General features: G+C 29.0%; 9 protein-coding genes across 16 annotated transcripts; 4 read left to right on the top strand and 5 right to left on the bottom strand.

Moving 5' to 3' along the window:
* Positions 1-4342: 4342 nt before the first annotated feature.
* On the bottom strand, positions 4343-20570 carry LOC119689231 (peroxisomal acyl-coenzyme A oxidase 3-like). 3 transcript variants are annotated; one of them, XM_038104015.1, is made up of 11 exons: positions 20423-20570; positions 16618-16906; positions 16435-16544; positions 12288-12466; positions 9890-10027; positions 9339-9829; positions 9004-9286; positions 8470-8935; positions 8258-8412; positions 6350-6637; positions 4343-4511 (listed from the first exon to the last, which is right to left on the bottom strand). In XM_038104015.1, exons 4-11 carry the CDS (start codon positions 12438-12440, stop codon positions 4401-4403), a joined length of 2085 nt encoding a protein of 694 aa, XP_037959943.1. In that variant the 5' UTR covers positions 12441-12466; positions 16435-16544; positions 16618-16906; positions 20423-20570; the 3' UTR covers positions 4343-4400. The 3 variants fall into 3 exon arrangements, with proteins under 3 accessions (XP_037959943.1, XP_037959944.1, XP_037959945.1); XM_038104016.1 differs by having other exon boundaries at positions 4344-4511; positions 12288-12424; XM_038104017.1 differs by lacking the exon at positions 12288-12466 and having other exon boundaries at positions 4344-4511.
* A 2500-nt stretch (positions 20571-23070) lies between these two features.
* Positions 23071-28954, top strand: LOC119688089. Its single transcript, XM_038102726.1, has 2 exons — positions 23071-23541; positions 26680-28954. The coding sequence occupies exons 1-2, from the start codon at positions 23420-23422 to the stop codon at positions 28742-28744; spliced, it is 2187 nt and encodes a 728-aa protein (XP_037958654.1). The 5' UTR covers positions 23071-23419; the 3' UTR covers positions 28745-28954.
* A 1878-nt stretch (positions 28955-30832) lies between these two features.
* On the bottom strand, positions 30833-32210 carry LOC119687182. The gene is made up of 2 exons (XM_038101429.1): positions 32000-32210; positions 30833-31954 (listed from the first exon to the last, which is right to left on the bottom strand). Exons 1-2 carry the CDS (start codon positions 32156-32158, stop codon positions 31112-31114), a joined length of 1002 nt encoding a protein of 333 aa, XP_037957357.1. The 5' UTR covers positions 32159-32210; the 3' UTR covers positions 30833-31111.
* A 1781-nt stretch (positions 32211-33991) lies between these two features.
* LOC119688556 (putative nuclease HARBI1) lies at positions 33992-36895 on the bottom strand. The gene is made up of 2 exons (XM_038103229.1): positions 36283-36895; positions 33992-34041 (listed from the first exon to the last, which is right to left on the bottom strand). The coding sequence occupies exons 1-2, from the start codon at positions 36893-36895 to the stop codon at positions 33992-33994; spliced, it is 663 nt and encodes a 220-aa protein (XP_037959157.1).
* A 1397-nt stretch (positions 36896-38292) lies between these two features.
* On the top strand, positions 38293-44052 carry LOC119687181. The gene is made up of 2 exons (XM_038101428.1): positions 38293-38635; positions 41777-44052. Exons 1-2 carry the CDS (start codon positions 38514-38516, stop codon positions 43839-43841), a joined length of 2187 nt encoding a protein of 728 aa, XP_037957356.1. The 5' UTR covers positions 38293-38513; the 3' UTR covers positions 43842-44052.
* Positions 44053-54857: 10805 nt separating this feature from the next.
* LOC119687975 (protein real-time) lies at positions 54858-89207 on the bottom strand. Of its 2 annotated transcripts, none has more exons than XM_038102545.1 (8): positions 89120-89207; positions 88502-88681; positions 59157-60098; positions 58824-59082; positions 57225-57346; positions 56240-56519; positions 56056-56156; positions 54858-55222 (listed from the first exon to the last, which is right to left on the bottom strand). In XM_038102545.1, the coding sequence occupies exons 2-8, from the start codon at positions 88562-88564 to the stop codon at positions 55031-55033; spliced, it is 1959 nt and encodes a 652-aa protein (XP_037958473.1). In that variant the 5' UTR covers positions 88565-88681; positions 89120-89207; the 3' UTR covers positions 54858-55030. The 2 variants fall into 2 exon arrangements, with proteins under 2 accessions (XP_037958473.1, XP_037958474.1); XM_038102546.1 differs by lacking the exon at positions 89120-89207 and adding an exon at positions 88944-89029.
* A 4308-nt stretch (positions 89208-93515) lies between these two features.
* On the top strand, positions 93516-99298 carry LOC119690238. Its single transcript, XM_038105255.1, has 5 exons — positions 93516-93625; positions 95542-95614; positions 95867-96012; positions 96085-96497; positions 96552-99298. Exons 4-5 carry the CDS (start codon positions 96147-96149, stop codon positions 99273-99275), a joined length of 3075 nt encoding a protein of 1024 aa, XP_037961183.1. The 5' UTR covers positions 93516-93625; positions 95542-95614; positions 95867-96012; positions 96085-96146; the 3' UTR covers positions 99276-99298.
* A 7208-nt stretch (positions 99299-106506) lies between these two features.
* Positions 106507-114528, bottom strand: LOC119687964. 2 transcript variants are annotated; one of them, XM_038102535.1, is made up of 7 exons: positions 113725-114528; positions 112867-113575; positions 109498-110102; positions 109327-109413; positions 109068-109268; positions 107905-108034; positions 106507-107057 (listed from the first exon to the last, which is right to left on the bottom strand). In XM_038102535.1, exons 1-7 carry the CDS (start codon positions 114091-114093, stop codon positions 106942-106944), a joined length of 2217 nt encoding a protein of 738 aa, XP_037958463.1. In that variant the 5' UTR covers positions 114094-114528; the 3' UTR covers positions 106507-106941. The 2 variants fall into 2 exon arrangements, with proteins under 2 accessions (XP_037958463.1, XP_037958462.1); XM_038102534.1 differs by having other exon boundaries at positions 112741-113575.
* A 2677-nt stretch (positions 114529-117205) lies between these two features.
* Positions 117206-120731, top strand: LOC119661897. Of its 4 annotated transcripts, none has more exons than XM_038071404.1 (4): positions 117206-117252; positions 117494-117879; positions 117935-118081; positions 119487-120731. In XM_038071404.1, the coding sequence occupies exons 2-4, from the start codon at positions 117523-117525 to the stop codon at positions 120627-120629; spliced, it is 1647 nt and encodes a 548-aa protein (XP_037927332.1). In that variant the 5' UTR covers positions 117206-117252; positions 117494-117522; the 3' UTR covers positions 120630-120731. The 4 variants fall into 4 exon arrangements, with proteins under 4 accessions (XP_037927332.1, XP_037927331.1, XP_037927333.1 ...); XM_038071403.1 differs by lacking the exon at positions 117206-117252 and adding an exon at positions 117259-117419 and having other exon boundaries at positions 119487-120730; XM_038071405.1 differs by lacking the exons at positions 117206-117252; positions 117935-118081 and adding an exon at positions 117259-117419.
* Positions 120732-144179: the final 23448 nt, after the last annotated feature.

Raw genomic sequence — 144179 nt, forward strand, 5'->3', positions numbered from 1 at the left:
TGAAAGGTTCGATAGTATCGAGCACATATGGAAAGAAAGAAAGTTCTGTTATTTTCATAGTGATCATGAAATTTTTTTTAAAGATAAAAAAAAAATATATATATATAAATAATATATAATTATAATATTTTTTGTTTAGGGGCACTAAACAATTTTGAATACGAGTAATGTAAAGCAAGGCGGCTTTTACAGGGCATATAATTATTTTTTTTTAAATGTACAGTAAATACATAATTTTTTAAATACAATACGAAGTAAATATCCATTTTTAAATCAATTATAATTTTCTACTAAAGATAAATATAAACGTGTTTCTGTAATTCATTAGAATACATCTCTACGAAAAGCAGTGATTTATCTACTAACAAATTTGTGCTGATTATATAGTTTCTTAAATTTACCTCGGTTGAGAAATGGAAACATAACACAGTGAGAGAGTTTAGGAAGTTGACAAACTTATTATTTCTGTGTCATTTGAATTTTCTTAAAAAAATTAAGAAAATTTGTGTTTTTTAAACATATGGCGTTTTCAATTGGTAAATCTGGATTTAATCTAGATTTACTCTCGATCTGTCAAATTTTGATGCTTATGCCGGTGTGCGAGTTCGAGTAAATTGAGATAAAGTAAATTGAAATTTCGTAGAGATTTTTTGCACTGCAATTATGTAAATATTTATTTATTTATTTATTGCACTTATTTATTATTTTTGGATAAAAGTTTTTAAATTTATTTATTAAACATCTTATAAAATTTTCACTAAGATAACACCAAATTTATTTAATTTTTATCTAATTTACCCTATTCGAAACTCTGGTAAATACCAACATTCGCTGCCATACCGACATAATTTACTATTTCCCTCAATTTACCATCAATTTACTCGAGTCTAACATCTTTGTAGTAGTGTTTGTAGACATTTATATTTTTTTTTAATACATATGTGTACTTAAATAAGTCACTCTTATAATTATACAAAACAGCTGTTAATTTATGTAAGTTTGCTACACTAGCAAAATATCTAAAGTGTTATAAATTAATATCGAGTATTATATATTTTGCTCAAAATTTATTAATCGAAAATTAAAATTGCGCTAAAAGTAAATTAAAAGTGCATTTCGATTCAAAAAATTACTCCAGATTTACCAATCGGAAACGTTAATATATAATTTCTAATATTAAAATATTTATAAAATTTAAAATAAAAACGAAGAAGATTATATTTACAATTAATATAAAAATAATTTGGAAAATGTTGTTTATTTAACATTTCTTTATATGAATAATAATTTATATTACTATTGATAAATATTTTTTTAAAAATTTTTATGTGACATATGTATTTATGTAATATTTATATGTACACACATATTTGCAAACAGATTTTCGGCTAAATTTTAATTGAATTGAAGTGTTTATACGATTTTTTTTTTTTTATATTAGTTGTGTTCCACGAACTACTTGTAGTAAAACACAAGTAAAACACAAGTAAAGCACAAACTGAGAGCATAACACAGATAAAGTGCCATATTGTGCTCTTTACACAAATTTTCATGGAACAGCTTTGTGTAAAGTCTGGTAAAAACACCAATGCCGCGCAAATAAACAAAACAAAAATTTAAATTCAAACCAAAACAGCTGATTCACACATCACAAAAGTCTGTGTAGCATTTTCAAATTTCGACAGGGATGTTACTCGAAAATTTGCAGGTGGAACGCACTTGTGTTACTCAAAGTTACTACGAGTAGCTCGTGGAACAGACCCAATATAAAGATTTTCCGTATTTAAACCCTAGTGCTATAACATCCATTTGAATGTCCCAAAATATTTGGACATTGCAGTAAATTTTTATTTCTACTATGTACAAATATTAAAAATGTAATAAATAATAAATGTAATACAAATATATCTATTTTCGGAAACATTTGCTAAAATTTTTGTGCGAAATGGATTCTAGTCCTAAACTGAACCCTAGATGGACGGCATAGATATAATTGTGACTTTTGCACTTTTCAATTGCAACAACTTGTTTGCTTATATAGCAGCGACCTGAAATTTTAGAAGTTCTCTACACGTTTGCTTAAGATAATATTTTTAAAATTTTAGAAAAATATCTAGACAACTTTCTAAAATATAAAATTGAATTGATTTCACCGTCAATAAAGAAGTCTTAGGTGCAAGAAGGTACCTTCATGCACCATTTGTACAAATGGATGAAAAAAAATTTTTTTAAAAGATAAATTATTACTAGAAAAATTAAAGACTTTATATTAGAAAAAGAAATTCGCTGATATAATGTATTCACGGAAACTACACATGACTTTCTAGTCTTTCGTTACTTCCAACTCAGATGTTGGCAAATATGACAATTACCAACAATTGCGGTAGCTTCACGTCTGCCATGAGTCTGTTGGTAGCAGAATACGTCGTCCATTTTCATTTTATTTTAGAATTTTATTATCTCTGGCTTGGCGTTCTGATAATTTGCAATATCTCCTGTCATACGCATGGTTGATAGAAGTAGAACTTATTTATTTTTTTGGTACATAGGAACAGATTGTTGCATCATGATTGTTGAAATCACAGGTCTTTCTTTTGGCGACTGCATGTTGTTTAGCAGGAACTGTTTATTTCTTCTGACTGTTCCAACGAGTGCCATGCTCCAGGAGTTTAATGGCCTACCTAGCTTTAATAATGTCAAAAAGTTGTGGGTAACGAAATCTCTTCCAGATCCTTTATACAAGTAAACTCAGTCTATAACCGTTCGTTCACCAACGTTTACTTGTCGAGGACCATATATGGTTTGCCGTTATAAATATGACCTTGTAAGTAGAAGGTGTTTGATGCATCATAAGCCCAAATTTTAATGCCATATTTAATGCCAGCTTGAAGGGTACATATTGTGTAAATTTCGTACGGCCTCTGAATGAAAATAATTGCTAGTCGCCAATGATGTAGTCATATAATTTGTAGGCTTTTTCCTAAATTTCTGTTCAATATTGTCCAGTTGTCCCGAATCATTGCAACTTTGTTTATTCTTATATCATCTGCACGTGTATTTTCATTATCAAATCGAATAAATCTTAGCATCACCTTGAAGTGGTCGTGAGATATTGCTGTTCGTACGAGAAGCAGTGCGTCAGCTTTCCACATATTGTCTACATAAGTTATTTACATTATATTACATTATTTATTTATCATACAAAAGTTGGATAGAGAAAGATTTTACATACATTATATATGAAGGCACAAAAAACCCAATTTATCTTTGACTTTGTAGTTAGTGATTAGGTTTCTTCACCTCAACCCAGATTTGTTAAAATTGAAATCCCACACATTCGTCTATCTTGTCGTTGTTATAGCTAGCAGAAATCTGCTTGTGCTGTCCCTTTTGAGAGTGTTGAACGTCACTTGACCATCAAACTTGACCAATGCCTCCGAGAGGTAGACCCCGCCGTTCTTGAATCTTCACCACTCATACACAATCTGTTATTGTTTCTAAACGACTTCCTTCTCTTTCACACTTCCTTTATCCAACCATATCCTAACCTATGTATTTGTATCTTTAATTTCTTTCATATTAGGTCTGTTCCACGAACTACTCATAGTAAAACATGAGTAAAACGGAAGTAAAATTTACACAAAAATACTTGAAAATTTGCTGGTGGAACGCGCTTGTGTATACACAGTGTTTACTCAAAGTTACTATGAGTAGCTAGTGGAACAGACCTATTATCTGCTACAATAACATCCACAATATTTGTTGTATTTAAACCAGAATAAAAAAGAAGCTGCACATTTAAGAAACAATTGTCCGATTAACAGTAGCTAATGCCGCCGAATCTCAAGGAAGGAGAATAGCTGATGAATTAAATACAAGTACTATGAATACTACTTTATACAATTCCACTTATTCCAGTAGATTTGGCGCATTTCTATTTGCTAAACGATATAAATGTCAATAGCGTTTTTAATATGCGCCCAACAAAGTACAAAGAGAAGTCAATTCAGAAGATGATGATTCGAAAATATATACACCCCATAATTAATCGCACGCTAGGTTTTATTATAAGTTGTAATATTTGAAGATCATAACTGACCTCTTCGATCATGAAGTAACTAGATCTGTCGCAACAATAAATATTTCACTGTTTTTAAATAAAAAATTCAATTTTAAATTATATATAGATAATGTTTACATTATTGGAAAATGTTTACAATAGATCAAACTTCCAATATACCTAGCTTTTAAAACATAAAGTAAAAAATATTTTCAGAATCGAAATTTATTTTGTTTATTTAATTTTTATTTTTATTAAATAAATTGCATTGCATTAAACATTTTATTAAAAGCATTTATATTACATACAAAATATATATGAAATATTTAGTAATTTAAAATCATATTTTAGACTTTTGGAGATAATCCTTATAAGTTACTTGACGCCACCAATTCGGGCGCTCATATACACCCGGCGCTGTTACAATAGTGCGTTGTAAATGTTGATAAACCTAATAATTATAAAAAAAATATAACTTAATTATAATTCATGATAAATTATGTAAAAGTTAGTTATTGTTAAAATTGAGAATAATTATTTATTTATTTTAATCTTAGTATTTAACTAATACCAAATTATTAAATGACTTATCTTAGACAAAATTCAATTAAGAATCTAATTTCAAAATCTAATGCAGATTAACCACCAAGACTATACTATATGGTATATATATATTCTAAGAAGCAATAAAACTGTTCGACGTCCTCATCATCAAGTTTTTTCATTCAATATTTTCTAAATAGTAGAAGCTGAAGGCAACATTCTGTAACCGAACCAGACCGGTTGAATAAGTGGTTCCAAGAACGGTCGGGTCTACGTCCCGGGCCACTCGTCACCTACGACGACCAAGTACCGTTCAACACCTTCCAAAGGGACTCCACAAGCAGGTCCCGGCGGGTTACAACAACAACAACAATAACTGACTCGTATACGCCGAAGAAAAATCAAGCGAATTGGTACCGTATTAATAGGAAAAAACATTTGACACGATCTTTTTTGCTCAATATTTCTGAAGGAAACAGTGAGTTTCTAATTAATTTGGGAACAGAGCATATTTATCGATTTTATAAAACAAACTCCAAAAATTAACACGTTAAACAGAGTGTTCCTCACCATATCCATTCTCTTCAACCTTTGATGAGCTAGTCACAACATATGCCGATCATTTCATAATTTCTTTAACTGTGGGGACCGCATAATCTTGTGCAACACAATTTATATATAACTTTTTTTTGCTTTAGTAAATGCGATCGCATTTATTCTTATTTATTCTTATGTTACAATTTAGGCCTCATAGGTTTATACAACGCAATAGTACAACATTTACTCTTGTCAAAACTCAACATTGCACATTTTAACAAGAGGCTCAATATGCCTTGGGCTGAAATGACTCCGGACTCCCTCTATATTACTCTATGGATGTGTGACCTGGTTTGTAACCGACTTTCTTACTGGAAAAATTCAAAGTTTCGTCAAAGGATGTTTCGACGTATTCTGAATTTCTGTTGGTCAAATGTCATCAGTAAGTCCTACTTATATGAAGAATTTAAATTGATACCAATGACCAATCACATTAAACCACAAAAATGGCTACGGCTAGGTCACACATAGCGAAAGGACGCCACGAAAACTTGTCGATAAGCTCTTATTTGAAACCCTCAAGGCAGACGTAAGAAGGGACGTCCTAAAAACACATGGAGAAAAATATTACAAAGGAACATCGAGAAGTTCCGAAAAACGTAGAACGAGCTGAAGATTTTGGCGAAAAAAAACAGAACCAGATGGAAATGCTTTATTGAAGCCCTATGCTCCAATGGGAGATACAGAATTTAATGATGATAGTGACTCCCTCTGTACCTCTATTCTTGTTCGTCTATGTGTTAACCTGTTATATTAGACATATGAACTTAATAGTGGTTTATGAATCCATTCCAGTCAGTGGGCTGGATTAAACAACAAGTCTATATCTAATTAAACCAAACAAAGGGAATAATATTATGATATATAATACTTAAACTAGAAATTTATCTTTAAAATAGTTCATCTAAACTCTAAGAGGTTTTATGCTAAAACATGTAAAGCGATTAAGCTATGCTCAAGTACTTTGCATTACAGCATGTAAACAGTTGTGGTTGAAGTAAATTTTGAATTCTATCTACAATTTTTCAATCACTATCATTATAGTCTCTTACAATTAACCTAAGGAAATATGTATGGCTATATCATTATCGTGTGAACTATTCTTGCGGTATGACATTTAGTATTTCACAATTTTACATAATTTCTTACATTGCCATCACTCATCCCAAGTGGTGAATTTAATACGAAGTCTGTCGGTGCAATTGCATCTATTAGTGATATTGCCTCATTTTTCAATACCGGTAACATCTCCAAAATAGCTTCTTTATACAGTTTGGAATTAGTTCTATTATGAAAATAGCCACCTTCGTAAAATATGCCAAAATGTTTTTGAACTAGATTAGCGCCATAAAATGATAGAATATTTGTGAGTACTGATTTTTCATTAGACTTCTCCAGTTGATTTACGAATTTGTAGAAGATGTAAAAAATTGTTCGCTAAAAAAAATTAAAAAGAATTAAAATTTAATAAAAATTAAAAGTAAAAGAGTTAATTGAGAACTATTAAATTTACCCTAAAGAATTTTTATATACACATTAATCTTTTTAAAGACTAGAAATTATGCGCGTTGAAAGACCCTACAAAACAGATTTCCGAGTCAACATTGACATGGGTGCGTGAGAAACCTAACAACCAGGAAACAAAAAAAGAAACCAGTAACAGTGCATGAAAAGAAAAGTAGTGTATAAGAATGTCTAAAAGAAAATGTGGGACTCCATAAGAATTATGAAAAAGAGTTCCGGGAAAGCTTTGCAGGCGACAAGCATATCACAACAGTAATATCATTACAAAATGGGAAGTCAAAAGATCAGTAATTGTCCAACAAATTACATATACCCTAACATAACTTAACCAAAAAGTTCTCCTGATGGAGTTAAAGTTCTATGTTTTTAAAGAGGTGAGATAACTGTTGTTGTTTTTGTTGCTAAACGAAAAAGTAAAAGTCCATAAGAATTATGAAAAAGAGTTCCGGGAAAGCTTTGCAGTCGGCAAAGATATCACAACAGTAATATCATTACAAAATGGGAAGTTAGAAGATAAGTAATTGTCCAACAAATTACATATACCCTAACATAACTTAACCAAAAAGTTCTCTTGATGGAGTTAAAGTTCTATGTTTTTAAAGAGGTAAGATAACTGTTGTTGACAAGTCGCTTCTGGTAGCTTTTGATAATAGTGTCGTATATAATACTTAAGATAAATATTAAAAAATATAAATATTAAAAAAATATACGCATTAAAACAATATGTTGTTGAAAAATGGGAAGTCAGAAACTAAGAGTATTATGTAGCATATAAGGATACTCTTACCATAAAATGTTCTGGCAGGGCATTCTAGATTGACTTATTTCCTAACAAACCTGAGAAATTACTTTAATGGAACTATTAGGTTTTGTAAGGCAAAAAATGATACCGCAAAACACCTACTGGAGAAATTAGACTTAGAGAAGTATACTGAATCTATGAAGGGGCACAAAAGATTTCTACATTGCCATGTAACACCCCCCAAAAAATTAAAAAGTGCTCGCAAATAGCACTCAAAATAAGAAAAAAAATGAAAAACATAAACTCTTTTAATGACAAAAAATGTACACTAATATTAGATATGCCTTTTAAATGAGGCTAATTGTGGTTTTTATGCTGATACAGTACTTACTAGCAACCGCCAAGACATTTAAAAGTTAGAAAAACATATAGCTAAATCAAAAAAGAATTTCCATTATATTATGTTAAGAAAACTCCGCCCCGATAGTACAGTTTGTTTGTATTACTACTATGGCTAATAAAGTCTGGAATTAAATCCTACTGGGATCTGTTGCAAAAGTACACTTAAAACTATCTTTTAAAATACTTTGTGGTTCGGTCTCAGTAAAAGACATTCGTAATAACGCCTACGAAAAAAATCTACAAGGGGATTAATCTTAATTTGGTGTCGCTATTGATCCATCGATCTATACGTGTCTGACGGCTAGCTAGATCAACAAACCCTGACTGACATATGTAAACAAAGTTATATAATACAAAATCACAATAATTTCATACTATTAATATCTTACCTCAGCATAGAAAATAGATAGCAGCTGAGCATTAAATACTTGTAAATTGTTACGTGTCTCGAAAGCATCTACTCCTTCACGTTTCAAACTTTCGAAACGTTTAACCGTAGTATCTAGTTGGTAGGCAACTAACCAATTTAAGGCTTTTAATAAATCTAAAGATAAAATATAGCTTTAAATATATTTTCAAAAGTATTTGTTTATTCATTTACTATCTGGTTGCAACGCTTCCTCTACTGTACGTTCTTCAGCTTTATGGTTCAAAATTTGATTCATATCTTTGAGAAATGCTATTGTGTCCAAGGGTGAATTTTCCGCAAAATTTGCACCATTACGGCGCAAACTTATTAACCAATTAGATGCTTGCTGTATGAGCGTATTATTTTCGCCTTCATATGTACAGTTAGCATCATTATCATTACGTAAATCTCCTAAGCCCACTGCCTTTAAATAACCATGTCCACCACAGGCCTCTCGGCATTCTTGTATACCATCGCGTGCTACCCACGTACAGACTGGTTTTGCAGCAGACGAAACAGCATGTATTTCCATACCAAGTTTAGATACATCTTCTCCAGTAAATGTACTTGTTGTCATAGCTACATTCTCAGTACCCAGCCACATTGTAAATGTACGTAATGCATAAGCAGTTGCTAAATATGGTAGAAGTCGGTATTGCTACAACAAAAAATTACTCATTAAAAAATTATTCAAAAGAGTAAAACTGTAAAATATACACCAGATACCTGAGTCTGATACTCAATTACTGGCCATTCTTCTGTAGTGTCTTCTGGACCAAATTGTTTGCGACATGCTGAGTATCTAGTTGCTATTGTTATTGCCTTACTTAAAGCTATATACGCTAAGTGGCATATATTGACCCGACCGGATGACAGTCCGCCGAGCGAAGCACCCATACGCTTACGATCATCTTTAATAGTGCTTTTATAGTTACCATTCTCATCAATATCACCAGTTTTGGATAGTAAGTTTTCTTTTGGTATACGATATTCATTGAACATGACAAAACTTAAAATTATTATTAGAAAGAAATTTTACGTTATACTAAGAGTCTACATACCCATTGTCAATACCATTAAGACCAATTTTTTCTCCTAAATCTCCAACAGTCACACCTGGAAAAGCTAAAAGTGTTTGTTCATCCCTAATTGGTACCAGAAATACATGCAGGCCACAATATTTGTCATCTGGAACATATAGTTGTGCATATAGTACAGCGTGGGTGCAAGTTTTACCCAAATTTCCTACCCAACATTTGGCTGCCTCAAAATCTGGCGTATGTAATATAAACTCCTTAGTTCTTGCATCGTATGTAGCACGTGTACGCATTCCACGTATATTCGTTCCATGGCTTATTTCAGTTAAAGCTAAAGCACCAACAATATCACCATTCGACAATTTGTCTGCATATTTAACCAAATGATGGCTACCAAGCGATAGTATTGTGGATGGAAAGAAAGCCATTGAGAGACTATATTTAACCGGAAAACTAAACTCATAACTGAATATAGCTTGACCCATAGCTAATGCTAGCTTAGGTTTTGTTATATACTAAAAAAATATTAAACTTTTCTAGTTTTTATTGATTTGGTTAAATTTGTCTCGGCTTACCTCTTCAATGCTATAGAATTGTTGATGCCAGATTATTTGTACTCTCTTATTGGCCATTTCACGCTGGAAGTCTAGGCTAGGAGTTTCAACTTCATGTTGAAAATCTGGGTGCCGTTGCATAAATCGCCAAACTTCATGCTAAAATAAAAAAAAAATAATTTATTAAATTATTCACATAAATCATATTACTGACAACTTATACTGAAGGAATTAAGAAATAATTGTTCTTATTTCTTGGGAACGGCTTGTAAAATGCGAAGATAATTTTTTGTGCCAGTTTATGTTAAAATTGTGTGGAAAGGATGGTCTATTTTCATAGTTGCGGGATACTAAAGAAACAAACCTCACTACAGATACATTCTGGTAAAAGCACACGGGCTGTTCGGAATAAATTATATACATTATTTTTAGCAAATACAAAACAGGTAACATCTGAAGCACATAAGCCAAAAATTATGTCGATTATTTCAAAAAAATGAAGTTACTCCATGAATTCTATTTTTGCTTAATTTATGTAGCATGGAAGAAAAAGGGAAAATAAAGCAGGAAAATATTGAAAAATGTAAAAGAAAGCATTGATCCATTTACCATGTCAATCATGGCAAATACATTAAAATAATGAAAAAAATTGCTGAAATAATATTAGAATTAAATCGTATTGACTTAAATCAATATAACTAATTAACCCTAAATATTCATGAAAATTCTAAACCCATAATGCAATAAATGACCATCACATAATTTAAAAAAAAGAATATCAGAATACATTAGAATTAAAAGATCTTAATCTGGTATTATATTAAAAAATGTTGCACAAGAGTCTTTAATGTTAAGATCTATTTTAAATTTAAGCTAATAACTATTAACAAACAATAAGTATAAATTATAGAATATTATTTTCGAATGATGCATGAAAAAAAATTTGGACCTTAAAAGAAATCTGAGTGTGGAACTGCACACTAATTTTTAATCAATATTATTTTGATTTTACTTCTTATAACAATAACTATACTGAGAAACTACAGACAATTATATCTTATGCTTATATATTATTAAAGAAACTATTCTTCAAAGTCTACAAGACGCAAATAATTTAATTCCCAAATGGCGCTCAAATAAAAGCCACTAAAGTGATATATCTCTAAAGTGAGATATGTTGAATGACAAAAAATTGGGATTGTTATATTCAAAAAAATATTTAAATCAGTTCAATAAAACAGGTGTCTGCAAAAGATTCTATTATCATAAGCTAGACATAATAAAAGAAAAAGACAGAATAATTTTTCAAACAATAGAGGTCAAGTCAGCTGAAGTATAATGGTTTTTAAGAACGGCCGGGTCAACGTACCGAAGCCAGTCGTCAATTTCGCCGACCAAATGTCGTTCACCACGAACACAAAGGGGCGACTCGCAGACTACAACATAATAGTGCACAAGGCCACCACTTCCATCTAATCTAACCCAGCTTGAGTACATAATCAGACTGATTATATTTTTTTTAAAAAAAAAGTAACTATAGGTAAGTGAATGTGAAAACCTGGATACTCTAGAGAGGAAGATAGATGGCAGTTACACAATTATAGAGCACAAGCAAAAAATGCAAACAATTGCAGAAAAATTACCCAATGGTTCTAAAATTAAAAGACCTCACAGACAATAAGAGGATGATTATATTATAAGAAATGTATATAATGTATATAAGAAATGTTATAAACATACTGTAAATATGCTTGTGCTACTTTTACAAATAATTATTTTTAAAAAAAAAGTATCTTTATTATAAGACAACTTTGATTCTATAAGTAGACCGTGTACATTGATACGTTTAAACTTTTAACTTTTACTTTAATTCAACATGTTACATTACTTGTTCTGGTATCATGACGGACTGTATAACAAACCAACTTATTTTGATATAAGAACACCGTACACGTACACCGGTTTAAATATAACATAAGGGTAAAATCATTTCCATAGACTTAATTTTCTTTTTGCACTATTATATGTAGGGTATAAGAAATAACATCACATTTCCGCATTTTGATAGGTATAAGAAATTAAATAATATTTCAAGTATTGAGTTCTGAGCACAGACAGCTTTATCAAAAAACTAAAAGTACTTATATATATATATATATATGTATGTATCACAATTATTCATTATTATTTCATGTATGCACAACCATTGTAGGTCAATTTTTAAACAAAAAAATTTCGATTCATTCTTTCCTATAATAAACATTAAAACTAACCCACAAATATCAAATAAAGATAAGATATCAACGATAACAGTCATTACTCACATTCAAAAATCCCACTATCTTGGACTATTACTTATAGATTTGCACTACAATTTAGAGTTTTCATTAATAAACACTGTTGGGCATTCTTGACGTACCTTCAATCGTATATGCTCTTCTCCTTCCAATAAAACATTCATCCGTTTATAACAGAAGGTTGATTTCTTTCGATATATCGACAGAGGTCCACTTTTAAAGTCAGGAAAAATGTCCTTATCTTCAAGTATGTTCACAGCTGGTGAGACATCCATGTTTTCACAGTAAGAATAAAACAAAACTGAATTGTAAAAACGACATGTAAACGGCAGAAGGGCAAAATAGTTTCTGTCAATTGTAGCCGACAGTTGGTTAATTTATATCAGTAACTATTATTTGTGAAAACCTATTAATTTTATGATATATATTGCCTTTCAATTATCAACATTAATAATACTAGATTAAAATATTGATCAGATTATATGCACACCTTTTAGGCCTACAATATACGAATAAGATTATAGAAAAGATAGCGCAGAGACATATAGACATGTACGAGAGTATATGCAATAATTCAGAAAATTGATCAGAACATTTGTTGATAAATTGAAAGTATTGTTATCTTTATCAAAATAAATTACCGAAATTTGTTGTACCAGGAATTGTAGTTTATAATTTTTGATAAGTCGGTAGGTAGGTATGTAGTGTTGGATGGTCGAAATCACGTATTTGTAGGCCTATGTCTATACTAGATTAAAGTCATTTAAAACAGTAAATAATGACAGCAATTATTGCTTTAAATATGTTTATCATTTACGAATTTTACAAATTAAAACAAATTTTAAATATTTTCTAATCCTTTCTATTTAATTTTAAAAAAATTAAAAAAGGATCAATAAAAATTTAATTTTTGAACTTTAAAACATGACACAGAAAAATGTTCACGTCTTTATATAAATGAAATTTTTGCTAAACTAATTTTATTTTATTAAAAACTAAAAATAAAAAAATTTAAAAATTATAAAAATAAGTTTTTTAATTTTTAATAAACGGGATTGGGTAATTTATTTAAAAAATGATAAAAAATTTCACTTATTCATTTGTATTTAAAAAAAAAAATTTTTTATATTTAAAAAAAAATTATGGTTGAAATTGATCGTATTAACAATTAATTTTTAATAATAAAAACATATTAAAATAAGTTGAAAGATTCTTAATATATATAATAAAAAGAGAAAAACTCAGCAAAAAAAATTTTAGGAAAGAATAATTAAAAAAAGTAATTAATTTAATTAATATTTTAAATAAATAAAAATATGAAAAAAAAAATGTAATCAAATACAAATTTTAATTTGTAATAATAAATAATAAATAAAATTTAAATTAAACGAAAATTTATAAATTTCTTATAAGTTTTTTTACACATATTATAATTTTTAAATAAACAAAACAGAAAACAAAAATAGAAGTAAAAAAATCAAATAAAAAAAAACAAAGTAAAAAAATAAAAATATTCATAAAAAGTAATTTATAAACAAAAAGTAAAAATAACAAAATTTCCAAACAAAAAACTAAAATATGTCACAAAAAAAAAAATATATTAAATGGAAAAATAAAAAGAAATCAAATAGAAAACTAAAAATAATTCAAATAAAAATAAATTGAATTAGAATAATAAATCAATCAAATAAATAAATAAGAAAAACAATGTATAAATATATAAATATCAATGAAAAAAAAAATATTTATAATAAAAACAAATAAAAATTAACAAAAAAAACAATAAAAATGAAAATAAAATAATAAATATTAAAAAAATATAATAAAACTTAAAAAAAATAATAAAAATTACAAAAGAATATCTCCAAGAAAAAAAAAATAAAAATTAAAAAAAAATTAAAAAAAAAATAATAAAAATTGAAAAAAAAATAATAAAAATTAAAAAAAAATAATGAAAATAAAAACAAATACAATTTAAAAAAATAGAAAATAAACAAAAAAAATAAAAATAAAAACAAATAGAGAAAATTTTAAAAGCTAATCATTTTTGTTTTAATATAAAATTATTATAATTAATAATTTAAAAAAATAATTACTTTAGGTTAACCGTAAAGCTTTTCCGCATATTGCTAAATTTTTATTACCAGTAGTCTCTGAACATATTTATAAGTTTAATTGTGTGTAGTTTTTAGATTAAAAAAATAATAATTAATAAAAAAATATATCTGAAATTCTCATAATCAAAGAGATCAGAAATCTTTAAAAACTATTTCAATAATTTGAAAATGGTATTTTAAAATCTATTTTTTTCTATTTCTATTTCTTTATCTATCACTTTAAAGCTCAACGTACTTAGATGATTATATAAGATTAGCATTACGAAATGAAAAATATTACTACTTTTTTTTATAAATGAAAAAGTCAATATTTTGTTTTAATGTTTATATTTCATCGGGGATTACAACCATATCGTGGTAAAGTATAGTTCCCAAGAGGTTATATTAAGATCCTAAAAGCAATATTAGCGATATTACAGAATAAAAGGCTTTTTATTTTGTAAAACTGAAAAAGTGAAAACTGTAACAAAAAGTATTCTATATTTTTAGTGTCTGTTTACCAGAATAGAAGTGACTAAGCACAGCCGGATCATATATGGTAGAGATCGGATTGCGTTATAAATGAGTTATGCTCACTTTATGCTCAGACAAGAACTTCCAACTTTAAGATTCTTTTTATCCGATTTTAAAACATGTCATAACAAATATAAATATATAATAATAAATATAAATAAATAATAAATAAAATAATTAATTAAATAATTATTTAATTATATTATTGGATGAATTTCGAAGAACTAGTCTCCGAACCTAGAATCTTGATCAAATACGTAGACGGTATGTTTGTAATAGTAAAACTAAATAAAAATGATAAAACTCTAAAAATATTAAATAATTTGCATAAAAATATTAAATTTACAATGGAAGAATAAACAAATAATATGCTTCCTTAACTTGATATCAAACTGTTGAGACATAAAAATCTTGTTTTTACAAAATGCTATCAAAAACTGACAGCATCAATAATCAATTTTAATTCAAATCATCCGTACTATGTAGTGCAGAATGCAGCTAAAAGTATTGTAAAAAGAATACTACATCTAACAGACCCAATATTCCATTTTTAATTGGAAAATAAATTTCGAAAAATTTAAAAGGCAAATGATTTTCTCTCTACTAATGTGGAAAATATTATCAAAAACATAAACACCAATCAGGATGATAGTAGAAGTAAGGATAACAAAATATATAAAAGCATTATACATTATCACAAATTTTTAAACCAAATATTGACATCGAACATATATGATAAACTAAATTATAATACCCCACAAAAGATCTGGGAACACAGTAAACACAATGTACTCCAACTTGATGAATAAAATAAAAAATTTGGAGAAGTCAAATGTAGTATAGCAAATCAACTGCAAAGGCAACGGATACAACGTATGCGACCAGGTATATGTTGGAACGACTAAAAATGAATTAAAAAACAAGAAAGAAATACGCCTCTATACCAATTTCACACCAAGGAAATAGTTAATGCAAACAATATTTCTTGGAGATATTCGCAATTTGGAAAACTCCACCAAACACCAGGCTCAATTTGAAAAGGGACGTTGACAACTGATATACAAAAAGATATATATAAGAGATATATAAATGTATTATACATCAATAAGCAGGTGCAGAATTAAATAATTTCGTATTAAGATTGTAAATACATATATATATATATTTTTTTTTCCGATATATACATATTTACTTTTGTAACTGATATCATATATCAGTTAAATGTATTGTAAAAGACGATATAGACTTCAAATTGCGATACAAAGTGTGAAATAAACAAGTATCTTAATTATATTAAAATCGATTAATGATGATTGATTGAACAAAGTAACTAGACTTGATATAATAATCAAAAAATAGTATTGACCAAAACTAAAACATAAATTTTATATAAACAGTAAACATTTCGATATAAGAAGAAAAACATACTAACAAGAACAGCTGTTGAAACACAAATTGCTCCTACGAAAGTGATTATATTAATTAACAAACGAACCTGGATGTATAAAGGCATATACTATATAACTATATATATAACTAAAGTAAAATGTGTTAACAATGCAAACATTTGAGTTATAAACTATATAATATACTATATTCTTGAAACTGAGAATTGACTTAATTTATTATTCATACTCACATTATGGTAATTAGTTTTCTATTGGAGAGACCATCGGAATTGCTATATCCTTCAAGATGTTTACTATATATATATATATAGAATTCATGAGATATATTATCCTGCCGTATCTGTAATTAAAAGTTTATTATAAATTTTACATATGTCATAAACAGGTAATACAGGTAATAAGGTAATACTTACAGGTATTGTAATTGATTATTGAATAACTTATGTTTCGAAATCATGTTATTTAAGTTTCTTCTTTATATTTTGAAATAATGAAATCAGATAAGTAGATTCTGAATTTACGAGATTTTTTCAAACCACTCAGGCCCGATTTGACTGACTTTTGTATGAACGTAAGCAAATTTAATGAGTTAAGCTTGATTTAAATCATAATTAACTCTAAAGTTATGACTGTTAAATTAATCCTCAAGAAATGAAACCATCTCTTCACCACTTAGTAAATACAGTAAAATATGTAGAGGTTCTGTAATAGTTATATAAATAGAAAAATCATTATATAATATAAAGTTAAATAAAAAATAAAATAAATAGAATTCATGAGAAAAATCCTCTTTATAAATCATGTTAAAAAAAAAATTAAATTAAATTAAAATTAAAATAACAGAGTTTAAACAGAGTTTAATTTGGTTTCACACAAGCGTTTAACAATATAGATTTATTAATTTGTAAAAATGAATTTGGTACTAATGTTTTGGTAAATGATTAGTATCACTCACAAATAAACTGTGTTTAGAGTCCATACAATATTATATAGTATTATATAATATTATATTATATGGTATAATTTTTTTGCTTAAAGGCTGAGTTGATCACCAAGTTTAGCTTTCATAAGGTAGATATTTTGATACATAAAGATTTTTTTATGCCTCTTTTAAAACAGAGTATAACTACCTTCGATAAACCAATAATCTAATAGAGTTAGCAAACACAAATCTTAACGAAACTGACCTCAAGGAGAGATCTTGCGCGAGTGGTACACAAACATGATGCAAAAACACTTTTTAAAATCATGGATTTATGAATTCAATACTTCCATCAACTAACCAACATTTACGATCAAATCTTTCATTGGATCTAACCCATTGAAGTAGCCAGGTTTCTCCGGCTAGATCCAGGGTAACGTCCAATTTCAACCCATCCACCCAATCCTTTCCATCCTCTTCCCCACTCTATCTCCTCCAAGCACTACCTACTCATTTCCCTACCCATGTAATCGTTTTGTGTATATCCATTCATGTTATCTGTTTACACGTCCCAGCGGGTTACAACAACAACAACATCAAATCTTTTACATAAGTAGCTGTGGTATTCAGTGCAGTGAAGTACTTTACAACTTCTCGTCAACTCGTAAATTTTTTTATATATGCTGACTTATATACGTTACAGTCCACATATACCACATTATTTAGTATCTTATATATGTCCTTATCTAAATAAGTATGGATGGCAAGTATGTTGAAGCGTATACAGAAGAACCACAAGATACCATATTGATGTTTCTTGGATCTCTAATATTAAAAAGCGAACAAACTTGGTTAGCAATAACTAAAGGTTCCAAGAACGGCGAGGTCTACGTACCGGAGCCACTCGTCGAAGATTATCAAGTTCCGTTCAACATCCCCCAAAGGGTTCAAACAAGCAGATCCCGACGGGCTACAACAACAACAATAATAACTAATAAAGAGCATAAGAAAACTTCGATTTATATTATACTATCATATAACTTTACTCCTTTGATTTCTTTGATAATGAGGAAGGCGGAAATAACCTTGTTTTCCTTAAGCGTTATCTTGGTCTGGGACATTTGCGCGGCAAAGCGATGCACAGTTTCAATTATATAAAAAAATTGAACCATTTTACTGAAGTGCTGTAAACTTTTTTTGAAAGCAATAGTTATTAAAGATTAAAATGTATATATATACTTTTCTTTTTTTTTGAGTGAAACCATGAAATTATTACAATTAAATTTCTCTTCCGATTTACACATAGTAGAAAAAGTCTACGGATATTCACAAAATTTTTCTAAAATTACGCATAACTTTTTTAATTTTTACTCAAATTCATTTTTATTTCCTGATTTATTTTAACCAAAGACACAACAATAAAGTTGCAATATTAAAACTAAACAGTTATTCTTTAAAAAAAAATTAAACACAATTATATGCGAAAGTAGCAATTTTTGAAGCAGAAAAAGTCTACGGATATTTCTTAATATGTACATTTACCGCTAATTTAAATTCGCTTGCAAGCATAAAAGTGTCATTAAATGATATTTAATTATTAGTTGACCTCCTAAAGAGTCTAAAAATCAATCATTTAATAATATTTTTTTATATAAGCAATAAATTTTTACAATATAAAATAAAAGACGTGAAATTAGTTTTAGTGCGCGACAAATAACTGTTAAATTTTAGAAAGATGACGTAAGCCAAAGAAAATTTGCTGAAGAGATTGGTCGTCAATATTCATCTGTGCAGAGAATTACAAATAACTTCAAAGAGACCAGTACTTACGTTTCTAAACCTCGCACTCGCCGCCCCACAATTTTGTCAAATAGAGAAAGACGTAGCATAATCAACCAGGTGAAAGTAAATCCAAGAGTAACACCCTTCAAACTAGCTGAACATATTGCCGAAATACTTGAAAACAAAATATATCCTGATACTGTGCGGAAAATTTGGAAGAAATGCATGTATTATACCCTGATTGCAGGAAAGAAGCCATACATATCCAGATATAATAGAATAAAATGATTAAGCCGTGCAAGAAAGCGTATAAATAAACCTATAAAGTTCTGAATATGAGTTATTTTCTCCGATGGGAGTCAATTTTAAATATTTGGAGTCAAAGTTAGAAAACTTGTATGGAGAAAATTATGCACAACCTGTGATAAACCGTAAACAGTAAAACGTGTTGGTGACGGCGTAATGATTTAGGGGTGTATAGCAAGTAATGGTGCGGTTAGACTTGAATTTGTACAAGATACAATGGAGAAATATGGTTTTCTAAATATTCTAAAAACAAATTTGAAAGAAAATGTCAGAATGTTAGGACTTGAGGCAACCTTTTTGTTTCAGCAGGGCAATGACTCTAAGCATACAGCAGTCATAGTACGGATTTGGATGCTGTACTATGCTCTCAGGCAACTTCAAACACTACCAGAATCACCAAACCTTAGTCCTATAGAACATCTGTGGGTTTATTTGGAAAATAAGTTTCGCCAGCATATGTTTTCCAGCAAGGATATAGCAAGAAACGTTATCAAAGAAGAATAGCTAGAAATAAACGCACAGGATACTGCAAAGCTAGTTGAGTCAATGGAAAGACGCCTAACAGAGGTTATTAAATGCAGGGGTTATCCCACAGGCTATTAAATTTAAGATTTTTGTGAATTTTATTGTTTTAATGTAAATATTAAGAAATATCCGTAGACTTTTTCTGCTTCAAAAATTGCTACTTTCACATATAATTGTGTTTAATTTTTTTTAAAGAATAACTGTTTAGTTTTAATATTGCAACTTTATTGTTGTGTCTTTGGTTAAAATAAATCAGGAAATAAAAATGAATTTGAGTAAAAATTAAAAAAGTTATGCGTAATTTTAGAAAAATTTTGTGAATATCCGTAGACTTTTTCTACTATGTGTATATTGCTTGTATGGCATTCAGGCTTCGTAAAATCTCCAATGCGTGCAACAACAATGTTGTTGTTTTTCTTTCTATTTACTGCTTCTGCAAACTCAGGGCTTTTATATTTTTTTACAAATCTTAAAAGTTCCTACAATCTTTCATGTACATATACACACCAAATGTTTATTTTTTGTTGAGTAAATAAATATTCTCTTTCCAAATGTTGATAAATATATATATTTATTAAAATAAATATACAAACATTTTAGTAAACAAATAAATTTGCGTGTGAGAGAACATATGTTGACGTTTGCGTTCAGTAATAAAACAGAAACTTCATTTACTCATTTACCGAAATGCACTGTTAAAATTAACAGTAAATCACTGTTTACATTATATGGGCAACCACTGTTAAACCAACCGCTCATTCGTTGTTGTCATCATTAACATTATATAGAATATTAAAGCACTGTTTTTTTCTGATTTTGTTATCACTTAATTCGCAAAATAAAAGTTTTGGCTTTACTATTTCTCTATTTTTAATTAACTATATGAATTTTTAATTATCTAACTATTTAATTTTTTAATTAAATCTAAATTATATTTATTAGTTTAAAACACTTCTAATAGCTACATAAGTTAATATGAAAACGGATTTTTCCCTCCAATTATAACTCCTAATTGCACTGCTTCAAACGGTATAGATTCTCATCAAACAAAACAAAATCGCAAATCCAATTTGAACTAGAATAGAGTTGCCATATCAACAATATTGGCAGAATGTATAATATATGACAATATGCTGACCTATAGAACGCACAACTAAACAGAACTAAATCTTCGTAACCATTCACAATTTTAATAGATTTTTATTATCTCATAAATAGCATATGGTTATTTTTTGTTGATATTTTCTGTTTAATATTCAAAAATTTTCAACACTATTTATTAATCATACATATTTTTAGAGTTAAGGATAGATAGACGTCTATGTATATGAACAAGTAACTCTGTTCTTAATTTACCATTTAGGCCGTGTGCGAGTTTGGGTAAATATATGGTAAATCGAGAGAAATAGTAAATTATATCGCGATGGCAGCAAATATTGGTAATTATCAGAATTTCGAATAGGGTAAATTAGATAAAAATTAAGTAAATTTGGAGTTACCATTGTAAAAATTTTAAAAGATGTTTAATAAATAAATGAATAAATTTGAAAAGTTTTAACCAAATATGAATTGAATGCATAAATGTTTGTATTACCAGAATTTACTTTAATATTAAATACTAAGTCTGTTCTATGAGCAACTCGTAGTAAATCTCAAGTAAAACGCAAGTACAAACTGGAAGCGTAACTCAAATAAAGTGCCAAATTACACTCTTTACACAGATTTCCATGGAATAGCTCTGTGTAAAGTCCGGTGAGAACACCAGTGCCACTCAAATAAACAATACAAAAATTTAAATTCAAACCAAAACAGCTGATTCAACATCAACACAAATTTTACTTGAAATAAAATGTACGAACAAAGTCAGTGTAACATTTTCAAATTTTGACGGGGATGTTACGCTCTCTCAGATGCTCTCATTTACTCGAAATTTTATTGGTTGATCGCACTTGTATATATATAGTGTTACTTAAAGTTACTAGGAGTAGCTCGTGGAACAGACCTACTATGAATATTATTATTTATACGCGGATAAAGCCACCAATAAATTCGGCAACCATTAAAAGAATAATGCATTCATTAAATATACATTTAAAAATAAAGAGAGACACTGCAGTGAATGTGTTTCTTAATTTATCGTATCGTGTAAATGACAATATCTTATTGTCGACTAAACGGCAATCGAACGGTTGCAAAATTTTAAATATTTTAGTGTACATTTATTTTATACGACATTGGACATTGATATATGAGTTATTTGAGGTATTGATACACTGTGAACAAAACTGCGATTTCGATTAATATATGTTAAAGCCATATTAGGAATATGTTTGATTGTTTTTTATTACCTTCTATCTATCGCTGTCATATCGCATTATGTCAAAATAGATTTTATTTATAATAAACTTTTTATGATTTTGATAAAATTTGATTTTCGAAATTGAGTTCGAAATTCTAAAACAATTTTTTTCAATTCATTGTAAACAATAAAAATTTTTATGTTTCCATACTTATACATATGTGTATTAGTTTACATAGTATGTTTTATGTTTACATAGTATTAGTATATGAAGTTTAGATTTGGGTTTTAACAATTGAATATTTGAGGAATGAAAACTCCTCTGACGCTGCGAATATCCCGCGCGGGTGATATGTTTAGATTGTTTAACATGAATACGCACACACGGTCAGAATCCATAGTTGATTGCGCTCCTGTGATAATAATTTTTAAAGATTGCCTCTGAGACTATAGATCAACTGAGCTAGAGGACAGTAGACCCAAGACGTGAACATTTTATATTGAATTAAAAAATATTTGACTATTAATAAATTCTTTTTAAAAACCTATTGACTTATACTATATTAAACTTTGTGATTCTGATTTAAAATCCTACACCTCTTAAAAAACACCCTATAGTTTATTAATCCACAGATAAGCGAATTTCACTTATACTTACATACATATGTATGTACATTGATTCGTCTCGTCGAGTGCAGTGGCATCACTAACATCACTGGTACTGCTACAGTGTATATATATATAATAATAATATAATATGTACATATGTATATTTAAAATATAAGTACTCGCTTGGCAGTCACAGCATACTAAACCAGCACCCGTCGCTATAACATTGCATAGTAATAACATTTTAATAACTAATATAATACTTATTGTGTGTATGACTGTCATTAATTATTATATCAATAAAATTAACAAGTAATACAAGTAAATATATACTTTAATAAATATATTAGTAATATATTTACCTACATATGTATATATAATAATTTTTATTTGTACAATAAAATTCACTTTAAAAATCCCTTAACTTTAGGCACCCGTTATTCAAAATGCATTGTCAATACTTTTTCCAACATACATGGATGTGTGTGTGGTCTCATATATTGTTTATTCATTTTGAGAGTCGTAGGAATGAAAAAGAAATAAAGACAAGAAAGCGTTTAACTGGGATATAGGGAAACGCGTAGCTAAACAAAAAGTAAAGCGGGAAATGCCCGTTAGTAAAATTTGAGATCTGATAGTGGAGGCAACTTGTGAGTGTGAGCAAAGTCGTGTCCTATTACTTTATTGGATCTGGTACTGCGCGGAGTTCTAATGTAGAAGTGAAGAAGTGATCAGTTTTTAGAAGTGTGATCAGTGAAAAATTGTCAATAAAATGAACGAAGAATATATGAGTTGTGTTATTTGCCATGAAAAATTCCGTAATGGCGTAGATATATACTGTACAACCTGTGGACATGTATTTCATCAACCTTGCATACGCAGTTGGCTAGATCGGTAAAATATAATTTTAATGCAATACATCTGTGTTTGATAATAACTTATTTTGTTAGATAACCATTGTGTTTCTGAACACATGCAGTTTATTGTGTAGAAAAGTAATACCCAAATTGTTATTTATGTGTACTTATGTATTATATATGTACGTATATATGGTATTATGTGTATATTTCACAATTCAGTGTTCATATGTTACAATATTTTAGAATCAATGCCTTGCAATAATTTTGATTTTCTAAGTAAAGCATCTAATTAGTGTGGTGGCCCCGCCTATAAATTGTTTCCATAAACCAAGAACGTGTGTGTCTAATAGAAATATACATATAACTGAATTTTTCTATAATAATGATAGTTATTTTGATGCCAACATGTTAGAAACATTAATGTGTCTTATGATGTTTGCGATTACGAATAAAAATGCGAAATGATTGTTTTTCTGAATTCTTCATATATAAGATATATAAACCTAAACTGAACTAACAAAGTATTGAATTTTTCTTTAGGATCTTTAGGTAGAAATAAATACATATCAATGATTGTTTTATAAACAACTTTTTAAATTATGTCTCTTAGAGTTTTCCCTGAGATTTCTTTTTAATCTAAGTGTTAACTTGCAATTTTGTAAAAGTTTTTACCAAAAATGACACAGCATTTTTTAATCATACTTGTACGCCCTATTTAAGGCTTTGAAAAATTCCAACGTTCCCCTATTCGAAACATGCAGAAGGAATATTCGAAGAGGTAAAGAGATCAGCTCAGATTAAATTTAATTTTGAACGACTAACGACTAATGATGATTTGTATCTTTTCAACTTTCCCTATTATCTCTTCTTTTCTTGCAAGTGGATTTACTCTTAGTTCACAAAGTTTGTAAAGGACGAGACTTCCTGCTCATTGTTCGAAAGTTAAAAATATTAGTTCTAATTTATATTTATATATAATTATATATATGATATGATGTATGATGATATATATGATTACATATATATATACATATATAAATTATTAGAACCAAAATTCTAATTTAAGAGCTTTTAGTGCATACAATGTATTAAAATATATATATATGTATATATCACATATCATATCATCATATATATGAATTTTACTTGATGTACATATATTTTTATAGATATATATATTGTATATATTAATTATGTAAATAAAATATCATTACATAATATATTTTATATATATATAAAGTAATAATATGTATATAGAAAATAATTATATATATATAATTATATATATTATATATATATATATATAAAATTTTTATATATATAAAAAATATACTATAATTTATAAAATAATAATAAATTATAATTATAATTTTTTTACAACACCTAGTGGGCTATTTTATCATTCTTCGAATGATTTAAAAAATATGAAAATTTGGTTTTTTTAAATAAAAATTTTCTATATATATGAAATATATATTTTTATAATTTTCGCAATTTTTTTTTTTTTAATTTTCAACTTTTTGTAGGGGATCCCTATGTCACTGTTGATCCCGTTGTGTATAGAATGAAATAAAGCGAACGAATAATCTTCCTTAATGTCCTCGGAGTAAACTCATTTAATTGTTTTCTTTAGTTTTTCTTTAGTTTAATTTTTGCATATATTAGTTGGAATCTAACATTTTCATTTGAATTGAGGTTTGTGCTAACCATTAACATATACTGGCCATAAAGTATAATGAAATAATGCTCTCATCATCCTTTAGTTTTGCCCTCGAAAGTATACTTAAAAATAGACTAATAATTAAAAGATCTGAGGATCTTAAGAGTTGAAATGTTATATGCATAGTAATCACGATGATAAGAAGCAAAATCGTCTTAACAAATTCAACTCGCTTCCATTTCAGTAACCGACTCTAAGCTAAACTTAATTGTGTTCTTCATATATTTTGCTATATACTGTACCCTTTAAAATCGACTCGGCTTTATATTTGAATATGCATCTCCATACCATGATTTAGGGTGAGTGCTTCATAGTAGTAATGATGCAAATGTGCACATAGTTTACGGCGAACTGGGGACTGCAAACTGAGAAAAACTGTTCGCTTCTATGGTTTTAAATATGGATAAATCTAAAAATATAAGTCTTGCATATAAAATTGCATGTTCAAGCTGTTCGCAAAAAGTTTCCTTGGTGTCGTCATTCATAGCTGTCATCGGGACATGTGCATTAATTAGGCTGATGTAAAAAACTTTGCCTTGATACGGATTTTAGCAAGCCTTTCGTTGATTGATGTAAAGATTGATACCAAATTTTTAAGCGCTCGGTTTACCACAAATCCGACACCGAATTTCTGTTCTGCTTTGTTGCACGGCAGCTATAATAGATGTCATAATGTCGCAATATTTAAGTCCCGTCCATCGCATTTCCTGCAGGGTGGTAATGTCAGCTTTGTGTTTCTTGAGGACGTTAACCAGCTGTATAGACGAACCGTCTCTGTAAAGAATTCGGACATTCCAAGTGCATATTCTTAAATCGTGTCCCTTATAACGTTTGCGTGTGTCGTCAACAGTAAATTGTTTCCTTATCTGAGGTTGACTCTTCGTTTTTATTGGAGTTATGGTTTTACATGATAGGTTCCAAGCTCGATGCACAAGGTCATATGTCCATGAGAAGGATTTCACTGCACACATTAGTTGACGACACACGGATGATTGTAGAAGTACAATTACGTAGAATTGTAGAAGTACGCGTAGAGGCTGTGTGTCAACATGAAGAGAACAGTGAAAAGGTTACAAACACTTACCAGGTTAAATGCAATCGGGCACTTTACTTTCTATGTTCACTTTCTTAACATTCCGATATAATAAATTAATAAACTACCGTGTGCATTCCAAAAGACAAACACCAAAACCTTATTTGTGCTTTTGGAGGCTCATTGCTTGACACCGTAATGGCATGAACAAATTCCTTATATTTCAAACTTAACTCAAAACATGAACTATAAAATTTGATCGCCAGAAAAATGAGAGGTTCAGGGATATAGACCGGACTGCTTCCTGAACATAAACTCATTTCTACCTTATTTTGATAGCCAATAAAAAATATTAAATTATGCAATTTATGTTTATGTTCAATATAATTTTAATGAAAATTTTTAATATGTGTTTACAGTGCAGGCACTTGTCCCGAATGTCGTGCCGTTAATCCAACTATTCATCGACTTTATTTGAATGTTGCTGACCCAACAAATTTGGAAGAAGAAGTCCGTACATTAAGGCAGAAGACTGAGAGTGATGCAGAGACCATTGCACTTTTAACAGTAGATTTTAATGAGAGTAATGCTAAGCAAGGGGAATTGCAAAAACAATTAGATGAATACATTATTAAATGCAGCAATATTGAATACGATTGCAATCAAAAAGTTCTGGAACTAAAAAACCAATTGGAAGAAAATATCATAGCAAGTAGTCAACAGCAGGATAATTTAGAGCGACAATTGGAAGAATGCGAAATTAAATACGGTTGTATTGAAATAGAATATGTTGACAAAGATACACGACTTAGAAATGAGATTGAGGAACATAGAAAGCAACAACTTCAATTGATAAAAGAATTAGAAAAGTATATGCAGAAATGTAGTAGCATGGAATGTCAGGAACTAGAAATCGAAGCCGAAGATAAAAACAAAGACGATACTGTAAATGAAAAAGAATTACTGCAATTACAAATTAATGATTTAACAGATCAAAAAAATTATATGGAAACCCATTATACAGGCAAAATCAAAAAATTAGATATTCAGCTGGAAATAATTTTGGACCGTGTCATTGAGTTGGAAGATCAGTTGAAATTGGCTTTTGTGGAAAAAACTGCATTAGAAGCACAAGTTAAATTGCAGGTGGAATCTAATGAACCTAATAATAAGATGTCGGAAGACAGTACATGTGACGGACAAAAATGTAGTGAAAAGTTACATATTCAGCTCAAACAATGCATTTTGAATTGCTCTGTGAAAGAAAAAAAAATCGTCGATCTAAATGAGCAAATTCAATATTTAACAGAACAAAGCAAACAAATATCAGCTAAACTAAAACAGGAAATGCTTAAAAATCACACTCTAGAACAATCCTTAAAAACTTCAAAAATGGTTGCAGTTTCTGAGGAAAACGATTGTGTTGTAGAAGAAAAACATCAGCAGGCCACCTCTGAACTGAAAAAATCGATGGAGTATATAACTCTGTTAAAAAATGAAAATGAACAATTACAAAAAACGTTGCTACATATGAAAATTCCTTACATGTATGAAAATTTATTTAGGGATAGTGTCAACTTTATGAATTTCAGACCATCCAGCAATGATTTTCCGAACTTTTTTCCAGTTTTTAATAAATCGCCGATGGCAACATCTATTTTGACAAATGCCGAAGAAGCAAAAAATGAGCCGAACAAAAATGCATCTTTAATGTCATCAAATGAACAAAACACTACTAAAAACGAAAATTCTAAAACCATCTTGTCATTGTCAAAGGGTTTGCGCAAATGTGTTTCGTCTGGTGATATCACATTTCCTGTAATAGCGTCATCTGAAGACGAATATATAGAACCTAATACAGCAGTAGTGATAAAAGGTATACCAAAACATGAGAATCCTGGCAATTGGGTGATGTATGTGCTTACATTAGCTGCTCAAGCAACTGTTCTGATAACAGAAAGTGACATCAAGAGAGTAACCATATTGAAAACACAACGTGGCAATTATGGTTTTAAGGGTTTAGTGGTTACTTTGCGTGTTCAATTTCAAAGTACAGCTGTGAAGGATAAATTCCTTGATGTAAGATCCAAAATACGTAACAATCCCATGTTCAGTACTTTAACGATACACGAATATATTTCATTCCCCCAAAATCGCACGAAAATGCAAAATATGGACCATAATCAAAACAAGCCGAAAGCATTTGATGAGACTTTGCTTAACCATGCAAAATCCTTAAAAAGCATTAAATTCTATTCTGTTTATTGTATAAATAGCCGCATTTTCACAAAACGTACCAAATGTTCAAAACCAATCGAAATAACAAGTATGGCACAAATTGATGATTTGAAAAGAGAGTACCACGCAAAGGAAGCTAATAAGTCAAAGAGGGAAGTACAGAAAGATTCTCCAATAAATCATAAACCGAAAGCAGCCAAAAATGATGCAGGTTCATCAGAAACTGCGCCCACTTCAATTTCTTAAAAAAATCACCAAGATAGTATAGTTTGTAGATGGATGAATAACTACAGTTGTTGAATGCGATCCATAAATCAACAAGTTGACCCATTGAATGTTTGAAGACCGCCTCATAAATGCTACGCCAACGAAGAGCAACAAAAAAAATTCAGCAAATGTTATACTTAAACTCCTTAATTAATTTATAAGTTACTTACAATGCTAATTAATTAAATATATAATCAACTTGTATTAAAAAAATGATTTTATTTTTATTAAAAAGGTTTCAATATTATTCCATACTTTCTGGGAGTGATAATCATATATACCATATGTATACGTATATAGTATAGCTTCATTATTTGATCTATTTAGATAGGATTTATTATGGCTTGTGGTAATAAATGAGCATTACTTTAATATTATAAAAATGTATTAACGAAATCAATGTTTTATCAAAACTCGTGAATCCATGTACGCTACGCCAGTTCTTACTTCAAAAAAATGAAATGTGGTAAAGGACCTTCTTGACAATCTTTTTTTATTGAAAATACTTAAAGGCAAAATATTTTTTCAATCAATTATAGTTTTGTAAGAGTAAAACTGGGTCAAAGTACATTACAGAAGAGAAAACTATGTTTCTTAAAGTGTAAGGAACATATCCTGGAACAACAAGATATGTTGTTTTGCTTTAGCCTTTAGATCTTCCATATCGCTCCTAGATGGGAAATATATAGCAACATAGCCTATTTATATCTCTATCTGAACATGTTCCTGAAACATAAGTTTGTTCTATTACCAAGCCTTCTAAACATTTTCATATATAATTTTTATATAGTTTTAACATACCGATTTTACAAATAAAATTTTTTTTTAATTTTGAATTTTTTTTCTTCATTCATTTTTTTTTCTTTTCTTTTTTATTTTTTTTTCTTTATGAAAAAAGAAAAATTTTTCCTTTTTTATATTTTATTTTTATGCTTTTTTTATAGATTTTGTATCTTTTTGAATTATTTTTTTATGCATTTTTTTATTTATAGATTTATTTTTCTTTATAAATTTTTATGTTTTAATAATTTTTTTTTTCTTTATGAATTTTTTTTTTTCGTTACGAATTTTCCAAACATTAGTAGAAAAATATCCAAAATTTAAATGAGTTACTGATATATTATCGATTTAAAAATTTTCATTTATAAGATAAGGACTTTAACATAAAACTAACTACAGTTTTAATGAAAATCCAATCACCTGAGTTTAATTTTCAATTCTAACTTAGACGCCTTTAAGTTCGGAGCCAGAAGTGCGTGTGGTTTATTAAATAACTTATATTGTATATTGGTTAAGATATATGATTTCTTACTTTATTATTATCGTACAATTTCTTAGTTGGAACATGCATAGAGTGTCCAGTCCGTATACAAAGTAAAGGATTATTCATTTCAGTAAGTACAAAGAAATAACAATTTTTCGCATCTTCAATGATGAGGCTCATTTTTAGCTTATTGGATATGTCAATAAACAAAAGTATTTCTTTTGAAATAAAGAAAATCCACAAGTAACTGTCGAAAAGTCATTGTGTCCACGAAACGCATGAGTAACGTCTGACTTTAAGTCCTCAAACTTCTGCAGGTGCGTTAGCACCATATTCTTTAGAACATGACGAAGATGTCACACATATTGTCAATTCGGTTCGCTACTATCACATCACTATTTTGGAATTAACTTAAATATTTGGATGTGTGAGGTAAGTGATTTTTTTTTTAAGAGGACGTTGCAATAATCAAGTCAAACACCGCGTCTTATTTGATATCAACAATTTGGTTGTCAAATAATCAAATAATGATAACAATGATGAATGAATACATGAGTTGTATTTTAATTTTAATTCATCCCATAAATTTCTTTACATAAATTAAATTTCACATTTTGTTTAAATATTTGGTTCCAGATAATCATTGTATCTAAATGTAGTTCGTTCTTTGAGTTATGGAACCACAATACCGACTCCTCTACACCCACTTCAATAGTTTTTTTTGATACGAATTATAATTATTTTACATTAGTATAATAAATGAAAGTACTTTTATAACATCACAGAATAAAAAAAAACCAATATAATCATTACGTATGTCCGGTTATTTAAAAATTAGCCGAAAGTTCGTCCTTTTATTACAAAAATGGAAGTTTCATTACACAGTTTCTCCAAATGATATAATTTATCACAATATTTATTGCATAAAACATAATTTATATATTTGGGATTTTCGTAATACATTCATCTATTTTATTTGATAAATGACTACAAAAGTAGATGATTTATTAAATATATAATGTATTTTCTTTAAAGAATGTATTAGAGCTATTCCATGTAACGTGCTTTTACGGTTGTGTCCATCATTTCAAGAAAACCGTACCTAATTTTTTGCTTTCCTTCTTTTTTGGAGTCTTTTGTACTTCTTCGGACACGTCACGATTCTTCATGCACTGCTTCTTAATCTTATTGCTTTTACCAATTAAGCTACGAGTTGATGATTCGTCTTTCATCTCACTAAAAGAACGACTGTTCTCACGGTGACGTAAATTTGCTCTTAAACGCTTTTTTGGTTCCCTAGTCTTCTTACGATTTGCCCTAGTAACAATGTTAGGGCCATCTTGATTTTGGATATCAAGTTGATTCGCTTCTTCCAAATTCTTACAGTAAATACCGCTCTTACGTTTCGGGCGATGTCCCGATATTTCATTATCAGATTCCTTATGGCTGGTCATGTCATGCTGAGAGTTTGCCCCTGAAGTTACACATACATCTGGTATTAGTGTAGGTTTGACTTGACTCTGACAGCTTATTTCAGTGCTAATGTTAGATGAATTAGGTTGTAATTCAGCTTCAGGTTCAGGTTCAGGTTCAGGTTCGAATTCGGGTTCGGGTTCATGTCTAGTTTCTGTTTCCATGTTAGATACATCATGCTTTGGTGTATCAAGTTGATCAAGTGAATCTATAATTGGAATGTTCCGTTCATCAATTCTTTTAAGCCATTTTCGCTTTTCCAAAGCTAAGTCAATGAACGGTTTTCGTTGTGCATATGTCATCGAGTTCCAGTTCTTAACAGCAAAATTTCGCAACAGTTTTTCAGAATTCGAGTCTTGTGTCAAGACCCTAGATTGTGTACCAGTTAAACCAGTGGCAGTAGCTCGAGAATGGCTTAGATCCAGTGTACCATTTGTATATAGCAAAAAAACCTTTTTGTATTCATTTATATAGTTGACAAAGGGACTTATACTCACTTCGTGCATTTTGCCTCTGCGCTCTATTTTGCGCCATAGAGAACTCGAACTATACCGATACCGTTTTTTCTTCCCCGAACAGAAACGTTTCAAAAAAATCTTGAATATTTTCTTCAGCCATTGATGAGCAGAAGAAACCAGATCAATTGCTCTACCCATCGTGTAAAATATTAATACAATATTCTCTTAAGAATATTTGTATTAGAAATACTTAAATTTTCAATTTAACAAATATAAAATTATATTTAACGAATAGAAAAAAAAATGTTCTTTTCATACTTGAAACTTTTTTTCCTGTTTTAAAAAATCATTGGTAGATTGATGAAGCTTTTTTCTATTAAACAAGGCTAATGTGATTATTGTTTAAAAAATATTTCACATTATTTAATATTGAAAATATTAAATAGAATAGAGTTTGTAAATAGAATCTAAACTCGGTACCTCGGCATGTATGTCCAATATATATTGGTTTTTTTGTGACGAATTATTTATTAACGAATTACCGAGTGAGGTCGGAGTACCTCAGTTTTCTCTACTTTTTTTATTTGATATAAATTGAGCTGTTATTGCTAAAGTAATAATCTCTATTTCTGAAAATATAATTGATAATTAAAATACATTTAAGGTTATTCATTGATTTTTATTAATAATAAGTTTGACACCTTTACCTAACAACCTTTCTTTCTATATCTCATTTTTATACATACGATATTTTCACACATTAACATCGGTGTTTTACAAAAGATTTCTTTCCAGAAATATCACGAAATTTCAATCGTTATCATAGTTATACATTAACATTACGATTGTTATAGTCTTTTAGCTGTTTAAGTGACTATATTTTTGATATTTACAAAACAAAGACAAATAATATTACTATACCGTATATTCCCAGCAATGACTTGGAGAGTTTTAGTGGGAAATCAAATCTGTTAGATCAAAATCAACTGTTTTTCGGTAGTTTACTAAATATAAATATAACTATACAAGCATCTATGATACCATACAGTCTATAAATATTATATATATATAATTATTTTCTATATACGTATTATTACTTTATATATATATAAAATATATTATGTAATGATATTTTATTTACATAATTAATATATACAATATATATATCTATAAAAATATATGTACATCAAGTAAAATTCATATATATGATGATATGATATGTGATATATACATATATGTATATATTTTAATACATTGTATGCATTAAAAGCTCTTAAATTAGAATTTTGGTTCTAATAATTTATATATGTATATATATATGTAATCATATATATCATCATACATCATATCATATATAAATTATATATAAATATAAATTAGAACTAATATTTTTAACTTTCGAACAACAATGAGCAGGAAGTCTCGTCCTTTACAAACTTTGTGAACTAAGAGTAAATCCACTTGCAAGAAAAGAAGAGATAATAGGGAAAGTTAAAAAGATACAAATCATCATTAGTCGTTAGTCGTTCAAAATTAAATTTAATCTTAGTGATCTCTTTACCTATTCGAATATTCCTTCTGCATGTTTCGAATAGGGGAACGTTGGAATTTTTCAAAGCCTTAAATAGGGCGTACCACAAGTATGATTAAAATACGCTGTGTCATTTTTGGTAAAACCTTTTACAAAATTGCAAGTTAACACTTAGATTAAATAGAAATCTCAGGGAAAATTCTAAGAGACATAATTTAAAAAGTCATTGATATTTATTTCTACATAAAGATCCTAAAGAAAAATTCAATACTTTGTTAGTTCAGTTTAGGTTTATATACCTTATATATGAAGAATTCAAAAAAAAAAATCATTTCGCATTTTTATTCGAAATCGCAAACATCATAAGACACATTAATGTTTCTAACATGTTGGCATCAAAATAACTATCATTATTATAGAAAAATTCAGTTATATGTATATTTCTATTAGACACACACGTTCTTGGTTTATGGAAACAATTTATAGGCGGGGCCACCACACTAATTAGATGCTTTACTTAGAAAATCAAAATTATTGCAAGGCATTGATTCTAAAATATTGTAACATATGAACACTGAATTGTGAAATATACACATAATACCATATATACGTACATATATAATACATAAGTACACATAAATAACAATTTGGGTATTACTTTTCTACACAATAAACTGCATGTGTTCAGAAACACAATGGTTATCTAACAAAATAAGTTATTATCAAACACAGATGTATTGCATTAAAATTATATTTTACCGATCTAGCCAACTGCGTATGCAAGGTTGATGAAATACATGTCCACAGGTTGTACAGTATATATCTACGCCATTACGGAATTTTTCATAGCAAATAACACAACTCATATATTCTTCGTTCATTTTATTGACAATTTTTCACTGATCACACTTCTAAAAACTTATCACTTCTTCACTTCTACATTAGAACTCCGCGCAGTACCAGATCCAATAAAGTAATAGGACACGACTTTGCTCACTACAAGTTGCCTCCACTATCAGATCTCAAATTTTACTAACGGGCATTTCCCGCTTTACTTTTTGTTTAGCTACGCGTTTCCCTATATCCAAGTCAAACGTTTTCTTGTCTTTATTTCTTTTTGATTTCTACGAATCTCAAAATGAATCAACAATATATGAGCCCAAAAAGTATTGACAATGTATTTTGAATTACGGGTGCCTAAAGTTAAGAAATTTTTAAAGTGAATTTTATTGCACAAATAAAAATTATTATATATATACATATGTAGGTAAATATATATTTATAAAATTATATGATTACTTGTATTACTTGTTAATTTTATTGATATAATAATTAATGACAGTCATACACACAATAAGTACACCCAACTCTTTTTTTACACGGTAGATACGTTCCTCAGAAATCCGTGTAAAAAAAAACCGTGTAAAAAAAGAGTTGGGTGTATTATATTAGTTATTAAAATGTTATTACTATGCAGTGTTATAGCGACGGGAGCTGGTTTAGTATGCTGCGACTGCCAAACGAGTACTTATATTTTAAATATACATATGTACATATTATATTATTATTATATATATATACACACAAATTCTACATAAAATTAAATTAGTTCCGCATCATTTCTATTTTTAAATTACGAATTACGAAAAGTTCAACTAATTATCTTTAAAACGCAGTAAATTTCAATGTGTCTACTATGCCAATTTTCAAAACCCCATGGGTGCATATCTCCTAGGAAAAAAATCAGAAAATTTTTTCCCGAGGTACGGGTCTTCTTATTTTATGAAAGGAGCTCATAAAAAAATTTCAGCCAAATCGGAGGTCATGATGTCAAAAAGGTGTTCGAATTGTAAAAGAATGACCCATACACAATAGGGGTATTCACTCTCTCTTGCAAACTCATTGCAAGATTTGAATTGACGGTTAGTAAAATTTTGAGATATGTTAATCTATGGCTATGCTATATACATGCGTTTCGTTCAATGATTTAAAACGATGTGGCCATTAATTAAGTTTTCACAAATATAATATTATATACATATACATTTTGGACTATTGAATGAAGTGTTTGGACACATGTCTAATTTTCAGCCGCTTGTGATATGTACGGACACATTGCCACAGCCACCAGCTAGTTTTGCGCTAGGCGACGAAATTTATTTTATTGAATCGTCTGCAGACAACACATCATCCAGCTCTGCACCGAAAGTCGTGCGTTCTGCTGTGCAAAACCCCACCAACCCCTCGATAAAAAATATAACAAATAACAATAATAAATTAAGAATTAGTTATATTTTTATTATACTAATTATTTTTATATTATATTATTATTACATATATTAATATATATATTACGTTTTTATATGTTTTTATACATTATTCTTGTCTTGAAATAAACCTACTGAAAAAAAGTAATGTTGCAATTGACTTCTTAAATATATTATTAAATATATATACATATATGTATGTTTTATATATTTGTATTCGTAATTATTGAAGCTCTTCGAAGCTCCTTTATTGGTTCTCTGACTAGATTCATTCTGCATAAGCTCATCAGATTCTTCGTCGTTGTCATGTACGTAATCCACGTGTTCTGTATCATCACATGAAGGTCGGAAAATGTTGTGCAATATGCAACAAACAAGGAACCAATTTGAACAAAAATTATGACTTGTATCATTATGAATACGGATTCGTAACTTCTTAAGACTACCGAAGCGTTCCTTCAGAAGTCCAAAACAATGTTCAATCCTTACACGAAATCTGCTATGGCGTAAGTTAAAAGTTTTACGTTTGGAGTAGTCAAGCTGTTGGGAATTTGACCGAAACGAAGTTATAAGAGTTTTAAGTAAAGGATAAGCAGAATCGCCTGCTAACCATTGTTCCGAAGAAAATAAAGAATTTTCTTGGATGCAGAGAGCACTTGTACGAAACATGCGAGCATCATGTGCACTTCCAAAGTGACCAACTGCGACATGTCGAATCTTCAGCTGATAGTCACATACGACTTGTGCTTTTATTGAATACACTCTATTTTTTGAAAAATAAGATGTATGGTTAACCACTGGTGCTTCGGCAAGTTTTATTTCAGTACCGTCAATATTTCCAATGCAATGTGGAAGCTCATGATAGGTTTTGTCCACTATATCTTGTCGTTCAGCTACATCTAGCCACGTTATAAATTTGGTTTGCAGCTCCAATATGAAACGAAAGACTCTTCGGGTTATTTTATAAATTGTTTCCCCATTTCCAACACCAAATAATGTAGCGACTTTGCGAATAGCCGCATTTTCGCTTGATAAACCCAAACGATATAAAACAATAGCAAGTTGAAGATCGAGAGGGAATTGTTGAATTGAATGTGAATTAGTGAACTCCGCGCTAGTGTTTATCAGTGATAGCATTAAGGAAAATTTGTTCCAATTTACTCTAAGCATCTGACAAAAACGGCCTTCATCGAATTCTTTAAGAATGGTAGATCTCCATTGAATAGATTTTGGTACGGGTTGGTGATTTCCGTGATGGTTTACTAAAGTAAACAAAAGGTCTTCATTTAATTGCTCCATCACTTCCCAGTAATTTGCATCATCTAACAAATAGAAACTATACAGTACTGAAAACTACATTAACAACATGTTAATACCTTTAATCAGAATATTAAAAGCACTATTTTCAATAAAAAAATCTATACATTTTTGTATTTCAGTTGTTCGCGGCATTGTTATACTTTTATTTTTCTTTGCTCAATGTGATACGGCTGCAAAAACAGCTGATTCATTTTGATGATGCAATTCTGCAACAGAGGTGTTCTCGCAGTCTTGCAGTTTTTGTATAGCATTCTTGCATTTCGTGCTCCTTGCAATGACTTTACAAGAGAGAGTGAATACCCCTATAGGTTTTAGTATTGGAAGATTGCACGCAATTGCACGAAATTTTGTGCGTGTGTTTTGTTGTTGTTATTTGCATTCTCGTACAATCTGTGCATTTCGTGCACCTTGCAATGAGTTTGCAAGAGAGAGTGAATACCCCTATTGTGTATGGGTCATTCTTTTACAATTCGAACACCTTTTTGACATCATGACCTCCGATTTGGCTGAAATTTTTTTATGAGCTCCTTTCATAAAATAAGAAGACCCGTACCTCGGGAAAAAATTTTCTGATTTTTTTCCTAGGAGATATGCACCCATGGGGTTTTGAAAATTGGCATAGTGGACACATTGAAATTTACTGCGTTTTAAAGATAATTAGTTGAACTTTTCGTAATTCGTAATTTAAAAATAGAAATGATGCGGAACTAATTTAATTTTATGTAGAATTTGTGTGTATATATATATAATAATAATATAATATGTACATATGTATATTTAAAATATAAGTACTCGTTTGGCAGTCGCAGCATACTAAACCAGCTCCCGTCGCTATAACACTGCATAGTAATAACATTTTAATAACTAATATAATACACCCAACTCTTTTTTTACACGGTTTTTTTTTACACGGATTTCTGAGGAACGTATCTACCGTGTAAAAAAAGAGTTGGGTGTACTTATTGTGTGTATGACTGTCATTAATTATTATATCAATAAAATTAACAAGTAATACAAGTAATCATATAATTTTATAAATATATATTTACCTACATATGTATATATATAATAATTTTTATTTGTGCAATAAAATTCACTTTAAAAATTTCTTAACTTTAGGCACCCGTAATTCAAAATACATTGTCAATACTTTTTGGGCTCATATATTCTTGATTCATTTTGAGATTCGTAGAAATCAAAAAGAAATAAAGACAAGAAAACGTTTGACTTGGATATAGGGAAACGCGTAGCTAAACAAAAAGTAAAGCGGGAAATGCCCGTTAGTAAAATTTGAGATCTGATAGTGGAGGCAACTTGTAGTGAGCAAAGTCGTGTCCTATTACTTTATTGGATCTGGTACTGCGCGGAGTTCTAATGTAGAAGTGAAGAAGTGATAAGTTTTTAGAAGTGTGATCAGTGAAAAATTGTCAATAAAATGAACGAAGAATATATGAGTTGTGTTATTTGCTATGAAAAATTCCGTAATGGCGTAGATATATACTGTACAACCTGTGGACATGTATTTCATCAACCTTGCATACGCAGTTGGCTAGATCGGTAAAATATAATTTTAATGCAATACATCTGTGTTTGATAATAACTTATTTTGTTAGATAACCATTGTGTTTCTGAACACATGCAGTTTATTGTGTAGAAAAGTAATACCCAAATTGTTATTTATGTGTACTTATGTATTATATATGTACGTATATATGGTATTATGTGTATATTTCACAATTCAGTGTTCATATGTTACAATATTTTAGAATCAATGCCTTGCAATAATTTTGATTTTCTAAGTAAAGCATCTAATTAGTGTGGTGGCCCCGCCTATAAATTGTTTCCATAAACCAAGAACGTGTGTGTCTAATAGAAATATACATATAACTGAATTTTTCTATAATAATGATAGTTATTTTGATGCCAACATGTTAGAAACATTAATGTGTCTTATGATGTTTGCGATTTCGAATAAAAATGCGAAATGATTTTTTTTTTTGAATTCTTCATATATAAGGTATATAAACCTAAACTGAACTAACAAAGTATTGAATTTTTCTTTAGGATCTTTATGTAGAAATAAATATCAATGACTTTTTAAATTATGTCTCTTAGAATTTTCCCTGAGATTTCTATTTAATCTAAGTGTTAACTTGCAATTTTGTAAAAGGTTTTACCAAAAATGACACAGCGTATTTTAATCATACTTGTGGTACGCCCTATTTAAGGCTTTGAAAAATTCCAACGTTCCCCTATTCGAAACATGCAGAAGGAATATTCGAATAGGTAAAGAGATCACTAAGATTAAATTTAATTTTGAACGACTAACGACTAATGATGATTTGTATCTTTTTAACTTTCCCTATTATCTCTTCTTTTCTTGCAAGTGGATTTACTCTTAGTTCACAAAGTTTGTAAAGGACGAGACTACCTGCTCATTGTTGTTCGAAAGTTAAAAATATTAGTTCTAATTTATATTTATATATAATTATATATATGATATGATGTATGATGATATATATGATTACATATATATATACATATATAAATTATTAGAACCAAAATTCTAATTTTAGAGCTTTTAATGCATACAATGTATTAAAATATATATATGTATATATCACATATCATATCATCATATATATGAATTTTACTTGATGTACATATATTTTTATAGATATATATATTGTATATATTAATTATGTAAATAAAATATCATTACATAATATATTTTATATATATATAAAGTAATAATATGTATATAGAAAATAATTATATATATATAATTATATATATTATATATATATATATATAAAATTTTTATATATATAAAAAATATACTATAATTTATAAAATAATAATAAATTATAATTATAATTTTTTTACAACACCTAGTGGGCTATTTTATCATTCTTCGAATGATTTAAAAAATATGAAAATTTGGTTTTTTTAAATAAAAATTTTCTATATATATGAAATATATATTTTTATAATTTTCGCAATTTTTTTTTTTTTAATTTTCAACTTTTTGTAGGGGATCCCTATGTCACTGTTGATCCCGTTGTGTATAGAATGAAATAAAGCGAACGAATAATCTTCCTTAATGTCCTCGGAGTAAACTCATTTAATTGTTTTCTTTAGTTTTTCTTTAGTTTAATTTTTGCATATATTAGTTGGAATCTAACATTTTCATTTGAATTGAGGTTTGTGCTAACCATTAACATATACTGGCCATAAAGTATAATGAAATAATGCTCTCATCATCCTTTAGTTTTGCCCTCGAAAGTATACTTAAAAATAGACTAATAATTAAAAGATCTGAGGATCTTAAGAGTTGAAATGTTATATGCATAGTAATCACGATGATAAGAAGCAAAATCGTCTTAACAAATTCAACTCGCTTCCATTTCAGTAACCGACTCTAAGCTAAACTTAATTGTGTTCTTCATATATTTTGCTATATACTGTACCCTTTAAAATCGACTCGGCTTTATATTTGAATATGCATCTCCATACCATGATTTAGGGTGAGTGCTTCATAGTAGTAATGATGCAAATGTGCACATAGTTTACGGCGAACTGGGGACTGCAAACTGAGAAAAACTGTTCGCTTCTATGGTTTTAAATATGGATAAATCTAAAAATATAAGTCTTGCATATAAAATTGCATGTTCAAGCTGTTCGCAAAAAGTTTCCTTGGTGTCGTCATTCATAGCTGTCATCGGGACATGTGCATTAATTAGGCTGATGTAAAAAACTTTGCCTTGATACGGATTTTAGCAAGCCTTTCGTTGATTGATGTAAAGATTGATACCAAATTTTTAAGCGCTCGGTTTACCACAAATCCGACACCGAATTTCTGTTCTGCTTTGTTGCACGGCAGCTATAATAGATGTCATAATGTCGCAATATTTAAGTCCCGTCCATCGCATTTCCTGCAGGGTGGTAATGTCAGCTTTGTGTTTCTTGAGGACATTAACCAGCTGTATAGACGAACCGTCTCTGTAAAGAATTCGGACATTCCAAGTGCATATTCTTAAATCGTGTCCCTTATAACGTTTGCGTGTGTCGTCAACAGTAAATTGTTTCCTTATCTGAGGTTGACTCCTCGTTTTTATTGGAGTTATGGTTTTACATGATGGGTTCCAAGCTCGATGCACAAGGTCATATGTCCATGAGAAGGATTTCACTGCACACATTATTTGACGACACACGGATGATTGTAGAAGTACAATTACGTAGAATTGTAGAAGTACAATCATCCGCGTGGGGCCGCGTAGAGGCTGTGTGTCAACATGAAGAGAACAGTGAAAAGGATACAAACACTTACCAGGTTAAATGCAATCGGGCACTTTACTTTCTATGTTCACTTTCTTAACATTCCGATATAATAAATTAATAAACTACCGTGTGCATCCCCAAAGACAAACACCAAAACCTTATTTGTGCTTTTGGAGGCCCATTGCTTGACACCGTAATGGCATGAACAAATTCCTTATATTTCAAACTTAACTCAAAACATGAACTATAAAATTTGATCGCCAGAAAAATGAGAGGTTCAGGGATATAGACCGGACTGCTTCCTGAACATAAACTCATTTCTACCTTATTTTGATAGCCAATAAAAAATATTAAATTATGCAATTTATGTTTATGTTCAATATAATTTTAATGAAAATTTTTAATATGTGTTTACAGTGCAGGCACTTGTCCCGAATGTCGTGCCGTTAATCCAACTATTCATCGACTTTATTTGAATGTTGCTGACCCAACAAATTTGGAAGAAGAAGTCCGTACATTAAGGCAGAAGACTGAGAGTGATGCAGAGACCATTGCACTTTTAACAGTAGATTTTAATGAGAGTAATGCTAAGCAAGGGGAATTGCAAAAACAATTAGATGAATACATTATTAAATGCAGCAATATTGAATACGATTGCAATCAAAAAGTTCTGGAACTAAAAAACCAATTGGAAGAAAATATCATAGCAAGTAGTCAACAGCAGGATAATTTAGAGCGACAATTGGAAGAATGCGAAATTAAATACGGTTGTATTGAAATAGAATATGTTGACAAAGATACACGACTTAGAAATGAGATTGAGGAACATAAAAAGCAACAACTTCAATTGATAAAAGAATTAGAAAAGTATATGCAGAAATGTAGTAGCATGGAATGTCAGGAACTAGAAATCGAAGCCGAAGATAAAAACAAAGACGATACTGTAAATGAAAAAGAATTACTGCAACTACAAATTAATGATTTAACAGATCAAAAAAATTATATGGAAACCCATTATACAGGCAAAATCAAAAAATTAGATATTCAGCTGGAAATAATTTTGGACCGTGTCATTGAGTTGGAAGATCAGTTGAAATTGGCTTTTGTGGAAAAAACTGCATTAGAAGCACAAGTTAAATTGCAGGTGGAATCTAATGAACCTAATAATAAGATGTCGGAAGACAGTACATGTGACGGACAAAAATGTAGTGAAAAGTTACATATTCAGCTCAAACAATGCATTTTGAATTGCTCTGTGAAAGAAAAAAAAATCGTCGATCTAAATGAGCAAATTCAATATTTAACAGAACAAAGCAAACAAATATCAGCTAAACTAAAACAGGAAATGCTTAAAAATCACACTCTAGAACAATCCTTAAAAACTTCAAAAATGGTTGCAGTTTCTGAGGAAAACGATTGTGTTGTAGAAGAAAAACATCAGCAGGCCACCTCTGAACTGAAAAAATCGATGGAGTATATAACTCTGTTAAAAAATGAAAATGAACAATTACAAAAAACGTTGCTACATATGAAAATTCCTTACATGTATGAAAATTTATTTAGGGATAGTGTCAACTTTATGAATTTCAGACCATCCAGCAATGATTTTCCGAACTTTTTTCCAGTTTTTAATAAATCGCCAATGGCAACATCTATTTTGACAAATGCCGAAGAAGCAAAAAATGAGCCGAACAAAAATGCATCTTTAACGTCATCAAATGAACAAAACACTACTAAAAACGAAAATTCTGAAACCATCTTGCCATTGTCAAAGGGTTTGCGCAAATGTGTTTCGTCTGGTGATATCACATCACCTGTAATAGCGTCATCTGAAGACGAATATATAGAACCTAATACAGCAGTAGTGATAAAAGGTATACCAAAACATGAGAATCCTGGCAATTTGGTGATGTATGTGCTTACATTAGCTGCTCAAGCAACTGTTCTGATAACAGAAAGTGACATCAAGACAGTAACCATATTGAAAACACAACGTGGCAATTATGGTTTTGAGGATTTAGTGGTTACTTTGCGTGTTCAATTTCAAAGTACAGCTGTGAAGGACAAATTTCTTGATGTAAGATTCAAAATACGTAACAATCCCATGTTCAGTACTTTAACGATACACGAATATATTTCATTCTCCCAAAATCACACGAAAATGCTAAATATGGACCATAATCAAAACAAGCCGAAAGCATTTGATGAGACTTTGCTTAACCATGCAAAATCCTTAAAAAGCATTAAATTCTATTCTGTTTATTGTATAAATAGCCGCATTTTCACAAAACGTACCAAATGTTCAAAACCAATCGAAATAACAAGTATGGCACAAATTGATGATTTGAAAAGAGAGTACCACGCAAAGGAAGCTAATAAGTCAAAGAGGGAAGTACAGAAAGATTCTCCAATAAATCATAAACCGAAAGCAGCCAAAAATGATGCAGGTTCATCAGAAACTGCGCCCACTTCAATTTCTTAAAAAAATCACCAAGATAGTATAGTTTGTAGATGGATGAATAACTACAGTTGTTGAATGCGATCCATAAATCAACAAGTTGACCCATTGAATGTTTGAAGACCGCCTCATAAATGCTACGCCAACGAAGAGCAACAAAAAAAATTCAGCAAATGTTATACTTAAACTCCTTAATTAATTTATAAGTTACTTACAATGCTAATTAATTAAATATATAATCAACTTGTATTAAAAAAATGATTTTATTTTTATTAAAAAGGTTTCAATATTATTCCATACTTTCTGGGAGTGATAATCATATATACCATATGTATACGTATATAGTATAGCTTCATTATTTGATCTATTTAGATAGGATTTATTATGGCTTGTGGTAATAAATGAGCATTACTTTAATATTATAAAAATGTATTAACGAAATCAATGTTTTATCAAAACTCGTGAATCCATGTACGCTACGCCAGTTCTTACTTCAAAAAAATGAAATGTGGTAAAGGACCTTCTTGACAATCTTTTTTTATTGAAAATACTTAAAGGCAAAATATTTTTTCAATCAATTATAGTTTTGTAAGAGTAAAACTGGGTCAAAGTACATTACAGAAGAGAAAACTATGTTTCTTAAAGTGTAAGGAACATATCCTGGAACAACAAGATATGTTGTTTTGCTTTAGCCTTTAGATCTTCCATATCGCTCCTAGATGGGAAATATATAGCAACATAGCCTATTTATATCTCTATCTGAACATGTTCCTGAAACATAAGTTTGTTCTATTACCAAGCCTTCTAAACATTTTCATATATAATTTTTATATAGTTTTAACATACCGATTTTACAAATAAAATTTTTTTTTAATTTTGAATTTTTTTTCTTCATTCATTTTTTTTTCTTTTCTTTTTTATTTTTTTTTCTTTATGAAAAAAGAAAAATTTTTCCTTTTTTATATTTTATTTTTATGCTTTTTTTATAGATTTTGTATCTTTTTGAATTATTTTTTTATGCATTTTTTTATTTATAGATTTATTTTTCTTTATAAATTTTTATGTTTTAATAATTTTTTTTTTCTTTATGAATTTTTTTTTTTCGTTACGAATTTTCCAAACATTAGTAGAAAAATATCCAAAATTTAAATGAGTTACTGATATATTATCGATTTAAAAATTTTCATTTATAAGATAAGGACTTTAACATAAAACTAACTACAGTTTTAATGAAAATCCAATCACCTGAGTTTAATTTTCAATTCTAACTTAGACGCCTTTAAGTTCGGAGCCAGAAGTGCGTGTGGTTTATTAAATAACTTATATTGTATATTGGTTAAGATATATGATTTCTTACTTTATTATTATCGTACAATTTCTTAGTTGGAACATGCATAGAGTGTCCAGTCCGTATACAAAGTAAAGGATTATTCATTTCAGTAAGTACAAAGAAATAACAATTTTTCGCATCTTCAATGATGAGGCTCATTTTTAGCTTATTGGATATGTCAATAAACAAAAGTATTTCTTTTGAAATAAAGAAAATCCACAAGTAACTGTCGAAAAGTCATTGTGTCCACGAAACGCATGAGTAACGTCTGACTTTAAGTCCTCAAACTTCTGCAGGTGCGTTAGCACCATATTCTTTAGAACATGACGAAGATGTCACACATATTGTCAATTCGGTTCGCTACTATCACATCACTATTTTGGAATTAACTTAAATATTTGGATGTGTGAGGTAAGTGATTTTTTTTTTAAGAGGACGTTGCAATAATCAAGTCAAACACCGCGTCTTATTTGATATCAACAATTTGGTTGTCAAATAATCAAATAATGATAACAATGATGAATGAATACATGAGTTGTATTTTAATTTTAATTCATCCCATAAATTTCTTTACATAAATTAAATTTCACATTTTGTTTAAATATTTGGTTCCAGATAATCATTGTATCTAAATGTAGTTCGTTCTTTGAGTTATGGAACCACAATACCGACTCCTCTACACCCACTTCAATAGTTTTTTTTGATACGAATTATAATTATTTTACATTAGTATAATAAATGAAAGTACTTTTATAACATCACAGAATAAAAAAAAAACCAATATAATCATTACGTATGTCCGGTTATTTAAAAATTAGCCGAAAGTTCGTCCTTTTATTACAAAAATGGAAGTTTCATTACACAGTTTCTCCAAATGATATAATTTATCACAATATTTATTGCATAAAACATAATTTATATATTTGGGATTTTCGTAATACATTCATCTATTTTATTTGATAAATGACTACAAAAGTAGATGATTTATTAAATATATAATGTATTTTCTTTAAAGAATGTATTAGAGCTATTCCATGTAACGTGCTTTTACGGTTGTGTCCATCATTTCAAGAAAACCGTACCTAATTTTTTGCTTTCCTTCTTTTTTGGAGTCTTTTGTACTTCTTCGGACACGTCACGATTCTTCATGCACTGCTTCTTAATCTTGTTTGTTTCATCGCTTGGTTTAATTTTCTCACTATACGGCCGTTTGTTATTATTGCTTTTACCAATTAAGCTACGAGTTGATGATTCGTCTTTCATCTCACTAAAAGAACGACTGTTCTCACGGTGACGTAAATTTGCTCTTAAACGCTTTTTTGGTTCCCTAGTCTTCTTACGATTTGCCCTAGTAACAATGTTAGGGCCATCTTGATTTTGGATATCAAGTTGATTCACTTCTTCCAAATTCTTACAGTAAATACCACTTTTACGTTTCGGGCGATGTCCCGATATTTCATCATCAGATTCCTTATGGCTGCTCATGTCATGCTGAGAGTTTGCCCCTGAAGTTACACATACATCTGGTATTAGTGTAGGTTTGACTTGACTCTGACAGCTTATTTCAGTGCTAATGTTAGATGAATTAGGTTGTAATTCAGCTTCAGGTTCGGGTTCAGGTTCGGATTCGGGTTCGGGTTCATGTCTAGTTTCTGTTTCCATGTTAGATACATCATGCTTTGGTGTATCAAGTTGATCAAGTGAATCTATAATTGGAATGTTCCGTTCATCAATTCTTTTAAGCCATTTTCGCTTTTCCAAAGCTAAGTCAATGAACGGTTTTCGTTGTGCATATGTCATCGAGTTCCAGTTCTTAACAGCAAAATTTCGCAACAGTTTTTCAGAATTCGAGTCTTGTGTCAAGACCCTAGATTGTGTGCCAGTTAAACCAGTGGCAGTAGCTCGAGAATGGGTTAGATTCAGTGTACCATTTGTATATAGCAAAAAAACCTTTTTGTATTCATTTATATAGTTGACAAAGGGACTTATACTCACTTCGTGCATTTTGCCTCTACGCTCTATTTTGCGCCATAGAGAACTCGAACTATACCGATACGGTTTTTTCTTCCCCGAACAGAAACGTTTCAAGAAAATCTTGAATATTTTCTTCAGCCATTGATGAGCAGAAGAAACCAGATCAGTTGCTCTACCCATCGTATAAAATATTAATACAATATTCTCTTAAGAATATTTGTATTAGAAATACTTAAATTTTCAATTTAACAAATATAAAATTATATTTAACGAATAGAAAAAAAAAATGTTCTTTTCATACTTGAAACTTTTTTTCCTGTTTTAAAAAATCATTGGTAGATTGATGAAGCTTTTTTCTATTAAACAAGGCTAATGTGATTATTGATTAAAAAATATTTCACATTATTTAATATTGAAAATATTAAATAGAATAGAGTTTGTAAATAGAATCTAAACTCGGTACCTCGGCATGTATGTCCAATATATATTGGTTTTTTTGTGACGAATTATTTATTAACGAATTACCGAGTGAGGTCTGAGTAGTCCAGTTTTCTCTACTTTTTTTATTGGATATAAATTGCGCTGTTATTGCTAAAGTAATAATCTCTCTTTCTGAAAATATAATTGATAATTAAAATACATTTAAGGTTATTCATTAATTTTTATTTATAATAAGTTTGATACCTTTGCCTAACAACCTTTCTATCTATATCTCATTTTAATACATACGATATTTTCATACATTAACATCGGTGTTTTACAAATGATTTCTTTCCAAAAATATTTGTTGGAGAGTTGGCTTGGAGAGTTTTAGTGGGAAATCAAATCTGTAAGATCAAAATCAATTGTTTTTCGGTAGTGTACTAAATATAAATATAACTATATAAGCATCTATGATACCATACAGTCTATAAATATTTTTCCATTAACATCATAAATGTCAAATAATTACCATATTTTGAGCGATCGAAACGTGAAGTTGACAGTTCTCTTTGACTCCTTGAAGATAAGGTTAATGTCATACCTTATATACATAGGGTAATCTATACACCACCTTGCACAAACATTTGGTAATGCGGACCGTGATGTGAACAACAAATTGATGATTTTGGTGCTAGGAGCTGTTCAAGCTTAATAAATAGGACACAACAGATGAAACCTAAATTTATCAGAGAAGTCAATGAAGCATTCCTAAATGGTTATGGTTTTCTTATGCACTCGAAAAATATTCACTGACAGCCTTGACTAATAAAAAATTATAGGTACCGGTTATTATATTGGATGATTAGTGCTTTTGAACATATTACGATCTGCTTGTAAATCTTAGAAAAACACTCGGGAGTATGAGATTTAATTCCAACAATAAAGTCATATCTGAAACAGATATATGATCTCAGATCAAATATGAATCTTACTAATAAGAATAGCAGAGAAATGTCTGAGAATAGCTGGATTGATTATATCGCTATCGGGGTGGGATCTGTATTGATGAATAATGAATAATTAAAACATTCATTGAAAATGACTTCATTACTAGGTCTCAAGTTCAAATCATGAAATTAACGAAATTTTTATTTCTTGATTTTTTTTTTTAAAAAACATCCTTTTATTGGATATGAGTAGTACAATCTTAACTATAAGTAATTTATTACTATTGGTCAGTTGTACTTAATATATATTAAGTAATAAAAATATTAAGTAATATATGTGTGGGATTACTGAACGAGTGTTCAGCTCTCATTTTTCTTGATTTTATTTGTGTTTTTTTTTTTAATTTTGTTAAAGCTAGATTTGATAATAACGTAAATATATATATATATAATCAATATATGTATAATCAAATATTACAACATTAACTAATATTGAAAACACCAAACAATACATATACATAAGTATGGTAATTTTATTTGATTGAATATTTGTTTATTACGAAGTAAACCGAATGGTTCTAAATTTGAACTACAATTTTAGTGACATATGTCACTATATGTCAACAGAACTATTATTTAAGGCTTCATTTATTTAGTTGAAGATTTGTCATTTTGCAATATAAATCATTTAACAATGCACCAATGTACTACAAAGTTGTTCTTGATACAGAAATATTTCTATGTTCTTGACAGACACATTTCTATGCTCTTAATACAGATATATTTCTATGTTCTTGGCATAGACATATTTCTCTGTTTTTATGTTACGGTGCTTTCGTTTTTTTTTTTTTTTGTAATTAAACAACATGTGATTTACATGTTATACATTTTTATAGCCTTTTATATTAAAATTGTTTTTTATTTGATATTTCAGAGTTGTCTTATCTTGAAATATCTTCCAAATAATATATTATAATATATTATTAGTTGTCTTATCTTGAAATATCTTCCAAATAATATATTATAATATATCCGAGAGAAATTTTGCAATTCTTTTCATTTAAAAATACAACCGCTGATATATTGCAATTAAATTGATAATAATGAGACAGGACCTATTAGTTCAGACTAAGTCCGCACAAATCTAGTAGCACTACATTAGGAATCTACTATAAATCCTTGATGTCAAATGTTTTTGTCATATGCATAGGACGCACTACAGAAACCTGAATAATTTTACAAAAATTTAGTGTATCGTTGCTTTTTTGCGAGAGTATAAATTCGAGCACTTGAACCGAACGCTTATTTATAAAGTTAGTTAGTTGAAGTAGAGGAAGGAACGAATCTTCCTCAATTAGCTAACAAAGTTGTTTTGATTCCACAATTCCTCGTTATAGTGGGTAGAGAAAGACTGAACCAGCCAGAAGCCTTTATAAAGGCAAGAATCTGGTCAATGTTAATAATGGAGTTGTCGGTGAGTGTGTTAAAGAAGAGTGCCCCCAAAAACTTTAGCCTAGTTGTGGCCAGGTCTGAATATAAACACAACAGGGGTTCTTGTGTTCTTTCTTCGAGAGTTGGTAGACATGCGTTGCAGGAGATCATTTAACAGAATTAAAAAAACTTGAAGTAGTTTTGTTTGAATTTTTCAATTAAAATGAATTGTTTGAGTAATTTTTATTAAAACAACACACAATTTTATTTCAAATTTTATTGTACATATTTTTTCTATGGCTTACACAGTTACATAACATCCAAACATTTTATTTCATATTTTAAGACATTATTTTTTGTCAGTTATTTAAATATTAAGTTTACATACAATAATGAACCGTGGGATATATAATCTATTAGAGGGTTATGTAAAAATGTTGAGGTTAAAACAATTTTTTTTGTGATATTTGAGAACATATATAACTATGCGAACTGAGTGAATATAATATATGGTATATGAATTTATTAAAAGTTACTGATAGATAGTCCCTTTGTATAAAAATATTTCTGTAAAAGATAACAAAATAAAGAAAAATGTATTAATTATAATAAATAAATGACATAAAATTATTGAGTAAGCGGGGCTATCAAATGTATATATACTAGTAGTTATAGCGGCAAGTTATAGTTCATAACATAAACAACGTTCATAGGCACAATTTTGATTAGTCAGGTATGATAATATTTCACAACAGACTTCAGTGAAAACACATATTTTAAGCAATTTTTACCACTATATTAAACGTTAACATAACTTTTGTATCAGAGAGCATCTATGCAAAAGAAAATGGTGTGCAGCTACAAGTCAGAGGAGAATAGAGAAGAAACAAAATACTTCCTTTGCCAGCGCCGGCCCATATATGGCCAAAGTGAAACACTCCACTTTGAAATCCTGCGAGATAATGAATTTAATAGATATTCCAAACAAAGAACTTTCAAAAATAATCCCAAGATATCATTTTAAAGATATCATTTGCGGATTCATAAAGTATCAACTAGAAAGATTAGTTTCAAAATTTAAAAACTCATATCCGAACGTATGGCAATAAAACGCCACCTATGTTCTACTTGGCGAAAGCTCCATCCGTCACTTAAGTCAGTAATAACTTACAACATAATATTGTCTATAATAAACTTTAAACTTTTTTTTGATACTTAATTTTTGAAGATGATTATCGAAGATGGTCAATATACTGAACTTGTAAATAAATTTAAACTAAATTTATAAGTAAATAGATCCGATATGTTTTGTTTAGAAAAAAATAAAATTGTTGCTCATGAAAAATAATATTAAAAATTAATAATAATAATGTATTGCTAAATTAAGACCAGTTTTTCATTTTCTATACTAAATTTTCTATACTAAAATATGTAAAATATAGTAATCCCCCCTATAACGCGGCAGTTTGGTTCCGCGTTATAGGAGTATTCTCGTATATCCCGTATACACACGTGCAAAGGTACGCGAAGCTAATTATGAACTTAACAAATCCCCGCGTTATATGGAGGATTGAAAGCGCGTTATAAGGGTACCGCGTTATAGAGGGGATTACTGTACAATATTAAGTTTTATAATATCCATTTAGCAAATTCTGGATGTACTTAACGTAAACTCTATAACTCGCAATAACTTTGTGTCGTATAATAATCTTTGAAATTGTTTATTTCATCAATATATTACTAGTACAATAACTTTAAAGTCTTCGCCTATAAAACTAATGAAAGTTTTTTTAAAAAGGAATATATATAGATATATATATTTGTTTGTTAATAAATTAATTATTATTTTAGACATAATTTTCAATACATATACAATTCTTTGTAATCAATCATTCGTTGGATTGTCAATCTTATGCTTGGTATAGTAAAAGATAGTTTTCTGGACGTACTTGCTAAGCCTTTGCTTCTGGGACTTTCCCATTTATATTTCATAAATCATTGTATTTATTTCAGACTACAAAACTATAACACCTAATAGTTTTATATATAAAAGTTTGTCTAACTAATAAGATCTATATTATGTATATTATATAAATTATTATATTTAATTCATATAACCCTTCTCTTTTTCTAACTTATGTTAAGCATATAATTAAATTATAACAAATATATTTTTTATATATTTCTTAATTTTATTTGTGTTCATGCAAATAGTTTTATAATTGCAAATAAATAATAAATAATTATTTTAAAATTGTACTTTTGTATTTAATAATTTAACTATTTTTTTTAATTATTTTGTACAAAAAGCATAAATATATGCATGCAAAAATCTAATAAATATTAACAAAAATCTACACTAATTTTTATCATATTTAATATTCAATTGTTTTTTTTTGTTGTATTTAAATGTTTATAATAATTGACACTTAAATAAAAATGTTTATAAATTTTTATTTTCAGTATTTTTTAAAATTTTTTTTTTGTATATGTATATTATTATAATTATTATTATTATAATTTACAACCATCGTTTTGCTTATTTTATGTTTTATTTTTTGTTGTTTTCATTAGGAAAACAACTGTTTGAGCTTATATATTATATCAGTTCAAAAATAATTTATTTTAATAAATAAATTTGAATTTAAAAAAATAAAAATTTTTATTGTATAAATTAAAACTAGATTTTCAATAAAAAAAAAATTTTTTTTTTTAATACAAATAAATTATTATAGTTTAAAAATGGTAAAATCTACATATATATTTTAAAACATATTGCTATTTAGGAGACTAAGTGCAATATCAATAAAAAAAACAAATTTAAAATGAATCTTAGTTATTTAATAGTGAATAGTAAAAAAAAATTGTGATTTTAGCAAAAAACAAAACATAATAATAAATTTCTATATATTTATTTAATTGAAATAAAAATAATAATTAAATATTTTTGAATAAAATATTAAAATAAAGCACTATCTGTCCCAGATTCGATGAGATTAGTCTCAAGAAATTTTTGTTTATTATTTTATTTTTTTATTCTTGTTTATTCTATTATTCTACATAATACTATTCATTCAATATAGCGCTAGAAATGATTACCGAATGAAATACCGAATTTGGTATACTCATCGGTCGAAATAGTCTTTAGTATGTTGTTCGAAGCCTTTTGGATGACCGGGTGGTATCGATTTAATTCGTAAAGTTTAGAAATAAAGCGTTATTAAAAGTAGAAGGAGGAGAAGGATTGTGTGGAATGAGAGTGTGGGTGGATGTAAATTGAAACTGGAATGGGTTGAAATGAAGGAACTTGGTAACCTCAATAAGGCTTCTTCTTTCATGTTGTTGTTTTATTTTTTTTTTTGTAGTTCATGGAGAATAAAGTATATTAAAAAACACAAATGAAAATAAAAGATGAACACATGAGATAGGATCAAAGTGTGGGTAAAGGTAGGCTAAGAAGAAGATGATTGTGTTAGTTGAGGGTGTAGCTAGGGTGTTAATTATTATTAGAATGGGTCGAAGTGAAGGAATCTCATCAATCCAATAGGCTCCTATCATATTGTTTTTACTGTAGTCTGTTGAAATTGATATAGAAGGAAATATTAATGAAATTACTAGATAAATATATGAATAGAATTACCAGAAGTCATACGAAGTAAAATCAGCTAAATATGGCGAATGATCAGTAAGAATATAACTTTTATTTGTTTAAAATTTCAAGTGCTATAATAGCTTTGTGAAATGCTGCACATCTCACTCTTGATATTCTAACAGATGTCACTGCCCTTAAAAATTTTATAAAACCTGTTACATCGAATCTAAAACTGACTGTTTATAATATATATATAGAAGGATATATATATATATTGAAATTTATTTATTGCAAATATGACAAGGCAGAAATTAAATATTATATTACATTTAGTACTAAAGTAATATTTTATTATAAGTTGTTTTAAATGTTTTTGCTGCCAGATTTACCATTTCAATTATTACATTATTCTTACATCCAATACATATATAATACTTTATTAAAAATTCTTACTACTTATTTTTATTTTTTTATTAACCATTAGCTAACATAATTTGAAAATTTTTTACATTTTACTAATCCGACTTATTCTTATTTAAATAGCAAGTTATTTATCTTATAATATAATCTTTAATTAATTAGTGATGTATTAACTAATTAATAATTATTAAAGTCAAATAAATTGTTAATGGGCATGATTTGCACCATTTACTTGAGTGATATTCAATATATAATACATATTACTTTACTCTAAAATCTTAGTGATTATAATTTAACTTACACTCTTTAATACATATTTTTATGTATGTATGTATATATCTGCACTTAATTCAAAGTGCTTCAGAAATAAGTTGTAAGCTCAAACTCAAATACTCAAGCTCAAATACTTATGTTAATATATTTGCGTGTACTTAAAAGACTCTTTTATATATATATAAATCTATATATGTTCATTAATTGTTATAAATATGGATCAATTAAATTTTATAAGTATATAACTGAACAAATATCATATCATATAAAATGTGATTTTATAAGTAAGGGGAAGAAAGTGTAATGAATATTTAATCTAATAGGTAACATAAAAATATATTATAAATAGGATTGCACAGACATATTAAGGTTTTAAGCTTATATTAGACTCTGAAGGATAATTATCCTATTTGCATTTGCATGCATATTATAATAAATAAAGTTTTTTTTTAAATATTAAATTTTTAAACACAATTCTCTAACTAAACTATTGGCAATATTATGATAATATAAATTCGTATAATAAAGTAGCATTTTTTTTGTTAAATAATATGGTTTAAAATATTTTTATATTTATTTAATTATAATTATTGCATTTAGTTCTTTGGTTTCAATTTGTTTGTTTGCATGTCTTTTTTTTTTTTTGTTTTATTCTAATGATAACATTTATTATATATAATATAATTTATAACAATTTTCATATTTATTTTGTGTTATGTTCAGAAATTAAATCGTCGTCCCGATCGTTGTTAGCAGTTGTTTTCAATTCTGCTTCTAATATATTTGTACTCTCCATTTCGGATTTATGATTTTTTGCTTCATATCATCGACTTTGGCATGAGCTAGCAGCTGATGATGATGAGAAACCAGATTGCAAACTTGTCATTGAACCTTTGTAATTAACTGAACTTAATATTTCATAGAAGTAATTCAATTGTGCAGGTCCATCTGTGCCCATTGTTGGGCTAAACCAATGCATAATGTAGCTATCAGTGTGATTCATAACGTGAGAGCCCTGAAGAAAATAGTAAGAATAGTCATTATAGTTAAAAAAATATATATTATTAAGATTATAATTAACTCTACAATATATATATATATATTATTAATTTTGTTTTATATTGATGAATTTTATTTTAACTAATCAAAATCATAAGAAAAAAAACAGGTTCTCTATAGCGCTCTGGTGCAATAATTGCTAAAAGTACCAAACGTACTAAGCATTTAGTCCATTTTTACTAAGCACTTTAATTATTACTTTGGGTACACATCCTATATATGTATATGTCTTTATATTCCAAAGCAAAACAATGTAAAAAGATGCGCTAACTGCAACGAGAGCGGTGCGCTTTATTGTTTCGTTGTAAAAATGTTGCTTTCCTGACATTGATTTAGAGGTGGAGTTCAACGGTACTAGGTTATCGGTAAAGATGGATAGTTCCATGACGTAGCCAATCTATCATGGATTCAGCTACTTCGGGCACTTCGAACATTTATATCGAATATTTTAAATGTTAAATATATATCATTGGTAAAGCATTTGAATCGCGTTGGCTACACTAGAAACAGTGTTAAAGTCCATGAAGTTTGATATATGAAAGTATACAAGCTTGTAATCGTGCAATGATTATGAAAACAATATTTGAAAACCATAAACCAACTAAAAACACTTAACTTAAATATCGCAAAGTTCAAAGTTTCATTAGCTTAAGTATTTTCACAATATATATCCTTAAGTTTTTTTGTTGCAATCATATATACAGTATAATTTGTATATAAACATATTGTGTCTTCATTTGATTTTACTTTGAATATTTTATATATATGTATTTATCAATTTATACTCACTTGCACACTTTCTCTGTGGCGACAAATTAAAGTGGGTTCTTCTTTAAAATAATTGTCTCCTTCAACAAAATCACTAAGATCAAAATACGAAACGGCTGAATCTACAATATATAACGGGAAATATTAGAATTTCAAAAGAAAATATAAAAAATGAAAAGGTTTAAGAACAAATCAAAATACTTACCGTTCTTCTGTGGTAATTCTTTTGTGGTGCGATATAATGTAAAATGCAAGTCACTACGCAAAACATCAAAATCCCAAGTCAAGACACTCTTTGGATCATCATTGCGTATGACAACCTCATGAGTGTAACTCGTTTTAAGCTCTACACTTTTATAAAGACTGGAGTGATCATGTGGAATAGCGGACGCTTCTTCAGCATTAATTTTTTTTTCATCCTCTTCTTCCAAAGAATTCATCTTATAGAGTGTTTTTGGCACCAATCCCCCTTCATGTATGAGCGTCTAAGGGCATTTATAAAATAATTAATATTTTAAAATTAACTAAAGTGCATAGGATGATACATTCATTTAAATTTGCAATAAGTACAAACATTTGTTTCGCATGGAACAAGCCAACATTGCTATACTAAACACAGTCAAATATTAATATGTAGTATAAAAAAGTATAGAAATGGTATGGGATTAGTTTAATCTGATATACAGTCGAACAATACACAGAAGATGTAGCAATCGATGCAAAAAATAAAGTTCACTTATATAGAAATTAGCTGTGTTGCATACTTTGCGAATAAAACTCCTCACAATAAATCATCATAATCAGCAAATGTTATTAGAATAGTAGACAAACAGAGTATATATAGAATAGAATGATTTTAGCAACTAAAACACAAATAAATAGAAAATGAAATATAATTGTGTGAAGTACGGAACTGAAATGAAATTAAGTGATTCTAATCAGCGCTTACACAATCGCAGTTAGCTAAATAACAATGCGTAAAAAATTTTGGATTAACTTGTTCCACATACGACATGTACGCCAGCGTATTCTGATTTTATTTTTGTTCGAATTTCGAAAATTATAAAGAAAATTATTAGAAATATAAGTACTTACACCTTCTAAGTTATAACATATTATAGTTAAGAGATTTTTATGTTATTTACAATGTTAGAAAAACTTCAATATCAATATCTATAAGATTAATATACCTTGCTTGGACCGCCCAAAAAATCTGGTATTATATTCGCATCAATAAATTGTTCAAGTCCGTCTTTCATATGCAAGCAGTCAGCGCCGCCATGAAATAAAAACTTCGACCGTGTGTTTTCATCTGCAAAAGGAATTTTTTTTGTATGTTATATATATGGTATATATTAGTGGTTCAAAGTCATCGGGCGTACTATACCAAATGATCTATTATCATTTGGTATAGTACACTTGAATTCGAACATTTGAATCGAAACTATTTGAGTTGTTCATATAACTGATCTGGCGCATTTTAATTCATTTTCTCGAAAGCCATAAGATGTGCTACATTTTCAAACAATACACAGTGCTCAAGACAAATGCTTCAATGGAAAGTCGAAACATCGAACAACTCTTATTATATTTAAATTCCAACCAGGGACCGAAAATAACAGTTATTTTAAAATTTTTTATGAAAAAAAGCAGCAACAAAAAGTTGTCTAAACTCTTATTTAAGTAAATAGTTATCATTCTAATAACTTTTATCCTTAATATTATGCATGCTTTTTATATATGAGCTTTTTAAAATAAAACTCAAAAAATAATAATTAAATTTGATTTTTATTATATTCATCAAAAATAATAATTATTATATGCTTTTTATTTTTTTCGCGCAGAAATAACTCTTAAAATTTGCTTCTTATTTTAAAACGCACAAATAACTGGTATACTTGCGTTATATAATATAAAAAGCAAGAGTATCGCGCAATTTCTGCGCGATATTTTTAAAATGAAAATATAAAATGCAATTTTCATACAAGGTAGTTGTTTTTGCAATTCCATAGAAAATGTTTGAAAAGGTTGGTGCAGGTAAAGATTTAGTTTAGTTTTTTGTTTTTGTATTTTACATACAAATTTGTTCTCCTACAAAATACAAAGATAAACACAAAATATGAATCCAAAATACAAAAACAAAAAACTGAACTAAATCTTTACCTGCACCAACCTTTTCAAACATTTTCTATGGAATTGCAAAAACAACTACCTTGTATGAAAATTGCATTTTATATTTTCATTTTAAAAATATCGCGCAGAATTTGCGCGATACTCTTGCTTTTTATATTATATAACGCAAGTATACCAGTTATTTGTGCGTTTTAAAATAAGAAGCAAATTTTAAGATTTATTTCTGCGCGAAAAAAATAAAAGGCATATAATAATTATTATTTTTGATGAATATAATAAAAATCAAATTTAATTATTATTTTTTGAGTTTTATTTTAAAATGCATATGATAACAGTTATAAGATGATTTTTATTTTTTTTATGATAACTGTTACGGTCCCTGATTCCAACATTTTCGAATAGCTTGAATTTAATTTCGATTCGAATATTTTTGAATAATTTACATGGTTTGAATCAAATGCTTAAACAAACCATATTCGAACACCAAAATGTTAGAAAATTCGATCTACTAGAATACTAAAACAAAGCGTTTCGAACATTAAAATATTCGAACTTGGAACAGCTCTAATTATTTTCGGTATTCGAGTCGAATGCTCGAACAAAAACATAACAAAAAAAAAACACATATATTGATAATATGATACTTTCAAACTTACCGATAAATGCGCTCACGATGGTCCAAGCAATTGGAAAAACTCTAGGAGCTCGTACTACTAGAACACGACCCATAGTTTCTGGGTAATTGCGCTCTACCGTTTCATTTATATGAAGCAACGCTTTCACACCAGGTCGCCATAAATGACGCATAGATAATCCTTCCAAATCAACTAATAAACACCAACTGAGCACTGGTTTACCAAGACGCTCAGCTGATTCGTTGATTTTTTGTATACCCTCTTCACAAATATGTAGGGACTATTGTGCGTAAAGAAATAACAAAACAAAAATTATTATATTAAATGTTATAATTCGTGGACAATTTAACATACTAATTTTAATAATCCTTCAGTGCCTATAGATTTCAGTAGTCCTTTAACGTCCATATGTCCTAATCGTAATATATAAATTGGACGTCCATCCTTATCATGATTATGCCAACCGCCTGGAAAATGATTTATCACCACTGATGGTGCTTTATATTCTGTCAGTAAGCCATCAATATTGTGCTCTTTCCTCCATTTAATTGAATCGCATAGCATTCCAAAAGCTTGATTCACGTGCCAATCTCTTGCTTTTAAAAAACGCAAGATGGTCTGATAACTTGGCATTTTGGCCAAATCATCAACGCCATCTAGCATTTTTCGTAATTCTAATAATTTAGATTCTTGCATAGGCGATAAATGTCCCAAATTTTTTGCTATAAAATCACCATCGAGCAAAATGTCGTGTGTGGATTTATCAATATCTGTTTTTACGGCAACAGGTGAAGTGTTTGCATCAATTGATGGTACCCAACGTGGTACTTCAGTTATGCCCTCACTTTTTAATTCAACAATAAAATATTCTATTATCTCTTTACCCTTCAAGGTTGTTTGTGTATATTGTTTTAAACCCATTTTCTCCATTGAATGTTCAAAGCCAAAAAAATTTTTAATATCCAATGTGGCAGTTTGATCAAAACAAGTCCAATCTGGATTGTCGGGATGTGAATAGTAACGACATCGTTCAAAAATTTCAATACGCGATGAGAAGCTCTCGTTCACAGCCTCAATGGTAAGTGTGCGATTCGCCATATCGAGGTAGTTATGTTGAATGAAGTAAACAACTTCAACACCAATTAACTTCTTAAAAATATAAGGCGCTTCCACAGCCAAAGTGCAACGACGACTTGTATTACGTTTGGCGCCGTTATCCAACTCTTCGTCACTGATCACTTGACAATCGAGCACAATAGGCATTTGCGGGCATGTCGGAAAACGACGTTCATAGGCCTGAAAAAGGAAAATATTCTCAATAAAATAAATACTAAAAAAAATCCTAATTATATACAATACTATTGCAATAAATAAATATATACAATATAATAAGAAGTATGATATTTTATACCCTTAGCACTATTGTAAAAAAAGGCATATCAAAGATGTCGGAGACCACATACATATACATATTCTTCAATAACATAACGAATTATTTAAACGATGTTCGCCTATATGTCTGTCAGTATATCTGTCAATATGTAAACTTCTCTTTCAGTCTTTTAACTATAAAAAAGCTGTCAGATAATTGTACTATTAAAAACTGAATTTAGAGGTGGTATAAATGAAAGAATAGAAGATGTTGTACAGAACTATTTTGCAAAGTAAATAACAACGATTCAAAATAGTAGAATAGGGAAACAAATATGTGACAATATGTTATTGCAATTGCAATAACGAAAATCTATTTTGTCCTTAAAAAATGTGATAATTAATGTACAGAAAAGGAAAAAATAAGAACTAGTAAGTCTATCCCACATTCCCCGAAACAGTCGATTTAAATTTTCGGAATCACTCATCTACTATGACCAAGTGTTTCTTACTACTCTTACTGACAATCGGTTACCAGAGATTTCAAGAAGTTGTACAATATCTTAGTCCCAACTTTTGAATCCCATCTGCGTTAAACAAAATCAAAATAACTGCAAACACATCAAATGTGAAAATTAGAGGAAAGTGTTATATCCACAACGCGGATATTAGAAAGGGGGGAGCGTTTTCATTTCGCTCCCCCAAAAGTTAGACCTTAAGTTGTTTGACATTGTAAATAGCTGTAATATTAGCTCATTAGCAACTCTAAACATTCTCCAATTTTTCTCCAAACAAATCAAAAATCTTTGGTAAAAATATTGGAATGGGATACACAGTACAGTAAATCTTCACAATATGAGTGTTGGTAAATTGTCATCATACTTTTAAAAAGTGATTTTAGTGAGTTAAAGTCTCATACGATGGTTTGCGATGCTTTCAACTTACAGAAAAAACCGATTACAGGTTCATTAGACCATGATCCACGATTTTTGTTGACAAAGTACTGATCCAAGTTATTTTTGACTTACTCATTTAAAGTTAAAGTTTTATTGTCAAAAATTATTTGTGGAGATCACGAGCGGTAACCCGATCTGGAGAGTATGAAGAATATAATAATGCATTAAATTGAAACTGTAAAAGCATTCGACATTGCCACCAAATTTGTGTGAGGCATTGTATTATCTTGACGTAACACTGTACCTTTTTTATTGATCAATTTTGGTGTTTTTAGTTTGAATGAATAATACACATTGTCTATTTTATGAAAAGACACTTCAGAATTGAATATGGTTTTGATATAAATTAATTAAATTGGTTAAGGTGCGCTGATTCTGAGCGTCACATTTGGCAGGACCCGAGTTCGTCTTCTATACTTGAAGTCTCCAAAAAAATTATTTACGAATAATTAAATACAGAATTATTTTTAAGACCACTGATGATGGGTATTTGGCAATATTCGAAACAATTATATGGTCAGCCAAAAATTCAATTAATTAAAATAATATAAAATGGATTTTTGTTGTTGTAGTTCACTACTCTTTGAAAAAACCTGTTTAAATTAATTAACTAAATTTTTGTTCTTGTCTTTTCTTTACTATTCGAATTCGTCTAACTTTTAAATAATTTCTTTTCGTCATAAAGACGCGTCACTCTCAGCAAAAAAAAAAATTAACATGAATATAGTTTCATTCAATAGAAGCTCAAAATATAAAAGCGCTTCTTTAAGAATCATCATGAAAAAAAGCAGTATTATCTTTCTTTAGCAAATATCGGCTTTCAATATACTTTAAACCGATCAATCTTTTTCACTTCATGATCTTTTGTATTAAGATTATTATAGTTAACTTACACATTTCCAGCTTTAACTTTCAAATCTGATATCTGTATAACTAAGTTATATCGGTATATAGCGTAGTGAAAAAATTTGCTCAGATTATCCAGAGTCTGTAGTCAAATCGCTATGCCTAAGAACCTACCTATAATTACTACCATATTTCATACAAAAAAATTAAGAAATTCGAATATTTCCTAAGACCACTGATGAAGAGTACTTGGCAATACTTAAAACAGCATTGTATGGTCAGCCAAATTCCAATAAATTAACTAAAATTTTTGTTGTTGTTTTTTCATTTCTATTCGAACCTTTCTAACTTTTAAATAGTTTCATTTAAAATTAAAAAAATTTTGATTTTTTTAATTAATTCAACAAATGAAGATAAATTAAATAGAATTCGTTGCGTAACAAAATTAAAGTTTAAATTAAAATTTTTAAAAATTTATTGAAACGCCTTACTACATACGTCCTTCCAAAGCAGTTTTTCTTATACGTATCTGCAGCTGTTATATATGTGAATGTTGACAAAAGGCTCTCCTTTCACGAATGTGAATAGAAAATTAAGTTGTTCTGATTTCTTAAGTGACAACTATTGATTTTATATTTACCTTCACACGTAGAATTTCTTCACATTTAAAGAGCCCAGCACAACAAGTGCCGCAGTTTATGTTTGTAGAACTTATTGACCTTTCAACCCTTTTCATATATCATTGAAAGTGAAGTACAATTAGAGTGAATATTTCATGACCCATACACAGTTTCCCTAAACTTTTACCTCGAGCTTATCAAACTGTGTGAAGCAACGACCCAAGGTTCAAGGTTGCTTTAAATTGAACGTGGACATCGCAGACATGTCAGGTTGGAAGGTGTTTGTGTTATGAGGGCAAGATTTTTACTTCCCTTTAAATATTTAAAACAACTCAAACCGCATGTTCGACGATTCCCGCATAAATAAAACGTGTGTGGGAAAATCAAAACCAAATAAAAGCTGCAATTGTGTAAATTAACAATTAACCTTTAGGAAAGAAACCAACAATCAGCGAAATGAAACACAATAGACGAGCTCTATGAAATCCATTGAAATTCTAAACGAAACACCACAATTTTACATTTTTACATTGAATGAAAGTTCATATTTGAGGTTTGTATTTAACCTTGCCAACCTTGATATAGTTAAGGTTAGGGTAACTATAGATTCTCGGTGAGTAGACTTTGTCAATAACGATTTCATAATAAAAGTGCATTAGTGCGAAATAGCTAAGAGTAATTTTAATGCATTTATATTGGAATTCTATGGTATTGTCAACCTAAATCTAAACAAAGCCTTAAACAGTAATGCCAATTCATATGTGAAAAATTATACTAAACTAGTAAACTAAATATATTATATAGTATATGCAAGAAACTAAATTATTTTAAATATCAATAAAAAATAATTTTGTAATTCTCTTTTAAAAACCTTTTAAGTAAGTAGAGTATACTTACCACATCATCAGATGCAGATTTTTGGTAACAGATCTCTTTGTTAGAAATTTTCTAACAGAGCAAATCTATCTAACATAAAGGTTGGACAAAATTCGGTTTAATCATTTGATATATGGCATGCTTCCTGAACTCGTAAATAAGTAAACAAAAGATTTCATAACAATTTTATAGTAATGATCCATCAAAATAGAACATTCTTTGGAGTGCTACGCAACCCATCTTACAGCCTTATGGACTAGCAATATGTAAATATTTTTTCTTTATCCGTACTAAAATTCTTTCTCCGGAGATATTCGACCAGCTACTACTCAGTTTTGTATAAAAAAGGGTTTTCGCCTTTAGTATCGCATTAAACTGACATCTGTGTTGACCACACGGAGATATTAAACCTTAGTGGAAGGTGATTGCGTTAAAAAACTATGGACTCTGTAGTTTAATCGTGTTTTGGAAATAATTCGAAGCCTTCGGTATTTCTTGTCCTGACTATAGGTATTTTAAGGTCACGATGTAGGTCAGCATTTCGCACATACCACGAAGCGTTTACAGCATCCTTGAGTGCTTTGCTTTGGAACCTTTGTATCATATCTATTATATGTTTTTTTGCACAACCCCAAATTTGGATGCTATAGAGTAATATAGGCTTAAAGACTTGTTTGTAAATCATTAGTTTGTTTTGCAGAGATACTTTAGATCTTCTTCCAATAAGCCAAGTTAGGTTTTTAGATCTTATATTTAGCTGAGTTAGTTTTTTTTGACGTGTACTTTCGAACTCAGTTTGGCATCTCGGTCCATATCTAGATATTTTGCAAAATTAATAACTGGAATTTTTACGCTGTATAGAAATATTAGAATTGGAGTTTCTCTCCAGATGGTTAGATTTTGAACTATTTACTGTCGGTTTCCATTTATTAGTCCATTGTTTAATTTCTTGAAGAACGGTTGTATAATAATAGTATAAAATAAATATTTTCAAACAATATTTTGCCTTAACCAAACGAAACTAAAAGTCTTGTAAAGATTCTGGATTAGTTTACACATCATAATCATAATCAAAGTCAGCATAATCATTTGACTTTATAATAATTCTAATAATATTTTTATACCATAGCGATTACATATAGCAAACTTAAACAGGATTATTCTTCACTTGTTATTTACCAACCACTTACATTTTATTATCAAACCTTAATATAACTATTATTCCAAGATTTTTATTATTATTCTAAGATTCTAATTTCTTCACCACAACGTAGTTGAGATTTTATTATGAATTCATATACGTCCACTTGCAGCCATCCATTTATTATGAACTTTAATCATGCAAATAAACTCCCACATTATATTTGCGTAACTGGCATAGCAATGTCCTGGCGAGCCGTCCTGCATTTTATCTTTCTTATTCAAGCAATTTAACCATTTTCACAGAATGACAAAATTAAAGGTTATGCCTTCAACATATGTAGACCCGGAGTATTATTAGACATAAACAAGCGTATAAATAGTATCATTAAACTGAAAGCAAAAAATGCAAATCATGATTGAAAAGGACAAGGACAAGGACGAGGAGAACGCGTAAGCGTAAGGGCTTTAGTTTATAGTCCACATATTTTGCCCACGCACCGTTCATTGTGGTTTGCGTAATTTTTGTCCTGCCCACACAAGTGTTGCGCTCGAATTGGCAAACACCCAGTGCCAGCCAGGATCCTGGAACCTAGAATATTGTGTACATGCAGTTAAAGTGAAAAAATGCATGTTTGTAGTCAAATGGTTTCTAATGAAAGTTTTCCGTAAACATGATTTTAACTGAACTAAAACAAGTGAAGCCTAATATTTTTTCACAATAAATTTTAAAACCTCACAAAGTGAAAAAATTTACTTATCACAGAATCCATGTTGAAGAATATCAAATAAAAAGCTCTATTTTGAGTTAAAAAAGAGTTGTACATATACTACAAGATGTTAGTTTTAAGCATCTTAAGAAATGTTATTCTTTTTAAAGCACTCCATTAATGACCAGGATTCAACTAATTATCTTCTCAGTTTACATTTAAGTAGAAAACATCAGTTACCACAAGACTCTAGTTATAAGGACATTAAAAAATGTTTTCCTCTTTTAAGCACTTTACATTTAACCCATTATGTACCAGGCAATTTCAGACTTGGAATTTTACGATGAAATATACCATATCTATAGTAAATAGAAAAAAAAACAAGTTTAAGTAAATGAGAAGAGCTTAATATTTATTTGCAAGATTACTCTCACTTTATCTTTACCTAAAAAAAGATAAAATATTTCTTGAATATTAAAAAATATTCAAAACTAGTCGTGTAGTGCACCACACGGTGGTCCGAAATGGGTTAAACAAGATTCTCTCAATTAAGTTTGCACTCTACATATAAGTAGAAAACTTCAGTTATATGCTACAAATTCAATGATAAAATGGAAAGAGAGAGGGAGAAAATGTCTATCATGCCTTACACGCCACTTTGCAGAGTGCGTCCAATGAACTTCTGATTCGCAAGACGAATATACTTAGTAACATATATTATCACATTTTTTTCTTTCAGAGTTGTAAAAAAACAGCATTAAGTCTGGTTGAAATAAATTGGCAACACTTTAAAAATATGTTAAATGCTTTTTTTTGACATATGTTTTCTGTCGTGTTGTGTACAATATGAAATATAAAAATTTAAACACTAAAAGTTAATTAATTTAAATAAAAGAAAACAAAATAAATATTAGAAAGCATTTTTATCTCATATATTTAAATTAATAAATTTATTTATGTATTTTAATTTATTAGTAAATGAAATGTTCATATGATATTGGCGGGTGACTGGAATTTTGCAATACATTTCCAGTTCATAAAACGTTCATAAAATTAAGTTTGGCCGCACTGAAAGTTAAGACAAAATTTTTTGAGAATAAAATCTATAACTCTGAAGATTTTACGAGCATTGTTGTTGCTTCATATCATTTCTTTAGCAAGTTGCGAGTATTTTTTTGCTACTCTAAAAGAAAACTTTACGATTATTAACACAAGTTTTTTAGGGGACACCAAAAACATATGATACACCGGGCAATAGTTATACACGGAACGCCACACATAATATAATAACACAATATCATATCATTATATTATATATTGGTTGGTTGGTTGGTTGATAACTTCCATGTACCTCAATTAGCAATTTTTCGCCGTTTTGCTACCACATTCCTCGCAAGAACCCTAGTATAGAAGAGTAGAGACTACATCCATCCCACTAAATTTAGGTAATTTAATAGGTCTTTCAACTTCACCATTGAGCAGTCTGATAAACTATCACAAAAGTATTTTCCTAAGAACCTATATCTTCTGGATGCTAGAGCTGGGCATTCACAGAGAAAATGTATTATTGTTTCTTCCTCCTGCGTGTTTCTACATCTTCTGCAGTGAGAGTTATAGGGAATACGCAGTTTCTCTGCGTGAGTTCCTATACACCAATGACCAGTAAGAACTGCAATAAGCCTTGCAGTGTTTACGCGAACTCTTTTGATCAGTTCCAGGGATTTATTTTTATTATAACTGGACCATTTTAACTTGGAAATCGCACATGACCTAAGTGCTTTCCATCTGTTATTGGCAAGTTGCAGAAAGTAGAGGAAGGTACTTCTTTTAATAGTCTCCAGGGTAATATAAACTGGTACCGCCAGTAACGCATCTAGGGAGGCACCAGAGCGGGCTAGACTATCAGCTTTCTCGTTCCCTACGATGTTTCTATGTCCAGGAACCCAGATGAGGGTCATATCAGCCAACTGATTTAGCTCGTCGATTGCTTCTTTATATTCCTTTACTATTTTTGATTTAGTTATGAAAGATTCAAGGGCTTTATTATATATTAATATTATAAATTGTTAATGAGAATCTAGACTACCGTTTTCCAATTTGAAACATATGACCAACAAAAGCGTATGAATTAGTTAGGGGAGACATTTGAATTTAGGGTTTTTTTAGAAATACATATGTAGATCCATTTAACTTGGACTTTTGGTGACAAGGGGTAATTTGACCGTTAAGAAGTGTGATTCTACAAAGTACTTCTACAAAATTGTTGTTGTAAAGCATGGACAGAACCATAAACAAAAAAAAAATGCGGGGCGTATTACCAAAAAATTTAAGGTCACAGTGATCTAGAATCCAATCTATAAATAAAACTGTTAGTAACAAATCGAAAAAATAAATTCCTGTTAATTATTACAATATTGAGAAGGTATGTGGGATTAAAATTAAGATCTAAATACACTTTAAATCAAATTTTTATTAAAATTTTAAATTAATATTGTATTATTTTCTAACCGATTTAATAGTAATTAAATAAACATATGTATTATGTGGGCCAATGCTTTCCTAAGGGATACAATGCTATTAAGGAAAATTACATATCGGTATGTATACTGATCTGAGGTCAATTATTGCTTAGTCTGATGAAGTGATAAACAATAATCTAGTCTAGGCGTAGAGAGGGGTTATGAAGAAGAAGTAAAAGTGCTCAAGTGCACTGACTCAACTAGCCTCAACATAATAATATGTATTAGTTTTTTCATTTATTAAAAAAAATTCAAATCGATTTTATTCAGTCAAATATAACAATGAAAATATTCTTTAAATGTGTATAATTTTGTACATATTTTCTTTTATGTTTTTATTTAAATATGAATATGAAATCACAAAAGGAAGGCTTTGTCCTTTAGGTTTCTCATATTTTCCTTTGACAATATTTTCTATAAGTTGGAGTAATCATTTATATCAATTTTATATCTATTTTAAAATAAATATCCATAAATATCTCTTAAGTTTAGTGGAATATTCCATTTCATTCTTTCTCATTTCGGTTGCTATGAGATTATAAAGTGCACTAATTTAATTTATTCCATCACATATTTTTATGTTCGATTTTTTTTTTACCAAATTTAAAGGTCGGGGCCAATTTATTTATAATTTTAATATTTTTTTCTTAAAATTTATGATGCACTTAATTGCATTTTTGTTGCCGTGCCTGCTCCTGCCCACTGCTCTGACGTTGAGATATTTCATAGTGCAATGAAGTTTAAATTAAATTAGCTTTTAAGTGCGCATTGAGTGTCTGCCAATGGTGGATTCTGTTCTACCAACTTCCAACTTCAGCATGAGTCACTGCGTTAAATAATAAATGAAATGAGATTCATGACCAAACACTCTTTAAAAGCGCAGTTTACGGCCACTTTTCCAAGTACGCATCCACATGTGTTTGGCCGTGTGTGGTCATGCCTTGTGAGCAGCAAGCGATGGTATCTGGCACAAAAATTTTCTGTTCAGATCTGCTGTTGCATTCTTTATGACCAGCTCCAGTTTATGGGTCAACTCTAGGTTTTCGTAAAAGTTTTATTTAAATATGTAAAATATATTTAATATTTTTTTTATGTAAAGTCGTAAAGTTTATTAGGAATGTTGTGATGTAGTGTGTGACACATGTTAAATTAGCCGAAAAAATGTTATTACATGGCATTTATTTCATCATTTTTTTTCTCGGATTTTTTGGATGTCATCATTTATATAAAAAAATTTCAAAAACATTTATGTACTGTTTACAGCACTAGAGTAAAACTTTAGTAACTAGGTCAGGTTAAATCACAACAATGATATTAGAATACGACTCATACCTATTGGCCAATTGTGTTGTGTCACCATAAAGACTTTGAAGTGTTTAAAGCAAATTAACACTTCGTTCAATAATGTGTGTGACTGACACATAGATGGCGGCACTAATACTAAATAAATATTTTTTTTCGAAAGTGGCAACCTTCTTAGGCTTACTGTTAAAATCATATGTTAATCCGATCATTCCGATCCACCATTTCACTCCAGAATCAAATCGGCAGTCTGCTGAGTGGCATGCAGCCGGTGAAAGCCGCCCAAAGCGACCAAAGACGCAGCAGTTGACTGGCAAGGTTATGGCGTCTGTATTTTGGGATGCGCATGGAATAATATTCATCGACTAACTCCAGAAGGGGAAGACCATCAACAGAGACTATTATATAGCGTTATTGGAGCGTTTGAAAGACGAAATCGCAATGAAACGGCCTCATATGGCGAAGACAACAGTTTTGTTCCACCAAGACAATGCACCGTGTCACAAGTCGATGAAAACGATGGCAAAATTAAACGAATTGAGCTACGAATTACTGTCGCACCCACCGTATTCTCCAGATCTGGCCCCCAGCGACTACTGGCTCTTCGCAGACCTCAAAAAGATGCTCAGTGGTAAGAGATTTGGCTCAAATGATAAAGTAATCGCCGAAACTAACGCCTATTTTGAAGGCAAAGAAAAATCGTTTTACAAAGGCGATATCGAAAGATTGCAAAAGCGTTGGAATGATTGCATCTCCCTAAAAGGGGACTATGTTGATGAATAAAAACGAATTTTGGCAAAAAATGTGTTTTAATTAGTTAGTCACACACATTATTGAACGAAGTGTTAAAACCATACAAAAAATCTAATATACTTAAGGCCCATGTTGTGCAGAAAGTCATGGGCACATCAAAATTGACTTTTCTGGTAATTGACCAGAAAACTTCAGGACCTTTCTTTGAATAGCATCATAAACAATGTCAAAAGTTCTAGATGGTTTTAATTCTTGGGTTTTTAATAATACGGTAGCACAATGGGCCCATAGTCCTAGGTGGATCCCCTTAGGATCGCCAGTATAACCTAACCTATGTCGAGTGTTTGAATACTATACTCAAATACAGCTAAATACCTTGACATAAACTTAGATGCAAAGTTGAAATAGAATTAACATATAAAGAAAAAACAAGTTGAGCTAGATTTAAAATACAAAACATTATATTGGCTTCTTGCGAAAAAATCACCCGTCTCTCTAAGCAACAAATTAATGATATACAAGCAATTCTTCGCTTCGATTTGGACGTATAAAATCCTGTTATGAAGATGTGCACCAAAATCGTGCATTCAAATATTGCAAAATTTTCAAAACAAAGTTCTAAGAAATTTAGCCGACATTTGGTGGTTGATTAGGAATACTGACTTGCATCAGGATTTAAAGATCGAATCTGTAGATGCAGTAATACAAAAGTTTGCAACACAGCACACCAAAAACAATTACTGCAGCACCCAAATCAGATAGCCCACTATCTGTGTCTAATACATCTGGTCTCCTGAGAAGACTTAAATGAATTAAGCCATCAGATCTGCTCCCGTATTAGTAGTCTATGATTCAGATGACTACTCAATCAGTACGAAACCTTTGGCAACTTGACATCGTATTGTAACAAAACTGCTTGGTAAATAATTTAAACTAGTCTTAAACTAGTCGTTAAAAAAACACAATACAAATAAAAGTGTAAGAATGAGATTATTAGCAGTATATGAACTTGGCTGTGTTGCTTTCTGGAATTCTGCAAAATTTATTTAAATTATAGTCAATTCTAACATTTATTACTGAACAACTGTTTTGACTAAATACCGAAGCACACATAGCGTCGTCTCTCATAAACAAATTGGAACCGTCGTTTTATTTTTCTCAGTCTAAATTTTTTAAATTGCATTCAAAGTAACATAACAACAATTTTGATTTTGATGAGCACATGATTTTCTGCATAACATGACGCTAAGAGGAAATTTTGTAGTTGACCCGATCTGTAACTGACCCAGATGCACCCTTATAAATAAGATATATAGCACTTGTCTAATGATTAATTCACTTCTTGTTGTAACCGGTTGGGTCCTGCTTGTATAGTCCCTTTAAGAGGTGTTGAATGGCACATGTTCGCCGATGTTGAGCAGAGACTTCAGGACGTAGACCCGACTGTTCTTGGAGGCATGTGAATTGTTGAATTATCGACTGTGATTTTCTTTAGAACTATGATTTGTTTTTTTTTTGTATTGAATATTTTTTTAAGAACTGGTTAAGGACTTATTTAATGTTCATAGGAATGAATACATAAAAAATATATATTTTTTAAATTTTTTTGCTGATATAAACTCTAAAATAGAGTAAAGAAATTAATATGTGTGGTCCAAAATAATTGGAAATAAGAAAGCAATAACTGAATTCTTTTAAAATCCACTGTAAATATTCTCGTTCTATATTCTTGTCCGAAAAAAATGTTATAAGCACGTGATTAAATTAAAAGAAATTTTGGTTACTCACAAATTTCGACCTTGGCATTCTAAAATATTGCATCAAAACACTAAATAAAGAAATATGGCATTTTGGCAGCAGAGAGGAAATACATCGTGTAGTGCTTAAAATATAAAATAAAGTAGTCTGGGGCAATGTGTAAATAATCATGAATGTAATGCACCGCTCATAATGCAAAAATAAATGCAACAAAGCTGCAAGCAGGCTCAAAGTACAAAATGAAGTTCAAATGCAAGAAAATTCTGAATAATGCACTTAACGACAAAAAAAAATACTTATAAATAGTATCGCAATAAGTAAAAAAATCTTTAACAGCATTAAATAACGTTATTAAGGTATGCATTGAAAATATCAATTCTGAGTCAAACTCTTCACTCGCACACTAAGGTCATCTTAACATATATAAGTGAATGCCAGTTTAAAGTTTAAAACAAGAATACTCCGAAGCTTCTCGTTTCTTTGATGGCATCATTATAAAAGGGAAAAATAATACGATGAAAATAAAGCAGAGAAACCTATACCTCTACCTATTTAACTACCAGGTACTGGTAGCTTTACCTATATGACATTGCGTTAAAAGCCGACAGGGCATGTGATTCATAGGACACATTGAACGAGTAGGAAGGTATCCTTAGTGAAGAAAATGATGAAAAATAATATGGATGAGAATCCATACCTTAGTCTGAAAAGTAAGTAGAAGTTTTATTTTTATATAACAATAAGTTCTTAATTAAATATTCAGTTTTTATTTATATCAATGAGTATTCAGAAATTTATATATCTTTCATATTTGAAATAAAATAAATTTATATTATATATTAAAATACATCCGATTGATAATACTTTTAACATTGATATTTGGTTTAATTTGAAACCAATAAACCATTTTAATTTTGATCGAAAACCAAATTTGGAAATCTAATATAAAAATGAGAGCAAAATCTTTAAGAGAACCACTTGTTATACTTGTAGTGTATAACAACTATAGAGAGCTTTCGAAAAGTAGTGAACTACAACAACAAGAATTATTTTTATATTACTTTATTTAACACTGACTCTAAGCTTCAAATTTGGCAGGGCACGAGTTTCACCTTTGGTAATTGCAGTCTCAATAAATTATTTTATGAATAATTGAATATAAGAAATAAATACTTGAAACAGCTATATAGTCAGCCAAAAATTCAATTAATTAAAATAATATAAAAATAATTTTCGTTATTGTAGTTCATTACTTTTCGAAACCGCTCTATTAAATACCACAGCTTCTATAAAAGTAAAAATAATCACTACTGTCATATTGACGTTAAAATCAAAATTTAGTATAACAACTATATAATATCAACTGAATTTCGTCACACACTATTAGAAGTGTGATAGAATATATGTGCTTTCTGGAAACGTAATTTTCGTGGTTTGCGAATGATTTTTCAGAAACCGTCACTTCAGTGCAGCCAACATATTCAATGCAGAAGGTTAATACATAAAAGTTTTCAGTCACGTTTTTTTTTTCTTTTATCAGCATCGGCCCAGATATATTTTTAAACATGAAAAAATTAAGAATTTAGAGTAATACTCTAAAGTAATACTCTAATATCTGAACAGAAGGTAATACGATAGTCACGTGTAACTGACAAAGTTGCGAAAAAAAATGGCTAACAACCTTTTTAAAACACGGGTTTTTCAATAAAATATACAGATATACACATGTCAGACATTTTAAGTACTTACAATATATACTTATATATACAATAATATTATTGTGAGAATTTATCAAGAATAAAAAGCCCAATATCTCAAGAATTTGATAATATTGTGACACAGAGTAGTGGAAAAGATGGTCATACTTAGGCGCGTTATAGAAACTTATTTGAAGGAGGATTTTTGAAAACCAATACAAAGTTCAGATAAACATTTTATTGAAATGTTCATATAAAAACGTCTACTATGAAATGGTTCAAATTTTTTAGAGGGGGTTTGAACGAAACTGTAGTAGTTCTATTCAGTAAATAGGAACTGTAAAGCGGGTGTTACACATGAGACTTGGTCGTTCAACTTCTGCGTTGTAATGCGAAATTTGTCCCGAGTCTGATGTGTAATAGAAATATTTGCAGGTCTGACGACAAGTTGGATGGGAATCAAAATATTTTGTCAGAATTGCTCTTGTCTTTTCGTATACATTCGGATTTTTGTCGGCTTACATGCAAAATTTCATTCTTTTTTAAAGGTTGGAAGCGAAAACATCGTTCAAATGCATATACGTTAGTGTTCATATATGTTAGTGTACCCACTTAGGTTAGGTTAGGTTATACCGGTGATCCCGGATCCACTTAGGCCTATTGGTCCATTGTGATGCCGTATATAAATAATAAAAACCTCAGGGTTTAAAACCACCTAGAACCCACTTAAGGCAACCATAAAATATATTGTGAAAATGATTCCGGAATGTTTTTTTTTTAGTATGTAATTTGTTGTTGTTCAGTGGTTTCTGGATTGATTATATTATGTGATTTTATAGGATTATATCATGTGATATATACCATTTTCACACACTACGTGATAATATTTTATACCTAAAATTATTAAAGACAATTTTATTGATAAATTTTAATTTAGAAACTCAAAGTATTATTCTTACTGCCGATTTCGCAGTCATAACTTGAATCTTAAAACTGACTTATATACGAATTAAGTCAGCAAAAATGATGACTTAAGCGTGACTTAAATTACTATTGAGACTTCAGTTTCGATTTTCAAATCGGTCCTCTACGTTTGTTAAAAAACGTAGTAATTGTTGCAGTTCTTGTCTACTATAAGTTCAATAGTAGTGTTACAATTTCCAAATTTTTCAAAATCGTACAATTTGAAGGTAATTTCACTAAACAGAATTGTAAAACTGAGCAAAATGATTTGCTGAGATTAAACATTTTTTTCATGGTCTTTCTGATTAAACGCCGTCTTTGCATTTGTATAAAAAAAAATCTGAAGTCCAAAGTTTATTAAAAAATGCCATTTAATTAATTAAAACGTAATATAAATAATTTTAAACAAATAAGCAGAAAATTTGTTTAAATTTCATATAAATGATAAGAATTTGAACTGCAACAAAAAGGGCGGCAATGACTGAACTAGAACTAGAAATGTCTAAAAATAATAAAAACAATAAAATATTTAATTATATCTGAATTATTATAAACAACTGTAAGACAATGTTAGAGTATTGGTATATATTTTTGATTAATTAATAGTTAATGCTCAGTAATTATATGAGGCATGCTTCTCGCCTAACAATTGTTCGCGGCATAATTATGAATCCATCAAAAAGTGTTAAAAATACAAACGGCAATAAGCTAAATAGACTTTGCTACCAAAATAATTTAGGTGATGACACATTTTGCACCCAACTGGGTCAATAGCACAGCAATTCTTCCAAGTATACGGAAAGAATGCTGAACATACGCGGTGTGTAGTTATTTCAGTACTCTCTATACTTTAAGTGATGAAGCAGTGTCTAAATTATATGATATCAATATTATTATTATTACAGCCAGTGGCGTAGTCAAGATTGTGGCAAGGGGTGAGGGGGAAATCTGGATAATATTTTTTATCAAAGTTTTTTTTTCAATTCACTATCTTAATTATAATAATTTTTGTTATTTAGATATATTTTAGACAATTTTAGGTAAATAGCATATAGATATATATATGCTTATATAGATAAGACGTGTACGTAAAAAGTCATATTTTATATATTTAGAAATCTTTAGTAAAACACACTCTTTGATCAAAAATTGGTTCAACTTTTTTATCATTGTCATTTCCATATTTTTTTTTCAAAATCTCTCCAATGTTTCTAACGTTTTCTTTTCAAAATTTCTAGTTAGTATTAATACATAACTCAAAAAAAAAAAAACAAAATCAAATAAACATAGCTAAGGGAGAAATTTATCACTTAAAACTTCTGAATACAACACTAATTATATTATACCTTCTGGTATAAATTTACCGATTGGATAAGCGCGGGAATTCAAAAATTAAAAATTAAAGTTATTTTTTGATCACAAACTAAACGGAAGAGTACATTATTAATTAATATTATTTAATTTATTTTAAATAAAATAAAGGGTTAGACGATTGAAGTGTTGCCAACTACACATAGGTATATCTGTCAAACTGATATTACCAAGTATGTGAAATTCACACGAATGACAGCTGATATTGTTGACAAGCTACCACAAGAATCTGCTTCTGTTTTATAGAACAAAATTTATTTAAAATGAAATTTAAATTGTTCGTGAACTCAAACACCTCAAAGTGAACAAAATGTTTGTGTTTCGAACTATAAATCGTTATAATAGTACAGGCAGCTTCTCCAAACACCATGGTGGTGGACGAAAAAAAAACAGCAACATCACCTCAAATGGTTCGGAAAGTGAAGGCTCGACTTAAATGAAATCCACGTCATAGTGGTAATCAAATAGTCAAAAAACTGAAAATATTCCAGCGAAGCATCCAACGCATATTCCAAAATGAGCTGAAGGTAAAGTCTTACACTACGCAAAAGGCACAAGATCTTACACCAAAGGAACAAAAAGTTGGACTCGAAAGAGCAAAGGAGTTGTTAAGCTTGGACGAACGTGTCGAATTTCCAAACATTGTGTTCTTTGATAAGAAAAATTTCCCCATTGAGCACTTTATAAACTCTTAAAATGAAAGTGTTCATTTAACTGAATGCACTGTCGTTCACTACCAAAAATTTGAGATTACAAATGGCCAGCTGAAGTAATTTTCCATCTCAAGTAATGGTATGGGAAATTGTGACCGTCGAGAAAAGCGGCTCGATGAAAACGATTTTTCATCGGTGTCAAATTATTATTATCGGGAAAATGTTTTGGAAGATGTTTTAGAGCCGTAGGCTATGTCTTATATTGCATTGGGCCACAACTATTCTGCGGTCTTTCATAGAGCTTTCTCGAACTTAAAATGAATGAATGGCTGGAAAGAGCAATTCAGACTGATTGGGATAATGCAATTGCATTATTCATGTAGAATCGAACAAAAGCCAGAAGTATGGAGCTTCTAATGATGAATAGAAATGGTATTCGACTTGTCGCAGGGTTTTTCACTGGACATTGTGAAGTAAAAAAGCATCTATCAAACCTAGGTATTACAAGTGACGATAGTTGATACGAAGAAGAGATAACTGTAGAACACATTCTGTGTCACAATGATAGTCTTGCCAGACCCAGATTTCGGTACTTATGAATTGCCTATTCACTTAGAATGGAATTAGGTAACATTTCTCCAAAGCACTTAATGGCGTTTTTAACTGCTACGCGTCTATGTAACTAAAGTAGGTTTGTCACAATAACTCTCAAAAGATGCAGTGACGTGCTGACAAGTTCTTAACCCGTTTAAAGTCTAATCTAATTAAAAAAAACTAACACATCATAAATTAATATCGAGTGTTATATATTTAGCCTAAGGTAACCCAATCTAAAATGGAAACTGTACTAAAAGTAAATGTCGGGTTAAAAAGTTACCCTAGATTTGTCTATCGAAAACGACATTAATTTTCTTTTGTTTTACGAATAATTGCTTTTCTTCCGAAGAATTATTCATTATTCGCTACTATTGTGAATCACATATTTGGTTTCAACTTGATTTTGTAGAAGATTTAAGGGTGATTTTAGATGTCGGGGATTTTTGTATGGAATTGGATGATATTTTCAACATTACTTTGCAATGAAGAAAGCCGAATCAGAACATATATTAAGATGCTCTTTTTTCTATCTTATTATATATTTTAAATTTTAATCTATTTCCTAAATGTATATATAGTCTCATTCATTTTCTTTCCACTTCTCATGCCCCAGCTTTCTCTTTCTTTTGTCCTTTATCTTCAGACTATTCTCTAAGTAAGACTAAGTATATCTTGATTCCGATCGAATAAAAATCAAAGCTCAGAAAATAATGGTACATAAAGAATAAAAATCTTAAAGTATCTCAATGCATTTGGTTTGGTTCCGGCTTATAAGTGATGACATTCCAAGCACATCTGGTGAGGAAATAGAAGCGGAAAAGCTATTCGCGTGTTTGGTTTCTATTTATTCACAGCTGTGGTACCAAACAATTCTAAATTTTACATTAAAAAAATAATTTAATTGTTTGCACGTGTTTGTCAATTAAATGTTCAAATTAGTAATTATCATTTCGGCAGTGTAAACGCAAACTTGAGTTCTGCCCAGAACAGCTGTTGCAGCAGCAAAAATCTTTTGTACGTGAACGTGAAAAACATTTTTTATGCATTTGTGTGTATGTATGTATGTATGAATAATATTTATGTAAGTAAATTCATTAATTTGTTTAGTTTGATAAACTTATTCCGGAATGAATCACGTGGTGTGAATTATTTTGTTTGGGAATTTTTCTGTATAGAACAATACTATATCATGCACACATATTTACATACATAAAAACAAACACATATTATGTGAATTTTAAAATATAAATTAATTCTCACAAAGGTTGATAAACTAAATATCTACAACAACAAAAAGATATGAATTAATTATAATTATAAAGCTGATTCCCCGTGTTTAATAACTACAATAATATGGGCAGCGTTTTTTTAAGTCCATGTTTTATAGGGGATATATGCCAACACATCTTACTTGAAGATAATTCAGTTAATTTGATTTAGAGCTTTCATCACTGAACAAAACAATAAGTATTACAAAATCCACACTGCTAAGGGCTATCTTAGGCAGACAGTCTTATCACAATTGTCAATTTTCTACTTTTACTTTTATGGCACATTCTTTTTGTACCTAAATTTAATAGGAATTATTTTTGTCTGGATTTGCTCTTTCATATCTACACAGAAATACATAAACTCTTAACAGACGCAATTTCTGACATTTATTATTGAGGAACACCGTTTTGACCAGCGCGATGAGTCAAGGAAAGCCCAATCACAGTGACCAAATTCTAATAGAAATTTTTAACTTACATAAAATAAAACAAACGGAAATATAGGTGGATTGTACACACGTTACGCAAAAGCACAAATGACGTAGCACATGCGGCACTAACCAAGAATCTGCAAGGCAGTAGAACTCGAGGACGACCACGCAAATCTTGGCGTAGAACCATAAAAAAGGAAACAAATAAATCGATAGGTAAACTAAGATATATCTCTCGGAATAGGCAAAATTGAAAGACTTTTGTACAAACTCTTTGTGAAAAGGCTAAGTTTATACAATCAAATATTGTACAGAATATGCTATAATAATAATCAAACACAACAACAATTTCACATTTAACGTGATCGTGACTGCCTGTAAACATGGCCGACTTTTTTATAAATCTTAAAGTCTATATATAATATAAATAAAAACAATAAAAAGGTTCTTTTGGAAACATAGATAAGAAATTATATTTAATAATAAGTATATTTACAGATATATATTATATAGTCACATCACTACATCACTTTATAGGTTTCTATGTAAAGGGAAAACCTCCAGCTATTAATACTGGTAATATTTGTGATGCTGCAAGTATTTCTACAGATAGCGATGGCAGTGACCAGAAGTAAATAAAAATTCATAGGTATACGTATTGTTGGAATCTCAACACCCAAGTGTTTTTCTAAGATCTACAAGCAGATTGTAATATGTTCAAAAGCACTAATCATCCAATATAATTTTTTAGTCGTCAAGACAGCCAATAACCATATGGGAATGCTTCAGTGCCTTCTTTGATAAATTTAGGTTTCATCTGTTGTGTCCTATTTATTAAGCTTAAACAGCTCCTAGCACCAAAATCATCAATTTGTTGTTCACATCACGTTCCGCATTACCAAATGTTTGTGTATAGATTACCCTATATATATAAGGTATGACATTAACCTTATCTTCAAGGAGTCAAAGAGAACTTTCAACTTCACGTTTCGATCGCTCAAAATAATTATTTGACATTTATGATGTTAATGGAAAAATATTTATAGACTGTATGGTATCATAGATGCTTATATAGTTATATTTATATATAGTACACTACCGAAAAACAGTTGATTTTGATCTAACAGATTTGATTTCCCACTAAAACTCTCCAAGTCATTGCTGGGAATATACGGTATAGTAATATTATTTGTCTTTGTTTTGTAAATATCAAAAATATAGTCACTTAAACAGCTAAAAGACTATAACAATCGTAACGTTAATGTATAACGATGATAACGCTTGAAATTTCGTGATATTTCTGGAAAGAAATCTTTTGTAAAACACCGATGATAATGTATGAAAATATCGTATGTATAAAAATGAGATATAGAAAGAAAGGTTGTTAGGTAAAGGTGTCAAACTTATTTTAAATAAAAATCAATGAATAACCTTAAATGTATTTTAATTATCAATTATATTTTCAGAAATAGAGATTATTACTTTAGCAATAACAGCGCAATTTATATCCAATAAAAAAAGTAGAGAAAACTGAGGTACTCCGACCTCACTCGGTAATTCGTTAATAAATAATTCGTCACAAAAAAACCAATATATAATGGACATATGGTACATGCCGAGGTACCGAGTTTAGATTCTATTTACAAACTCTATTCTATTTAATATTTTCAATATTAAATAATGTGAAATATTTTTTAAACAATAATCACATTAGCCTTGTTTAATAGAAAAAAGCTTCATCAATCTACCAATGATTTTTTAAAACAGGAAAAAAAGTTTCAAGTATGAAAAGAACATTTTTTTTTTCTATTCGTTAAATATAATTTTATATTTGTTAAATTGAAAATTTAAGTATTTCTAATACAAATATTCTTAAGAGAATATTGTATTAATATTTTATACGATGGGTAGAGCAACTGATCTGGTTTCTTCTGCTCATCAATGGCTGAAGAAAATATTCAAGATTTTCTTGAAACGTTTCTGTTCGGGGAAGAAAAAACGGTATCGGTATAGTTCGAGTTCTCTATGGCGCAAAATAGAGCGTAGAGGCAAAATGCACGAAGTGAGTATAAGTCCCTTTGTCAACTATATAAATGAATACAAAAAGGTTTATTTGCTATATACAAATGGTACACTGGATCTAAGCCATTCTAGAGCTACTGCCACTGGTTTAACTGGCACACAATCTAGGGTCTTGACACAAGACTCGAATTCTGAAAAACTGTTGCGAAATTTTGCTGTTAAGAACTGGAACTCGATGTCATATGCACAACGAAAACCGTTCATTGATTTAGCTTTGGAAAAGCGAAAATGGCTTAAAAGAATTGATGAACGGAACATTCCAATTATAGACTCACTTGATCAACTTGATGTACCAAAGCATGATGTATCTAACATGGAAACAGAAACTAGACATGAACCCGAACCCGAATCTGAACCTGAACCCGAACCTGAAGCTGAACCACAACCTAATTCATCTAACATTAGCACTGAAACAAGCTGTCAGAGTCAACTCGAACCTACACTAATACCAGATGCATGTATAACTTCAGGGGCAAACTCTCAGCATGACATGACGAGCCATAAGGAATCTGATGATGAAATAACGGGACATCGCCCGAAATGTAAGAGTGGTATTCACTGTAAGAATTTGGAAGAAGTTAATCAACTTGATATCCAAAATCAAGATGGCCCTAACATTGTTACTAGGGCAAATCGTAAGAAGACTAGGGAACCAAAAAAGCGTTTAAGAGCAAATTTACGTCACCGTGAGAACAGTCGTTCTTTTAGTGAGATGAAAGACGAATCATCAACTCGTAGCTTAATTGGTAAAAGCAATAATAACAAACGGCCGTATAGTGAGAAAATTAAACCAAGCGATGAAACAAACAAGATTAAGAAGCAGTGTAGGAAGAATCGTGACGTGTCCGAAGAAGTACAAAAGACTCCAAAAAAGAAGGAAAGCAAAAAATTAGGTACGGTTTTCTTGAAATGATGGACAGAACCGTAAAAGCACGTTACATGGAATAGCTCTAATACATTCTTTAAAGAAAATACATTATATATTTAATAAATCATCTACTTTTGTAGTCATTTATCAAATAAAATAGATGAATGTATTACGAAAATCCCAAATATATAAATTATGTTTTATGCAATAAATATTGTGATAAATTATATCATTTGGAGAAGCTGTGTAATGAAACTTCCATTTTTGTAATAAAAGGACGAATTTTCGGTTAATTTTTAAATAACCGGACATTCGTAATGATTATATTGGTTTTTTTTTATTCTGTGATGTTATAAAAGTACTTTCATTTTTTATACTAATGTAAAATAATTATAATTCGTATCAAAAAAAAATTATTGAAGTGGGTGTAACGGAGTCGGTATTGTGGTTCCATAACTCAAACAACGAACTACATTTAGATACAAGCAAACAAGCAAAAGCATAGTTGTAAACAGAAAGATAATGTAAGATTTTGTAAGTATATAAACAACTGACATATATGAGGCGTAACAAGTACTTGAAATTGTGATCCGCAGTGTCAGCGAAGAATATCGAGATCATTGCAAAAACACAGCTAAAGATAATTGTGAGAATAGATCTGACCCAAATTGAATAAGACGCACTCGAACGTCTAATATGAATATATACCAAAGACTAAAAGAGTAAAAAATGTAAAAGTTCTAGACTTTTGTCAACACTTCTAGACTTTTGATAACAACGAAGCAGTATCAGATTTGTTACTATTTTGCTTCAAGAACTTTAAGACTATATTCTTTACGAATCTTATTGATAGGTAGCCTACAGAAGAGAGAAGAAAATCTACTGCAAATCGATTTATTAAGTACTTATGGCAGTTTTCAGTATTGGCAAAATTCATAAACGAATCACAATGATTTTAAAAGTGGGGTAGAGGAAAAGAAATCTACTGCAAACGGAGTTATAGAGAGGTTATTTTACCTAATCTGTTAAATATACATAGCCTTATTCAGCAATAAATCTAGATGATTTTTAAAATAGAGAAAAGGGAAGGAAATAGGGCAACTTAACACGATTAATATACATGACGATAGTTGACACGGTAAAGTATCCTTCCCCAGCAGAACAGAGTTGAGGTTGCTGGTGGGATATTTAACGGGTCACCATAGACTGCGTCATCACCTTAACAAAATGGGTCTGTCTAAAGAGATAGATTGTCGACTCTGTTTAGAAGCAGACGAGACTTCCAGTCACATTCCCTGTGACTGTACAGCCTTGATCTGGACCAGGATGAAATGACTAGGACAAGAATTACTTTCATCTTCTGACATTAGTAAGTTCTCCATAGCTGCATTTTGACTTTAATTCGTAGGACGGAATGTCTTCTTTTCGGTTAGGGTCTGTAGCAGCACAAAAGATCAACTATGGTCGCGGTGCTTCGCTGTGTTTGGAGCCGGTACCATGTCTATTTCTTATTGCAATTTATATTTGTAATATAAATAGGCTATAAAATATTATTTTATACAATATTTTCTTGGAAGCCGGACAAATATTGGTGTTAAACAAATAGTTATTAAAAGAATTCATTGTTGATAAAAGTTACATTTTGTTTACTTGAAACTATGCTGTGATATTCGTATTTTTATAGTTTCAGAATTCTTTGTAATTACATAGCATATATTATGAAGAAAATAAACTAAAATAGCTTATTGCTTTTTCACAGAAGACAATTTACAAGCTTTCAAGTTACTTACAGGGAGGCAATTAGAAATGAATCTACACAGTCTTTTCTGAGTAATAATTAAACTGTCATAAAAATGTAGACAAACGTGTGAATGTCGTGTGCAGTCAATCGCCTAAGTACTAAAGCACTTTAGACTATCGTATGTGAGGTTGTCCAAGAACTTTTGTAGTTCTAAGGAAATAATGATATGCTAATAGAATGGAAATAATAGTACGTGTATAAATAACATATCTCATATAAATGCATTCATATAGATACATACATAGCATAAAAGAAAAATTAATAAGAGAAAAATGTATTTAAAAAAAGTTTTTTATATAAAAAAGAAAACTATGTTTAATAAAGGAAATTGCTTAAAAATAAGCGACGAAAACATTTTTAAGATTTATGTCATATAAACTCGTACATCTGTATCTAGGTATATCTATATGTGGATAAGAGCAATTTATAAAACCAATGCGCAAAAGTATTTCCTGATTAAAATGTATAAATAAGTAAGTTGAAATAAAATGTGTTTTATACATAGTATGTGAGGTGTTCGAGAGCTGAATGGGGAAGCCTCGACGAGCAATGATCACTCTGCGGTAGACAATAGTAAGAACAACAATATACTTTGGCGTGTTCATATCAGCGAATGAAAAAGCGGATGCTGCTATTTGAAATTCTAACAATTGATAATGCAAAACAAAGTTTTAGCTTAGAAATTAAAATAAAAAAGAGAATATAATATAAAAACAAACCTTTCAGTTGCAACAAAATATGAAACCAAAACGTAAAGTTTTCATTACAATTTTCACTTCAGTTTGAGTTCACCACAAATCGAGTTGGCGAAAATACCAGCACCGCAACCGTAACTCAATATAAGACACATAAGATAGTTAACGTGTTTTCGCAATATTACTTTCATATCCACAAATATGTATATAAACACACAAACACACAAACAAACATATTTAAATTTAATTGCATCTGTATCTTGTATCTGAGACGATACTTGTATCTAACGCTAATGAAAACGACAGCAAATGAAAATGAAGGTCAACCGTATTTAACATCTGAAGATAATAATGTGTTAGCATATCTAATTGAATACACATAAGATATAAAAAAATAAGTAAATATGGTTCCAGGAGAGGAATATATACTCGTGTAGTATATATATAGAATATATACACAGGTGATAAATATATAGTTAATTAATATAATACAAAATAAACAATAATATAAACAACATTCTACGTGATTATTTAGATGACAAAATAGTAAAATTTGCAATTCGATATACTTTACTAGAGATTCCTTATAGTACTGATTTTCTATAATTATAATATAATATAATAGATACGAAAATAAATAAAAATTTTTAACAATAAATATTGTGATAATTAAAATAAACTCCATTAACGACAATAAAAATGTGCTCAATCTCCAAAACCATTTGCATGGGTACAGATTTTGATGTGACTGTCACGCCTCTGTGTGAATTCACAATCATTATTAAAATCATTGTGTCTTAAAACAGTTCTTATGTAGGGGTGATTTATGTTTTGGAAATAGAAATCAATGGTCGATCTTTCTGTGAAGTGGTAAGTAAGGTTTTGGATATGGAGAAAAAGTAATCCTAAGTTATACAACAATAATCACGTGAATCGTCGCAAAGTTTATAGTAATGAACTAGTTCAAACTAGTTTTTGTTTCTGAACTAGTTCAAACTAGTTCATTAGTTAACTAGTTAACTCTGAACTAGTTTTAAAACCAAAATTTTAGTTAACTAGTTAATTCTGAACTAGTTCAAACTAGTTCATTAGTTAATTAGTTAACTCTGAACTAGTTTAAAAACTAAAATTTTAGTTAACTAGTTAATTCTGAACTAGTTCAAACTAGTTCATTAGTTAACTAGTTAATTCTGAACTAGTTCAAACTAGTTCATTAGTTAACTAGTTAACTCTGAACTATGGTAGTTTAAAAACATGATTTTATAAAAATCATAACTTTAATTACTATGAAACAACGATGGCCTGAATTTTTTAAAGAGGTTCAACCTTTAAACATGGTCTGTGAGATGATATTTAAGTTAGACTTAAACTTGATCAATCACACACCTTAAATTTGTTGAACGAACTTAAAATCACCTTGTCTCTCCATTTTTTAAAAAACAAATTAGGAACAAACCATACTTTAAAGTAAAATGAAAGCCATCGACAGAGTACTTCTACTGTCAATGGCGTATATATATATTTTTTATTATTATTAGTAAACAATCAGAAGGAGCAAGAATTACTCTTTCCTCTTCTGACATTAGGAGGTCCTCAACGGTTGCTATTTTAGCTTTCATTCGAAGAGGGTAATGCCTTCTGTTCGGGGTAGGATTTGTAGCAGCACAAAAGATCAACTATGTAGTCACAGTGCTCTGCTCCATTAGAAGACAGTACCCTTGTTTATTTCTATTCTAATCTAAACAATCATATATTTCGGATACTTTTTGTATAGAGAACATTTCATCTTTGGGAATATCTTACCTAATAGAGATAGCTAACGTAACGATGATATTAGAAAAAAAATATCAACCATTTGAAGAGGAGGTAAATATAGTTGTCTAATAATATACGTGTGTAATAATATATAGTAAACTCTCATTTTGATGGATAGCGCGATAATCCAAATTAACGGATACTCGATATAAGGAATACCCAATGTAACGAATATTTGATATAACGAATACCCGATATAAGAAATACCCGATATAACGAATATCCAATATAACGAATATCCAATATAACGAATACCCGATATAACAAACATTAAATATAACAAATACACAACATAATGAATACCCGATATAACGAATACCCAAGGTAACGAATATCCGATATAATGAATACACGATATAACAAATATCCGATATAACGTAAACCCAAAGAAACCTTTACATAACAATCAAACAAATACAAATATACGAAAAATGTTCTCTCTAAATAACGAATGTTGCATCTCAAACATATACGAAATAATAAAAGATCTTGGCACTATATATATTGCTGGAAACCAATTTTACCTTTAAGAATAAATTGAAATTGACATAGATATGTTATATGCAGGAATAATGGGGTGCAATAATTAATTTTACCGTGTTTAATTGAGAACATTTCAAGGACCGATCGTGAACTATGGTTTTGAATAGTGTTTCATCAAAGGACAAGGAAAAAATCCTTTGCTTCTATGTGATTGTGTATATATAAACCGGTTTTTGAATATATAAACGATGGGTCTAAAGAGCATAAAGATTTTCTAATGAAAAATTAAATTAGAAAATAGGAAATCTTTTAATATGTGATTGAGCTGTAATATTATATAGAGATAGTTATCAATCTCAGCAAATAAGGCTATGAAGGACAAGAACACCGGAAGTATCTGATGTCTTCATATTCTGCAATATTCATTGAATGTAAGTTCTGATTTTTAAACTTGATTTTTACTTATATTCATAGTTGCAGATGCATACATTAAAATATCAAGAAAATAAGAAAACTAATTAAGTATAATATATATATTATTTCTTGTCACAGTTTTTGTAATAATAATTTGAGTTTAGATTTAGTCTGTAAATTTGTCGTCATAATAAGCAATAATGACTATTGTTTATTATATTTTTTTCAATGCTAAAATTAAATAAAAAATTAGTATTTTATTCCATACCATGAATATAAACTGTTTTTTGAATGTAAGAAGTAATTTATCTGTGACATCACAGATAATGTGGTTAGAGGCTTAATACCTAGAGGTCTCAACAGCTTATTCAATATAATAATTACATTAAATATAGTGTAATATAATATTTAATAAGATTAATAATTAATCGATATTTAATGAAAATGGATATAATATGGAGAAATTGGCTTGATGTTTTTAGTCCAAAAGGTTACCTTCGTAACATACACGTATATTTATGATACCAAGAAACCCAAGGAATCAGACTTATGCTTTCTTGAAATTTCAAAACGTGCACTTTTTGAAAAAAAAATTCCATATTAAATAAAATGTTTTTATATATCAGTGTAAAACTTACTTATGTTAATATCTTTTGAAATTAAGAAAATTGAAAAGTCGCCATAAATGACGTCTAGAGGAGAGCCATAAACCACAATTTGATTTTCCATGTTAACTTTGAGGTTCTATACGTCTAAAAAAATAATAATGATATAATGTAAAATGCACAGTACTTCTGTGCTTAAATACTGTTAACATGGTCTCTCTCAACTGATAAAATGTCGTTCTTGCTTGAAAGCGAATAAGACTTCTAGTCAGATTCAGATTCAGACTGTCCGGCTTTGATCTGTACCAAGAAAATACTATTAGATTTGAAATTCCTATATTCGTCAGAAGTTAGAATATCCTCAACAGCGTATGTTTTAGCTTTTATTCCAAGGATGGAGTGTATTCTGTGCAACAAGGTGAGGAAAAGTAATACAAAAAATCAATTATGTTCTATTCCCGAGAGACAGTATCCCGTAGATTTTCTATTCTATTCTATTTTATTCTGTTGAGAATAGCAACACCTCTCACAGATGCACACAGATGCCTCACGAAGCTTATGAAGGATACACAAACTAGTCAGTGAGATGGGTGGAACTCTGCAGAAACAAATAAACCGACTATATAAATTCGATAATCTAATAGATAATCGTAATCATTAAATTTTGCAAGTATAAGTGAAGTTTAAGAATCTGTTTTGTAGTACTCTTAAGTGTGGTAAACTGGACTTTAACCAACTGATTTGTCTCGGATATAACTGAGATACAGTTGGAATTGAGTGCTAAGAGCTTTTCCTGTGTTTGTCAATATTTGCTATAATTATATAAAACATTGTGCTGAGATTATTAGTTTTATGCATTGATTTAATATACAATATTATATGTTAACAATACCCATACTTTATGGGATCAAGACACAAAATTCTTTTTAACAGTTGGCATCCAATGTGGAAGATACGGAAACGAATTGGAGAACTATATTTACTGTCTACGCTTCGACGGCTTCATAATGAACTCCTATAGAATTTTGATCACTTTTGAGTTCACTTTTGATTTAAGAATTATTATTTATTATTTTATATATTGTTTGGAGACAACACTCACCTTCATCACCAACTCAAAGGGGTATTTGTAAACTCTGACGGGCGATTGATATTTTTGTACCATTTTGATTGATTATGTTTGTTCTTGGTTAAAAATCAATTTCACTTGCACTTTTTTATGGTTGTTATATTTTTTATACGTTGCTTTAGTTGTTGATATAAATGTACTTCCGGAGCAGAACTTCACCAAACACAAGAAGATAAAAAATTTTTTTTTTGTTATAAAATAATATTTTATATAATATATATTTTATTAAAAACTAGATTTGTTTGACAAATCTGTAATTTAAATTATTAAATTCATATTTACATACAGACATACACATATATACATATATATCTATATATGTAAACAAATAAAAATCAAAATATAATTTAATAATTAAATAAGAAATTTATGAATGAAAGCTTGAGGTGCACATAAATTGAGGAAACTGGCATACACAACGCTACATCGCACACAAGACAAAAACTGATGCAGATTTGTTTGTTTATATCTGAAGAATACACTTTTTTATTCTATTTTTTGTTTGAAATAATTTTGTATTTTGGAAAACTTTTTTTTACAAAATTAATTTATTTTAAAAAAGAACTGAAATAGACTTAATAAAATTTATACCGCCACTGTGATCAAAATAAACAAAATAACTTTTCTGCGCGCAGCTCTCCACGCTCTACAAATATCTGTTCAAGCTTGACGAGCGTCAAAACAAGACTACCAGCCAATTGCATTTGCATACTACTTCACCTGGTAAAAATCTATTGTGAAAATGTGTGCAGTGCTGCCAATAAGTAAAATATTACTACACAATATAATTGATTTACTATGATAATCTATTGTGAATATTTATCGCAGTGTTGTTAAGAACTAAAGACTATTCAAAGAATAAAAATTATAAAATTAAGGCCGTGTGCGAGTTCGAGTAAATTGATGGTAAATTGAGGTAAAAAGTAAATTATGTCGGTATGGCAGCAAATGTTGGTATTTACCAGAATTTCAAGTAGGGTAAATTAGATGAAAATTAATAAAATTAGTTGTTACCATTACCGCGCAAATAAACAATGAAACAGCTGATTCACACATCAACACAAATTTTACTGGAAATAATATGTACGGGCAAATTTCGACAGGGATGTTACGCTCCCTCAGATGCTCTCATTCACTCGAAAATTTGTTGGTGGAACGCACTTGTGTATATACAGTGTTACTCAAAGTTACTATGAGTAGCTCGTAGAACAGACCTAATAAGTAATACAAAACTGAAATGTTTGGCTACATCATAACTGGTCGTTTATATATAGAAAGTAGTGTTGTTGTTTTAACGGCCTTAAGCAAGCGAATTGTTGTCTTTTTTGCCACACTTAGGACTACGCCTTATATTCAAAATAAATAAGGAAATAACAACTGATTTGGCAGTTCAAATCATTTAACGAATTAGCACAAGCCCATTTAACGAATTAACTTGTACTCTGTGTTGGCAATTTGCGAAAGTGTCAAATTTTAAGACATTTTCTTTAATAGGTGTATTTCTTTGACATGTATGCATTAATAAAACAGGTGTCGGTTAGAAATTAACATGCAAAGCAAATACAAAATGCTTTAAAATAAGCCCACTTTGCTGAAAGTGCTTAACGAATGAACACGTCGCACTATAATGGTGCCAAATTTTAAAACTGACCTATTGTGAATGGGTTTTGGAAGAAAATGGAAAACTTCAATCAGCTGTTTATTATTTACAACTCCTGCGAGTGTTAATGAGTTTATTTAAATATTTTAAAAAAGTAATTTTTTTAAGAAAAGTTGTGAAAATGACTGAAAGGTTAGTAATTGTGAAAAATTTTATTGTGTATTAAGGAATTTTTAATTTCTGTGTTCATTAAAAAATGCAAGATATGAATAAATACAAATCGCAATTATTATAATAAAAGCAATAAATTATAAGATAATACTGCTCATTTAGCATTAACTAGTGATGTTAGAAGTTTAAAAATTATAGAAACATATATAAACAAATTTATTCACGACCTCGTGTTGTCTATATGCATATTTATATAAAAATTTGTTTGAATTTTTTTTTACTTTTATGTTTACTGGTTTAGGCAATGAGGACAAGTATTTTTAAGCATTAAAAATTGTTTTATTGGAGGATATATGTCAAGGAAATTGACCTAATTATAAAGAGGTCTAACAATTTTACATGTCTAACATGTCGTGCATATATTAAAATAAATTGTAAATGTATACAATGATTTCTCATATATTTCCTATTTAGGTATTGAATAAGTGCAAGGAGTATGTGGTAGATTCACAGTAGATAATACTAAATTAACTCGATATATTATTTATCATATTATTCTACTGTCTATTGTACTGGCAATAAGAATAATTCATATTTTATTCTTACATCAATATGTCGTACAAATCCTGGTAGTGATGCCAGGAGTGTGTTTGCTGGAGTCGTTACTCGCAATTAGGTGGCGCTGGTGTTTCTTTTTCACAAATAGAGGCCGCTATCGCGCTGAATAAAGAAATGTGCATAAAGAGCTGAATCAGCTGATAAGTGTGTGAATAGCGCAAACCGATCATTTTTGCTGATGACATAATTTAAATGCCATGACTTTATACTTTGTTAAATCAGAAATTTAAAACAAGTCTTGAAGATTTTTTGTTGTCGACAATGACAGAAAGTACTTTTGCTTTCATATTAATAGAAAATTTATACTATTTCATTTAAACACTCGCTCATATATATTTATAAGTGAACGTTCACTTTATAATGATCTAATTTATATAGCAAATAGAGCTTTTACATATATGTCAAAAAAAATTATTAAAGAACTTTCGTTTGTTTACAAATGAATTGACAAAATTTTCGGTATTGTGTGAAATAAATCTTTTAAAATGAAAAGCGAGGAAAATTTAAAAAATATTTAGTTTATTTAAATTTAAAAACAACTAGTTTTAGTTTTAGAATGACAACAACCAGAAGAAGTTTCATTATTACATGACGACGATCTAAATGGAGGATAAATAAGATGATGAGCTTTAGTTTCATTGAGTTTTGTTTTATTTTACAGGACACTATCAATTATCTTAAAAACTAATCATTTAAACAACATAATTTTAATATTTAATCTTGAAAATATAACATAAAACTATAAGTTAACTGAATTTTAATATTTAATTTTGAAGCACAAAATAAGTTAATCTAACTGTTCTAAATATTTGCAAAAATAAACTACTTAATGTAACTTATAATAATATTATTATAATAATAATAATTATTATAAATTACAATTAATAATAATAATATTAATAGTTCATCGCTGCTTAGTCACCAAAAATGCTTAGTCATTTTAGGTGGAGAAGTAAATCGCGACAAAGCAATATTGCATGCTTTCATTAAATTTAAAGACTTTGCAGGATTTCATTTATATTATCTTTCTTTCTTCTTTTCAGAATCATCCGATGTAGATATTGGATCTGATAATGGATGTGGAGATGAGCATGGATGGCGTTCCACCCGAAACTCCAACAAATTGCTGTTCTTTTCTGATTTAAAATAAAAAAACTCTTCAATTAAAGTGATTAAAAACAACTATTAAAATAAATAAATAAAAAAGTTAATATAATTACAACATTCAAATTTCTTTTTATATATGTAAGTTATATATAAGTTATATTGTTGTGATTTTAAACTTCACTTACGAAATATTTACCTAAACCTTTGTGTGAAGTTGTGGACCTTCGTTTTTACTTTTAACGAGGTGTCCATAAAACCCCTTTTCTGAAGTTTCTGTAGATAAACGCACTGAGAAGTAAGTATTTAAAAAACTTTTTTTTTTACTAATTAAATATGTAATGGAAAATGTGTATGTTCGAAAAGTAATGAACTACAACAACAAAAATTCTTTTTCTATTATTTTAATTAACTGAATTTTTGACTGACCATACAGCTGTTTCGAGTATTGCCAAATACCCACATTAGTGGTCTTGGAATTATTTCTTATATTTAATTATTCGTATATAACTGTTTGAGACTGCAAGTACCGATGGTGAAACTCGTGTCCTGCCAAATTTGAAGTTTAAGGTCAGCGCACCTTTATATATATATATATATATGATATAATATAATAGATTGGTTATATATTTAATTTTTTGTATGATATATTATTAAATGATGTTTATGTAAACAAATTGAAGCTCTTTTAGAATTTTCGAAGAACTTCTGACACATAAAAATTCTTTCACATGCAATAATTAACATAACATAGTCAATGGAAGCGACAAAATATTAAGTTTATTTAAATAACTTATTAAGTAAGCAGTGGAAACATGGTATTAGTATTATCTGAATTTTTTATACTTAGAATTCAAAAACCGCAACACTGACAGAATGAACTATGGTTTTCTAAGGCGACATTGTTGCGGTTTCTTTAATTTTGCCCAGGTACAAAGTATGTTATATATCATGCGATAAAAATGAGAGATATTTATATATAAAACCTGAAATTAAAATGTCATATTTAGTTTCGTGAGAAAAGCAAAAACAATTTATTTAGGTTGGAAATTCACTTTTTAATGTAATTATTTAGAGTTAAATTAAAGAGTTATAAAGTAAAATATATAAAAATTAAATTGTTAACATTTTTGTGCATATATTAGTTTTTATTTTGTATTTAAAAAATATTGATTAAAAACAACAAATGTTAAATTATTCACCGTTATGTTTTTAGTTAAAATTTTATCTTCACTTGCGACTGTATTTTCTTTTATTTTCAATTACATTTATTGAAAAATTGCTTATTTTAAAAAATGCGCTTTTATCTTTCACTTTATTGCATGTGATATCATGTGGATTGTAGAAAATAAAAGTAGCAAAAATGAAATCAAAAATAAGTTAAATACGAAAATATAAACTTAGTAGTGTGTCAAAAAATTTTTACTTGCCAAAATTCGTTTCCTATTTAAGTTATTAAATAAATTCAGTAGCATATGTCATATTTATAAGATTTGAATTTTATTGAAGTGCGAATGTTAAGAACGGTTCTTGTGTAAAATTTTTTGGAAAAACATAAAATTTTTATTTTAAACGCTGCCATTATATTAACTACAATAAGCGAGGTAAGTTTTTTCATTAAAAAAAATAAGATAGGTACATTTATAACTTTTTGTTATATTTTTTTTTTCATTAAATATCTTATGTGTCCTAATGCATTGCAAACAATTTTAAAAGCTTAATAAGAAAATATTACTTATTAATCACATAATCAAATAATAACACAAATATATAGAATTAAATATGTATTTATAGTACATATAGAAAACTTTATACATAAACAATTATTAATAATCAATAATATACATTTTTTTTTTGATATTTGAGTTAAATTTAAATATTTAAAATAATTGAATAAATAATCGTTATATATTATTCCCAAATGCATATTTTATTGCGACTGCATACTCCATTCACAATAGATTTGCAATTTCATTTTATAGCACATTGTTAATTCAGACAATGTTTATATTTAATTAGATATACAAAAATTTATTAATATACATATAGTCAATTTAAAGAAAATATTAAGCAACTTTAATGTTGTCATAGGTTTTAGAAGAAAATTTTACTTTGTAACATTTTGGTTAGGTTATTCAATAAATTGTTATTACAACCAGTTTTCAATATGTTTTTTTATTATTATTTGGCTTAGGTCGTTAATTTAACACACAAAAATTAAAAATGTTTTTTTTTTAAATAAAAATTACACTTATAAATTTGCGTTAAATATTGAATTGTATTATAATTTTTATAAAAAATTATTTGTATTACAGACATTTCGATCTATTTCATAAACTATCTTCAGTGTACAGTGTTAAATTAACGACTTAAGCCCAGTAATAATAAGAAACGTATTTTATTTAACATTAAAATAATTTAAGTTATTATTAATTTTTATTCAGTTCCAAATTGTAAAAAAGTACTATAAATTAGTTTTTCTTTTGTGCTGCAAATAAATTAGTTAATAATACTAATAAACAAATATCTACACATGAACCGTAAGAAAAATAAAAATGTTTGCTTTTTATGTAAATAATCAAATATCCGGAATGGACCCAACTATTCCAGATTAAGAGCTACGCGAAAAGTTTGATATCTGGTGTTATTCTTTGTTGGCATTTTCATTGATGTAATTAAATAAATTCATAAACAACAGCAGTAAAATTTTTAAAACCTATTTAGAAATGTCTCTTAATGTTAAAATGTTAGTTTTAAAATTACTTAATATTTCAAAATAGTTATACTTTATGTTTTTCGATTACTTTTTATATTAATTTCTTTTAAATTTGATATTAATATTTAAAAATATTACATTTTTATGCAACATATATATACATATATTCACCAACAAAGTTTTCTTGCCAGTTCTGATTATAGACATACGAACAAATTTATATACTTTCTCTCATATACTGTATAAAAATGTGATTTTTGATATATTGATATATATATATATATATATATATATAGACACACAATTTGTTTTCTTATATAATACATTTATTGTTTAAAATAACTATGCACTACAGCATTTTTATATGCCATTCACAATAGTTTTTTTTTAAAAAAATATCGAAAACCTAGATTCAGCTGTCATTCAGTTAATGTCAATTGAGTAGCCGTTATTAAAGAAGAAGAAATTTTTAAATGTAATGGAAAGAAGATAGCTGGTTTATAGTAGTTTATTTTTTTTCATTTATAAGTGTAAAAGTTATATAATATTCTGTGATTAATAAGTGAAATATTTATTGCAAAATATCTTTGCATATATAAATTAGGGTATGTATATGTTAATTCAATATTTAATACACAAAAAAAAAAATATTTTTGGTGTTGTAATAAAAATTTTAACATTGGCTCAAAATTTTTCTAGTTCTTATTAGGAACGATTTGTAAAAAAAAATTTTCGTTTTCTATGCGAAAATTGTGGAAGACGATTTGTCTGAGGTATTAAATAATTTTATAATATTTAATTTAGGTCTGGTGAAGACAATTGCTTATAGAAGTATCAATAACGCTTGCAAAACTAATTAGGAGCTTCCGTTTCAATAGTAAGTATTAAAGCTCATGGCTGTCTAAATGTGAATTTATATATATATATATATAATATATATATATATATATATATAATATATATATAATATATATAAATTAATTTATATAATATAAAAATTAATATGAACTCTGCATATACGAAGAAAGGTATGTAAAAAGTATCTTAAAATATATCTGAAAATATTTTTAGAGCTAATGTATAATTTTGACGTTTTAAAAAATTTTTTTTTTGGTTTTTTTTTATTAAGAACTTGATTATAAATTCCACGATTAATTTGCAAAAATTGTTGACGGTGATTATCCAAAGGTGATTGACGGTGATTGTATTGAACTTTATAGTATCTACAGTACAGTTCCAGTAAAACCATTGCTTATAAGAGTATTTTTAAACCAGGTAAAATCAATCATCAATTATCAACAATCGTTTTAATTTAACGCAAATTATTTCATTTTTTTTTATTTTTAGGCAAATAAATTTAAAATTTAAAAAAATCGCTGTTTCAAAGTTTTAAGATATTCTTTGCAAAAATGGTTTGGAGTTTCGGAAAGATCGATCTTAGCTGTACACCTTCAGTTAAAGATGGCGTATCAATTGAAACCGAGAAGCGCTATCGCAAAGAAGGTGCTCGTTTTATCAGTGATTGTGGAATGCGTCTTAAGATTGGCCATAACACGATAGCAACTGCTGTTGTTATGTATCACCGCTTTTACTTGAAGCATTCTCATAGGATGTTTCCACGTTTTTTTACTGCGTGTGCTTGTATTATGTTGTCGGGAAAAGTAGAGGAAACGCCAAAGAAGTGTCGAGATATCATTGCAACAGCCGAATTTTTGTTACCACCGGTTTATATATCTACATTTGGTTCGTGGCCTGAAAAAGTATTTTAATCTTTATATATACGTTAGAATAATTTACTATATGGATTTTTTTAGGATATAATCGTACTTGAAAAAATATTACTGCAAACAATTCACTTTGATTTCGACACTGAGCATCCTTATAAGTTTTTAATTCAGTATGCCAAAGGAATCAAAGGTGACAAAGCAGTAATACAAGATATCGTTCAAATGGCTTGGAATTTCATTAATGACTCATATGGTATAATTTTGTGCATTGAGTGGGAGCCAGAGATCATAGCAGTAGCTCTTCTGAATCTTGCGTGCGAATTATCTAAATTTTCAGTAACGGATTGGTGTAACAAAACACCTACCCAAGAGTACTGGTGGGATGTTTATATAGCCGGTATAAGTATAGATGAATTGCGGGGCCTGGCTAAAGAAGTGCTTGATATCTATGAACTGCCAGAAAAAAAAGATATCTCAACAATCACTGAGCTGAAAAATACACAAAGTCCAAATGGTGGAAATGCAAATGTAGCCAAAACTGTTGATGTATCAAATGAATGCCATGATGAACCAAATAATGAATTGGAAGACGTGTCATATAAGACATTAATTGAAGAGTTTGTTGAATACGAGAACGAGTTAAAATTAAGAAATTTAACAACTCGAAAGGAAAACATATTGCCTGTACCAAGTGTGTTTACTGAAGATAAGGAATCAATGTGCCAGCACAAATCCAATCTAATAGAAGACGGTAATAAGGCTTTCCAATTAGGCAGCATTACAGAGAAATTATCAGCAAATTCAGCAGCAAGCAATGCGAAAGCATTAACTAGAACAGCTGAAATGTCAAAAACTGATGCTGTACTTACGTCTGATAGCGTGTTTCCATCACTTAAAACAAATAATATTGGTACCTTTAAACCTTTTATAATAAAAACAGCAGAATTAAACAAGAGTGGAGAAGCACCAATAAGTAAATCTTATTTGTCATCATTCAATAGACTGAATTCGAGTTCTTGTGCAACAACATCTAAAAACGTATCTCTCGATCAGGTTATTGCGAATGAGCCTGCAAATAGAGCATCAATTACTTATAGAACCAAAAATGAACCAACCTTTATAAAATCATTCACTTCTTCTAATTCATCAGAGAATGGTCAATGGAGCTCAGTAATTAATTCGCACTCAACACAACTGCAGACCCAAATGAACACTGCAAAAGTACAGACTAAATTATTCGCTTTAGATTCTGATAAAATAGAGAATAATGGAAAACGTAAATTAGAAGATAATTCTAAGAATAAAGAAATCACAAAGAAGGCCGCAACCGCAACTTCAATCTCACCAGTAATAACCGTTAAGGAGTCGGAAAGTATGTCTAAAACAAAAGACGTCTTTGGAAATTATTCGTTGATCAGCATGCCTATATCTACAAAAGATAACAAAAAGAAAATTCAGTTTTCGAAAGCATTGACAGACAAATTTAATTACTTGATCAATAAATCTGTTAACAACGCTACTAGTACCATTAATGATGATTTAAATAAACAATGCAACATGGAAACCATCGTCAATGTGTCTGAATGTCACAATATGAATACCTCTACAAACGCTTTACAACGTCTCGTCGAAGAATTACCACAATCATCTAATGTAACAGCTGTTTCTGTACCAAAAGATCCAGAAGATGAATTATTGTACCCTACTTATTCCAAACAGTCTATCGATTATTCCAATGTTTTCACAAATAATAACACTCAAAGCCTAACTTCTACATGTGAACCTCATCAAGCAGCAATGCAATCCACATTACAAATTCATGTTAACCAGACAAAAGAATCGACTAACAATATTAATTATGCAAGCTTGACTTCTACATGTGAGTCTACTCAAGCAGCAATGCAATCCACATTACAAATTCATGGTAACCAAACAAAAGAATCGGCTAATGATATGAATTATGCAAACAATATGAATCCTGTTGATTCGTATAATATTCAGCTGGAAACTAGGGATTTAAAAATTGAATCACCAGCTAATCAAATGCAAGTCATATCAACAACTACTTCAAATGACACTGAAATGGATACAGGTATACGATCAATGCCATATGCAAGTTCATACGAATGTAATATGGATATTATGCAAACAATTTTATATAATGTACTTTACCCACCCCCTCCGCCTCCGCTACCACCATTATCTCAGGATACACCTCAGCCATCAGTACTCAGCGAATCACAGCAATCATTATTACTTAACAGTGAAATATCCCAAACACTTGAACCAAAGTTGCTCAATGAAATACCGATGTTTAGCGATATATCTCAACCTTCATTGTCCGTGGATACATATCAGCCATCATTGCCTTATGATGTTTCTACACGTCCATTACTTACACCACCTTCAGTATCAACGCAAACATCATTAACAAAAAATGTTCCTGGATCACAGATACTTTCATCACCTTCGGTATCAACACAACCAGCTATGTTACCTGCAAATTTACCAACAAGTTCACACATCACAGCAGACGAATTATATATGCAATTACTATCATTTTATCAAGCGCAATGGTTCAACTCTCTTCATGCTATAACAGAAGATATGCCAGTTACACAACTTAATGATTTTATTAGAGGCGCGCCTATAACGGATAATGATATGTCACAATCTAATATGTACTATGATCCGTCAACTAATCAGGAATGGGCCCCATTCTACACAGAACCAGCTTATCTCAGTGCTTTGCAAACGTATGCAGAACAAATGTCCTCAAATATAAATAGTAATTCAAATAGTAATTCATAATAATTTTTTCCTATTATTTTTTATTAATATAAACAATCAAGAAATCATAAATTCAAGAATCAAGAATCAAGAATCAAAAAATCCAGAAATCAAGAATCAAGAAATAATTTAAAAAAAATTTCTTATAAAAAAAATATTAATTCTCATCTTTAATTAATAAAAAAAACTTGATTTATGATAAATTATGACTATCCATGAACAAACTTTAAATAAGTTTTAATTTAAATTAATTACAATCTAACTATTTGAAAATAATCATAAACATTACATAGGATATAGATTAGTATGCCTCAAGCCAAAACGTGAAGCAGACTGGAAAAATACTCAAAGCGCTGTGTGAAGACCGGTGCTAATATCCTCCAAAAAAATACTACCCTACTTGTGAAAGACAAGCGTATTAGTATTAAAAAAATATTAGGTATAATATATATATATATATAAAGTATAAATGTACCTACTATTAGTTTACAGACAAGTAAGCGGATCGGCAGCGGCAGTCTGATTAGACTATATACAACACTGATTAGATTATATTATTATATATTATTATTATAATATTTAATAATATTATTATATTATATTTTTCATATATTTTGTTTTTATATAAATTTTAATTTTTATTTTTTTTATATATAGCATACGGTTTGTATATAAAAAATTGATATATAATTTTCAAACACAATTCACATAACATATATAATATTATTTCCAAAACAGTTCTATGGTCAGCCGAAGAATTTATTTAATTTTAAAGGTTAAGAAGCGCTGACTCTGAGCTCCAAATTTGACAGGACACGAGTTCGATTCCCGGTACTTGGAGTCTCAAAAATAATTATATACGAATAATTAAATACAAGAATTATTTCCAAGACCAATGATGATGGGTATTTGGCAATACTCGAAACAGCTGTATGGTCAGCCTAAAATTCAATTAATTAAAATAATATAGAAAAATAATTTTTATTGTAGTAATTCACTACTTTTCGCAAATCTCTTTAATTATAAAAAATAAATTGCTGTATGTATAAATTTTGTAAATATCACTCCTCTTTCAATAGAGGGGTTCAGTCATAGAGCATAAAACTTTGTAATACGAACTTGCTATGATGTTCTTAATGTCCTTGACTATAGAATTCGATTATATCCAAAACTCAGAATGCAAGAAATCTAAAGCAAGTATACAGTTCAGTAAACTTGTATAACTGTGGTTTATGCGTTACGAATAGAAAACAATTGTTGCAAAAACAAAAATTGCCAAAAATCAAAAATTGGTTAAGATAAATTAACATATGTATGTTCACATACAAATCCTCAATTCATATTTAAGTGAGTTCAATTCTAAGCACTTGCATGAATTGTTTCAAAAGACCACTGATGATGGATATTTGGCAGTATCCGAAACAGCTGTAGCTTAACCTAACCATATTCTTCATTAAAAATTAAATTTTTGGATTTAAGAATTTATAATCTGTATTATCCTATACTTTAATTGAAATAGATTCCGTATCATAAAATATAAAAAGTTTGTAGCTCTAAATTTTATATTAACTTTTATCTAAACTTTTAATCAATTTTTAATATGCTTAATACATATTATATTATATAATATACTTAACATTTTGAATAAAAAAATCTTTACATAAATATTATGATACATATATATTTTTATAAATATTTTTATATATGGGTTTTTATATAAATGTTAAATATATGTTTTCATTAAGGAAAACATATGAAACATGAAAGCTAGTTTGATGGATGAACTTTTCTATATGACGCTAGCTAAATCCAACTATTCTAACTTATGATTCGGTCTGTTATCTATTATTAGAGATAGATAATTGCCTTAACTGAGATAAATAAAAGTGTTCTAGCGAACATTATTATTTTTAAATAATAGACTATGAATCTTTTGTGAATGTACCCCCACCTTAAAGCCCAACTAAAGCAATTTTAGACTACTTAAAAATCTCGTAATTGCTGTGAGCTTAATTTTACCTATTTGAATTGAGACCAAGATCCCGCTTCCAAGTTTGTCTACATCTGGGCAGTTGCATAGAACATGTTCTGATGTTTCCTTCTCTTCATGACAGAGTCGACACGAATCACTTTCTATCACACCTATATTATTCATGTGGTAATTAAGTCTACAGTGTCCTATAAGAAATTCAGTGTAGAGTTTTTATCGTTTCTGCTAAGGTTAAGCTTAGCGTCACCTGTGATGTGTTCAGAATTAATAAACCTTCTTGATTGCCGCATGCTTGTTTCGATTCTTCAGTATTCAAGTAGATTTCGTTTTTCCCGTTCACGGCTCTGGACCAATGAAAGGAGTACATACAGCCTTCTATGCTAGGGAGTTTGCCATTTCATTGCTCCTCATGTTCCGGTACCCACATAAGAGTAACGTAGTTCATTGATGCTACAGTATTGAGAAATTGAAAGCATTCCCAGACCAACTTTAATTGGAATGAAGAGTTTTCTTTTCACTTTTTCAGTTTCGACCATACATAGTGGTATAAAAAAAATTATACAAAAAGTAATTACACATTACCCTATAACTGGATTTTATCTAATTGGTAGACGCGCAAAGAAAATTTGATTTGTAACTTATGTTCTTTAAGGCCTCTCTCCGCCACGAAGAAGAGAGTAGCAAGCTCCTAAATAATTTTAATATTAAACAGGGTTACAATTCTTATATTCCAAGAAATTTTTATCGAAAGACTCTACAATAAATTTGAAGAAAATATATTATATAGCTAAAGTGATGCGATTAATAATTGTATTTTAACAAAACGAACGTTTTACAGATGTCCTATGTGCATAAGAATCAGTAAGATGGAAGTAACTTACTACGGAAAACCTAGTCAAATGTAAAGGGTTCATTAGTAAACTACGTGCAGTCTATCACTGATTCATCCTTAAAGTTATCCTATATATGTATTTATTAAAAGTTTTCTCAACTAACCTCCGAGCTCGGGAATATACTTATAAAGCTAGCGACCATATCAACATTTGTATGGTTATGTTTAATATTAGCAAACAACCAGGGCCCCATAACTTTTCTTATTAACAATAATCTCTTAAAAATTGAACTGCATAAAAACAAAAGTTAAATAATCCGTCATTTTATCCTAAAAGTCTTATTTTTGAAACTACATGTTATAACTTTTAGTTATGGCCTTAATATCTTATAAAGAAAAGAAGAATTAACGGGTCAGCGTTTCACAAAAAAAAACAAACATATAAACACGATTTTATAACTTTAACTAACTACTGAGGTACCGAGGTATTTAGATTGTAATTGAAAATATTAATTTGAAATATTTTATAAAGAATAATCACAGTAGCCTTGTTTAAAATTAAAAAAAAACTTGATCAATCTACCCATGATTTTTTAAAATGAAAAAAAAAAGTTTCAAGCATAAAGCGAACATATTTTTTTTTTTATTTGTTGAATACAGTTCTATATTTGTTAGATCGAAAATTTGAGTATTTCTGATATAAATTTCAAACAAAGCATTTTACACGATGGGTAGAGCAACTGATATTATTTGCTCTGCTTATCAGTGGTTGAAGAAAATATTTAATATTTTTTTGAAACGTTTCTGTTCCGGAAAAAGGAATCGGTATAGTTCCAGTTCCGTATGGCGCAAAATAGAGCGTAGAGGCAAAATGCACAAAGTTAGTATAAATCCTTTTGTCAACTACATAAATGAGTACAAAAGGGTTTATGTGCTATACACAAAAGGTACATTGAATCTAAACCATTCTCGAGCTACTACCGCTGGTTTAACTGACAAACAATCTGAGAGCATGATAGAAGACGCCAATTCTGAAAATCTTTTGCGAAATTTTGCTGTTAAGAACTGGAACTCGATGTCATATGCACAACGGAAACCGTTCATTGACTTAGCTTTGGAAAAGCGAAAATGGCTTAAAAGAATTGATGAACGTAACGTTGCAATTTTAAATTCAATCAATCAAGGAAATATACCAAATCATGATGTATCTATCATAACTACGCAATCCGAATCTGATTCACAACCTAATAGCGCTACATCTTCAGAAACAAGTTTCCAGCATTCCGAGAACATTTCTGATAAATCAGATGATGAACCGATAGCACATCGCTCGAAATGTCAGAATGGTATTAACGGGAGGGTTTCGAATTCATCTAATATTTGCAATGAAACAAGCTGTCCAAGTCAACTCGATCCTACACTAATACCAGATGCGTGTATAACTTCAGAGGCAAATTCTCAGCATGACATGAGCAGTCATAAGGAATCAGATGATGAAACGGCAGTACGTCGCTCGAAACGTAAGAATGGTACTTCCAATATAGATTTGAAAGAAGTGAATCAACCGGATATACCAAATCATGATGACCCTAACGTTGTTACTAACGCAAATCGTAAGAAGGTTAGGAAGCCAAAAAAACGTTCCAGAGCAAATTTACGCCACCGTGAGAACAGTCGTTCTGTTATTGAATTAGCAAAGGAATCATCAGATCAACTCGATCCTACACCAGTATCAGATGCGTGTGTAACTTCAGGGGCCAATTCCAAGTATGACATGAGCAGTCATAAGGAATCAGATGATGATACAGCAGCACATCGCCCGAAACGTAAAAATGGTATTAACAATATAGTTTTGGAAGAAGTAAATCAACTGGGTATAACAAATCATGATGACCCTAACGTTGTTACTAGGGCAAATCGTATGATTAGAAAACCAAAAAAGCGTTCAAGAGCAAATTTACGCCACCGTGAGAACAGTCGTTCTTTTAGTGAGATAGAAGATGAGTCATCAGCTCGTAGCTCAAATGGTAAAAGCAATAACAAACGGCCGTATAGCGAGGAGATAAAGCCAAGTGAAGAAACAAAAAGAAATAAGAAGCAGTATAAGAAGAATCGTGATATGTCCGAAGAAGTACAAATGAATCCAAAAAAGGAGCAAAGGAAACAATCTGGTACGGTTATTTCAAAATGATGGACAGAACCTTAACAAATCGTAAATTCAAATACCTCAAATTAAAACGTTCGGATAATAGATAGGAGAGAAAATATTATAGAGATTAAAATTGGCGTGCTTGGGATTCTTTAAAGAATACACATTATATATTCGATAAATTGTTTATTTGTCTATGTTAAGCAAATCCTAAAAATATAAATTATTTTTAATGGAATAAGTTTTTAAAATATATCGTTTGGAGCTTTATTTTAACTTGTTTTCATTTATATTCATTCAACTTTAATTTGGATAGAATTTAGAAATCTAACTCATCTAATTGGTTAAATAGCTTATCGCTAAAATAGTGTAGTTAAAAAACCATAAGCATACAAAAATATATACATGTAAGTTCTCTACAGATTTCAGTCTGATTTCGAGCCTAATTATTTGATATTATGCAAGTTTATTTGGTGGTTCCGAAATTAAATAAAAACGATTGCGATTTTAATCATATTTTTATTTCAATATGGGTGAAATTTGTTATTAAATTTTTATTGACGGGATATCTTACAAAACTGGATACTCTTTATTTAATTTTCGATGCCTTGTAGACGCACAACAAGAAATAACTCGGCAATAACTTGACGTTGGCAAATGTTTGTTTTAAAAGCATCGATACCGAGAGTTCATGGATTGCCCATATAACTACGGTTCTTTATGTAAGCATACAAAAAAGTCCAGTGGTGATAAATCACATGGCTTTGGCAGTCAATTTACATCACCAAACCGACATCGACTGCCAATGTCCTATTAGAACAAAATATTTTTCACATCCATATCTTCAGATTCACATAAAAAAAATTGGCTATAATTGGATATAGCGATTAGAATTAAACATTTATGTTAAATATTTCATTACTTTTTAAAAAACATTAGCACATCACTTCTTCAAACTAATTGCTACATATACTCGTAGCATGAAGTGACTTTATGAATGCGGCAATTCTGTTGCTCGACATTTTTATTAATTGGAAAATGAGTCTTATCACTGAAAATAATTCGGTGCGAAAAATCATCTAAATTCTATTTTTGGAGCATAAAATGGATAACCCTATATTCAATCAAATTTTATTATCTTCCAAGCAAGACTTCAATAATACCCATATTCAGTAATAAGTAATATCATAAGAGTATTATTATAAGTAATAATATTATTATAAGCAATAATAATATCTAAGTAATAATAATAACTTTGAGTAATAAGATTATTATAAGTTATAATATTATTATAAGTAATAATATTATAATAAACAATAATAACTTTATGAGTAATAAAATTATTATAAGTAATAATATTATTATAAGCAATAATAATATCATAAGTAATAATAATAACTTTGAGTAATAAAATTATTATAAGTAATAATATTATTATAAGTAATAATATTATAATAAACAATAATAACTTTATGAGTAATAAAATTATTATAAGTAATAATATTATTATAAGCAATAATTATAGTAATAATATTACAAGTAATAATTACAAGTAATAATGTTATTATAAGAAAAAATATTATTATAGGTAATAATATTATTTTAAGTAATAATAATAATTTTATAAGTAATAAAATTATAAGTAATGATATTATTATATATACTAACATTATTATAAGTAATAATATTATTATAAAAAATAATTTTAATATAAGTAATAATATTATTATAAGATAAGTATTATTTGTTATAAGAGTTAGAAATCATCTATCAAAGTTTTTAGTGCAGAGATATGCTTTACGGACAATGTCTATATTTTAGTGCCATCCTGCATTTTGAGATGGTTGGTTTTTTGCATTTAAAAAAAAAAGCCCCAAACCTTTCTCACTCTTTCCATACATCACTGATACATAACATTCTTTAAAATAGAAACAAATTCGTTTGACATTTATAAGAATTGCATTTTGTGTTTATTTTATTTTAATAGTAATAGTAACCATTATACAAGCATTTAAAAAAATTGCATTTTTTTCAGTTCTAAGGAATGGCTAGCATTTCACATAAATTAAATTATACTGAAAATAATTATTTAACCTATATGTTCATAGTATATAGTTTATGATTCTATATAAAGTATGAAGAACAATGAAACATGTTTTCATTAAATATTCTTTTACACAAATGATTTTTTGTTTATCAATAATAACATTTACAATCAATCTTATTGAGATATTTAATTTAATTACATTTATATTTTATATATGTATGTATAATATAATATTTAAAATATACAAATATGTATATAGTATAACATGTGTGGATTGCATAAATATTTATTGAGAGTATTTGTTCCCAGCATGAAAGTGTTTACTGAGAGTTTTTATATGCGTCAACAGATTTATTTATTTAATTTGCTATTGTGATACAACACAATGTTCAGAATGCAGTAATTGTCTCAGCTGAACATTGGTTATTTGTGTGTTTTCTCTATAATAACTAACATCAATATGATATTCATTTTCATAATTCTATTTTATTCACTATGTTAAATTATTACTTATTTAAACATAAACAATTTTGCATTGATCAATTAGATGTGTTTTTAATGTCTACCAAAAGAAATAACATTAATTAATTCACATATTAAATTTTTTTATGTTACCAATTTTGGGAGGTGAGATTACATTATGGACTTAATTTAAATATTAACTTTTTATTAACACAATTTGGTTATTTTTAAATAACCGGGATCATAATACTGTGGGATGTTAATGTAACTAGGTATATCCCGAAAAGATCTCATATTCTGCCGAATGAGATTAGCAACTTTACCTGAAAAGAGAAATAAGAAAATCATGTTTAAGATATATTTATAATAGTTCATTTTTTTAAATCTAAAGATATCAAATGAGAATACTAAAGTAATTATATCAGGCATTGAACAAGTCTTCATTACAAAACCCCAGTTTAGAATATTTATAATTACTATTAAAATTTTTAATAAATAAGGTCAGCTTATGATGGTAGGCCAAAAAGGCCACGCGTAGACTATTAAGGTTTATTGCGATATCAGATCAGAGTTTCATTTCTTGCGACAATATACATCACTAAGAATGCACGTGTTATTAACGAAGTGTATTAAGAGCTCAACAGCAACCTCAGGTATGTGCTCTAGTCCTGTAAACCTAACAGCCCGCAAATATTTTTGTCTAGTACTCGAGTAAGCCGAGCAGTTACACAGCAGATGCGTCAGAGTTTCCTTTGCATCCGGCTCGTTGTATATCCTACAAACATCGCTGCGAATTAAGTTTAGTTTGTGAGCGTGAAAATAAAAAAAATTTACCGATTGGATTATCGCGGGAACTCAAAAATTAAAAATTAAAGTCCTTTTTTGATCACAAGGTATAAAAGGTATACTAGAAGTTCTTTTATTCAAAGTTTTTCGAAAGATAATAAAAATAATAGCTCAGATAATTTACATTTTTATATAAAAATGCCAAACACAATACTTGATTATGTTTATTATTACTTAATCGGAATTGTGTGTTCAGAAGATACAAACTAAACTTCAATGATACATACTTCTACATTTGTTTCTACATTTGTGTGTACATACATCACAAATACCAATTATGTATTTATATATATATAAATATAATAATTTCTTCTGAATACATACCCAAGACATTTGCATCTACAAAACGTCTTTCCATTTTACGCAGAACTTCGATATTTTTGTTTATACACCATTGCTGTAGTACTTCAAAAACACTTATTGATGTCATCTCAGCTTTCTTTACAGCGGCGTCCTGTAAGATAAGTAAATACCTTTAGTACTTCATTTATTATATATAAGTAAAGTTAGATGAATATATTAATTATTTTTTTAATTAGTGAAAATTTTAAATACAAACACTTATTAGCATAAAAATTATTCATATGATATAAATTGTAAAACAAAACGCATATTTTGGTATAAATATATTTATTAAATATTAAAGTGTATTGTTTTTTCGCTTCCTTAGGAGCACATCGATACTGATTAAAACTAAGTTTGTGAATATAGTCATTTAAAAAATAAATAAGTAGTAAATAAATATCAACAATAAATAAACAAATAACAATAATAAATAAACAAATAATAATATAAATAATTAAATAAATAATAAAATAAATAAATAAATAAATAATAATAAATAAATAAATAATAATAAATAAATAAATAATAATAAGTAAATAAATAACAATAAATAAATAAATAATAAGAAATAAATAATAAGAAATAAATAATAAATTATAATAAAGAAATAAATAATAATAATAAATAAATAAATAATAATAAATAAATAAATGAAAAAAAATAATAAAATATAATAATAAGTAAAAAATAAATAAATAATAACAAATAATAATAATAAGTAAATAATAAAATATAATAATAATAAACAAATAATAAAAAATAATAATAATAAGTAAATAATAAAAAATAATAATAAATAAATAATAAGAAATAATAATAAATTAATAACAAAAAAATGAAAATAATAAACAAAATGCTTAATGTTTCACAATTTTAACCATATATAAACATTTTTATACCAATAAGACTATAAATAATAAATATATAAAATATTATATTTTGATATTTAAACTTTTATATGTTTTATATATAAAAAAATATTAATGAACATTAATATTGTTTATATTTATTTTTCTTCGATATTGTATAGGAGGATATGCATTTGTGTTGTCTGTCCATAGATTGGCTGGTAAACATATGCACACATACACATACTCAAATTTTCATTATATGCAATATAAGAATTAAGATTTGTAAGGTACCTTAACATATTCTACTTTAACTTGATCAAACGTAGCCATCTGAATAAGACGACTGAATTTAGGATGGTTCATATTCTTCTTTGATTGATGCAATATGTAATGTTTTATGTTCTTGTATGTTTTAATAGGTTGATTATCTGATTTAATATATTTAAAAAAAGCTTTAATCAGCTCAGAGTCATAGGTTATATGAAGTTGATCCTGTAAAAATATTGTTAAAACATGTTACAATATAAAATTAAACGATAAAAATACATACCAGTGCCTGCACTAAGGATTCTTCATTGAAATTCACAGTAGAAATTGTCACAATTTCCTTTTCAGTCACAAATAAATTTTTGAGCATCTAATAAATTGTTATAAAATAATAAGTTAATATCATAAATTTGTTAATGCAAATACATTTTAATAATAAATAATATATAATTACTTGCTCGCCGCCATAATTATCACAATTTGTCCTTCTTTGGTTATATGAACTACCCTCATTTAAATTCTTTAACTTATTATGTATATCATGTCTGCTTGTAGCTTTTTTATCAGCACTACTATGTAAATAATTAGTAGACCAATCCGTTCGGCCGCATGGGTTGAAAAATTCATTTACTTTGTTATTATATAATATATCCTCAGTAAATAATAACGGTGAACCACTACGACAGCGACCTTGTTTCGTATATGTCGCTTCAACGTATGAACTGGGTAATATCAATAAAGTTTTACGCTTTCGACATTTCGGGCATTCCTTTGAGTCTATTGCCTTCCCTATTGTATTGACAAGAAATTCACGCTCTAAACAGTCCAAACAAGTTTCATCGTTGGTACTCAGATCTTCGCAATTCGCTACACAAGTGGATAAGGTATCATCTGGTAGTGCAGCGGAGCGAAATTCCGTACAACTTGCACTTCGTTCATCGAAACTATTGTTACCCATTGGTATTGGTAAGAAGGAGCGTAATGAGCTACGTGATTTCGAAGAATTCTTGGAAGATGTTGAAGATGATATAGAGGATGATAATCGTTTTGGTTTAGCTCCTTTAAGAAATTAAAAAATGTTACATTAAAATTTTATTATAATAAAATATAATAAGAAATTTTTTGAAAAATAAAAGAAAGTAATTAAATAAAATTAAGAAAAATATGAAAAATATATATTAAGTAAGTCAGTAAGTAAATCTGTATTAAGTGAATACAAAATTTGATTTAAAAATTAAATTTATAATAATGTTAAATATAAATGAGTCAAAAAAGATTGATAGTGCAAAATTAAGTAAGAAAACACATGTATTTATAAATTAAAAACTATAAATAATTTTTTATAACCGTTCAATCTAATTCCTAAAGCCACTCGGCTATATATACCTCTCAACTCTACTATTAGGGACCCAAAAATAATATACCTAAAAAGAATGATAACATCTAAGTTCCAGAACTATTTGTCTATACAAACGTGATTTGTCGCCGCTAGGTACTATCACGTTATTGTTGTAGTTTGCAGGGATCTGTAAAGCAGATAACGCGAGAAAGAAATTATATGACGAATACATGGATTACGTCGTGAATGGGATTATTAGGAAGTGGAAATGAATTGGGGAGTGAGCGGTGATTTAAATTGAAGATAACCAGAATCATGACGGAGAAACCTAGTCACTTCTAGCTATTCTCATCACTGATTAAAACAACAATAAACAACAAACATAAATAATATAAATTAAGTATTGAATCGGTTCGTATGTTAACATCCGAGTACACTTTTCAAAACTTACAGGATTCAATTCCTGACACTTTTGTGTATCGCAATTCAAAAAATTTCATACGGACAATTAAAACAATAGATATTTTACAATAGATAATAGATACTGATGATATTTGATTAAAAATCAATTTTTGGATTTGAAAAATTTCTCACTATTACTTCATTTAAAACTAAAATTAAAAGTTAAATGAAATAAAATTAAATATAATTAAAAATTATATATTTATAATTTAAACTGCATAAATAATTTTTTTATATATAATACTGAATATATCGAGATAATTAATATATAAATCATTTAATAAGTATTAAATAAGCTTATTTAACTTCTATTGTTAACACAAATTTTGTGTGATATCATATGTAGTTTGCGTATTAAAATCTATATATATATATATATATATATATATATATATATATATATATATATATACATATATTACATATATATACATATACATATATTTATACACATTTACTAATATATATTTTTAAAATATATTTATTGTAAGAAAAAGCTAATGTGTATTATATTAGATAGAAGTATCACTTTGTCGACGATGTCGACAATTGGTTAAGAGACGTAGACCCAGCCACTTCTAGAACTACAAAAATTTAACATATTTGGCAAGTGAAAAATTAAAAAAAAAACTAAAAATGTCGAGACTTGCTTTAATATAATTCTGAAAAACCAACTTACTTCAAATAAAGAGAATGTAAAATTCTTGGTGATTCATCTAAACTGACACTTAATATACAAAGCGCACATAAGAGCAAAACAACTGTAACTTAATATCAAAAGTTAACAAATGTATTAGTTGCTTATATTCAAAAAAAGAAAGAACAGAAAATCCGGTTTAGTTATATAAAGCATAATGGACACTAATTCGGACCAACAGCATAACACTATTGGGTAAAACTAGTAGCGCCAAATTATTAATGCTACATGGTTTGATACCAATCAGCTCATACATAAAAACTTAGACATCCTATATGTACACAAAAAATAACGAGTTAGTAAAACCTATCTGGAACACCCAACGAATCATATTGCTAAATAAAATACACACTACACTTGAAACACATATGAAAGAAGTTTTAGTTCTGCTATATCACAAATGAAATCAATATTAATTTTAATATTAAGGTTCAATGTAAAGGTTTTTAAAGAAAAAATACAATTGAATTTAAAACGTAAAAGAAAACTATAAGCTGGAAAGTTGTTGAATAGATATACATACATATATGCAAATAGTAAGAAGCAAGTTGTAAAGAAATGGATTGTATAGGATCCATGTGTATGATAGTGCATTCATATATGTACTTATATGGCTTATATATAATTATCACATGTATCATTTATCAGTCATATAAATAATATTTGCAAATTATACATCTTGAGTATAGTATGTATCTTATGAAATATCCGAAAGACGATCCTTACGATCATTGTTCTACAACTTTTTTAAAATAAAGTTTTAAGATTTTTATTCTATGACTTCGATGCTAAATTCTTTACAAAAAGTTTTCTAAATAAAAAATAAAGTAAAAAAAAGGAAACGGATAATAAGTAAAACTTCAAAATTTAAATATATTGGTTCTAGAGGAAATAAGTCTACTTGTGCAGCTCGCCACATCCATTGAGATGACAAAAACAATTAACTTTTCTGTTTTTTTATTTCTCGAAAGAGAAAAAAAGTCCATTGTCTTATATATATACATATGAATATATACTTCCAAAATATAATTGTCACGTAATGATAAGCTATACCTGTTCTAACAAAAGTAATTATTACTTTATAAAATAACACATATTGGTTATAGATATGTCAGCAAATAAATTACATTAATTTATAAGTGGAAAAAACGAGGTCAAATTTATAAACATTTCATAACCAGAAATCATACAACGCTCACCTGTCACCTTTGAAGGACTTGCTTGAATATCTTTCTCCTTAAGAGCATCACGTCCAAAATTACCCGTTAAATTACTGGGTAAAGAATGTGCTGTTGAAGGTGTTGTATCTGTTACATTGCTCTTACCTAATACACTAATGCCGTCATTACGTGCCACTTCGTAACAATCCGAATCACCACTGTCACCTTTTATTTGATCCAAATGCAGAGATATGCGTGCGAAATTCTTTCCTAACATTGTTTGAGATTGCAATGCCTTTGGTGGTGGTAGATCATCTATGGGTGAACTGAAATGTTGACGATGCGTAGGTAAAACCTTTAAGTTCATATTATTTGCTGAATGACGCCCACTTAAGTGGCACGCATCGCGCTGTACAAGTAATGTATCATTACGTTGATTACGATCTATTGTATCATATTCAACTTCTGATAATGGATCGGGTTCATAATCCATTTCAAGAAAATCAGTTTCATCATCACCAAAACCGGCATCCACATGCCTATTAGACACACCTTCCATAGCTAATTCAAAATCAGAACCATCACCTCGATAAGCATAAACACAATCATCTGAATTTAGTGATAACTCTTCACCTTCGATGTCACCATTATCAAGTAAAATCAAATCGTCAGGACAGAATATATCACTAGAATAACTAAGATTTTCGGTGGAGTTACTTATGGAAGTACGATTCGAATGTGAGGTGCATGGCGGTGTCAACGAAGCCGCACCTCCAGCATAATATTCATTTGCTTCTTCCGACATAACAAATTCAGGTATTGTAGTCATTGAACGTACATTTTGTGTCGTATAGGATGCTGTAGAACCATTTTGCTGTAAATGCAGAATAGTTAATTTTTTTCTTATTTTATATTAAGAATTATTTAAAAGTAAATTATTTATTTGGGAATACACAAAACAAATTAAGTGAGTGACAGTATTTTATGTTTAGATAATATTTATTTACAAATACAATAGTTTACCTTTATTTCCAACGGATCGACATAACTCGCACCTCCACCCTCATCTTCAACTATACCGGCACATGCGGCATCCAGACTGGCGTGTTTATAGTTCGAGGATACGCCCACTGCTTCACAACTTTCACAATTCCAACTATTTTGTTTTTGCATATTTTCATCACTTAGCTTTTTGTTCAGTCCTAACGTTCCATGTGAGTTGTTATTATTATTTACATGCGTTGTCAACCATGTATTTGGTTCAGAAGCACAGCTGACCACCGGTGGTGGACCGGTGCTCGGGATCAAAACATACCGTTCAGTGGTATCTGTACTCTTTTTTAAAAACGTTGCATTATTTTCAATTTCTTTACTCAAATTTTCCATGATCATTCACATTAAATGTGTGTATATGAATTATTTGTATTGCGAATGTCCTTTTTTCCTTTTCGCTGTAGGCGTTTATGATACGATGTTGAAGTGATTTCTAATACTGCAATTAACTAAAATTTCAATTCAAATATTGTTTTTAATTTTTTGCAAATACACAAATTATCCAAATTGTTTGATTTTACAAATTTTCGTCTTCCATAGCCTAACTTCGTTTCTTTTTTTCTTTGCCTTTTTCTCAAAGACAATTATTTTCTAACAAATGACACAAAACAAAACCACAGCTGTTGTCCAATTGAGTCACAAAAATTGCACAGAGTTGCAATCCAACAAAAAAATTTTATTCCCAAAAAATTTGCATATAAAAATATATGTCACAATGAGTAGCTTAGAGAGCGTTACTTTCAACACTGACAATTTGAATAAAATAAAATACTTCAAAATTTTAAACTTTTAAAATACAAATAAAGAAAATAATTTCAACAATACATATGAAATTTTTTCAATAAAAATATTTCATATAATAATTATTTACGAATAATTAAATATAAGAATTATTTCCAAGACCACTGATGAAGGGTATTTGGCAATACTCGAAACAGCTGTATGGTCAGCCAAAAATTCAATTAATTAAAATGATTTAAAAAATAAATTTTTGTTGTTGTTTCACTTCTGTTCGAAAACCTCTTTATATATATTTTTCGAAAATATTACTGTTGATATGAACTATCAACAAATATCTGTACAAAAATATTATATACAAATGAAAATTGTAGTTCATGCTAGAGCTGCATGCATATAAAAATGTTGGAGACAATTGCTACAAAAAACGACAATAATAGGTCTGTTCCACGAGCTACATGTACTAACTTTGAATAACACTGTGTATACACAAGTGCGTTCCATTAGCAACTTTTCGAGTAAATAAGAGCATTTTAGAGAGTGTAGCATCCCTGTCGAAATTTGAAAATGCTAAACAAACTTTAGTCGTACATTATATTCAAAGTAAAACCAGCTGTTTTGGTTTAAATTTACATTTTTGTATTGCTCATTTGCGCGGGACCGGTGTTTTCACCACAATTTACACAAAGCTGTTCCATGAAAATATGTGTAAAGAGCGAAATTTGACACTTTATTTGTGTTATGATTTCAGTTTGTATTTTATTTGTGTTTTACTTGAGTTTTACTACGACTAGCTCGTGGAACAGACCTAATAAGTGTATTCTTTTGACATTAATGCCTAAATCAGTAAACACATAACAAGTAAGAACATTTTAAACAATTTTGTGGTTCATATATATATGTAAATACAGAAATAATTTTTATAAAAATGGTTTTTATACAAATATATATAAAATTAATGACATAAAAAATTTATTGGTGAGCATTTTATATTGTATATGAATTTATATAAAAGTATATATTCTTTTAGGCTTTATCCATGGAGTAAATTAATGGAGAAAAATAGTAAAATAATAAAATAAGGACCAAATAGACCGGCGCTTTAACCAAATATTTTAAAGTTTTGATAGCTGCAGCTCTTCAGAAGGCAATACGAGATCGTCAATAAATTCGTTTATATAATTTTCACACTTCTAACATCACTAGTTAATGTAAAATAAGCAGTATTTAACACAGTTTTATTTTTCTTACAATTGTCTTATAACTATTAGCTTTTGTTATAATAATCAAGTATCAATCAAGTATGCAGTGCTACCAATTCGCAGTGTGCATATTCAAGTATACATAACAAATTTCGTTCTGTAGACATGTATGAAGTAAAACTACACCTTGATTCAAAGTGTATAACGCATAATTGGTTTGTATACTTGGTATTCATACATGTATCATCGTCTATATCATATTTAATGTAATAACTATTTTCAGTTAAAAGTACACTACGTAGAAGTACACTTGTGGAATTGTTTATAAAAACAGTTTAAAAAAATTGTAAAATTTATTCATAATAACGCTACACAATTGTATTGTGAACGAATTTAATTTTAATTTTATTTTGTACATATCACAATTCAACTTAACCTTGATTGTTAGAATTTTGTGCGAAATTGAATTGTAATTTTTTTAATTTCATAAAGAATCGAATGGAATTGGCTGAACGAGCAAAGATACATTTAAAACTATTGTATATGATTGTAGTCATGTTCACAGGGTATTTTATGTTATATTATCGTCTGTTGTAGGTATCAGTTGATCAATACATATCTTCAAATAAAGTACAAAGCTTATTTAAATAATATGCCAAAAAAGTCATTCATGTAGTTTCAGTAATTATCTGTATTCATCATTCTTAATCAATTAACACGGTTCTGTCATTAGTCATAATATAGGATGAGTTATATCTGTTATTATAGTCCTACCTGTTCGGTGATATTATGATTAATAGTTCAATCAAGTGCTGCATTTCGAAACTTGCACATATATATTAATGAGAAAACGTTCACATTATAATGAGCTCATTCATATAGCTGATAAGACTTTTATAAACTTTCCTTAATAATATATCACATATTATATATATATAATATATATCATAATAATATATATAATGTATTAAATCATTTATATACATTTTATACATAAATTAAATTAAATTTAAATTTAATTAATAAAAACAAAGGTTTTATAAAATATGTACATCCTAACTGTCTTTGTTTATAGCTCAGCTGTTGTTTGTTTACATTTTACATATGAAATATATGACAAATATTTCAATTTATGCTTATTTCCTTGTGGGAATTTTATTTTTAAGGGTTGCATTTGGTAATTTCCTCTTTAAGTAAGATGATTTATTGATAGTTACCTTATGTATATGAAAGATTTTTGTGTGAGAAACTATCCTCATTGGCGGTTATAATGAGCAAAACAGTCTAAATGAGACTCATAATTTTATAATTATCTGGTTTATGTATATACAAATTGACATTCTTTAGTTGTATTAAATTTTTTTTGTATAGTATTTACTTCTTTCGTGTAGAAAGCTGTTTAGAATATGAAATATGTCCACTGAAAATGTGTCCGTTGGTATTCTTTGCTACATTCTTCAACAATTATTCTTTGTTTGCTGTCAAAAAGAGGCTGTCATAGAATAAAAAAGACGCCCCCTTTTTGTTATTTGTTTTTATAATTTAACGGAAGCGGCAGGTATGATTTTACTATTTCACTTACATATTTTTTTTAAATTTAACAAATATGTTATGCAAATAATAAGATAACAAATATTAAGATAAACTTTGCGAAATTTGGCGATAAAATTTGTTTGTGTGCGAGAATGTATACATCACATAATTAAGAAATAAATTAATACTGTGGTAAATAAAATTAATTTTAAGAATAACTCGAAATTTTATTTATATTTAATTTATTTGTCAAAATTCATTATTAGGTTGGAAAGACAACCATTAAAAAATCTCTATGGCAAATCATGAGGAAAATAGAGCTGAAAGATGGCATGTCTCGCAGTCAATAAAGCTATTGCGCCTCTATGGAGCACATCGTTGTCTTTGGAATATTCATGATATTGACTATCGCAACAAAAAATTGCGTTCTGCCGCTTGGACAGATATTGCTGCTGCTATGGGAAATAATATGACGAAGCCGGTCGCCCTTCAAAAGGTAAACATATTACGTGCGACTTATCGTTATGAAAAAAAACGTATAAAGCATCGGATACGAAAAGGCATTGGAGCCAAAACGAAATTGAAATGGTTTGCTCTGGCTGATACATTTCTGAGAAAGTTACCAAAATGTAATAGGAATGCTAAAATCAAAGTAAGCTTACCTAACATTATACGCATTAGTAAAAAAAATTCTAATTTGTTCATAGCAAAATGACTCGGACACAGATTTAGAAGACGCAATGATAATAACCATTGATCCAGAAGCTTTTATACCAGAAGTCGAAGTTACTACGGAAGATAATGAAAATTGCGGTTTTGATTTTCAAGGTTCAGCAGTGAGTTATACTGAAGAGGTTTGTGTGTTCACCAAAATCTGAGAAAATATTTGTTGAAATAAATTATATAGGTTAGTAATCTATTTAAGTTGTGAGTCGAAAATAGCATATAGAAATATTATTTCCGAAGGGAAATACTACCAAACTTAAAAAATCTAGTAAAATAAAAGAAAAGGTGAAAATGCAGAAATAAGTTTAAAGAATTTTTAAATAAATTACAAATAGAAATGAGTGGTCATAAGAATTCAAAAAAATTGAGCATAACAGCTATATTAATATATGAACCTTATCACCTCAATTAGTTAGAATCATAAGTCTAAAGCTATAAGTCTATAACAGTCTTATATGAGAAGTTATATGATGTTATTTTAGTATGAATTGTTTCACAGTATTTGAGGATATCTACTTGATTTGAGTTCTATACAAGCAGTGAAACTTGAATGTGAAAGGTAAACGATAGTGATTGTCGTAGGATACTGACGTAAGCAAAATATCGCTAAATAGTTTTAGAGAAATTTCATTTGCTTTGGATTTTGCATAAAGACTTAAATGTAAACTACTTTGGCCTTGGCATCCTAGGGAATTCTGAATGAATCCATATGCCTCTTATACAAGACCTTATCTTTTATATTTATACAAGTTTATATTTATATTTAAGTTAATGCGCGGTTTTATCACTTCTTATTGTTTTACCACTTAGTTTTCACATTCATAGGTAAGAAAAGGTTTAATCCGGGTTTTTGTTTTCCTCGCTGTCGTGACATGATTTTAAACTCAATATATATATATAAATATAGTGTTTTAAGCTATAAAAACACTATATGAACAAGAAATAGATTTATGATAGAATTTGACCATTTTCTTCTTTTATTATATATGAAACTGTTTAGATTACTAAGTTGTTGTATTGCCTCATTGCATTCTTTATATTGTACTTCTTTCAGTTCGGAAATAAATGTGACTATCGTCTTCTGGATTGATCTGCTTGCACGAACTCACTTCGGAGTTAAAAAGCTAGATTATTAGTCTCACATCTGAGCCTCTAATTTTGGTGTAGAAACATGTCTTTTACGGAGTTCGCCTTCAAAGCTCCTGCAACCACTTTTAAATGAATCAGCCGACTTATAAATCAATGTTTTTAAAGAAATTTGTTCAACCAAAACATTTGTTATCTCGATATGAATTTCCATTGTCTTTAAACATTTTTTTACAACTTCGAGTCGTTTCTAAATAAAGAATGAATTGTCAGATCGAAATGAAATTTTGGCTTTGTAGTTATGGAAAAGAAAATCAAAAATGGAACGAAGTTCTGGTTCTATTACTATTTAGTTATACTGTTAGTTATACTTATTATATAATAAAGTAATTTAGTTAATCTATATACTAATAAAATCTATAGTTACTAATATGCATTTAACTCTAGTTTTCAGATGATGCTAGTACTCAAATCAAAGATGAAATAAATTGCGAAAATTCTAATTATAAAAATGAGCAAAGAATGAAATCAATGGATTGTGACTTGAAGAAATGTGAAACTAGAAAGTGGACATCTGTAGAATCCATGCAGTTTGTAACACTTTTACTAGACTTTCAGAATTTATTAAAAAGTGACAGTAACATCGAATCGAGTGAAAGTTTAAAATATATTGAAAAAATATCAGATGTTATGAATATATCTATAAAACGTATAAAAGCTCGTTTACAAATATTAAAAAATACCATCCAAATTGAACAAAAAAAGATGGTGGGAAATGTGACATACAGACCAGATTATATTTGGTGGCCCGTTATAGAAAAATGCTTGTCAAACTTAAATTCAGACAAATCAAATTCACATATAATGCCACCACAATTCGTGGAAGTATCTAAGATACCATGTAGCAACAAAATAATTTGTAACGATAAAGGAATAGAAGTACCAGTGACATATACATCCGTTGAAAAAGATGAAGAACCAGACATCCAAAAAAGCATCAACAATTTTATCACCTTGGATCAATGTAATATAGAGATTGATCAAGTGGACGATTCAAATGTTCTTAACAACAGAAACCCAGCTGAAGAGCAGAATCTTTTCAATTGCACAGAAAAGAACTCAACAAAACTTATTTATAGTGGACTTCAAGATGATTTACTTGAAGGAAAATGGTCATTAAAGCATTCTGTAAAATTTTTAAGACTCTATGGAGCGCATCCTATACTTTGGAATTTAAGTCATCCTGATTATCGTGTACGTGAACTGCGTAACGCTGCTATGGAAGATATTGCGGCTGCTATGGGCTATGGATTGACTGCACAATACGTGGCAAAGAAAATAAAAATTTTTCGTATTACATATATGCAACATCGTAAGCGTATGTTAGAGGATGTGAAAAAAGGCAAAGGAACTGATTTACAATTACGCTGGTTTCCTTTAGCTGACAGCTTTCTGCGAACACATATTGGCTTACGTTCTATTAAAGATCAGGATGTTGAAGCGCCTCAATTTGATTTTGATTATGTCTATACAAATTTAAATTTAATAGATCCTGAGCTTTTGAGCGATATCAATTGCAATAATATTTAATAAAAATGTGTAGTAACAGTATTTATAATTATTATTTCTACTAGTTATAACTAGGGGACAATTATTCACACTGAAGAAGTGTACTTATTATTTAGTTGTATATAGTCAGTAATTTTTAAGAGTTTTTATTAAACAATGATTTTAATATAATTTATATTTATAATTATATGTATGAATAATATAAAATGTTCCTTACAAAGTCGTATGTATTTTTATTTTGGGTTGGGTAAATACTATTCGGCATTTTTCTGTTAGCTTGATTTTGAAATGCAATGATATTATAAATAGTTGCATCTAACAATTTATTTTGTTTGGCAGATGGCAGCTCAGGTGACTATTGTTGAATATTTTATTGTAAAGTGATGATCTCTATCGTAATAATCCTTGCGACTCTATACCCCACTAGGGTAAACGGACACTAAACAAAAATTGCAATTAACTGTTCGGAAATAGATCGCTTATTTTTGTGCGAACATTCGATTGTGATCGTTATTTTTCACTCTGATCGACTTATCACCAAAAAAGTCGTTGAAGTAATAAATAAGGTCTTAATAAATAAGGTCGGCATGTCAACAGTCAGAAATACTACTAAGGAGGTAAAGATTCTAGACCAAACTCAGAATCTATTTAAGAAAATAGTGTATTTATATAGATTGTATATTCAGAATATATTCAGAATCTATTTAAGAAAAGAGCATATTTATATAGATTGTATATTCAGAATATATTCAGAATCTATTTAAGAAAATAGTATATTTAGATAGATTGTATATTCAGAATCTATTTAAGAAAAGAGTATAATTATATAAGTAGAGTTTGCTTATAGTAAAAATATGGTATAAGGATTACAAAAAAAAACGCTTCTTTACTCTTATTATATCAATACATGTACACGTATTCGTATCTTATATTTGAAGAAATGAATATTCTTTCGATATAACACATATTTTTATTGCTTTGGGATAACAGCTTAAGCCGCAAGTTCTAGTTTTTCTTATCAAATGTAAATCGTTGGACTTGAACTTGGACTCCAGCATGTATCATTCAATTAACTGCTTTGACATTGTAGCTTTATTCTGTGGTTGCTTTGTAACCACAGAAGTGGCAGCTTTGATTGGAATCAGGTTTCTCAAATGTTTTCATCATTTATAAATTATGTTTTTATCGCGCATCCGTACTGTCGTCTTGCATGTGGAATTGCACATGTCTTGCATATGGAATTTTTTCATCGAAATTCCGGTTAGTTATATAACAAAAATTGCGAATGCAGAAATTATAGGCGTAGGTATCTGTAACGCAATGTAAACGTACTGCAATTGCATAGAACGAAGTCTGTTTATTTATTATAGGTATGTATTAAAAGCAAATATTTTTTGATCTGGATGTGACGATGACATTCTTCAGAAAACAGATATCAGATGTTTTCTTAAGATATCTTCAAAGTGAGTAATTAACAAAACAGAACACTAATGAATAACCTAAGGACTGTGATCATTTTATAACATAGATAAGGTTTTTGCATAAAATATGTATTTATATGTTACTTTCATACATATATTTAATGGAGTAAAATTAGCAAGTGACTAAAGTAAGACAAAGTTTGAGGTCAGTAGTAATAGAATATTTATATAATGTATATTTAAACCGGTGAGTAATTGTCGGCATGACAATTGAAAAAGCAACGATAATTACAAACCCAAATTAAAGTAATCTGGGTTTCTGCCAAACCTTCATCTAATTATTGTTAATAAGGGTATTAACTTTGATGAAATCGTAACGTTCAAAACTTCTCATGAAGTATGTTAATGTTAAATTAAGGAACCAATTTCCAGCGAGATCACATGGATCTGAACAAAATCAATAAATATCCCTTTCAATTGGTCACATTCTTTATTGATGGGTTTTTTCACTTATTCTCAAATCTCTTAGCCAGTTTTATTATATTTTTGTTCGGAACAAAACTAATAAATAATATCTCTCTTTGAATTATCCACATTTTTTATGGAAGCGATTTTTTACTTATTGTTGTCAAAAGTCTTATCCAGTCTTTTTAATTTTTAGACTAGAGAGATATTTTCGGCCCTGCTCATCTGGACTGTTGAATTAAAAAGCGCCTACAAACTTTAAAATAAATATTTTTCTCAATTGGCCACATTTTTTATGGAAGATCTTCTTTATATTTTGTACCGCTAGTTTTCTAATTTTTTGGATTAGAGAGCTATTTTCGGATCTGTAGGCACCGTTAAGTCTTTCTAGATTTTAATGTCTTTTTATATTATATACAAAACATTTTCGGTGCGTTAAAAAATCGTTACATGCTAAAAATGCTCTCGGTCTGCTTTAGGAGAAAGAATAAAAACATTGCTGAGTATAATCATAGTAGTTGGATTCATATATCTTGGATAATATCTCAAGGTGGTTAAGTTCAGTATTTGAAATTTTAACTTACTATTAATGGATAATGAGATTTTCTAGATTTCTACAGCTCTCTTATAAAGCATTCTATTGCTAGCGATAATTAAAATAAGCCTACTATTAGATTATCTATTCTTCTCTCACTGATTATTATAAACAGATAGAATAGGTCGCTGTAGGTAAGATCAAGATCTATGAAACACGATGAGATGGCTTGTAATTCTAAATGCAATTTATTTAATTTGCCTGACATTTTCATAAATTTGCAATAATTTATATTATCGTCTCCTTATTTTGTGTTAGTTTCCTAATGTATAATATTGAAAAAACTTGATCGGAACTAATAATGGGTATTATATTAAACAAAATAAAAATATAAATAAAACGAGGTTTCATTAATCCTTTAAAATTTCAATTTCTGAACTTTAACTCGTTAAAGGGTCGGAGACCCAGATGTCTATAAAAAACACGAGTTTCAGATTTCAGCTGAGTAGCTACAAATTAAGTTAACATCTATTTTAAAAATTAAATTAGTAAAGAGAATTTAGTATTTAGAATTTAGTAATTTAGTATTTAGTATTTAGTGTCGTTATATTAGAAAAAAACACTACTGACAGAAGGTCCTTTAAAAAGTATGGGGTATTACTTTTAACGGAGTTTTTGACATGAATATTTAATATGGGGTTTACATTTATAGACTTTTGCAGTTTCGTTTAGGAGTAGAGGGCTACAGACAAAAAAACAATAACAATTTGGCTCATAACGCAATACAATATGTTTGAGGCAACATCCAACTTTATACAAGTTGCTCGTTGGTGAGTACTGCACATGTAAAGCATGTATGACAGCAATAATAATATTAAACCACTGTGACTTGCATTTGCTGGGCTGCGATCATACCAAAAATAAGAGAGAACAATAGGAATTGTTAAGTTAAAGAAGAATTTTATAATACCGACTTTGCATAATACTCAAGCCACGATAACGAGTTCATAAATTCTGCAATTGGAGATGCGAGATGCGATTCCATAATCAAGACGAAGTAAACTAGTTTTTTAGGTTAAACAGGAGTTAAAAAATGCTTTATTGTATTGTTTTAGTGTATCTTAGTAATAGCACTAAAACAAAAAACGCAGCAGACACAGCGGTTTCTGAGCCAGCTTCAAACTATTTAATTGGCTGATAGGATACATTGAAATGCAGCATTATTTGTTAAGTTAACGTTTTTTTTTGTAACTATTGCGGTATAACATAACTATTGTTAGTCGCTTTGAGCTATTTAGATGGGAGTGATAAGAAGGCTGTGAAGTGTTTGTACTGAATGCTATGACTGCTACACTAGAATGATAAATAGTTGCCACGAAGCCGTAAACCAAAACCAGTTAAGTAAAACAATCGAACAACATAACAACCGTAAACAATAACATACTTTTTTTAAGTTTTTTATTATTTAACATTTTAGCTGACTTCCTTTTGGTACCAGTCCCTCTCATACCTACTCCTCACACTCTTGCTATCCATGGAACGCAGATTTCCGTGAATAATTCGCGCGCGGGCCACGTACCTCAATGCAGTGACGCTTCAAAGAAGATATAAAAGATATATCCGTCCACTTTGTTTATTACGTACGTATCCGATATTGTGGAAGTGTGCATATCGCACTGCTTGTAGCCATTTGTACTTGCCAGGGTATGATTTACGTGTACTTATACTTGTATGCGCCTCGGAATATATGTGAGCCAGTTCGTTTAATGGCTATTTTTTATGATAGACAAGAATTTCATAAGAATTCCCACTCGTCTGTCTGGTTTTCAGTTATTTTTTTATTTTATTTATTTTTTTTTGGCCTTTTTTTTGTACACACCGTATGCCTCGTTGTATTGTGTTCTTATCCCAATTGATACTCGTTTTTCTTTTTAACTGTATTTTCTTCTTAACCACATTCTACAGTTGCAATTCTCGTAAATTCTTCTCGTTCGTTTTGTTGTTGTGTTCTCAAACCAAATTGCAATTTCAGTGTCTTCTGTATTTTTGTCGTGATTTCTTTTCTTTCCACTTATCAAAATAGTTATTTTTTGGAATTTGTTAATAAATTTAATGATATTTCACGATCAGGAAGCTAATTGCATCGCTCCAAATATGTTACAATATTAGTTATTAACCATTAGCCAAAAGTTCCCAACAAAAGAAGTTCTGACCCCGGAATGACGTAGTGTTCCTAAACTTTTAAAATGGAAAAGCCAATCTCAGATACTAAATGTTTATATTTGGAACTAAAACAAAAACAACTCAAAAGAATATAGATAATAGAGGTATATTAAAAGTGGAAGTGCATAAGTTAGGTGAGAATGATTTTAGTAACTGAAAAGTTGGTTTCATATATATTCATCAAGTTAGAAAGAAACAAGAAAGAGCTGCTAGCTATTAAGGCAAACACAGATCTGCAGTTTATGTCTTTCTGATATATCTTTCTCATGAAAAGACACTTTTCATATTAGCAATGATGGTTCTATAAAGAGACACTTTTCATATGGGGAGCATAATTCTATAAATTTTTTAAGATCAGAACAGTAGACACAAAATTTTAAGTTAAATTTGTGGTTCTAATTCAATCAAAAACGACAAAAACACAACAAGTCATGTTAATAAAATATATGCACTGATAAATACATGTATATATACAAACAAGTACAGGCACATAATAGTAAAATAAATATTATTAATAATAAATAATATAATGTTGTATTTTTTCTCTCTTACTTACTAACTTTGGTAGATAGGTTGAAGTGGCGGCCCACTTGAGCGTAAATAATGGCCCATTGTGGTACCACAGGAATAACATTGGTACGTATATAGATTGAAATCAGTTTACAACCAACGCTATAAAAGATTATTTGGTCATATGTATCCGTTACCGGGTTTCGGCGTGACACTACATGTCTCTTACATCAAGTCCGGTTAAGGCTACCGAAGGCACGGTCTACCTGTACGCCTTCTTCCTCTAACTACCGCTTCAAATACCTTTTTCTCTAAAGTAAAGTTCATACAGTTTGAGGTTTATTAGGATGACAATTTTCTACATTAGACGAACAGGACGACATTAGTTTAGTTTTCTTGCATAACATTGATGAAGACCGTGAATTGATAAAATAGAATTATGATGTGTGGTTTAAAGTAAATATAATAACTTTCAATGCTATTCTTAACGATTATTGAGCGTGACAATGCAATTTGTAGATCAAGCTTTCCTACAGATGACGATATTATTGAGCATTATAGCTCTGAATTAGTGGATCTGATTCTAAGCGGAGCGGAAAGTAATAATATGGGTTCAGTGGATGAAATTGTTCATTAGCCTTCCAAGAATGAGGTAGAAGATTCATTCAAAATTCTGAATTTATATTTGCAAAGGAATGAAACTACAACTCATGATAACTATAAGGCTTGGAATAAATTGGAACCTCTTTTACTGAATTTAAGAAAAATAAATTGAAATCCCAAACCCTAATTTCTGAATATTTAACTTCACTATAACTTCTGTATTGTGTTTGATTGCAAATAAATAAATATCTTAAAATGTAATTTTAGGATATTTTAAAAATCCAAAAAAATAAAAAATAAAAATAAAAAACTAAGAAAAAATAAAAAAAAAAGAAAAAATTCTCTAACTCGAAGTGTCTATAAGTCGAACCTTTGTTTTTTGCAAAATGGTATTTTGACTTATGGGAGTTTGTCTTTAATTATTTTTTGTAAAATTATCATTTAGTTTATTATTTATCTTAATGTTGTAAAATTAATAAATAACATATTTATGCATACATATTTCTATATGTATTTATATAAATACATTAAATAAAAAATAATTAATTTTTTTGAAATAATCATTTAGGCCATGTGCGAGTTCGAGTAAATTGAGGTAAAGTAAATTGAAATTTCGTAGGGATTTTTTGCACTGCAATTATGTAAATATTTATTTATTTATTTATTGCAATTATTTATTATTTTTGGATAAAAATTTTTAAATTTATTTATTAAACATCTTCTTAAATTTTCACAATGATACTACCTACTTTACTTGATTTTCATCTAATTTACCCTACTTGAAATTCTGCTAAATACCAACTTTTGCCGACATAATTTACTATTTCCCTCAATTTACCATCAATTTACTCGAACTCGCACACGGCCTTAATTTATTGTGATAAAATTAATTTTTTTGGTTTGAAAAAACTCTTCTTAACAAAATATTGTAATTCATTCGTTGATGACGATTGCATAGCTAAGGAATATCGTTGAATTCGTTGTAGTATAGCTTGGGTTAATGATTCTCTATATGTTTTTGTTGTTGTCGAATCAAACAAAACACAAAACACAATACACAAAACAGAACAAAACAAAGCAAACAAACAGACGAACAAACACGCTTCGTGGCTTTTTGTAGGCAAAAAGTTAAGAAGCTTAAAAATGTTGAACTTACGTTGCAGCTTAAGCCACGCCGCATTGCGTATAAGAATTTAATTTGCTCTACGTTCGTTCCATGCCAGTTCAATTGTGGCTACTCGTTAACCAGTTTTCTTTTCATACTTGCTGTGTTCTTGTTGTTTTTGTTCTTCTGCTCTTATGTTTCGGATTTGTTTTGTTTACTTTTTGTTAGCATACGAATATTGAATTGTTTTTGTATGTATTTTATATGTAATTTTGAACTAAGGCATGCATATGTAGATAGCGTTAGCAGCGAGCACTGAACATGTTTGAGTTCGAGTTCGAGTTCGCTTTCGATTTTGAGTTTGCGATGTAATGCCGATAAGTCCGACAAATGTTGTTGGTTGGCGTTTGAGTTGGAAATGGCGAGATCGTGATTAGGCCAACGAGCAACTGTGCTCGTTGCTTACCTGTTTGTGGGCTGAAATAAATAATTTAGTTACTTTTCAGTATTGAACTTATGCGCAGGTGTGAGATTAGTAATTTTTCTCCTTAGATTCGGTGCTGGAATTATTAGTTGCTTATTTTATTATTAAATAAATTATTTTTACGTAGACGCGCGTGCGCTTTTGTAAATTGCGGTTACACGTTCACAAAAAAAAAAAAAATAAATAAATAAATTTACGTGAAAATTGGAAATATTTAATTTGTTTTATTCCATATGTTCCAGCAAGTTTTGAAAAGTAATAAATAAGAAAAAAATAAATTACTTAAATATTATAAGAAAATTTAAAAAAACATTTCATTAAAAGTTTGCAAGTAATAAAATCTAAACAAATTTAATAAAATTAAAATGTGACAATATATTATAAATTAAATGTTTTATTATAAACTATTGCAAGTTTCCCTTTTTAAAATATTTAATTACCTTAAATAAATAAAAAAATATGAAATTAGTTTCTGCAAAAAGTGCAATAAAAAGTGTTAAAGTGTTTCTATTTACCTAAGTTGGCGCCTGTGTTTCTATTTGACGTCTCAATCCAATCCAAAAAGGTGCTAATCATCGTATTTTATCTGCAATGTTTTTGTGTTTAATATTGTGTATTTTCAAAATAAAGCAAAAGCTTTCTTAACAGTGTACAGGGATTAACATAACAACAATCAACAATTTCAACTCTGCTCTTTAAATGATTAATGATCATTCGCACCTTCCTCAATACATTTCTACTGCATGAATTCCTCACTCATCCATTGCCGCCACTTGGTTAAAGGAATCATCTCATGTGGAACTACTTCATTATCAAATCTGTTGATTATTCTATAAAAAAGAACGAAAGGATATTTTTTACGTTATATATCAGTGATAACGATAAATAAGTAAGTGTTTTGTTTTTTTTTTTCCTAATAGTAACAAACAAAATAATCTAATGGATAATAATGCAGGGCTTCACAAATAAATTTTTTTTCTCTTTCTTGACTTCTTCAAGGTTTAAGAACAATTTAGGTCTGCTGAATTCAAACTTGCAACTCATTTTGCTCTTAGACATTTGGACAATAATAATCTATTATTGAAAAATTGTGATTTTCAATAAACACATAATTTAATAAATAATAAACACATAATTTAATAAATAATAATCACATAATTTAATAAATAATAATCACATAATTTAATAAATAATAAATTAACAAATAATTTAATAATAATTAATTTGTTTAAAAGATATGAATTTTTTTTTAAAAGATATAAATTTTTTTTTAGCAAGACACTATGAAAGAATAAGAAAACATTTTTGCCTCAGATATGGATTTCCAAATTCTCTTCCCTTCTTCTCAAAACGTATTTTTCGTAAAATCCACTTGTTGAAAAAAGCAGTTTTCGAAACTTTTGAAAAATGCTTCTTTTTGACTAGAATTTCCTCCTGAATTCTTTCTCAAATTATCTTCACACACTCTCAAAAAGGATTTTCTTTAAAATTAAGGGAGGGAGGAATGTTTATTTATTTATTCGAAAGCGAGTCTCCTAAAGATATGAAATACGTATCTAAGAAAAAGAAAATGTATATTGATGCTTTAAAAGATCAATTTTCGAATTTTAACCCTTTATTGCAGGAGACCTAGATTTCTCTAGGGAAAACCGGGTTATAGATTTGAGCTCAATAATTTAGCTTTCAATTAACTTAACACCAATAAAAAAATAGAAAAAGAGAATTAAGTATAATTAATTTAAAAAAAATACTGTGAGCGTTTCAGATACTTAAAATACTTTAAAGGATATTTAAAAATGACATTATAAAAAAAATAAAATATTTTAAAATGCATTACGTTAATAATATTTGTCTATGCTTTTAAGTTTATAGAAAAATAAATGATTTTTAAATGGATTCCACAAATTCCATTCTAAAGAATCCGACAATAATCCGAAATAATAAGAACTCGTACCATTAGAACCATTAAAATTTTCAAATCCGAGTTTTTCAATACAGGATCGGCTGATCACTAAATATCCTTTACACAATTTTCTATGAAATACTTTAGTAATTTATTATCTTATAAGAATATGTGTAATTCTAATAAGATAAGAAGAACGATTAGTTGGTAAGAATTTGCAAGAATTTGAACGATTGGTTTATGATACCTGTATATTTGTGAGAAAAAGTATCTCATTTTATCGGATTTGTAATATTTGCCATATATCGTTTTATCTGTTAAAACTCTTTAATACCATGTAGTATTATCATAAATTACTGTTTTAATGAGTTCCTAACTATAAGCTACAAACAAATTTAATATTAAATCTTGGTTATAGTGAAAATGTAAAGAAAGAACATCTTTTTTTACTTTAAAAAGGTAGTTCGATTATACCGCAACAATAACAAAACTTTAACCGATAAGTCTAATTTTTAGCAGTAATTTACTTGATATATAAGGAATGTTTGATAAGTGAGTGATAAATGATTCGTAAATCATTTGAGCCCCATACCTTTTCTATTACGGTTGTTATGTTTACGTTATGGCACACTAGGAAACCCGGTTTGCTCACTGATATTTGATTTGAAGAAAGGTTTCTGCCAGATTTCATTAGAAGAGAAGTCCATGATGAAAACAGCTGTGAAGAAAACGGTAGTAGGTACAGCATTTTAGCATTTAATTGGCTAGGTTAATGGATAAGGTGATGCCAACCGTGTTTCGAGAACTCGTGATTGTCTACATAAATGATTTATTAGTATGTTTTGTTGATTTTAAAAATCACCAGGGATGTTGCTATGAAGATGTGAAATACTTAGGGTACGTAGCGCGGAACGGCAGTATAAGAACTGATCCAAGGTCGGAACGGCAGTGGAAGGGATTTTATTTAAAATAGATGAGCGACTATTATCATACTGAGATCACAATCGCGCCATAGCTTATATTATCGATATACAATAATATATAATACAGATTTACGACTTATGATTTTAGAATTTTTCGAAGGCTCAAAATATTCATTAGTTACAGAAATTATAACTGAATTTGATTAAAAGTTTTAAAATAAAAAAAATCATATTATAAATATGACAAATTTGATGGTGCCTCAGAACTATATATTGACAATATATTGGTGAGATAAAATTTTTTCGGTTCAATAATATAGTTGTACTAAAAATATATATAGATGGACTACAACGGAATATGCTACGTCTAAATCAAAAATAATCAATACTTTATAAGACTGATAGATTGAGTTAGGTAAGTTGGTTTGAAAAACATTTTAAATAATTAGTCAGAAGAAATAGGACATCCAACTTAAATAAAGTTCAAAAAATACACTACAATTGACTTAATAAAATGGCTTAGGCATACGACAGTCAAAAAGATTCATTGATCCTGAACCCATCAAAGTCGATGCTATCCTTAGCCTTAGCAGAAATGATATTAAAATCTACACTGAACTTCTTACAGGACACTGTAGACTTAATTACCACATGAAGATTATAGGTGCGGTAGAAAGTGACTCCTGTCGACTCTGTCATGAGGAGAAAGAAACATCAGAACATGTTCTATGTAATTGCCCAGCGGCGGCAAGACGTAGAATCGATTACCTTGGAAGCGGGATCCTAGTCCCAAATCAAATAGGTAAAATTAAGCCCACAGCAATTATAAGATTTATAAATAGTCTAAAATTGTCCTAGTTGGGCCTATAGGCGTACAATAAATCTCTTAGGTCGGGGTGCTTTAAATAGCCTATTACTTAATAATAATAATAATAAAATGGCTATATTATAAAGAAATAAAGAAAAGAAGGTTGCGAACATTAACACAATGGTCCAATTAATTGCCTCAATGCATAGACATAGATATGCCGCATCATTTATTTACCTACTTATTTCTCGTTATATCATATGATACATTGCACATAATCTTATGATGCCGATAAAGATACAATAACTCCTAGATCTATTATATGTGTATATCAATTTTATATTTACTTATAGACGGGCATGTGGCCCTAAAATGAATCGAATAATTATATTAATATATACTCATGGTACATATGGCACCATTATTGCTTGGGGAGAAAAAAAATGTTCTTAATCACAGAAATTATCTGAAAAACCATCCTCCTAAAATCAAATTTTGACTATGGGCTTCTTTATATAATATATATATATTTTAAATATATATTACTTATGTAAACATAGGGATATACAGTCTCTTCGGCGAATGCTCACCGTCAAACAACTTACATATGTGCTTGCAAGAGTGAAGTCCGATCCAGAGAAGTTAAGGTGGTTCGAATTATGATGAAAGAAAATTTGATTTTGCGAAAACTGTCTATCCAAGAATCGAATCCGTTGAATATGAAAGGTGTCTGTTGGTAAAGTTTTCACTGTACCTGTAAATTTGAAAGAAAACATTCGTTTTGCATTTGAAATGGTAACAGGTAGCAGATACAGTTTAAATTGAATAGAAGTCCATTTGGTTCATTTTTTGGAAATAGAGTTATTCTGTTAACAAGATATTGTGATTTGTTTTCCTGTTAAATTTGATATATCAGATTATGTTTCGATTTGTTAAGTATCTTTTAATTAAAAGATCAATGGTATGCTATGAAGCGCATTTATCTAACCTCGATTATTTTTTTTTTTAAATTATTTAACGTTGAGTGACTTTTCTTTCAGTGTTTTTTTTTAAGTGAGAAAACTAATTATTTAAATAAATTACTTTTAATAAATTACTTTTAATTTTTTGTTATTATTATTGTACGATATTTTTTTTTTATTATAAAAATTAGTTATTTTATTTTATGCGGGTAATAATTTTTCTGCAAAATTCAAAGCAACAAAAATCAAAAAAAACCAATTAAAATCAAGAAAAAATTGTGGTTAAAAGCTTCCTTCATCTCTGTCATGCATGGAGCGATGAAGAGTTAATTTTACTCAAAAAGATATAAAAAATACAGTAACAAAAAAGTGAGAGCACAACCTAAACAGGTAATTTCATTAGTGACACCACAAACAAGAATAGTAGAAGTCTTCGTGTTGTTACTTAGAGATAATGACATTCAAGTACATAAACAAGGAAGTTTGGTACTTAAAGTGCAGTTGCGAAATGCATTAATGACACAAAAGAGAAAGAAGAAACGAGTTAAGTATAAGAAGGACCACCTAACTGCAGTGAGACTACACCGAAGGGTGAAACGAACCGTAAACAAAAACATTTACCATGGCTAATTTTGCGCAACTAATATTAAGATACATGTATGTACGAGTACATAGGAGTATCAGTACATGCTGGCACAGTGTTGCAATCTGTGATCCATAATTTGATACTACCACTCCAATGTAATTCGAAACTGAATAAAAGAGGAACTTAAGTCATAACAGTTTGGAGTTCACATAACACAGATATTTGTTTTAATCAAACAAATGTAAATCCAGATACTTATATCTTTAATTTATAATAAAAAAAGTTTATTTGTAATGTAATTCATCTATTGGAATATGGATGTATTCCTGGTCACACTTAGCATTATTCTTTTAGAAAACTCAAGTATCATCCTTCAGATGTCGTGGTTATCACTTTTCTTCATTTTATATCTACAATTTTTCTTCGTCAAACTGAAAGAGGTTTTAGTTTATTTAATTTTTGTTTCAATAGTTCTTTAAGTTAACCTTCTCCAATTACTAATATCTATTTTGTTGTGTGTTCTTGAGTATTTTTGAGTATTAATCTCAAAAACCTGGTATATTCATTTCTCTCTTTACATTTTAAATAATTTAAACACATCTTCCCCATAGGTTAGTTGTCATGACTTCTTTTTATATATCAATTATATAGTCTGTTTTATCACGTTCATATGAAATTTTTAACCAAATATTAGACGTTAACTTCTTTTCATATTATAGTTCGAGCAGATTATAGACTGATATAGAATAGTTCAAGTTTGTTAAAGATATTGCATGAGTTTCATATTTTTTATTAATAATTATTATTAGCATAATGACAGCCCTGAACATAGAAAGCATTAGAACTGACTTAGGTTTGTCACGTAGAATGTGATACCATGAGTGAGCTTAACTTATTATGACAACAATAATATAGAATTATATTATAATTTAATAAATCTTATAAAATTTATTAAGTTGATTGTGAGAAGCTCTACCAATTCCTTGAAGTAGAAATTTCGTAATCTATTGACTTTTTATTTGACGAAAGCTGGACAGTGAAAGAACAAATGTTGAATTGTTTCTTTAGAGTTCTCATACTGGCTAATCCTACAGAAGATCAATTGGTACACTTATAATATAATATATTTAGTGGAGATAGTCAATCAAATCAGCAAATGGATCGCACTTGTACTGTGACTTTCCTTGAATGTATAAATTAATTTCACTGGATTAGATTGCCATATGATTATTAAACTAGAAAATTTACATCAGAGTAAAGTAAAAAATAATTACATCCGCTTATAAATATTAATGTAAATCGCTTACTAAACTAATTATTGACTATGATTTCAAGCTATTATATGTAGGTAGCGTACATACATATTATATGTATTGAAAATAATCTGTGCTTTCTGAATCATGTATCCTATAGTACAATTGTTTATTCATATACAAAATGAACAAACCTTATACTCAACATAGTGTATCATCACTTGTACTTAGTTTAGTATTTATTTAGTATCACACATTTCAAACGTATAACAAACGATCTTTTAAAAAAGTCATTCCAATTAAAATTCCATTTTTTTTATTTATGTATTTCTCTACTGTAAAAGGTAAAGTCTTAATTTTATTCTGTAATTGCCGCTTTAAGATCTTTATACGATATCTTTCAGATACATCATTGTGCGGAGTCATAAAATGAGTCATGGATAAATGCTTGCCTAACAAACCTTACGACAAGTATAGATCTATACGACTAACAACTGTGATTGTAACAATTCGTAGATACTTTCATAAATTGCAAATTATTTTTAATTGCAAATCACAAATAGTAGTAAATTTTTACGATATTCAATTAATTATGCGAAAGGTAATTCATTAAACTAAAAAAGTCTAAATTCAACATTTTAAGATTCCATTTGGTATTCCCTTAATGAAATCATTTCTTATGATAAAGAGACAAACTAATTAAATAAAAAATAAAAAAAATAAAAAAGAGAAAGACTATTAATTAATCTATTGAAGATATAATCTATTAGAGATGTCTTGTCTTATCAAAATTAATTTTTTTTTGTAAAATTCATAATATTTTAATGACATTACTTAAATCTATATTAAGTGATGATAAAGAGCATCAGCGAATCGTTAAGTTAAAAAAAGAAACAAAAAAAAAATAACAAAATACTAGTTCATTATTCGATTCTTTAAAGAATAAGATTAGTAGAGCTAAATATACACTTATTACGAAAATCTATATTCAACTAAAACTAATAAAATAGTTCTATATATAACATATATTACTATAATAACAATTTTTGTTCAGAAATTTAGAGATATATCCCGCCATTTCAGTTCTAATCATCAGCGACAAATTCTCGTTGAAAGCTCTGAATAAAGAGATTTTGCGGAAATGAAGAAGTAGTCGCCAAAATGGACGATTATTTTCAAGTTCACGATAAATTATTTTACAAGAAAGATGGCGATATGTTAAAAATATATTGAAATTATTGTATAAGAATTGATGAGAAATACATAAATATTTTTAAATAAAGACAAATCTTTTCCAGAACAATGTCAATTGGTTGATTTGGTGATTTTCCATGTGTCCAATTAGTGTTTTCGTACCGTTTTGATGCCACATTATCGTTTCCAACTGATTGTCTGTTTGTTTTAATCCATCACTTTTAATCCATTTAATCTGTTTGGTTAGAGAACAATCTGTTTATCAACGGTAGTTATGCCTGCATAAAGCAGGCATAACTTTTTTCTTTGTCTGATTGGTTACCAACACTCTTTTCTGCGATGGAAGGTTTAGAATATTTCTAAGGTAAAGCATGCTTATCGTAAGAGGCAACTAAAATCTCGACACAGTTGGAGTGAATATATTGGTTAGTGCGATTCACTTAGATATACAATCGAGTACTACAGTGCTTACAGCTTCGACAGTCCTAATCAATTGAGGTTTGCAGTGTCGTGCGTTTTCACACCGGGTGCTATGACCTAAAGATCAACAGAGGTATGGGTAGGCCATAGTGTCTTTGCCGTAGTGTCGGCGAAAATTCCTTGAAATTTCCTATGAAGCGTTTATTGGCGCATTATCTTGTTATGTGTATTTTTAAAACACCGTGGTATTGTGTCTTTAAGGCAATAAACCACATTATACAAGTTTGAACTCTGCCTATCAATACTATGCAGAGTGGACTCTGTGTGCTGAAATCACTGCAAGCAGTGTCTACTTTCAAATTTCACTAAGGTTGGATCTACTACTATAAATATTTTTAAAATATTACGTCGCTCCATTTAAGAAATATATTAGAATTTCAATATTTTTTCTGATTACTAAAAAAGTATTGACAAGATGTCAATAATGTGCATAATGTGTATAGATAGATTAATTTTCAAATTAGTATAGCTAGGGACCAATATGTCCACATGTGACTTACATAGTTTAACTTAACCTGACTTATATAAAACTTTTAGTACTCCTGTATACTCCTCCTTATATTAGGTCGTAGATGTTAGTTATAAGTGAAATTTAGAGATTCGTAAATAAATTTTGCTACACATTTCAAAAATTAATATTATTGTGTGTTTGTATGTATAAATCTACATTTATCAGAGAAACTGAACGTTATTATAAATAATGACTCTTAAATACCTACTTTTACTGAATCTTTTATTACTTTTAATTGTACTATATATATTCAAAATTATTGCAGAAGTCGTACAGATCGGTATGAATGGATGAAAACTTTTTTTTTGTTCAAATATATCACATTCTTAATTCAGAATACTTTTTTATAATAGGAGAGCTATTAAACGCTAAAATAATCACTCCATATAGCTGTTTATGAAGTCGTTCTTTTCGAAATAGTTCTGCAGCTATTGACCTGAAGAGCATGTTATAAAATATTTAATAATTGCCTGTTATGTTATCGTATATAAATTGCAATAATCTATATTAAATTCTTTTTGTTCTCTATATTTAAATAAATGATTATCTATTTAAAACACCCAAAATTATAGTGTTTATTAATTAAATTAATTATTTTAAATGCTTTCATTGTAGTAGTTTTCATCAATGTATATAGTTTATCAATGGACTTAAAAAATTATTAATTATTTATATAAATAAATATAAACTAACAAATTAATGAAAAAAAATATAAATACGTGTATTAAAGAAAGTTAAAGAAAATATAAAATAAAATAGTTGATGAAAATTATAATTTTCACTTTTAAAGCAGAAAGGCCTGGAGATAATCGCAAAGGCTTGTTAAAATCTGATAAATTCTTTCAGTAAATCTAGTCGTACTTTCTCATGTTGTTAAAATAGTAAAATGAATTTTTATGTATTTCTATATATATTGCCTTACATAATTTACATAATAAATAAGTAACATTTTAGTAGGAGTGACTAGATTCAGACAGTGGAAATATGCTTTCGGTGATATACACTGCATTTGCTGCATTGGTGGGTAGCTAATGTTTCGATATAGATTTAGTGGGCAGTGCAGTTGAAAGTTCGCATTGAGACTGTGAGACGCTTGGGGCTAATAATCAGAGCATTTTTGTTTTTGATTTATTAAAATATTTTTTTTTTTCATTTCATTTTTACTTTTATTTATTTTTTATTTATTTTCAATTTTTTTTACTTATTTTTTATTTAAATTTTAGTTTTTTATTATTAGCATTATTTTTGGTTGAAACATATTGTTTATATTAAGTATGTGAAAATAATGAAACCATTTCCTTTATTTAAATTACTTATATTCTAAGAAAATAAATATTTAACTGTTTATACCTATAATATGAAGCATTTTGTATTTAAATGCCACAAGTGATCACCTTTTCAAAAATATTAAAAAGAATGCCCATCTTGAGCTGAGGTATAAAACGATCAAGAAAATATTGATTTTCAAAGTATTTTTAATAAATTGATTAACTGGTATATATTCTGTGAAATTATTAAATAAAACCCAAAAATGATCAATCAATCAATATCAATTTTGTTGCCTTTAAAGTATGTTGCACTTTATCGATAATACAATTACACCAGAGCTAAACCCATTGTTCCATATATTTCTCATAAGTTTATTGAGATATAGTCTTTCATAAGTTTATTGAGATATAGTCTTTCACTTTTTTAACAAATTTAATTTTGTATTCTCAATCAAATCGAATTCTCTTCCCAGAAGTAGTGACAGAAAACAGTTATATGATGACCTCGTTTCGCACCAGGTTATCACGATCATAGATCAGAGACCGTAACAGTTGTCATTAAAAAATATAAAAATAATTTTTTGAGTTTTAAAACAGCTATATATAAGCATGTATAATACTAAGGATGAAAGCTGTAAAAATGATATGGTGCTTTTTTTCTCAAAACTTTTTGAAATCACTGTAATTTTTGGTCCGTGTCATAGGTTAGATCCATCATAATGACTGTGTACTAATATATATGGTGTCAAGATACTGTGTAGTAGACAGTGATACCAAAATTTCTTTCGTTATCATTTATGTACGTTTTTCAATTATAAATTCCAGATACTTTTTACACAGAATGTATGTCTATTAATTACCTTTCAGTTCATCAATTATTTAAGTAAAAATTCGGGTAGGTATTTCTTTTGAAACTAGGAAGTTTGAGTTGACAAATTGATTAAAAAAATATGTATTCTAAGAAATTTCTGTAAAACAATGTTTTATAAAAAGGCAAACATTACTTAAGGAATATTTCAGTTGGATGATTAGAAAACAATTTTTAACATTACCTGCCAATATCTCAGTTTTTATAAAACAATACAAAAAAAAAACAAATTAAAAAGATACATTCAATAAATTAAAGTCAGACAATTGGACCAATTAATTGACAAAATGACTTCCTAAGTACTCATTTTGTTATATTATAGTAATATAATGAACAGATGTTGCAAAAGGTAGTTAAAGATACTTTCTGAAATCTTTCATTTTAATGGAATCTTAACTCCATGGCTTTTTTTTGTCGCTAAACCTTAATCCTACAATCACAATGGATCCAGGCGTACTAAAAGTAAATTTCAAAAGCAGTAATATAGTATTCTCCAATAGATTGTGTCTAGGTGCACTACAACTGGATTACAAATGTAGTAGATTTGGTATTTCCTTGATATGTAAGTTGTTTTAGAATCAAACGTAGTTAGTACTTGCATACAATGTGCTTAAATGTTGCTTACCGACTTTAATTAAATAGAAGACACTCAGCTCTTCGAATGAAGATCAGAATGTTACCTGTTGTATCGGCATTGGGTAGTTATAAAGAATGTGCTTAAGCATCTCTTCTGTTTTCAATCAGAAGCAACATTTTATTACCATTTTGTTAATATATATCGTAGTTCATGCTGACTTGTCAGATGACCTACCATGACCTATTATTTAAGCTTTGTTCTTCTGAAGATAGACATTTTACATTTGTTGTGATAACAAACTAGATTTTCATCTTTCAAAACTCTATAAGAATAATGCCTTTTGTTTTAGTTTAATTCCTTATATTAACGAAAATATCATTTTTTAATGAAAATATCGTGATTGTTAACGGAGTGTCCAATAGTGATTTGTGGGATTACCTGTCAATTACATTAGCTCTGTACTTCTGAGAAAAGCCGGCTTAGCTTTGTTGTAGTAACGAACTAACACTTCAGTTCGGCGGTTACCCGGAATGTTGAGCTAATAGATATATCTATGTATTTCAAATTAATCTTCTATTAAATACTTAGCTGTGGATCCACTTATTTCACAATATGACTTTAGTTCTTAGAATTTGAATGATTGTCAGCGGAGTTATTACAGTTAGTTCCTGCGTGACGAGGAACATAGCAAAGAACTACATTCTATTTGCAGTCCACCAAAATATTTTACTGATAACTATTTATATAATTTCCTTTTTAATCTGATTTTTCAAATTATATTTAAGGTAGTCATTTAGGTTTATTACTACCATTAATTACTTTTATATATAATATATATAATAATATAATATATATAATATTGGTATTATATATAATATTAAATATTAACTAATATTTGAATAGGAAATATTGTTAGTTTCTAAATCTATATAGGAGACAAGAAAGAGAATGAAGCTGACAAGAAATGATATTTCATATACATATACCATACGTGTATGTCTCAGGGTGTCTTCTAAAAATGTCTAATGAACTTATAAACTATATTCAGTAGGTCTGGGAATCGGCTACTATCTATTTTTCATACCGCTAAAGTGATTAGGGTGTCCCTATCCAGCAAAAATATCTTTATTGCTTTAACAAAAATTTTTTTATTTTTTTGACATAAATTTTTTTATATTTTTGAAAAAGAAAACTTGCTATGATATGAAAAGTTGTTGTCTATGAAAATACTGAATTCATAAAACTGCCCCTAATTTCTGCACTATCGTTGATTCCCAAAATGCTCTCATTGACCGCGTATTTCCAGATGTACACATACAATACATAAATCATGGGTGGCTGGCAGAAAGAGCCATTAGCAGCAAAAAAAACGTGGACGTTGATGAATTAAACTTCAAGATAAAACAGACATTGCCAGGCGACTTAATATCATACAAATCGATCGATACAGTTTGTGATACCAACGAAGTTGTAAACTATCTAGCAGAGTTTTTAAACTCACTGGATTTGCCAGGCATCCCACCACATATTTTACGACTGAAAGTTGGATCACCGATTATTTTACTTCGGAATTTGAACCCACCACGGCTATGCAATAGTACGCGATTGGTAATTAAAAAATTGATGAAAAACATTATCGAAGCCACCATTTTGAATGACAAGGTCCGAAACGAAAAAGTTTTATTGCCACGAATTCCAATGATTCTCACAGACAAGCCAATTTAATTCAAACGCGTTCAATTTTCTATTAGATTGGCATTTGCAAAGACCATCAATAAGTCACAAGGCCAAACGATGTCTGTTTGCGGTCTTACATATAAAATTTCCATGTCACAATGATTTTTACCAAATTTTATATGTGTATTCAGTAGGTACGAGAATCGGCTACTATCTATTTTTCATACCGCTAAAGTGATTAGGGAGTCCCTACCCAGCAAAAATATACTTATTGCTTTAACAAAAAATTTTTTATTTTTTTGACATAAATTTTGTTTATATTTTTGAAAAAGAAAATTTTTTTCTTAATATTTTATGTAACTACGCCAACAAGTACATCGAGCATTTACATCTATTTCGTTTCTTCGTCTTCGCCTTGCAGGGCAGATGGAAAATGTACTAAAAATTTTTCTAAAGATTTCACTAATGATACTATAACAAATACCGACGGATATCCAATATATCGTCGAAGAAATCTCGATAATGGGGGACAATGGCGGGTGGTGCCGTATTCGCCTCTGCTAAGCAAGAGATACAATGCTCATATTAATGTTGAGTTTTGCAGTTCTGTGAAGAGCATCAAATATATTTGCAAGTATGTCCATAAAGGCAGTGATATGGCTGTGTTTAGAGTAGAAAATACATAATGTAAATGCTCCTCCAATGAACAAAAACGGTGAAATTACGCTCTACCAAATTGGTCGGTACATCAGCTCCAATGAAGCTGCTTGGCGTATCTTCGGTTTTCTAATTCATGAACGGGATCCAGCAGCTGTTCAGTTAGCCGTCATCTTGAAAACGGTCAGCGTGTATTTTTCACGAACGAGACAGTGATTGATCGTGGTACAAATCCACCTAAATCTACACTCACTGCATTTTTTGAATTGTGTAATAGTACGGATGATTTTGGTGCCTTTGCAAGAACATTACTCTATTCACAAGTACCACGCTATTTCACATGGGCTCAAACAAAAAAATGGATGCCCCGCAAGCAAGTTTCACCAGTTGATCCATGTCTCAATTTATTTAAATCGAACGCTTATTTACAGTTAATCCAAGACACACTGAGTGCTTTTATATTCGACTGTTGTTGGTTAATATTACTGGCCCATTATCATTATTATTATTTACAGTCAATCCAAGACAATTTAAATTTGAAGATACAACAGTTGTTGCCAGGGAACTTGGTATCATACAAATCTATTGATTTTAAATTAAGAATTTAATAAATAAACTATAATAACTTAAAAATAATATTGTTTGGCGTTTGTTATTTTTATTTTCGTTTTCGTTCATAGCGCTCCATGCCTATTTCACTCATATACCACATACTTACACACTTATAATAAGTAAGTTACTTTTTGTCTACACTAGAATTTATCTAGAAACTAGAAATAATTTATAAGGCAAAACAACGTTTGTCGGGTTATCTAGTAATAATATAAAAAAAAGTAATAATAATAAGGAAAATATTTGATGGCTAGTAAAGCGTTATTTAAAAGTAATAATTTATTGACCTCTCCCTAAGTTAGTCATCTAACTCTCTCTATATATGCTAAGAGAAATCTATATTGTATATCGTTGAATTATTCAATATATTAAGCTGTCTAAAAAATCAATTACTATTCATTCATTGTAAGTAATTACAAATGAAATTCGTGAATCAATTTTATACTTGAAATGATTCATGTCGTGGGTCTCAGCTCTGTGGTTTTGTTTACAAAAAAGTATCTGTGAACGTAAAGAAACTAAGTCAAAAAACTGAAGCGTAAACCTAACCTACGCTTTTTATATATTTATTTATTTATATATTATTTTTTGTTATACATTTTTGAGGTACTCCATCTTTTCTTTATATAAGTTTTTCTAAGATATTTTTTGTTTTGTTTTTCGAGTGTCAAAAAGTTTAAATTTATTGTACTTTTATTTGACATTTTTGGTTCGGTGGCAGTTATGGAATATTTTTGCTAAGATTCAAGCAATCCAAGTGCTCATAAAATGTCAATATCGAGCATAACGAATGCTACTATTTTGTTATTTTTTTTTTTTGCTAATTTTATTTTTTTTTATTTTGCCTTTTAAGTCAATTTTTTACGATAATTACGTTAATAGTAAACCGTTGAAGTCTTCAGACCATTGCCACGCGTTGACGCAGATGAGTGAGGCATCTTCAATATTGACTTCAGTATAGGTCGACGTTATGAGTAGAGTTTTGCTGACAAGCCCCTTTGTCTGGGTTTGTTTTTGTTTTGATTTTAAAGCTATTGATTTACTATAATAACCGGAAACACTAAAAAAAAATTGCTTCACGATATTAATATTTCGAACAAACTTAAAATCGATTGCACTCTTTTTTTATAATTACTTAATTATTTAGAATTTGTTGATATCACATTTTTTTGATATAAAAAATTCAGTAAATAATGTGACTCATATTATATATGTAAAAGAATATCATCCTTTCACATTACGTCTTAAATTCTAGATTATTGAAAAGAATTGGAAACTCAGATGAGAGTGAAAAGAACAGTGAGCAAACTAATAGCATGTTTCTACTGCTTACTTAGTAAGTATAACTTAATTAGTTAATTTCATTAATCATACGAAGAGCTTCCGTGATTTCTAATTTACTTAAATATAAAGTAAGGAAAATTAGACCAAAAGTGTCGAATGCAATCCTTAAAAATAAATGTCCCACAAGGGAAATTACCAAAATTTAAAATACTGTCAGCGTTTTGTTGTATTTTATTCTTATATTGCCAAATTTTGCTTTAACTAAGGGAATTTGTAGACCTCGGTAGATGCATTCATTCCTAAAATACCATGGGGCACCAGTGAGTGTTCTCAGTATTTTTAACTGAGCTCTTTGGATTATTTCAAGCACTAGCATTACAAAATAGTTGCTTTATAGTGTTTTATATTCTAGGCATATGGAGGATCTGTTATTAATGAGCCAATGCAACTTAAAAGCTTAGAGCTTCAATTGCAGTTTATTGACTTCAATGTATTTGCGCCAAATTAGTTGTCTGTCTTGGTGAATAACTAAGTACGTTATATTGGCTGCTTGTGATATGGGAATGTTATTCAGTAAAATTATTTAATATATACTCCAATTAATGGTAAAAATAACGCGTCTACATTAATTTTGTCACTTTGACAACCAATTGTCCACAATA

This window comes from Teleopsis dalmanni, chromosome X (assembly GCF_002237135.1).
Source record: "Teleopsis dalmanni isolate 2A chromosome X, ASM223713v2, whole genome shotgun sequence".
NCBI classification, from domain to species: Eukaryota; Metazoa; Arthropoda; class Insecta; order Diptera; family Diopsidae; genus Teleopsis; species Teleopsis dalmanni.

Excerpts from the sequence above, each read along its gene's own strand:
- LOC119689231 (XM_038104015.1), bottom strand. The coding sequence starts at position 12,440 with ATGGATGTCTCACCAGCTGTGAACATACTTGAAGATAAGGACATTTTT. Across the intron at positions 8,936-9,003 it reads TAATTGAGTATCAGACTCAG|CAATACCGACTTCTACCATA; the intron begins GTATCTGGTGTA and ends TTTTTGTTGTAG. Across the intron at positions 6,638-8,257 it reads TATCTATTTTCTATGCTGAG|CGAACAATTTTTTACATCTT; the intron begins GTAAGATATTAA and ends AATTTTTTTTAG.
- LOC119688089 (XM_038102726.1), top strand. The coding sequence starts at position 23,420 with ATGAACGAAGAATATATGAGTTGTGTTATTTGCCATGAAAAATTCCGT. Across the intron at positions 23,542-26,679 it reads ATACGCAGTTGGCTAGATCG|TGCAGGCACTTGTCCCGAAT; the intron begins GTAAAATATAAT and ends ATGTGTTTACAG.
- LOC119687182 (XM_038101429.1), bottom strand. The coding sequence starts at position 32,158 with ATGGGTAGAGCAATTGATCTGGTTTCTTCTGCTCATCAATGGCTGAAG. Across the intron at positions 31,955-31,999 it reads GCAGAGGCAAAATGCACGAA|GTTTTTTTGCTATATACAAA; the intron begins GTGAGTATAAGT and ends GAATACAAAAAG.
- LOC119688556 (XM_038103229.1), bottom strand. The coding sequence starts at position 36,895 with ATGCTATCACTGATAAACACTAGCGCGGAGTTCACTAATTCACATTCA. Across the intron at positions 34,042-36,282 it reads ACAGCTTGACTACTCCAAAC|AATCAATGCCTTGCAATAAT; the intron begins GTAAAACTTTTA and ends ACAATATTTTAG.
- LOC119687181 (XM_038101428.1), top strand. The coding sequence starts at position 38,514 with ATGAACGAAGAATATATGAGTTGTGTTATTTGCTATGAAAAATTCCGT. Across the intron at positions 38,636-41,776 it reads ATACGCAGTTGGCTAGATCG|TGCAGGCACTTGTCCCGAAT; the intron begins GTAAAATATAAT and ends ATGTGTTTACAG.
- LOC119687975 (XM_038102545.1), bottom strand. The coding sequence starts at position 88,564 with ATGGTACAAAAATATCAATCGCCCGTCAGAGTTTACAAATACCCCTTT. Across the intron at positions 57,347-58,823 it reads CATCGTGAGCGCATTTATCG|ATGAAAACACACGGTCGAAG; the intron begins GTAAGTTTGAAA and ends TTCCTTTTGCAG. Across the intron at positions 56,520-57,224 it reads TTTTGGGCGGTCCAAGCAAG|ACGCTCATACATGAAGGGGG; the intron begins GTATATTAATCT and ends AAATGCCCTTAG.
- LOC119690238 (XM_038105255.1), top strand. The coding sequence starts at position 96,147 with ATGGTTTGGAGTTTCGGAAAGATCGATCTTAGCTGTACACCTTCAGTT. Across the intron at positions 96,498-96,551 it reads TTGGTTCGTGGCCTGAAAAA|GATATAATCGTACTTGAAAA; the intron begins GTATTTTAATCT and ends GGATTTTTTTAG.
- LOC119687964 (XM_038102534.1), bottom strand. The coding sequence starts at position 114,093 with ATGATCATGGAAAATTTGAGTAAAGAAATTGAAAATAATGCAACGTTT. Across the intron at positions 109,414-109,497 it reads ATAATTATGGCGGCGAGCAA|ATGCTCAAAAATTTATTTGT; the intron begins GTAATTATATAT and ends ACAATTTATTAG. Across the intron at positions 107,058-107,904 it reads TGTAGATGCAAATGTCTTGG|GTAAAGTTGCTAATCTCATT; the intron begins GTATGTATTCAG and ends TTCTCTTTTCAG.
- LOC119661897 (XM_038071404.1), top strand. The coding sequence starts at position 117,523 with ATGGCAAATCATGAGGAAAATAGAGCTGAAAGATGGCATGTCTCGCAG. Across the intron at positions 117,880-117,934 it reads ATAGGAATGCTAAAATCAAA|CAAAATGACTCGGACACAGA; the intron begins GTAAGCTTACCT and ends ATTTGTTCATAG. Across the intron at positions 118,082-119,486 it reads CAGTGAGTTATACTGAAGAG|TTTTCAGATGATGCTAGTAC; the intron begins GTTTGTGTGTTC and ends ATTTAACTCTAG.